Genomic DNA, 126,495 nt, shown 5'->3' on the forward strand with positions numbered 1-126,495 from the left:
TTCGCACATCTCGTAGCTCACGCTGGTATAGGGTTCGGGTAGTTACTGTTGATTTTTCGACATCCCCATCCTCATCTTCATCCTCCTGCACCTTTGATGGCCCAGCCTCGTCTTCTCTATGCCCAGACTTAGCAGAAGACTGTCTGCGTTCTAAACGACCTGAGCCTCTATACCATTTTTTCACCTTGTCTACAGGGGCAACTTGCACTGCTACAGCTCGTTTCTCTGACCCAGACACAGGGTCTGCCACAGGGGTTGGAATACCCTCTGTAGGGTCAACTTGCACTGCTACAGCTCGTTTCTCTGACCCAGACACAGGGTCTGCCACAGGGGTTGGAATACCCTCTGCGGGGTCAACTTGCACTGCTACAGCTTGTTTCTCTGACCCAGACACAGGAGTGGGAGCAGCTGCAGGAGCCGGAGCTGGAGCGGCTGCAGGAGCTGGAGCTGGAGCGGCTGCAGGAGCTGGAGCTAGGTTGATAGTAGCATCAATTGCAGCTCGATAGGCACAAGCCAGACCCCAGCACGCTACAGTGATTTGTGTCACTTTGGAACTGCCAGAGTCATGACACCTTTTTTTCAAGCATTCTGCCAGCTTTTTAGGATTTTGCAGTTGTTCAGGGGTGAATGTCCAAAACACTGGAGGTGACCACTGCTCTAGAAACCTGCCCATATCCTCCCACACTCCCTGCCACTCGCAACTATCCCGCCTCAAGACAGATCTCCGGATGAGATTCCTAAGTAGTTGTTTAACCCTCAACAAAACCTGAAGCGCATTCAGGAGACATAGCAATAAGAGCAGGCTGGTCTGAGTATCCCAAGGATATTCAACATCTCGGAGAACCACCGTAACTAGCTCGGGGGATAAGAGGGTGGTGAAGGAGAAAGGGAGAGTGAACAGGTAGGGAAACATGTCTTCCCCTGTCCCCTTCACAGATTGGCTCCCTAACAAAAACAGGCAATAGGTGTAATTGCTAATAGTTTCCGAGATATGGTTTCCAAAGTATAGAGTCGACGTCAGTGCTGACTACAAATACCAGGTTAGAGTCCTGACCAGATATTTCATCATTTCATAAGCCATTGTTACACCGCACAGTGCCATAACAATCTTAAACCAGGGCCCGGAAAGGATAAACAGTGCAACAGGGAGCACATACAGAAAGTAACGCGCTATAAAACTTAATTTGGAAAACAGGCACAGCAGACTGGAGATTAAGGCAATCAACATGGTGACTAGCAACTATTAAGCAGGTCCAATACTTATACCAATTTTAGTTTAACACACTCTGGTCAAATTGGACCATATCTCAACCCTTCGTGCCCCACGTTGGGCGCCAAAAGGACTGTTGTGGTTTAACCCGGCTGGCAGCTAAACACCACACAGCCGTTCGCTCATCCTCCTCCCTCCCTCTCTGGGATGGGGGAGAGAAACGGGAAAGTGAAGCCGGTGAGTTGAGATAAAGACAGTTTATTAAGACAGGAATATAATAATAACAATAATAATAATAATAGTGATAATGATAATAGTATTAATAATAATAATGTGTAAGCAAACAAGTGATGCAAAATGCAATTGCTCACCACCCGCTGACCGATGCCCAGCCTATCCCCGAGCAGCCGGCCCCCCACCCCGGCCAGCCACCCCTATATATTGTTTAGCATGACGTCAGATGGTATGGAATACCCCTTTGGCCAGTTTGGGTCAGCTGTCCTGGGTCTGTCCCCTCCCAGCTCCTGCTGCACCCCCAGCCTGCTCGCTGACAGGACAGAGCGAGAAGCTGAAAAGTCCTTGTCCTCGTGTAAACACTGCTCTGCAACAATTAAAACATCAGCATGTTATCAGCGCTCTTCTCATCCTAATCCAAAACATAGCACCCTACCAGCTACTATGAGGAAAAATTAACTCTGTCCTAACTGGAACCAGGACAGCCGCCATCCACGAGTCAGGAGAAAGAGCGAGCGTTTTTCCCATTCTGCCATATCTAAAGCCAGCTGGAAGAGGAGAAACATAACCCCCATTTTTAAAAAGGGAAAAAGGAAGACCCGGGGAAACACAGGTCTCAGCTCTGTGCCCAGTCAGATCATGGAACAGATCCTCCTGGAAACTATTCTAAGGCACATGGAAAAGAAAGAGGTGAGTGGTGAACAGCCAGCATGGCTTCACTAAAGGTTTGCCTTGACTGACAAACCTGGTGGCCTTCTACAGGGCGGTTACAGCATTGGTGCGTAGGGGAAGAGCAACTGACATCATCTACCTGGACTTGTGCAAAGCATTTGGCACTGGCCTGCACCATATGCTTGTCTCTAAGTGAGAGAGACACGGATTTGATGGATGGACCACTCGGTGGGTAAGGAATTGGCTGGATGTCCGCACTGAAAGAGTTGTGGTCAATGGCTCAGTGTCTAAGGGGAGGCCAGTGAGGAGTGGTGTTCCTGGGTTGTCGCTATAGGGACCGGTGCTGTTTAACATCTTTGTCGCTGACATGACCAGTGGGATTGAGTGCCCCCTCAGCAAGCTTGCAGACACCAAGCTGTGTGGTGCTGTCAAGATGCTGAAGGGAAGGGATGCCATCCGGGAGAACTTTGAAAAGCCGGGGAGGTGGGCTTGTGTGAATCTCCTGAGGTTCAACAAGGCCAAATGGAAGGCCCTGCATGTGAATTAGAGCAATCGAAAGCACAAATACAGACTGGGCAGGGAATGGATTGAGAGCAGCCCTGAGCAGAGGGTTCTGGGGGTGCTGGTTGCTGAGAAGCTCGACATGAGCTGGCCATGTGTGCTTGCAGCTCACAAAGCCACTCGTAGCCTGGGCTGCACCAACAGCATGGTGGCCAGCAGGGCGAGGGAGGGGATTGTTCCCCTCTGCTCTGCTCTCGGGAGACCCCACCTGAGGCATTAATCACCCATGACCAAAGGGACAGTGGGGGACAGCAAGGCACAGGGACGGCACCAGGAAAAGGGAGGGAAGGCAGCAGCATGCACGGGGCTGTGCCAGCTCTGGTTTGAATCACACCGAGACTTTTTCTGTGGTATATTCAATCTATTTTATTGTTCTTTATTTCATAAACTACCAGAGCCCTGCTAGAAGCGCCGGGGGGGCGGCCTCTTGCAGGGCTGGGGAGAGTCTTGGGCACTGCTCGCCCGGGTGCGCTTCCTGGGGCGCCGGGACCCCCGAGTCGAGCGGTGAGGAGTGGAGGGTCTGCGCCTGCAGGCCCGGGCAGAGGGACCTGCTGCTGCCTCCTGCCCCAGCTCTTCACGGGGCTCTTCCTGCTCCCTGGGGCTGTCTGCAGCTGGGACTTCGCCAGGACCCCCACGCTGGAGCATGCTGGATGTGCCGGGGATCTCGTCCCTGTCAGGGTCTGCAGAGCTGCTGGAGGGCGCAGGGCTGGTACTGAAGGCTCCCTGCGCTGCAGCAGCGTGCCCAGAAGCAGCTGCAGGTCTGGCCTCCTGCGCCCTGGCAGGGCGGCTGCTCTCGAGGCCCAGCAGCCTCCGTGCGTCCTCGCCGCAGAGGCCCACGATGGTGCCGACGAGCCCGTCGATGAGCGGCACGGTGAGGGGCCCCAAGGCGGGCTGTGTGTGCTGAATGATGGCGTCCCTGTCCAGCCCCATCACACACAGGGAGTGCAGGAGGAAGCTCTCTGCAGCTCTCGCCTGCCACCAGCGTGTCCCATAGATGGCTGAGAGCTCGCGGCGCAGCCAGGGCAGCACAGGGTCGAGGATGTCCCTGCGCTCCCTGAACAGCACGGCCCAGTCCTCGGGCAGGAGGCCGCCCACAGCAGCGCGGGGATCGGGCTCCGCATCCCTCTCCTCGGCTGGCACAGAGGACGGAGCTGGCGCTGCAGGGCTGTGGGGGGCGGTGGCGCTGCCTGCCTGGAAACCAACAGGTACGGGCACTGCGGGAGGGGAGACGATGCATTCTAGGTAGTCTTCGTCTCCCCGCACGGAAACCTTGATGGTCCTCATGCCCGTCCTGCAGAGTGGGCAGCTGGCCTTCAGTTTTGCCCAGCGCTGGATGCAGCCCAGGCAGAACCGGTGGTTACATGGTGTCGCGTAGGCCACATCCTTTCGCCCCTCCCGGCAGACGGGACACGTCCACGCCTCCTCTGTGGCCATGATCTTCACGCTAAGGTGCGCTGGGGAGAGCTGATGGTGACGAGCTGCTCCCCTGCACCGGCACTGCAGAAGCGGGTATCGCGCACGCTGCGAGGAAGAGAGAAGGTCACTGGCTGTGCCCCGGCCCCTCAGCAGGAAACCCCCCGGCCCCAGCCCCACGGCTGGGTGGTCCCACGTCCCCCGCGGGCCGCCCCGGGGCACGTGGCCCCACACAGCTCACCTGCGCTGCTGCAAGTGCTCCTCACAGGGCCCCGGCTGCCTGAGCCAGGCAGGGCCGGGGAAACACAGGCACTGCCTGCGGGGACGGGCACTGAGAACAGCTGCCGACGGCCCCACAGCACAGCTCCAACAAATCCTTGCTCGGCGCTCCAAGCCTCGCACAAACGCTCAGCAGGAATCCAGGCACGAGCCAGGCTGGGGCGGGCTCTGCCTGCGCCCCAATATGAGCAGAGAGGGCCGTGAAGTCACAGTCCGTTGCTGGGTGACCTCAGAGCCCATGGCTCTGGGTGACGCCCAAAAACTAAAGCACGTGTCTGAAAGCATTGCCCAGACGTTTTGTGAACTCCAGCAGGCTTGCTGCCCTGACCACTTCACTGGGAGGCCTGGTTCAGTGGCCAAGCCCCGTGTCAGTGAAAAATCTTGTCCTCACCTCCAGGCGGACCCTCCCCTGTCACAGCTCCATGCCATTCCCTCCACTTTTGTCACCGTCCCCAGAGAGCAGAGCTTAGCGCCGGGCCCTCCGCTCCCCTCGTGAGGAAGCTGCAGGTCGCCCTCAGGCCTCTCCTCAGTCTCCTGCAGGCTGAACAAACGCAGGCACCTCAGCCGCTCCTCATCTGTCCTGCCATCCAGACCCTTCACCACTTTGAAGCACTCCTTTGGATGCTCTCTCTCTAAGAGGTTTATGGCCTTCTGATAGTGTCGTGCCCAAAAGTGCACACAGGACTCGAGCTGATGCTGAAAGAGCGCAGAGCAGAGCACAGCAATCCCTGCCCGCGACCGGCTAGCGATGCTGTGCTGGAGGCACCCCACGATGCCGTTGCCCCTCCTGCCTGCCAGGGCCCACGGCTGACTCACGTTCAACTTGCAGTCGACCAAAAGCCCCAGAGCCCTCTCTGCAGGGCTGCGCTCCAGCCTCTCCTCCCCCCAGACTGTCCGGACAGCCAGGGTTGCCCGTTGCCAGGTGCGCAATCCCTCACTCGCTCTCGCTGAACCTCATCTTGTTGGGGATTGCCCAGCCCTCTGATTTGTCAGGATCTCTCTGCAAGGCCTTCCTCCCCTCCATGGAGTCAGACGCTCCTCCCAATTTAGCATCGTGCCTAAATCGACACAAGACGCCCTCGAGTCCTGCGTGCAAGTCAGTTAGGACAACACTGAAGAGAACTGGCCCTAAAATGGAGGCCTGCAGAAGCCCCCTAGTGACTGGCCGCCAGCCCGATGCAACCCCATTTACGATAACCCTTGGAGCGCGACCCGTCAGCCACTTGTTCACCCATGGCATTATGCATTGCTCTAGCTGTGTGCTGCTCAATTTGTCCAGAAGGAGACAGTGAGAAACAATATTGAAGCTGTGCTGAAATCCAAACAGGTGCCATCAGCTGGCTTCCCTTGGCCAACTAGACGGTTGAGCACTTCCGAAAAGGAAATCAAGTGCGTTAAGCAGCACTTTCCCCTCGTGAACCTCTGTTGGCTGTGATCAATGACTGCATTGTCCTTCAGGTGATATTAAGAACTCCCAGAATACTTTTCACCATATTTTTACCATTTTTCCCCCCCAATTGATTGGGGGGAGTTGAAAAATCATAAAATAATAATAATAATAATAATAATAAAGAGAAAATCATATTCATGTTCATAAGAAGAACAGGAATAAAAGAATAGGGAAGGTAAGCGAGGCAAAGTGCAACCGCTGACCAGCTGCTGACAGATGTCCATCCCATCCCCAAGTAGCAGCCCTCATACCAGCCTGGCCTAGCAGTTCCTAGGAATAATTCAGCACCATGGCCTGTGTCAAGCAATATCCCTTTGGCCTTTTGCAACGTCCCTTTGTGAAGCATTTTGTACACAACAGATGCAAATCTGCTCCCATCCACTGCTTTCTCTGTTGAATGTAGAAGGGCAACATTGCTGACAAAAGATCTCTTGCAGCCCCTAGTCTTACATCTCGATCCTTAAGCAAGCTGCATTTAAAAAGGAAAGGGGAAAGGGGAAAGTGAAAAGGCAAAAGGGAAAGGGAAAGGGAAAGGGAAAGGGAAAGAGAAAGGGAAAGGGAAAGGGAAAGGGAAAGGGAAAGGGAAAGGGAAAGGGAAAGGGAAAGGGAAAGGGAAAGGGAAAGGGAAAGGGAAAGGGAAAGGGAAAGGGAAAGGGAAAGGGAAAGGGAAAGGGAAACGGAAACGGAAAGGGAAACGGAAACGGAAACGGAAACGGAAACGGAAACGGAAACGGAAACGGAAACGGAAAGGAGAAATAAAAATTTAGGAATGGCTATACGGAAGGAGAAGCGTCTTTCCTCCACATTGCATATGGGGACCAAGACTGAAGCAAAGGAACCTTTGTGGCTGAACCAGAAGAATTGGAGGTTAATTTGAAAATGTTCTTCTCTAGGCCAAAGGAAAAAATGCACTGAACACTAGGTCAAGGCAAGAAATAGAAAGCTCTTCTTGAGGACAGAAATCTCAAAACCTAAGCACAACATTGGGGGAAGATTAGGGCTGTCCAGAGGAAGAAGAAATACCCACAGAGTGAAGTGGCAAACCCATCCCTGGCTGGAGTAGGGTTGAAAGTTGTAGCCTCTGCTTACACACACGATGGCAAGTACAGCAGCAGTCTCTGCGCAAAGCAGACTTTAAAAAGAGAACCCATTCCTAAACCATGGGAGAGATCCTTGACACAATAGCTCTCAAAGTCGTGAAGAGAGCAGAAGAGCGGTTTTGCACACAGCGTTTGCTGTTTCCATTGCTTGTTAGGGTTATGCTTTCCTTGTATACAGCATCTGCATACAGATGCTGCGAAGCTTTCAGGTCGCTCCCTGTCACTGGGTGAATTTGCACGAAGGAGAGTCCGAATGGAGGGAAACTGGGCTGCATGGACTCAACTACTAAGCCTCATGCTTAAGGAAGCCAGCGTCCTCCACAATTACACTTGGCAGTCGGTGCCTGGACGCTGCCCAGTTCTGGTGGCATAGAATCACTGAATCACAGAATATCCTGAGTTGGAAGGGACCCATAAGGATCATCGAGTCCAACTCCTGGCACCACACAGGTCTACCCCCAAATTCCGACCACGTTGTTATAAATTACGTAGCCCCCCTTCCTGGTACTGCGGCTGCGTCGACTGTTGCTAGGGGGTCGTCTCCCATCCCTCTGGTGGTCGCACGGATGAAGGCCGTAGTCTTCCTCCGCTTGGTATGTGGTGTTTTTCCCTCCTTAACCGGTCATGTTGGTTTGTCTTAAGATAGGACAGTGGGTTATCAATTTTGCAGTTATAGTATTTACACAAAGTTCTCCCAACTTTCCGTCCAACACAGCAACAGGCAGGGAGCCTCAAGGTCCTTACAGCCACCTGGCGACTCCCTTTGTTCCTTCTTAATATAGCCATGGGAAATAATGAACAAACATGCTTCATACACCACAATCCCTCCTTTTTCTTTTACTTACTTATTTTGTTCCTTAATTCCTGGTATGCCTGTCTGCTGAGCGTTAGAGTTTCAGCATCCTCACTCGTGGTTATGGGTTCATATTTGGCACTGATATGCATCAAATGTGCTGCCTCTAAACGGTTTTTTACAATCGCGATTACTCGATTCAGAATACATGGTCCAAAAGTTAGACTCAACATTAATAACAACAAAGGTCCCGCTATTGTCGACAGTAAAGTTGTAAGCCAGGGTGAATAATTAAACCAAGAGTCGTACCAATTCTGCTTAGCCTCATTTTCTCGCTTTCTTTTTTCTAATCTTTCTCTGAGCTTCATCATAGTATCCCTCACTACTCCAGTGTGGTCTGCATATACACAGCATTCTTCTTTCAAGGCGGCACATAATCCACCGTCTTGTAAATACACCAGATGTAATCCGCTACGATTTTGCAAAACAATTTCCGATAATGACCTTGCCGATTTGTCCAGGGCAGTAATTGACTGTTCAACTCGAGTTAAGTCTTCATCTACAGCCACACGTAGGGAGGTGAACCCCTGACTTTGTCTGACCAGAGAGGCAACTCCAGTGCCCACCCCGGTGCCTCCCAGAATTATCAACGTTGCCAATGTTATAGCCGTGATTGGTTCTCTTTTTGTTAAGTGGTTCTCTGCTACCGTGTGCCGTGTATATACGTATTCTTCAGAATGGTATAGAATTCTTGGTACAATTATCACCTGTCTACAGAAATCTTGAGATACATTAAAGAGTTCAAGTGATAAACAAGGGGTAACACCTATCGATGAGCAGACCCATCTAGCGTTGTTTGCGGGAATTAACCACCTTTCTTTACCTCCTGGTGTAACCTTCTCCGTAATACTGCATAGATGGAGCTTCTCACTAGGGATTGTACCTACACACCTGCCATTCCCAGATACTTCCGTCAATGTTATTCCTACATCCCTCCCCCAATTGCATTGTGGAGGGTTGGGGTTACGTGAACGGGTGGCCTCTCCCAGATCCCCAGTGGCGTCATCATATGGAGGCCTTATATCAAGGCATAACCAGCAAGGTTTAGGGATGTTGGGAATTGTTTGATTCAATAAATAATAACTAGCATCCACGATTTTCCACATGTTATTCTCTGTCATCCCTTCATTTTTTTCATATTTTTGGCCTACTGATTTATTAATGACCTTCAGTGGTTTTGGGCTATTTGGAGTTCGTATTTCAGAAGCTTGTGTAGGTTGAATTCTTAAAACATTTCCTGACAGTTCTTGGTTTGGTCCTACCCGTTGGGGGTTCTTAATCTCTTCTTTCCTCTTCTATATACTATCCCTCCCCTATCAGCTCCGGATTCATGCAACCTAATTCCCCAGCGTTGTCCTAGGGTCCACCTTTGATCTCCCGGTTGGGTTACATTGATGTATAGGAATTTACAATCTGACCTGGAGAGGGTGGCGTAATGCTGTAGTTCACCCTTATGGTTACATCCTGGTGGCCCGTACCCACCTTCAAATATTTGTCCGCTCCAGCTCCGGGATTCCAGTCTGTGGCAATAGTCTCACAACCCCAATAGGCACAAAAGTATTCATGTGGATAGTTACAATACGGTCTTCCCGGGTTAGAACTTGGGCACATATAGAAGCTCAATTGACCAGAACATACGTTTGGTACATTTTTGCCCCATGTCACAAGGTCACACAGTAAGACCTTACAACTAGGGCCCCCAGCGGTGATTATTTGCTCTTCCCATCTAATTAGGCTCCAAATAAAAGGTTGATGAGGGTGCGCAGACCCAGGAACAGTGCAAACACTTACACCTACTACTATGTATCGCGAAAAGTGGATAGGGCCCATTTTCGGAGTTTTTTTTCTTTTTTTTTCTTTTTTTTTTTTTACCTGGCCACGCAGTTCCCCACCGTTTCACTCTCTGCCTCGCTTGTCAGTTCGGTTGCGGCAAACTACAAGGTGCGCGTTCTTCTCGGCAGCAGTAGTGCTCTTCAGGGGTGTTTCTCGGTTAGCTGCAACCTCTTGCCTGTTACCGATCACACAGAGCCCCCCTCCTCCCCCTTGTTACGATACATAGACAGTGACAGTATATACTTATCGAGGCCGTTTCAGAGTGAGCTTTAAGTCATCAGGCCCTGCGACCGCTTCCCATTCCCTTGTCTGGATTGGTCCCTTCACACGACTGGCATGCGTCCACCCCTTCTCAGCCGTCCGGATAGCTGTCTCTGTGGTAAGTAAAACAACATAGGGGTCTTCCCACCGTGGTGTTAAAGATGTTTCTTTCCATGTCTTAACTAGAACCTTATCTCCAGGCTGTATTCTATGGATTGCTATATCTAACGGGGGACGCTGTGCCACCAGCCCTTTCGCTTGTAATTCCCTCCGTCTATTCATCAGCTGTATTAAATAAGGTGTTAATTGAATGTCCTGTATCTGGGGGTGATCAGATGGCATCTCTAGATCATAAGGCATACCGTATAGCATTTCAAAAGGTGAGATTCCGACATCGGCTCAAGGCTGTGTTCGAATATTCAATAGTGCAAGTGGTAAACATTTCACCCAGGAGGATTTTGTCTCCATCATAAGCTTTGTTAGTTGCTTTTTAATTTCCCCATTCATTCGTTCTACGAATATGTTCTTCATTCGTGCCACGGAGTATGACATTCCCAACTTGTCCCCAAGGCTTTCATAGTTTCTTGGGACACTTTTGATATAAAGTGCGGGCCTCGGTCAGAATCAATTGTTTCTACAATCCCATACCTCGGGATAATGTTTTCTAATAGTATTTTTACCACAGCTTGGGCCGTTGTTCTCGTTGTCGGGAAAGCTTCCACAAAGTGCGTGAGAGGGTCTACAATCACTAATAAATATTTGTACCTTCCCACTTTTGGAAGTTCTGTGAAATCCAATTGAATTCTGGCAAAAGGTCGGTGCGCTAATTCCCAACCTCCTAACACTCTTTTCCTCATTTGCCGGGCAGTCACTCTCTTACAGACAAGACAATCATGCACAACTCCTTTTGCTACATTGTATATTCCAATACACATATATTTTGTAGCGAATTGATCCACTAGTGCTTGAGCTCCCCAGTGGGTGTTCTCATGAAACCTCCGTAGCACTCGCACAGCTGCAGACTTAGGAAGCATTTCCCGTCCATCAGGCAATACCCATTTACCCCCATCTATTTCTTTTATGCCCATTTGAGCCATTTAATCCTTTTCTGGCAGTGTAAAACGGAGTAATGTATATATGGGTCCGTGTAAATAACAACGTGACTAAATGCACAGTCCAAACGCTTCTTAAACTCCAACAGGCTTGGTGCAGTCACTGCTTCCCTGCGGGCCTGTTCCAGTGTGCGACAACCCTCTCAGTGAAGAACCTCTTCCTGATGCCTATCCCATCCCCAAGGAGCAGCCCTCATTCCACCCTGGCCAAGCACTTCATAGCAATAGTTCAGCACGATGCCCTGTCTTATGGAATATCCTTTTGGCTACTTCAGCTCAGCTGTCCTGCTGCTGTCCCCTCCCAGCTCCTTGTGCACCGCAAGTCTCTTTGCTGGCAGACAAGTGCTGGCATAACCCGTGCAATAGTGTCCCTGGTAAGGTCCTGCTCTCCATGGCAAGCCCCTCAAACATCGCATTGGTTTTTCACGTTGACAGTAATGAGGTAGCAAAGAGAAATCCAAGAGCGATCAAAAGGGACTTTACGGCTTTGCGGCAACTGGTTGCAGGATTAGGTGCACGAGCAGTGTTTTCCTCCCTCTTTCCAGTAGCAGGTATCAATACCGAAAGGAACACGCAGACCCAGCAGATGAACAAGTGGCTGTGAGGCTGGTGCCACCAACACGGTTTTGGGTTCCTTGCTGCTGGGAAGGTCTACATGACACCAAGCCACCTGGGTCGTGGTGGGAAGCACCTTTCTCAGAGGAGGAAAAGGATTTTTGCCCTGGAGTAAGCAAGGCTGATTGTCAGGGCTTTAAACTTAGATTCAGAGGCAGAAAGGGACAAAGCCAGGCCTGTCAGCGATAATCACAGAATCACAGAATCATCTAGGTTGGAAGAGACCTCCAAGATCATCTAGTCCAACCTCAGGCTTACACTAACAAGACCTCCACTAAACCATACCACTAAGGGCTACATCTAAATATCTTTTAAAGACCTCCAGGGATGGTGACTCCACCACCTCCCTGGGCAGTCCATTCCAACGCCTAACAACCCTTTCAGTAAAGAAGTTCTTCCTAACATCCAACCTAAACCTCCCCTGGCGCAACTTTAGCCCATTCCCCCTCGTCCTGTCACCAGGCATGTGGGAGAATAGACCAACCCCCACCTCTCTACAGCCTCCTTTAAGGTACCTATAGAGAGCGATGAGGTCTCCCCTGAGCCTCCTCTTCTCCAGGCTAAACAACCCCAGCTCCCTCAGCCGCTCCTCGTAACACTTGTTCTCCAGACCCCTCACCAGCTTCGTTCCCCGGCTCTACCCTCCGACCCTTCTTATAGATGGGCGTCACGTTTGCTAGCCGCCAGTCGACTGGGACCTCCCCTGATAGCCAGGACTGCCAATAAATGATGGAAAGCGGCTTGGCCAGCTCCTCCGCCAGTTCGCTCAGTACCCTCGGGTGGATCCCATCCGGCCCCATCGACTTGCGTACATCCAAGCTCCGTAGCAGGTCGCCAACCATTTCCTCATGGATAGCGAGGGCCACATCCTGTTCCCCATCCCCTTCCACCAGCTCAGGGTACCGGCTATCCAGAGAACAACCAGTCTTGCCGCTAAAGACTGAGGCAAAGAAGACACTGAGCACCTCAGCCTTTTCCTCATCTCTTGTCACTAAGTTTTCCCCCGCATCCGGTAAAGGATGGAGATTCTCCTTAGTCCTCCTTTTTGCGTTGATGTATTTGTAAAAAAGTTTTTTGTTATCTTTAACGACAGTAGCCAGATTGAGCTCCAGATGAGCTTTGGCCTTTCTAATTTTGTCCCTGCACAGCCTCGCAACATCATTAAAGTCCTCTTGAGTAGCCCACCCTCTTTTCCAAAGATTATAAACCCTCCTTTTTCTCCTAAGCTCGAGCCACAACTCTCTGTTCAGCCAGGCCAGTCTAGTTGTGGTTTAACCCGGCTGGCAGCTAAACACCACACAGCCGTTCGCTCACCCTCCCCCCTCCCTCTCTGGGATGGGGGAGAGAAACGGGAAAGTGAAGCCGGTGAGTTGAGATAACAACAGTTCATTAAGACAGGAATATAATAATAACAATAATAATAATAATAGTGATAATGATAATAGTATTAATAATAATAATGTGTAAGAAAACAAGTGATGCACAATGCAATTGCTCACCACCCGCTGACCGATGCCCAGCCTATCCCTGAGCAGCCGGCCCCCCACCCCGGCCAGCCACCCCTATATATTGTTTAGCATGACGTCAGATGGTATGGAATACCCCTTTGGCCAGTTTGGGTCAGCTGTCCTGGGTCTGTCCCCTCCCAGCTCCTGCTGCACCCTAGCCTGCTCGCTGGCAGGACAGAGCGAGAAGCCAAAAAGTCCTTGGCCTGGTGTAAACACTGCTCTGCAACAATTAAAACATCAGCACGTTATCAGCGCTCTTCTCATCCTAATCCAAAACATAGCACCCTACCAGCTACTATGAGGAAAAATTAACTCTGTCCTAACTGGAACCAGGACAGAGATCCACCCTTTATTCCATACCATTTATGTCATGCTCAGGTTACACTCTTTTCAATACCTTGGAATTAATCACCATTTTCATCTATGATATATAGCAATCATGGTAGTGATGACATACAGTATTATATAATAATTAACATACTACAATTCAACTCATGGGCTATTCTCACCCAGTATCAAATCCCCTTGAGGTACACACCGGACCTCCCCATTCTTTTGCATTACCCGCCAAGTGCATCCAGGTCCCTGAGCAAAAGCAATTCCACGAATGGGTTTGCCTTTTCCTGAGGCAGGAGTAGCCCAGACTGTTTTACCCAGCATGTTTCTTACGTGCACTACAGGAACTTTATCCCCTTCTACAGTGCGTAACAGGTTTGATTGGGCAGGTCCAGCTCGGTTGGCAGATCCCCTGGTATTGACTAACCAGGTGGCCTTTGCCAAATGTGTATCCCAGTTTTTGAATGTCCCAGCACCCATTGCTTTCAGTGTAGTCTTCAACAGTCCATTGTATCGTTCAACTTTTCCAGAGGCTGGTGCATGATAGGGGATGTGATACACCCACTCAATACCATGTTCTTTGGCCCAAGTGTCTATAAGGTTGTTTCGGAAATGAGTCCCGTTGTCTGACTCAATTCTCTCTGGGGTGCCATGTCGCCATAGGACTTGCTTTTCAAGGCCCAGGATAGTGTTCCGGGCGGTGGCATGGGGCACAGGATATGTTTCCAGCCATCCGGTGGTTGCTTCCACCATTGTAAGTACGTGGCGCTTGCCGTTGCGGGTTTGAGGGAGTGTGATGTAATCAATTTGCCAGGCCTCTCCATATTTATATTTCAGCCATCGTCCTCCATACCAAAGAGGTTTTGACCGTTTGGCTTGCTTGATTGCAGCACGTTTCACAGTCATGAGTAACCTGTGCTATAGTGTCCATGGTCAGGTCCACCCCTCGATCACGAGCCCATCTGTATGTTGCATCTCTACCTTGATGGCCTGAGGTGTCATGGGCCCATCGGGCTATAAATAATTCACCTTTATGTTGCCAGTCCAGGTCCACCTGAGCCACTTCAATCTTAGCAGCCTGATCCACCTGCTGGTTGTTTTGATGTTCTTCAGTAGCCCGATTCTTGGGCACATGAGCATCTACATGGCGTACCTTTACAACCAGGTTCTCTACCCGGGCAGCAATATCTTGCCACAATGCCGCAGCCCAGATGGGCTTGCCCCTGCGCTGCCAGTTGTTCTGCTTCCATTGCTGTAACCACCCCCACAGGGCATTTGCTACCATCCATGAATCAGTATAGAGATAGAGAACTGGCCACTTTTCTCGTTCAGCAATATCTAAAGCCAGCTGAATGGCTTTCACTTCTGCAAACTGACTCGATTCACCTTCTCCCTCAGCAGCTTCTGCAACTCGCCGTGTAGGACTCCATACAGCAGTTTTCCATCTCCGATGCTTTCCCACAATACGACAGGACCCATCAGTGAACAAGGCATATTTCTTCTCATTTTCCGGTAGCTTGTTGTACAGTGGGGCTTCTTCAGCACGAACCACCTCCTGCTCTGATTATATCCCAAAGTATTTGCCTTCTGGCCAGTCCATAATCACCTCCAAGATTCCTGGGCGACTGGGGTTTCCTATTCGAGCCCGCTGAGTAATCAGTGCAACCCACTTGCTCCATGTAGCATCAGTTGCATGATGTGTAGAGGGGACCCTTCCTTTGAACATCCAGCCTAGTACCGGCAGTTGGGGTGCCAGGAGGAGCTGCGCTTCAGTACCGACCACTTCCGAAGCAGATCGAACTCCTTCATATGCTGCCAATATCTCCTTTTCAGTTGGAGTATAGCGGGCCTCAGATCCTCTGTATCCCCGACTCCAAAACCCCAGGGGTCGACCTCGAGCTTCCCCAGGTTCTTTCTGCCAGAGGCTCCAGGTGGGACCATTCTCCCCGGCTGCGGTGTAGAGCACATTCTTTACATCTGGTCCTGTTCGGACTGGCCCGAGGGCTACTGCATGAACTATTTCCTGCTTAATTTGTTCAAAGGCTTGTCGTTGCTCAGGGCCCCATTCAAAAGCATTCTTCTTACGGGTTTCTTGGTAGAGCGGGTTTACAATCAGACTGTAATTTGGAATATGCATTCTCCAAAACCCCACGACACCTAGGAAAGTTTGTGTTTCTTTTTTGCTAGTTGGTGGAGACATAGCTGTTATCTTGTTGATCACATCCATTGGGATTTGACGACGTCCATCTTGCCATTTTATTCCTAAAAACTGGATCTCTCGTGCAGGTCCTTTAACTTTATTCTGTTTTATGGCAAAACCGGCCTTCAGAAGGATTTGGACTATTTTCTTCCCTTTCTCGAAAACTTCTTCTGCAGTGTCACCCCACACAATGATGTCATCGATGTACTGCAGGTGTTCAGGAGCTTCCCCCTGCTCCAGCGCAGACTGGATCAGTCCATGGCAAATGGTAGGGCTGTGTTTCCACCCCTGGGGCAGCCGATTCCAAGTATATTGGACTCCCCTCCAAGTGAAAGCAAACTGTGGCCTGCACTGTGCTGCTAGAGGGATGGAGAAAAATGCATTAGCGATATCAATTGTGGCATACCACTTGGCTGCCTTTGATTCCAGTTCATACTGGAGTTCTAGCATGTCCGGCACTGCAGCACTCAGCGGTGGCGTGACTTCGTTCAGGCCACGATAGTCCACTGTTAGTCTCCACTCACCATTAGACTTTCGCACTGGCCATATGGGACTATTAAAAGGTGAATGAGTCTTGCTGATCACTCCTTGGCTCTCCAGTTGACGAATTAGCTTATGGATGGGACTCAGGGAGTCTCGGTTGGTGCGATATTGCCGCCGGTGCACAGTTGTGGTAGCGATCGGCACTTGCTGTTCTTCAACCCTCAGCAACCCCACAACAGAAGGGTCCTCTGAGAGACCAGGCAAGGTAGACAACTGTTTAATGTCCTCTGTCTCCAAAGCAGCTATGCCAAAAGCCCAGCGGAACCCTTTTGGGTCCTTGAAATATCCTCTTCTAAGATAGTCTATGCCAAGGATGCACGGAGCATCTGGGCCAGTCACAATACGGTGCTTTTGCCACTCATTACCGGTTAGACTCACTTCAGCCTCCAATACAGTTAACTGCTGAGATCCCCCCGTCACACCATAAATACAGATGGGCTCTGGCCCTTTATACCTTGATGGCATTAGAGTACATTGTGCACCGGTGTCTACTAAAGCCTTATACTTCTGTGCGTCTGACGTGCCAGGCCATCGAATCCACACAGTCCAATAAACTCGATTGTCCCTTTCCTCCCCCTGGCTGGAGGCAGGGCCCCTCTAATCCTGGTCAGAATCTTCATTTCTGTGTTTAAAGGACTGCCTGCTGGAAGTTGGAGCAGCAAACTTTTCAGAGAACCCTTTTTTCCCAATTGTTTTCTTTTGCAATTCACGTACCCGTGCCTCTAGGGTCGCAGTAGATTTTCCATCCCATTTTCTCATGTCCTCTCCATGGTCACGTAGGTAAAAGCACAGGGTGGCGCAGGGTGTGTGCCCACCATATTGTCTTCCTTGCACAGATGAACGTTTACCCCTAATAGCTGAGACACTGGTTTGTACAGGTGGGGAGGAAAATAATCTCTCTTCAAGTTGGTGGATCTTTTCAGAAAGTTTCTCCAAAACATTCTCTTTTAGCTGGTGGACACTGGTTCGTTCAGGTGGAGGGGAAGATAAATTCTCTTTAAGTTGGTGGACCTCTTCAGAGAGTTTCTCCACAGCCGAGACACAGGCCTGTAGGGAAGAGGAGAGATTTCCTTCATACTGCCGGAGTATTTTAGTCACTTCATTCACTGGGGGATTCTCCTCCTCTTTCCAGGTTAGTATTGCCAATGAGCTGGCATATGATCATGGTGCACTCCGTACAAACTTCCGCCACATGGGTGGTGTACACCGGACTGCACCTGGATCTGTGGATGTTTGTGCGTCGTCTAGGTCCTTAGAAATTACTTCCCCTACGGCCAATTCCCTCAGGTACTGAATTCCCTTCTCCATGGTGGTCCATTTGCCTGGTAGACATACAAGTTCTTCCTTGAAGGGATACCTTTCCTTCACAGCTGACAGGAGACACCTCCAGAGGCTGCGAGATCGTGCTCCATCTCCAATTGCTTTGTCAATGCATGCGTCCCTAGCAAGGGATCCCAGCCGCCTGGCTTCCCTGCCCTCTAATTCCACATAATTGGCTCCGGTGTCCCAGCACCGGAGTAGCCACGTGACAAGCTGCTCACCTATACAGCGACCAAAATCTTTTCGCACATCTCGTAGCTCACGCTGGTATAGGGTTCGGGTAGTTACTGTTGATTTTTCGACATCCCCATCCTCATCTTCATCCTCCTGCACCTTTGATGGCCCAGCCTCGTCTTCTCTATGCCCAGACTTAGCAGAAGACTGTCTGCGTTCTAAACGACCTGAGCCTCTATACCATTTTTTCACCTTGTCTACAGGGGCAACTTGCACTGCTACAGCTCGTTTCTCTGACCCAGACACAGGGTCTGCCACAGGGGTTGGAATACCCTCTGTGGGGTCAACTTGCACTGCTACAGCTCGTTTCTCTGACCCAGACACAGGGTCTGCCACAGGGGTTGGAATACCCTCTGCGGGGTCAACTTGCACTGCTACAGCTTGTTTCTCTGACCCAGACACAGGAGTGGGAGCAGCTGCAGGAGCCGGAGCTGGAGCGGCTGCAGGAGCTGGAGCTGGAGCGGCTGCAGGAGCTGGAGCTAGGTTGATAGTAGCATCAATTGCAGCTCGATAGGCACAAGCCAGACCCCAGCACGCTACAGTGATTTGTGTCACTTTGGAACTGCCAGAGTCATGACACCTTTTTTTCAAGCATTCTGCCAGCTTTTTAGGATTTTGCAGTTGTTCAGGGGTGAATGTCCAAAACACTGGAGGTGACCACTGCTCTAGAAACCTGCCCATATCCTCCCACACTCCCTGCCACTCGCAACTATCCCGCCTCAAGACAGATCTCCGGATGAGATTCCTAAGTAGTTGTTTAACCCTCAACAAAACCTGAAGCGCATTCAGGAGACATAGCAATAAGAGCAGGCTGGTCTGAGTATCCCAAGGATATTCAACATCTCGGAGAACCACCGTAACTAGCTCGGGGGATAAGAGGGTGGTGAAGGAGAAAGGGAGAGTGAACAGGTAGGGAAACATGTCTTCCCCTGTCCCCTTCACAGATTGGCTCCCTAACAAAAACAGGCAATAGGTGTAATTGCTAATAGTTTCCGAGATATGGTTTCCAAAGTATAGAGTCGACGTCAGTGCTGACTACAAATACCAGGTTAGAGTCCTGACCAGATATTTCATCATTTCATAAGCCATTGTTACACCGCACAGTGCCATAACAATCTTAAACCAGGGCCCGGAAAGGATAAACAGTGCAACAGGGAGCACATACAGAAAGTAACGCGCTATAAAACTTAATTTGGAAAACAGGCACAGCAGACTGGAGATTAAGGCAATCAACATGGTGACTAGCAACTATTAAGCAGGTCCAATACTTATACCAATTTTAGTTTAACACACTCTGGTCAAATTGGACCATATCTCAACCCTTCGTGCCCCACGTTGGGCGCCAAAAGGACTGTTGTGGTTTAACGCGGCTGGCAGCTAAACACCACACAGCCGTTCGCTCACCCTCCTCCCTCCCTCTCTGGGATGGGGGAGAGAAACGGGAAAGTGAAGCCGGTGAGTTGAGATAAAGACAGTTTATTAAGACAGGAATATAATAATAACAATAATAATAATAATAGTGATAATGATAATAGTATTAATAATAATAATGTGTAAGCAAACAAGTGATGCACAATGCAATTGCTCACCACCCGCTGACCGATGCCCAGCCTATCCCCGAGCAGCCGGCCCCCCACCCCGGCCAGCCACCCCTATATATTGTTTAGCATGACGTCAGATGGTATGGAATACCCCTTTGGCCAGTTTGGGTCAGCTGTCCTGGGTCTGTCCCCTCCCAGCTCCTGCTGCACCCCCAGCCTGCTCGCTGACAGGACAGAGCGAGAAGCTGAAAAGTCCTTGTCCTCGTGTAAACACTGCTCTGCAACAATTAAAACATCAGCATGTTATCAGCGCTCTTCTCATCCTAATCCAAAACATAGCACCCTACCAGCTACTATGAGGAAAAATTAACTCTGTCCTAACTGGAACCAGGACAGCCGCCATCCACGAGTCAGGAGAAAGAGCGAGCGTTTTTCCCATTCTGCCATATCTAAAGCCAGCTGGAAGAGGAGAAACATAACCCCCATTTTTAAAAAGGGAAAAAGGAAGACCCGGGGAAACACAGGTCTCAGCTCTGTGCCCAGTCAGATCATGGAACAGATCCTCCTGGAAACTATTCTAAGGCACATGGAAAAGAAAGAGGTGAGTGGTGAACAGCCAGCATGGCTTCACTAAAGGTTTGCCTTGACTGACAAACCTGGTGGCCTTCTACAGGGCGGTTACAGCATTGGTGCGTAGGGGAAGAGCAACTGACATCATCTACCTGGACTTGTGCAAAGCATTTGGCACTGGCCTGCACCATATGCTTGTCTCTAAGTGAGAGAGACACGGATTTGATGGATGGACCACTCGGTGGGTAAGGAATTGGCTGGATGTCCGCACTGAAAGAGTTGTGGTCAATGGCTCAGTGTCTAAGGGGAGGCCAGTGAGGAGTGGTGTTCCTGGGTTGTCGCTGTAGGGACCGGTGCTGTTTAACATCTTTGTCGCTGACATGAGCAGTGGGATTGAGTGCCCTCTCAGCAAGCTTGCAGACACCAAGCTGTGTGGTGCTGTCAAGATGCTGAAGGGAAGGGATGCCATCCGGGAGAACTTTGAAAAGCCGGGGAGGTGGGCTTGTGTGAATCTCCTGAGGTTCAACAAGGCCAAATGGAAGGCCCTGCATGTGAATTAGAGCAATCGAAAGCACAAATACAGACTGGGCAGGGAATGGATTGAGAGCAGCCCTGAGCAGAGGGTTCTGGGGGTGCTGGTTGCTGAGAAGCTCGACATGAGCTGGCCATGTGTGCTTGCAGCTCACAAAGCCACTCGTAGCCTGGGCTGCACCAACAGCATGGTGGCCAGCAGGGCGAGGGAGGGGATTGTTCCCCTCTGCTCTGCTCTCGGGAGACCCCACCTGAGGCATTAATCACCCATGACCAAAGGGACAGTGGGGGACAGCAAGGCACAGGGACGGCACCAGGAAAAGGGAGGGAAGGCAGCAGCATGCACGGGGCTGTGCCAGCTCTGGTTTGAATCACACCGAGACTTTTTCTGTGGTATATTCAATCTATTTTATTGTTCTTTATTTCATAAACTACCAGAGCCCTGCTAGAAGCGCTGGGGGGGCGGCCTCTTGCAGGGCTGGGGAGAGTCTTGGGCACTGCTCGCCCGGGTGCGCTTCCTGGGGCGCCGGGACCCCCGAGTCGAGCGGTGAGGAGTGGAGGGTCTGCGCCTGCAGGCCCGGGCAGAGGGACCTGCTGCTGCCTCCTGCCCCAGCTCTTCATGGGGCTCTTCCTGCTCCCTGGGGCTGTCTGCAGCTGGGACTTCGCCAGGACCCCCACGCTGGAGCATGCTGGATGTGCCAGGGATCTCGTCCCTGTCAGGGTCTGCAGAGCTGCTGGAGGGCGCAGGGCTGGTACTGAAGGCTCCCTGTGCTGCAGCAGCGTGCCCAGAAGCAGCTGCAGGTCTGGCCTCCTGCGCCCTGGCAGGGCGGCTGCTCTCGAGGCCCAGCAGCCTCCGTGCGTCCTCGCCGCAGAGGCCCACGATGGTGCCGACGAGCCCGTCGATGAGCGGCACGGTGAGGGGCCCCAAGGCGGGCTGTGTGTGCTGAATGATGGCGTCCCTGTCCAGCCCCATCACACACAGGGAGTGCAGGAGGAAGCTCTCTGCAGCTCTCGCCTGCCACCAGCGTGTCCCATAGATGGCTGAGAGCTCGCGGCGCAGCCAGGGCAGCACAGGGTCGAGGATGTCCCTGCGCTCCCTGAACAGCACGGCCCAGTCCTCGGGCAGGAGGCCGCCCACAGCAGCGCGGGGATCGGGCTCCGCATCCCTCTCCTCGGCTGGCACAGAGGACGGAGCTGGCGCTGCAGGGCTGTGGGGGGCGGTGGCGCTGCCTGCCTGGAAACCAACAGGTACGGGCACTGCGGGAGGGGAGACGATGCATTCTAGGTAGTCTTCGTCTCCCCGCACGGAAACCTTGATGGTCCTCATGCCCGTCCTGCAGAGTGGGCAGCTGGCCTTCAGTTTTGCCCAGCGCTGGATGCAGCCCAGGCAGAACCGGTGGTTACATGGTGTCGCGTAGGCTACATCCTTTCGCCCCTCCCGGCAGACGGGACACGTCCACGCCTCCTCTGTGGCCATGATCTTCACGCTAAGGTGCGCTGGGGAGAGCTGATGGTGACGAGCTGCTCCCCTGCACCGGCACTGCAGAAGCGGGTATCGCGCACGCTGCGAGGAAGAGAGAAGGTCACTGGCTGTGCCCCGGCCCCTCAGCAGGAAACCCCCCGGCCCCAGCCCCACGGCTGGGTGGTCCCACGTCCCCCGCGGGCCGCCCCGGGGCACGTGGCCCCACACAGCTCACCTGCGCTGCTGCAAGTGCTCCTCCCAGGGCCCCGGCTGCCTGAGCCAGGCAGGGCCGGGGAAACACAGGCACTGCCTGCGGGGACGGGCACTGAGAACAGCTGCCGACGGCCCCACAGCACAGCTCCAACAAATCCTTGCTCGGCGCTCCAAGCCTCGCACAAACGCTCAGCAGGAATCCAGGCACGAGCCAGGCTGGGGCGGGCTCTGCCTGCGCCCCAATATGAGCAGAGAGGGCCGTGAAGTCACAGTCCGTTGCTGGGTGACCTCAGAGCCCATGGCTCTGGGTGACGCCCAAAAACTAAAGCACGTGTCTGAAAGCATTGCCCAGACGTTTTGTGAACTCCAGCAGGCTTGCTGCCCTGACCACTTCACTGGGAGGCCTGGTTCAGTGGCCAAGCCCCGTGTCAGTGAAAGATCTTGTCCTCACCTCCAGGCAGAGCCTCCCCTGTCACAGCTCCATGCCATTCCCTCGACTTTTGTCACCGTCCCCAGAGAGCAGAGCTTAGCGCCGGGCCCTCCGCTCCCCTCGTGAGGAAGCTGCAGGTCGCCCTCAGGCCTCTCCTCAGTCTCCTGCAGGCTGAACAAACGCAGGCACCTCAGCCGCTCCTCATCTGTCCTGCCATCCAGACCCTTCACCACTCTGAAGCCCTCCTTTGGATGCTCTCTCTCTAAGAGGTTTATGGCCTTCTGATAGTGTCGTGCCCAAAAGTGCACACAGGACTCGAGCTGATGCTGAAAGAGCGCAGAGCAGAGCACAGCAATCCCTGCCCGCGACCGGCTAGCGATGCTGTGCTGGAGGCACCCCACGATGCCGTTGCCCCTCCTGCCTGCCAGGGCCCACGGCTGACTCACGTTCAACTTGCCGTCGACCAAAAGCCCCAGAGCCCTCTCTGCAGGGCTGCGCTCCAGCCTCTCCTCCCCCCAGACTGTCCGGACAGCCAGGGTTGCCCGTTGCCAGGTGCGCAATCCCTCACTCGCTCTCACTAAACCTCATCTTGTTGGGGATTGCCCAGCCCTCTGATTTGTCAGGATCTCTCTGCAAGGCCTTCCTCCCCTCCATGGAGTCAGACGCTCCTCCCAATTTAGCATCGTGCCTAAATCGACACAAGACGCCCTCGAGTCCTGCGTGCAAGTCAGTTAGGACAACATTGAAGAGAACTGGCCCTAAAATGGAGGCCTGCAGAAGCCCCCTAGTGACTGGCCGCCAGCCCGATGCAACCCCATTTACGATAACCCTTGGAGCGCGACCCGTCAGCCACTTGTTCACCCATGGCATTATGCATTGCTCTAGCTGTGTGCTGCTCAATTTGTCCAGAAGGAGACAGTGAGAAACAATATTGAAGCTGTGCTGAAATCCAAACAGGTGCCATCAGCTGGCTTCCCTTGGCCAACTAGACGGTTGAGCACTTCCGAAAAGGAAATCAAGTGCGTTAAGCAGCACTTTCCCCTCGTGAACCTCTGTTGGCTGTGATCAATGACTGCATTGTCCTTCAGGTGATATTAAGAACTCCCAGAATACTTTTCACCATATTTTTACCATTTTTCCCCCCCAATTGATTGGGGGGAGTTGAAAAATCATAAAATAATAATAATAATAATAATAATAAAGAGAAAATCATATTCATGTTCATAAGAAGAACAGGAATAAAAGAATAGGGAAGGTAAGCGAGGCAAAGTGCAACCGCTGACCAGCTGCTGACAGATGTCCATCCCATCCCCAAGTAGCAGCCCTCATACCAGCCTGGCCTAGCAGTTCCTAGGAATAATTCAGCACCATGGCCTGTGTCAAGCAATATCCCTTTGGCCTTTTGCAACGTCCCTTTGTGAAGCATTTTGTACACAACAGATGCAAATCTGCTCCCATCCACTGCTTTCTCTGTTGAATGTAGAAGGGCAACATTGCTGACAAAAGATCTCTTGCAGCCCCTAGTCTTACATCTCGATCCTTAAGCAAGCTGCATTTAAAAAGGAAAGGGGAAAGGGGAAAGTGAAAAGGCAAAAGGGAAAGGGAAAGGGAAAGGGAAAGGGAAAGAGAAAGGGAAAGGGAAAGGGAAAGGGAAAGGGAAAGGGAAAGGGAAAGGGAAAGGGAAAGGGAAAGGGAAAGGGAAAGGGAAAGGGAAAGGGAAAGGGAAAGGGAAAGGGAAAGGGAAAGGGAAAGGGAAAGGGAAAGGGAAAGGGAAAGGGAAAGGGAAACGGAAAGGGAAACGGAAACGGAAACGGAAACAGAAACGGAAAGGAGAAATAAAAATTTAGGAATGGCTATACGGAAGGAGAAGCGTCTTTCCTCCACATTGCATATGGGGACCAAGACTGAAGCAAAGGAACCTTTGTGGCTGAACCAGAAGAATTGGAGGTTAATTTGAAAATGTTCTTCTCTAGGCCAAAGGAAAAAATGCACTGAACACTAGGTCAAGGCAAGAAATAGAAAGCTCTTCTTGAGGACAGAAATCTCAAAACCTAAGCACAACATTGGGGGAAGATTAGGGCTGTCCAGAGGAAGAAGAAATACCCACAGAGTGAAGTGGCAAACCCATCCCTGGCTGGAGTAGGGTTGAAAGTTGTAGCCTCTGCTTACACACACGATGGCAAGTACAGCAGCAGTCTCTGCGCAAAGCAGACTTTAAAAAGAGAACCCATTCCTAAACCATGGGAGAGATCCTTGACACAATAGCTCTCAAAGTCGTGAAGAGAGCAGAAGAGCGGTTTTGCACACAGCGTTTGCTGTTTCCATTGCTTGTTAGGGTTATGCTTTCCTTGTATACAGCATCTGCATACAGATGCTGCGAAGCTTTCAGGTCGCTCCCTGTCACTGGGTGAATTTGCACGAAGGAGAGTCCGAATGGAGGGAAACTGGGCTGCATGGACTCAACTACTAAGCCTCATGCTTAAGGAAGCCAGCGTCCTCCACAATTACACTTGGCAGTCGGTGCCTGGACGCTGCCCAGTTCTGGTGGCATAGAATCACTGAATCACAGAATATCCTGAGTTGGAAGGGACCCATAAGGATCATCGAGTCCAACTCCTGGCACCACACAGGTCTACCTCCAAATTCCGACCACGTTGTTATAAATTACGTAGCCCCCCTTCCTGGTACTGCGGCTGCGTCGACTGTTGCTAGGGGGTCGTCTCCCGTCCCTCTGGTGGTCGCACGGATGAAGGCCGTAGTCTTCCTCCGCTTGGTATGTGGTGTTTTTCCCTCCTTAACCGGTCATGTTGGTTTGTCTTAAGATAGAACAGTGGGTTATCAATTTTGCAGTTATAGTATTTACACAAAGTTCTCCCAACTTTCCGTCCGAGACAGCAACAGGCAGGGAGCCTCAAGGTCCTTACAGCCACCTGGTGACTCCCTTTGTTCCTTCTTAATATAGCCATGGGAAATAATGAACAAACATGCTTCATACACCACAATCCCTCCTTTTTCTTTTACTTACTTATTTTGTTCATTAATTCCTGGTATGCCTGTCTGCTGAGCGTTAGAGTTTCAGCATCCTCACTCGTGGTTATGGGTTCATATTTGGCACTGATATGCATCAAATGTGCTGCCTCTAAACGGTTTTTTACAATCGCGATTACTCGATTCAGAATACATGGTCCAAAAGTTAGACTCAACATTAATAACAACAAAGGTCCCGCTATTGTCGACAGTAAAGTTGTAAGCCAGGGTGAATAATTAAACCAAGAGTCGTACCAATTCTGCTTAGCCTCATTTTCTCGCTTTCTTTTTTCTAATCCTTCTCTGAGCTTCATCATTGTATCCCTCACTACTCCCGTGTGGTCTGCATATACACAGCATTCTTCTTTCAAGGCGGCACATAATCCACCGTCTTGTAAATACACCAGATCTAATCCGCTACGATTTTGCAAAACAACTTCCGATAATGACCTTGCCGATTTGTCCAGGGCAGTAATTGACTGTTCAACTCGAGTTAAGTCTTCATCTACAGCCACACGTAGGGAGGTGAACCCCTGACTTTGTCTGACCAGAGAGGCAACTCCAGTGCCCACCCCGGTGCCTCCCAGAATTATCAATGTTGCCAATGTTATAGCCGTGATTGGTTCTCTTTTTGTTAAGTGGTTCTCTGCTACCGTGTGCCGTGTATATACGTACTCTTCAGAATGGTATAGAATTCTTGGTACAATTATCACCTGTATACAGAAATCTTGAGATACATTAAAGAGTTCAAGTGATAAACAAGGGGTAACACCTATCGATGAGCAGACCCATCTAGCGTTGTTTGCGGGAATTAACCACCTTTCTTTACCTCCTGGTGTAACCTTCTCCGTAATACTGCATAGATGGAGCTTCTCACTAGGGATTGTACCTACACACCTGCCATTCCCAGTTACTTCCGTCAATGTTATTCCTACATCCCTCCCCCAGTTGCATTGTGGAGGGTTGGGGTTACGTGAACGGGTGGCCTCTCCCAGATCCCCAGTGGCGTCGTCATATGGAGGCCTTATATCAAGGCATAACCAGCAAGGTTTAGGGATGTTGGGAATTGTTTGATTCAATAAATAATAACTAGCATCCACGATTTTCCACATGTTATTCTCTGTCATCCCTTCATTTTTTTCATATTTTTGGCCTACTGATTTATTAATGACCTTCAGTGGTTTTGGGCTATTTGGAGTTCGTATTTCAGAAGCTTGTGTAGGTTGAATTCTTAAAACATTTCCTGACAGTTCTTGGTTTGGTCCTACCCGTTGGGGGTTCTTAATCTCTTCTTTCCTCTTCTATATATTATCCCTCCCCTATCAGCTCCGGATTCATGCAACCTAATTCCCCAGCGTTGTCCTAGGGTCCACCTTTGATCTCCCGGTTGGGTTACATTGATGTATATGGATTTGCAATCTGACCTGGAGAGGGTGGCGTAATGCTGTAGTTCGCCCTTATGGTTACATCCTGGTGGCCCGTACCCACCTTCAAATATTTGTCCGCTCCGGGATTCCAGTCTGTGGCAATAGTCTCACAACCCCAATAGGCACAAAAGTATTCATGTGGATAGTTACAATACGGTCTTCCCGGGTTAGAACTTGGGCACATATAGAAGCTCAATTGACCAGAACATACGTTTGGTACATTTTTGCCCCATGTCACAAGGTCACACAGTAAGACCTTACAACTAGGGCCCCCAGCGGTGATTATTTGCTGCACAACATGGTAATCCTCCCATCTAATTAGGCTCCAAAGAAAAGGTTGATGAGGGTGCGCAGACCCAGGAACAGTGCAAACACTTACACCTACTACTATGTGTCACAAAAAGTGGATAGGGCCCATTTTCGCAGTTTTTTTTCTTTTTTTTCTTTTTTTTTTTTTAACCTGGCCACGCAGTTCCCCACCGTTTCACTCTCTGCCTCGCTTGTCAGTTCGGTTGCGGCAAACTACAAGGTGCGCGTTCTTCTCGGCAGCAGTAGTGCTCTTCAGGGGTGTTTCTCGGTTAGCTGCAACCTCTTGCCTGTTACCGATCACACAGAGCCCCCCTCCTCCCCCTTTTTACGATACATAGACAGTGACAGTATATATTATAATTATCGAGGCCGTTTCAGAGTGAGCTTTAAGTCATCAGGGCATGCGACCGCTTCCCATTCTCTTGTCTGGATTGGTCCCTTCACACGACTGGCATGCGTCCACCCCTTCTCAGCCGTCCGGATAGCTGTCTCTGTGGTAAGTAAAACAACATAGGGGCCTTCCCACCGTGGTGGTAAAGATGTTTCTTTCCATGTCTTAATTAGAACCTTATCTCCAGGCTGTATTCTATGGATTGCTATATCTAACGAGGACGCTGTGCCACCAGCCCTTTCACTTGTAATTCCCTCCGTCTATTCATCAGCTGTATTAAATAAGGTGTTAATTGAATGTCCTGTATCTGGGGGTGATCAGATGGCATCTCTAGATCATAAGGCATACCGTATAGCATTTCAAAAGGTGAGATTCCGACATCGGCTTGAGGCTGTGTTCGAATATTCAATAGTGCAAGGTCTACAATTACTAATAAATATTTCTACCTTCCCACTTTCGGAAGTTCTGTGAAATCCAATTGAATTCTGGCAAAAGGTCGGTGCGCTAATTCCCGACCTCCTAACACTCTTTTCCTCATTTGCCGGGCAGTCACTCTCTTACAGACAAGACAATCATGCACAACTCCTTTTGCTACATTGTATATTCCAATACACATATATTTTGTAGTGAATTGATCCACTAGTGCTTGAGCTCCCCAGTGGGTGTTCTCATGAAACCTCCGTAGCACTCGCACAGCTGCAGACTTAGGAAGCATTTCCCGTCCATCAGGCAATACCCATTTACCCCCATCTATTTCTTTTATGCCCATTTGAGCCATTTAATCCTTTTCTGGCAGTGTAAAACGGAGTAATGTATATATGGGTCCGTGTAAATAACAACGTGACTAAATGCACAGTCCAAACGCTTCTTAAACTCCAACAGGCTTGGTGCAGTCACTACTTCCCTGCGGAGCCTGTTCCAGTGTGTGACAACCCTCTCAGTGAAGAACCTCTTCCTGATGCCTATCCCATCCCCAAGGAGCAGCCCTCGTTCCACCCTGGCCAAGCACTTCATAGCAATAGTTCAGCACGATGCCCTGTCTTATGGAATATCCTTCTGGCTACTTCAGCTCAGCTGTCCTGCTGCTGTCCCCTCCCAGCTCCTTGTGCACCGCAAGTCTCTTTGCTGGCAGACAAGTGCTGGCATAACCCGTGCAATAGTGTCCCTGGTAAGGTCCTGCTCTCCATGGCAAGCCCCTCAAACATCGCATTGGTTTTTCACGTTGACAGTAATGAGGTAGCAAAGAGAAATCCAAGAGTGATCAAAAGGGACTTTACGGCTTTGCGGCAACTGGTTGCAGGATTAGGTGCACAAGCAGTGTTTTCCTCCCTCTTTCCAGTAGCAGGTATCAATACCGAAAGGAACACGCAGACCCAGCAGATGAACAAGTGGCTGCGAGGCTGGTGCCACCAACCCGGTGTTGGGTTCCTTGCTGCTGGGAAGGTCTACATGACACCAAGCCACCTGGGTCATGGTGGGAAGCACCTTTCTCAGAGGAGGAAAAGGATTTTTGCCCTGGAGTAAGCAGGGCTGATTGACAGGCCTTTAAACTTAGATTCAGAGGCAGAAAGGGACAAAGCCAGGCCTGCCAGCGATAAGCTATGGACTGCACACCAAAACCGGAGGGACCATGTGCTAGCAAGACCCTTCAGTGTGCCCAGCGAGGGGCTGGCTTCAATGAAGCACATCTGAACTATTTCTCCACAAGTGCATGCAGCATGAGAAACAAGCAAGAGGAGCTAGAAGCCTTGGCCCCATGCCAGAGCTACGACACGGTTGGCATGAGTGAAAGCCGGTGGGAAGAGGCCTGTGACTGGTGCGTTGTGATGGATGGTTCCAGGCTCTTCAGAAGGGACGGGCAGGGCAGGTGAGGCTGGGGGGGCCACGCGCTGTGTAACGGAGGCACTGGGCTGTACGGAGCTCCCAGTCGGTGACAATGGGGTTTAGAGCCGCTGGGTAAGGACCTAGGGACAGGCAACTGAAAGGGATGTCATTGTGGGAGTCCGCTATAGACGAGCCGGCCGGGATGACGGCACTGATGAATCATGCTTTAAGGAAGTGAGAAAATTTCTAGATCGTCTGCCCTTGTCCTTATGGGGCACTTCAGCCTGCCAGACATCAACCCGGAATATCACATCGCAGAGACAAAGAGGTCCAGGAGATTCCCGAAGCACCTTGATGCTATCTTCTGGGTACAGGTCCTAGGAGAGCTGACTAGGAAAGGTGCCCTCCTAGACCTGCTGCTTGGAAAGAGGGGGGGTCTTGTGGGTGAAGTGTAAACGGGGACACTTCAATCTGAGCAGCCTGGACTGGTTGTTTTGCTGTTCTTCTGCGGCCCTGCTCAGGTACGTGAGCATCCCCGTGGTGCACTTTACAACCAGGTTCTCTACCTGGGCAGCAAGATCTTGCCCCAGTGCAGCAGCCCCCATGGGTTGGCCCCTGTGCTGCCAGCAGCTCTGCTTCCATTGCTTGAACCTCCTGCGCAGGGCCTTTGCCACCATCAACGGGTCAGGAGAAAGAGCGAGCGTTTTTCCCATTCTGCCATATCTAAAGCCAGCTGGAAGTGGGGAAACATAACCCCCATTTTTAAAAAGGGAAAAAGGAAGACCCAGGCAACTACAGGCCTCAGTTCTGTGCCCAGTCAGATCATGGAACAGATCCTCCTGGAAACTATTCTAAGGCACATGGAAAAGAAAGAGGTGAGTGGTGAACAGCCAGCATGGCTTCACTAAAGGTTTGCCTTGACTGACAAACCTGGTGGCCTTCTACAGGGCGGTTACAGCATTGGTGCGTAGGGGAAGAGCAACTGACATCATCTACCTGGACTTGTGCAAAGCCTTTGGCACTGGCCTGCACCATATCCTTGTCTCTAAGTGAGAGAGACACGGATTTGATGGATGGACCACTCGGTGGGTAAGGAATTGGCTGGATGTCCACACTCAAAAGAGTTGTGGTCAATGGCTCAGTGTCTAAGGGGAGGCCAGTGAGGAGTGGTGTTCCTGGGTTGTCGCTATAGGGACCGGTGCTGTTTAACATCTTTGTCGCTGACATGACCAGTGGGATTGAGTGCCCCCTCAGCAAGCTTGCAGACACCAAGCTGTGTGGTGCTGTCAAGACGCTGAAGGGAAGGGATAGCATCCAGGAGAACTTTGAAAAGCCGGGGAGGTGGGCTTGTGTGAATCTCCTGAGGTTCAACAAGGCCAAATGGAAGGCCCTGCATGTGAGTTAGAGCAATCGAAAGCACAAATACAGGCTGGGCAGAGAATGGATTGAGAGCAGCCCTGAGCAGAGGGTTCTGGGGGTGCTGGTTGCTGAGAAGCTCGACATGAGCTGGCAATGTGTGCTTGCAGCTCAGAAAGCCACTCATAGCCTGGGCTGCACCAACAGCATGGTGGCCAGCAGGGCGAGGGAGGGGATTGTTCCCCTCTGCTCTGCTCTCGGGAGACCCCACCTGGAGCCCTGTGTTCAGCTCTGGGGCCTCCAACACATGAAGGACACAGAAGTATTAGAATGAGTCCAGAGGAGACTATGAGGATGATGAAAGAACTGGAGAACCTCTCCTATGGAGACAGGCTGAAGGAATTGGGGTTGTTCAACCTGGAGAAGAGAAGGCTCTGGGGAGACCTTACAGTGGACTTCCTGTGCCTCAGGTGGGCTACAGGAAGGCTGGGGAGGGACTCTATGTCAGGGGGTGTAGGGATAGGGCAATGGTTAAGGGCTTGAAACTAAAAGTGGGTAGATTAGGTGATCTAGAAAGAAGAACTTCTCTACTCTGAGGCACCAGCACAGGCTGCCCCGAGGAGCTGGGGCTGCCCCATCCCTGGCAGTGCCCAAGGCCAGGCTGGATGGGGCTGGGGGCAGCCTGGGCTGCTGGCAGGTGTCCCTGCTGTTGTGGTTTAACCCGGCTGGCAGCTGAACACCACACAGCCGTTCGCTCACCCTCCCCCTTCCCTCTCTGGGATGGGGGAGAGAAACGGGAAAGTGAAGCCGGTGAGTTGAGATAAAGACAGTTTATTAAGACAGGAATATAATAATAACAATAATAATAATAATAGTGATAATGATAATAGTATTAATAATAATAATGTGTAAGAAAACAAGTGATGCACAATGCAATTGCTCACCACCCGCTGACCGATGCCCAGCCTATCCCTGAGCAGCCGGCCCCCCACCCTGGCCAGCCACCCCTATATATTGTTTAACATGACGTCAGATGGTATGGAATACCCCTTTGGCCAGTTTGGGTCAGCTGTCCTGGGTCTGTCCCCTCCCAGCTCCTGCTGCACCCCGAGCCTGCTCGCTGGCAGGACAGAGCGAGAAGCCGAAAAGTCCTTGGCCTGGTGTAAACACTGCTCTGCAACAATTAAAACATCAGCATGTTATCAGCGCTCTTCTCATCCTAATCCAAAACATAGCACCCTACCAGCTACTAGGAGGAAAAATTAACTCTGTCCTAACTGGAACCAGGACACAGCACAATTCTTTAACACTCAGAGGTCACTGTACAGCACTTTTAATTTACAGTTGCTAAAAAAAAAAAAAAAATAAATACAAGGTTAATTAGCAGCAGCCTTAACAGGAATATGGGAAAACTGAAGATAAATGACATGTCCTGTGTAAGATGGTGAGTCAGAAAAAGAGGTCCTGGTTCCAAATTCCAAATCAATTTGATTGTACCACAGGAAACTTTATTTTTTCCTTCATGGAAGCTGACAGAAACATAATTCTCAATGATTTTTCAGGTTTATGTTCCACCTCTTCCAGATGTGGTGTTATGCTTGGTTACAGTTTGAACAAAGAAACAACATCCCCTGTCTGGATGTTTTTTTCCTACATCACTGTAGGACCACCCTTAGAACCACTTTAGAAATCTCACTATAATGATTTTACTCAAAGTGAGCACATGGTGATGCATTCTGTAAAAAAATGAATAGGGTGCTCTCCCTATGCCCACAGCTACTGAACATATTTTTCAGTAGATCCACACCTGCATTTCTTGTAGTGATTTTCATACATGTACTTTGTAAATGAAGCTTACAATTCAACTGGCTGCTGTATGCTTATGTTAACTATTCCCCCGGATATTTTTTTTTCCCTCACACATTTCTGGAAAAAAATGCTCCTGTTCAGGCCATATCTATGCCGACAACAGTACCAACCATAGCGTAGTTACATGTGAATCCATGTAATGAAGGCTTGAAAAACACACACAGGCTGTTTTCAAGATCTTAAGACCTTGGTGTTACAAAGGATTATAAAGAGACAGTAAGAACCTCATCTGGCTCACACTGAAGGCAATAGAAGTTTTATTCTAAATTTAAGTAGTATGTTACTCACTTACTCCTAGCTTATAGGAGGGACAGAACATTTTCAGGATCTTGGAAAGTTACCAGCTATTTTTATACATGAGTCCCATGCCACAGGTCCATCTCACCCAAACTCCCTTGAGGCAAAGGATGCAACAAACAAAAAATCCAGGCAGACTTGTCTTGTGACTGGGGAATGGGTGACACAGGGTGTCACAGCAAGAGCACTTACAAGAAGACTTCATACATACAAATATGACTGAAATCAACCCTCTGCTGTTTGGAAGGGCAAATAAAATAAAATAATAATAATAATAATAATAATAATAATAATAATAATAATAAGGAAGCAAAAAGCAAGAAAGAAAAAAAAAAAGAAAAAAAAAAAAGAGAATTGCAAAGTTGTACAAAGCCAGAGAAAGAAAGAAGAAGAAATGCTATTCAAAGGATGCCAGTGTGCCTCAGTTTGACCTGAGGATTACCATTTGTCTCTCAGCAATTCTCCATGCATTATAACTGAGTTCTGGAAGCCTTGCGGAAGATTGTCCTTCAAAGAAGAAAGCACAAGACATACAGTTCACCATACACTTACACTCTATACTAAATACAGGTTTTAGCTCAGCAAGTGGTATCCACATTTGTGCACCCACCCTATCATTAAATCACTCTACGCTCCCCGTGCAAGCATCAAACCCTTTACCTCCCCTCATTCACTTCTTATCAGAATTGTTCTCAAGAAAATGCTACATTTCAATGCATAGATATGGAAGAAACTTTTTCCTTAAAGAGCACTGTGGCTCTGCTCAGATACGACATTAGGAGGGATAACTCTGTGGTATGTGTTGATAACAAGCAGATAAATTGTGCTCTGTTTCCAGCCAAGTATTCTAGCTCAAGTTCAGAAATGGATTCCTGAACCAAAACACCATTTAGCCCTAGGCGGTGGACCTTATTTATGCTTCAAGGTAATTTTTCTGAGAAATTGCTGAGCACATTTTCAAATGACTAAGCAACTGGATAACTTTCATTATCCCACAAGTTTTGCTCTGCTACTTCACAATTTGCATAATTCTGAACAAATAGTCCTGTGCATGTGATGCTTAAAATCAGAATGACAGATACACTGCAAGCTTTTACACTTGAGGAGGTAGAGTAATGGATTAATAACTCATACAGTTACTTATGAAAATTCACTGAATTTCTCTTTCCATAACTGGAAACTAGAAAAAAATAAAATAAAATGGGCTACTTTGTCCAACATAGTTCCACATTTCATAATTAAGTTGCTCTGTTTTAAAACATTACATTTCAGTTTCTGAAACAAATTTCTGTTGTTGTTATCTTTCTGATTTTAATAACAAACTATTTATGCCTACTCTGCACTTTATTAGTGTATTTTAAACAACTCTCCATAGATTTGGTTACTTGTGCAAGGAATTGGACTGCAGCATTTCTATTTTTATTAAGTTTTTGAATTAAGAGATAACACATTAAAATTTTATGCACATTAAAACACATAACACATTAAAATTTTAAAATAACACATTAAAACTTTCTTCATAGCAGCCTGTATGGTGGTGTGATTTGAATTTGTGGGTAAAATCCTGTTGATTACACAGCAGCGTTTTGGATAATGCTGAACAGTGCCTGAACAGTGCTGAGGCTTCTTCTTTTTCTCTCTCAGCCCTGTCCTCCTCCTCAACTCAGTTCTGCATCTCAATGTGAGTGGCTCAACAATGAATAGCTTAATAAAATAGCTATTTTAATATGCCAAAATGAAAAAAAAATATACAGATAGTGTCCCTTCAGATGCTGGGGACCCCATATTCATGTAGCATTGAGTAACCCTAGATGGATTTTCCCAGGGCATGCTGCACCGATCTGCTGTGTGGAGAGGTTCCTCCCCGCTCATGCACCTGGGTGCCTTCTATTTTGCGTAACAAATGAAACCACACATCTCCTCCTGATGGACTGGGATATCCTTTTTGACACCACTCATGCTAACATAAGGGCTTTTGAAGCCTCATGCACAAAGCCCCAGCAGAGCAGACATGGCTGTCCAAAACCACTAACTTTGCCATACGTCTTCTGCAAGGCTCCCAGTACACCTTCAGCAGAGCAGTAGAAAGGAAGCAAGTTCTGGTAAGCAGGTATGTGCTATCTAGAAAAAGAGACCAAACAGAAACTTAAGTAACCAAATGTCAGTGTCATTGGCTTGCCTATGTACACCAAGCCACATAATTATCTAAAATGAAAGCACCAACAGGGAAAATACACAAAGTTCTGGAGAGAACCATGTGATGGGTGAAATGATGGGACCAGCTAACATGGCGTGTTGTTAAGTCAGCTTCACTGAGACACTCAAGAAGACTATACATCAACTTACAGGATACAGTTTAGCAATTATGAAATCAATCCTGACTTTACATAGGAGAAAAGACTAGAAGAACCACTGGAGGACCCTTTGTTCTCAAATGTTTCACTGAAAACTCATGGAGATTGATTTCAATTGGCATAACACATATTATTCCCTGTTTTTGTTTGTTTGTTTTGTTTTGTTTTGTTTTCCCTGAATGTATTATTATTTGATATTGATGGATTATATGGTTTTATAGGTACATGGATGAAAACAAAACAGTGAAATGCATTGGAACAAGGAGAGTTTATTTTTTGATGTCAGCGCACTTTACAATTTTTTGAGAAGCTTGAGAAAAAACAGGAATTTGCATTTTATAGCTATGCAATACTGTAACGAAAAATGTAAATGTAAGGCTGACCACCGTAAGAGGCAGGGCAGCAAGTCCTCTTGCTACATTATCACAAGAAAAAAGGGATTCTTCGTTTTCAGGGTTTCCTGTACCAGCAGGTATTTCATGCCACGCTGACTCTGGGCAAGACCCCAATTCGCTTCCTTGTCAAAGTTCACATTTAATTATGTGAAAAGACCCAGGAAAAGACTAACGACTGTGGTTAGCTTTGTACTGTCGTAGAGGTGTAGGCTGTGTTGGCAGCCACACACCCGAACATGGCCTGTTTTCCCTCTTCCCACACATATTCCTCCGGTTAACTTTAACTACTTCTTGTGAGGTTTTATTTCGCTTCTTCTTTCCGTGGCCGTGTCTAGAACACCAGCGGGGCGGCGCATTTTGCGCTGACTGAGCCCACCCACCTCCATCTTCCCGCCCCGCCCCGCCCCGCGGCCGCCATCTTCCCTCCCCGCCCCCCAAGGCCCGGCCGCCAAGGTGGTGGTTGGGGGCCGGTCGGCGCCGCCATGTTCCACAGCAGCACGCAGCGGCGGCACTGGACCTTCGGCAGCGAGGAGGAGCTGGCTCGGAGCCGGGCCGAGGCCAACCGCAAGTTCCGCAGCAGGGTGGCGGCGAACGGGAAGGTGAGGGGCGGGCTGGAGGGGGGAAGGTGGCGGCGGGGCCCCGGGCTGTGAGGGGAGAAGGGCGCTCCCCCCCCCCCGCCCCTTATCCCATCCGGCCGTGTCCCCTCACAGGTGCCGCCGAGCGAGCCGTGCCTGCTGGAGCCCCACGAGGAGCTGGCGATCTGCAAGTACTACGAGAAGCGGCTGCTGGATTTCTGCGCCGTCTTTAAGCCCGCCATGCCGCGGTCGGTGGTGGTAAGCAGGCGCCGTGACCCTGTGCTTTGTGGTCCCCGACGCGTCTCGTGTGCCTTGGCATTGCTCGTCTGACTCCTGGGAGCACGAATATCCCTTTATTTTCCACCTCTCCGGTGCTGCACATCGCGTTTCAGGCTGCTTTCTCTCTCCCTTTGTTTTCTGGATAGTGCACCAGCCTCAAAAACAGTAATTTCTCGGCTTCGTTTGTTTCCTATGGCTGTAATGCTTGCATTGGGTAACACTTTCCTTTCCCCTTCCATCATCAAGGAACAGAAACAAACCCAGAGCTTTTCAATGGTACAATTCATGATACAAATGTTTCAGTTCATTTAAATTGATTTCAATGAGTTAGTGAGACGATAAAACAGCCTCGCTGCTGCAGGGGGAGCTGGAGGGGTCCCAAAGCTGAGGTGTACGGTCCATTTTTTTTCCAGCACTGGTGTGCATCTGAGCAAAGCGTGCTAGTTCAGGCACCTGTACTGTGTTGGAAAAAAGGACCTCTGAGGTGACTTACCTTGAAGGCAGAAGAGTGCACTAAGGGGGAGGGAGCTGAAGCAGGGACTTAAACTGTGCTCCTTCTGCCAGCTAGTCATTCAGAAGTACCCCCATCAGTCATCTCCCTTTCTGGCCGCTGTGGTGAATAACGAAAATAGTATCTTGCTTAAAAATGCATTTACTGTGCATCATTAGGCTGCCACTATATGCTGTATGAAACCTGGCCTTATATTTGAGAATTGTCTGCCTTAAGTCAGTGTGCTGAGTCAGACTTCCCAAGTAACAGGTTTGAAATACCTGATTTCATGCTGGTGGGGTTCAGATCAGTGGGAAATTCAGCGTTGACAGGCTGAGGTACTTACAGACACCCAGAGAAGTGTCACTTTTAAACATGCAGGAAAACTGACTTTCACTGTCTTTTAAATTTCATGTCAATGTCAGATTTTCATGAAGATGCCATCAGCTTTTTGCACAGTCTTCTTACATCTACGTCTAAAAATGGCAGAAAAGATAACCAAACCACAATCTCGTAAGCTTATTACACTTGCAAATGTACTAGATATGGGAGTGTTTAATGGCATGGCATTTGTGCCTGTATTGTGTCCTGTATGCCTGTAGTATATATTCACACTTGTTACTGTTGTGTGATTTTATTTTTTCTCAATCTATTTTTGCTTCTATACTTTTCCCTCCCCCCCCTTTTCTTTTTTTTTTAATGTAGGGAACAGCTTGCATGTATTTCAAACGCTTTTACCTCAACAACTCAGTGATGGAGTATCATCCTCGGATAATAATGTGAGTTATCAACACACATTGACTTACCATATTGATTAGACCATCAGAAGTATACTTGGCATTTGTTAAGATATTAAAAAAAAAAAAAGAGATTAAATGTATGTGAAGACCTAGTGTGGTCACCTTCTGTTTCTACTTGGAAAAGTTTGTGTTCTAAACATGGTACTTTGAAGATTAAAAAAATAATTCTGCACAGAAGTTCTCATTAAAACATGGATGCTGCAGATATGATTTTTTTTTTTTTTCCTTTTAACCTTCTCAAGGCTAACATGTGCGTTTTTGGCCTGTAAAGTAGATGAATTTAATGTGTCCAGTGCACAGTTTGTTGGTAACCTTCGAGAAAGCCCTCTTGGACAAGGAAAAGCTCTTGAACAGATACTGGAATATGAACTGCTACTTATTCAGCAGCTGAACTTCCATCTTATCGTGCACAATCCATACAGGCCATTTGAGGGATTTCTAATTGATTTGAAGGTAATAACATTTTATGTGCTGCATACTTCATATGCTAATGTTAGACAAATGTCATGGCTTGTTAGAAAAATTAAGTGTGCTCTTAATGATGTTGATTGTAAAATGATAGGTGTTTGAAAGGAGTTTTGTTGTGCTCTTTAAACGTTATTTATTTTGAATAAAATGGCCAGCTACTCTTTTGCTTTACAGTACATTATTGAGTTTGGTATTCTGAACTGACGAGTGGAAGATCAGGAACAGCTACTTACTTTCCTGTTTATTTTCTAGACTCGTTATCCAATGCTGGAGAATCCTGAAGTGTTGAGGAAAACGGCTGATGACTTTCTCAATCGAGTGGCTCTGACAGATGCATATCTACTCTTCACTCCCTCGCAGATAGCTCTCACTGCTATCCTATCTAGTGCGTCAAGAGCGGGAATTAATATGGAGAGGTAGTGTTTTCATTTCTTTGGAGGGATTTATTTGCTACTTGTATAAAACTTTACTGTAGATGTTCTTGACTAGTAGAAGTATGCATTTACTTGGTAGTTAACTGTCTGCTGCATTAAGTATGTTTCAAAACTAAAGCTGTAGTGCTTTTTTTTCTACTTTTGAAAAGCATGAGCTATGCAGTTAGTTGGTGTCTGGTTTTTATATTCCTTTTGAAATGTTTTTTTGCTTCTTCCAAAGTGACAGCTTTGCCCTAATTAGAGCAGAATAGGGTTTTCGGACTGATCGTGAAGATCAGAGTGAAGAGACTGGAAATGCAGTAGAAAGTGAGGGTATGAAACACCTAAAGAATCACTGAAACAAAAAAGTAAGATTTCTAAGAATTTCTAAGATACCTAAGATTTTGGAGTCAAATGGTATTTCTCTGAACTGATGGCTACTAGCTGTGCAGAAACAGTAAGTGCTGCACTTGGTTGGTACAACCATTAGTGTGCACAGAAATGTAATAATAATAAAGTGCTCTTTAAGTAACTCCATTTCTTTTCTGTGGCCTATCCACTTCTGTTTCTAAAGGCATTGTGAAAGGCTTTGGTATCAACGCTGAAAGACAATTTATTAAAGCCATTCTGTTTAAAGAATCTTCTGCAGCGTGGGAGGATGCTCTTCAGGATTCACTGTCTTCTCAAAACAGTGTGCCAGTGTTCAAGTGCTTATTGCAACTTGTCGATCTCATTCCTGAACTTATTTTCTGTACTCCATGCACCAAAACTCAGAAAGCTTGGATATAAAAGGAACTAGAATAGTTTGTAGGTAGCATGTCATTCGAGTTATGTGAGCTTTGTCTACTCATAAAAAAAAAAAAAAAAATTCTTTGTCACCCATCAGCACCTACAGTTGCAACAACCTTGTCAGTCACTCTTTCACATCCGCTTCAGCTGCTGCACACGAGAGAAGCTGCAGCACAGGTCTTGAGGGCCTGTGAGTAGGGGTCCCTACACTGGCAGGACAGAGTTGGGTTAGAACACAGAGGCTTGAAAATCTGTTGGTCCCAGATGTCAGTGTGTATAAATCAGTCTTCAGGAAGTTACAGTTTCAGGAAAAACAACAGCAACTGGTCTCTGGCAAATAATGGCTACCAGTTAGTCTCCAGTTACGGTGTCAGCAAAGGGCTCTTAAGGTTGTATGAGCAGTGGCACTAAGTGAGCAGCTGCCAGCTTGCAGCAATTAACGGTGGCTGGGGCCTCAGACTGTGAGCTACAACTGACACAGCTGAGTATATCTCTCATAAATAAGTTTTCTGTTCACACAGACTGATAATATCACACTTTAAGAGTCCTTGGATTTTACATGCAAGTTTTCTTCCCAGCAAGGGATAAACTATTTTTTTTTTGTAGATCTTGACAAGGATTGTTGCTTATGTATCTTGTGGTTTTAACCTGCTGGTGTGCGCATTTTTTTTTACCTTTTTTTTTGTTTTATTTGTTTTAAGATTTGGAAGCATAAATGAGAAAGCAAGTGCTAAAGCTGAAAGTGAGATTAGTCTCTAAACTTTTTGTATTCTTACTCAGAGGTCTTGTACCATGTGTTCAATATTCTGTTTAATAGATTGTTTTCATCTAAATTCACTTAAATCTTAAGTTCCTTTTTTTTTTTTTTAAACACTGGAATGTGATAAATACCTGTGTAATGGTGTTCCTCAGGTGTGCTGTGTTAATGTTGTTACTAAAAGGAACTTTGAATCTGAGAAACAGAAGAAGAATGCTGGAAGTGAAGGACTTGCTTTTCAGTCACTTTATATCACTTCTGCAACAAAAGTGTTCTTACTAAATCTAATCATAACACTTTAGCAGATGGAAATAGGTGTTTTATTAACTAATGATAGCTGTCACAAGTAATTATGGCACTTTATTTTAGGAAATTATTCTTTCATTTCTCCTTACAGTTACTTATCAGAAAGCCTTATGCTGAAAGAAAACAGAAAACTCTTGGCCAAGTTACTAGGTAGCATGAAATGTAAGTAAACATTGGAAACAAATATTAAAAACTGTCTCTCTGAAGGAAAAAAAAAAAAAGTTTTTTCAAATAACAAAAGTTTTAAGCAGAAAAGTGTGCTTCCAATGTTTTTTTTCACCTCAGGGCTTGCATAGGGTACGTAAAATGTTGGCAGTACAATGAACTTCTGACTAGGTATATGCAGGGGGGAGAAAACACTCAGACTTACCTTTGTTATTAAATCAAAATGGTAAAGAGCCTGATGCTTTACAAATCATATATGTTGTACTGATTTTTTTAGTAACTGATTTGTATTCAAAAGTGAGGAATCTGTTTTGGGCACTAGCTAACGTTTTCATGTGAGTTTGGATAACTTCTCTTCAGTCACTATGACTTGAGAGTACAGCTTCTGACAAAAGCTGCACATAACTACTTCTACCGCCAGAGGGTGACTTTTGTAAGCTAAATAAGTGATCTGCCAGCATTTGTACCTCACTTTTACTTTGCAGCTATAAAGGTGTTTCAAAAGATGTTTAGGTTTGCTAGTACAAAAGAACTACATATATAAGAAACAAAACACGAATGCTAGCATGGTTTAGCTGTGACTGTGGGGAGTACGGTACGCTGATCATTATAATAAATGGCAGTCGAGGTATGGAATTTTAAGAAGGCATTCAGTTCTTTAATATTCTAAGCTAGTGCATGCATTTAAAACGGAGAGTGCTAGCATCGAAAAGAAAAAATCCAGTCTGTTGACTAAGCAGACTTTGGTGGTGATTATATCATACAAGTCAGCAGGGTCTACAAATTCAATTTAAATTGAATTTATAAAGTTTGAGGTACTCTTGCCTCTGTCTTATGCTAACAAACCTAGTCGTCAGGTTTCTCTTAGCGAAATGCAGAAGGAGCTCAGGGATCACGTATTCACTTGCAGTTTTGTGGAAGGTAGCATTACCCTAAAGGCAGCTCTTCATAAATGTGGCTGGCAGAAAATTTTGAAGCAGCTGAGGTGCTAAATCTGTAAATGGTTTGTTTTGCATAGAACTGGTGGTAGAGAAGGTCTTCTTTCTTGTAGGGTACTTGTAAATTTAATTTGCATTCGTACAAGACAGAAACCAATTTTTTAAGACTAAGGAACAATGCTGAATACAAAAAATATCCATCTATTTTGAAAGTTGCTGGCAGAGTAATGTGAACTCTGTAATTTGCCTTGATGAAAACCAGAAAATGTGGTGCTGGCAACTTATTTCATTGTAGTTCTTTGTGCTGAACTTCTGCTGTTCATTGATGCTATGTAGAATTAATCCTCTGTTTTTACAATGATAGTCAAGCCTCGTGAATGTAATCTTGGATACTCCAAAGTTAGTGTGCTGCATGCGATGGGAAGTTTTGTAAGCAAATGGTTTGGGAGTTGGAGAAGGTCAGAACTTGGAACATCTAATGGTTTGACAAATAAAAGTAAGGATTTTAGTTATGAAGCTTTCTGTTAAGTTGGTAAAACTTGCCTCGCAGTGTCTTGAAGTCTGTTTGGAAAATAGATGTGATGTTTTCAAAACCTAGCAGAGATGTGAGGGAAAGGAGATAACTGTTGGCTCAAACTTAAATAAAAGGGATAAGCAGTAACAGGAGAGCCATACTACTGATTGATACTGACCTTGTGTAATTCACAGGGTGGAGCAGAAATTACTTAGTTTGCTTAGAGCTGTGTTGTTGTCACTGTAGGCATGAAAAATTTTATAAAGAAATATGAACTGCCAAGGCCTGAAGAGGTTGCTGCTCTAAAACAGAAATTAGAGAAGTGTCACAGTCCGGAGTTTTCACTTAATACCAACCTGTAAGTAGATACTACTCTGTAATTTGTTAAATTTCAATCTTTTCTAATGCTATGGAAACACTGACTGATCTGTGAGTGAATGAAGATGAAAGCATGTCAATGCAAACATAAAGGTGTCTGTTCGAAGCCTTGGTTCTCAAGTTCACGCAGTTCTTCTGTAACACCTAGATGTTGTTCCTCTGTGCTGATTTGCACAGCAGGCCCCAACAATGGTTATTTTGTAACACGGAAGTGGAATCCTGAGTGGCTTCTAAATCTAACCACTTGATCTCATCTCATGAGACTCATGGGCTTCAAAAAACGTGATTAAAGCAGATTGTGTAAAGGGTTGATGCTTTCTTAAGAATTGTGTGAGTGGTGAAGGACTTGCTAATTCTTTCTGCCCTTTCAATTTAGTACGTATTGTGAACTTGTAGTAAGCTGTCAGTTGGGACTTGGTGTTTTTTTATATTACACGTTTTCTCATGATATAATCTTAAATACTGTAGTCAAATAAGGAGACTGACTCTGGAAAAAAATAACTAAACCTACTTTTTTTTTCTGGATGGTGGTTAGGAAGAAGAGGAAAGGTTGTGACGATGGTGACTATAACGCAAAAAAGCCTAAAATGGATGAGGTCAGTAAATGTATGGTACAAATACTTGCTTTTCAACTCTAACAGTTGATGAAAATGACACAGCCACTGACAAACTTCTGCCTTTGATATTCTTCCACATATTGCTCAGAGTGTTTTTCAACTCATTTTTAAAAATGAGCCAGAGTTACTACAGGCCTGCATTTGGGAGTGTTTTTAAATACTCATATTTTCTGTGGGGAGTGGGAAGAACTTGCAGACCATCCTTCCTGCTCTTCCTTGTGCTTTTGGAAGTCTCTTGACAAACTATAGTACGACATGAAGCTTAGTACTTCGACTCCACTGTCTGAAACTCTGCGATATCTCTGAGGGAAAACAGCTGTTAAACTGACCTGGAATACTGTGATGAATGTCCTGGTTTTAGAAGGCCAGGAACTGAAATCCTAACTGTACAGGCAGAAATTCACTGCTCAGGATTCAGCGAAAGTAATATGATGAAAAATGCATTAGGCTGGCATTTCCACGTAACCTTTAGGTAGTGTTTTTCAGCCGGCCAGTTGTTTGTGAAATTGTTTTCATTTACTTTCGCTTCTTGAACAAGGCGGAAGTAGCCGGTTTGCTAGCACGACTTGCAAACAGTGCAGATGAGTAGCTTGTACCTCAGGTTGTGAGCCCAAGTATAAATACGGTGGGGACGGTAACTTAACAAATGAAAACAGGAGTAGAGTAATCCTTCATGATCTAATCTGAACACCTTTCATAATTTTCAGTTGTAATATTGTCTGGAAATTGTAGACAGTACTGCTACATTCAGCTTTGTAAGGAACCCTTTTTAATGGAACTTTTATTGATACCGAAGACCTTGTACATACAGAGAGTGATCTGTCAATCTTACCATAAAATGCAGGGGGGTTTTTTGTGTTTTTTGTTTTTTTTTTTAATAGCAAGACTAGTTGAATTGGGTTGGCAGTGTGCCCTCTGTGCAAAGAAAGCTAACAGTATTCTTGGCTGCAGCAGACAAAGTATCACCAGCAGGTCAGGAGAGGTGATTCTTCCCCTCCAGTCTGCAGCACTCATGGGGTTGGCTGTGCCTGGAGTCGTGTGTCCAGCTCAAGGTACACCACTACACGAGGACATGCTGGAAGAAGCCCAACAGGGGGACACCGAGATGATCAAGGGACAGGAGGAGAGGCTGAGAGAGCTGGGACTGCTCGGCCTGGAGAAGGGAGGGCTCAGGGGGATCTCATGTGTCCATAAATACCTGGAGGGAGGGTGCTGTGAAGACATTGCCAGGACTGAAGGCAGCGGGCACAAACTGGAGCACGGGAAGCTCCCTCTGACCACCAGGCAGCACTTCTGTGCTGTGCGGGTGGCTGAGCACTGGCACAGGCTGCCCAGAGGCTGTGGGGCCTCCTCCTGGGGGATCTTCAAAAATCACCTGGACGTGGGCCTGGGCACCCTGCTCTGGGTGGCCCTGCTGGAGCAGGGGTGGGACCAGATGAGCTCCTGAGGGCCCTGCCAGCCTCAGCCATTCTGTGATTCTGTGAATTACATGAATGATCACAGTGGATTCTAGTTAGTCATTACAGCACCAACATGAAACACAATCTTACTATGTTAAAACCGTTAAATTGTAGAATGGTTTCAGTTGGAAGGGCCCTTAAAGATCATATAGTTTTACCTTACTTGGCCAATGAAACGTGGAACCTCAACCACATTTTATGGTAACTCTTTTAATGCTGTAAAACTTTTATGTCCTCTGGCTGATAGTCTTTAAGGAACATACAGTAACTGGCAACTCTGTTAAATTGTCATTTTCATGACTTTTTCACGTTCTTGCAAAGTGACTTAGAAAATAGTCTCCACAGCTTATTTGGAACTTACTCCCCACTAACTCCCCAGTTTAATTTGAAGGGATCTTACTTTAGCTTACTTTAGTTATGCTGATTACCTGTGTTTTGAGGCAGTTTTGATTTGCGGGGTTTCTTATGGAGTAATTTACATTGACAATACTTTTTCCAAAGGAATATACTTGATTGGATAAATTGGCATAGTGTGCAGCATTTCATGATCCCTTCTTAAACAGACCTAACAGATCTTGAAACTTTAAATACTGATGTATCTGAACTGCCAAGGGTTTGTACTTTTTCATTTGCGAGTAATTACCACGTGCAGGCACATACTTGAAATAGCCAGGACACAAAGGAAAAAGTAATCTTTTCAAAGTCTCTTGTATGCGCATACTTTTCAAATCTTGAGGTTTCAGTAATGTCCAGCCAGCTGATACTGTATTTATAGCTGTAAGCAATTAGGCTATAATAGACAAATGCACATTCCATAAAGATTTTTTCCCCTCAATTATTAGTTTATAACTGAAGTTAATACCAATGCTGAAGCCATGAGTGGTACGGTGAGCCCATCAATTTGCAATGACAGAAGAAATACACAGGCTACTGATTGACCATTGATGACTCAACTGCAAAAGTAATGAAGCCATAAAGAGGGCAAGTTATTAGTAAAAGGCTGCAGGATGAGCTCCCGTGGAAATCTCTGAAAAGGTGCTTGTAATAAACAAGGATGAGCTAAACCTCAAACAGGCAGTGAAAACGGGCTGCTGAAATGACCTTCGTGACTCTGAGGTTGGGAATGGATAACTAGCTTTAACACTAAAGGGCTTAGTCACCACTAGTTAACGTATTTCTTAAGTCTGTAGTCTGTTCATGTAACAGTGCTGTTATGTGCTAAATCCTGGTCGTAAAAAATCTAAGGGTTTTTGTTTTTCTCCTTCTTTGATAAGCGTTAGAGCATGCTTACAGAAACAAGTTGGGGTCTATCTCTTGAGGCTTTTAGTTGTGTTTTCTGGGATAAGGCAGCACAAGCTGAAAACAAAATCTTTCCTCTGATGTGTTTATGTGACTGAGTCATCTCTGGTTTCAGCATCCCTGCAGAAGATAGCACAGTGGGTGGGTGTAAAGGGAAAGTGACAATAGTTTTAATGAACTCAGGAATCACAGTTTAAATGGAGTCTTACAATAAAATAAGGGGAAACATCTTAAACTGTCCTCACACATAGCACCATGGGAAGTTTGAGCAGAAATCTGAGATCATTGGTAGTTGTCAGGAAATAAAATAGCCTTTCATCTTTTTCACCAACTGTTATCTATAGTCTTAGGTCAAGCACATCATGACAATCTGGGAGGGAGCCTAATGAACAGGCTTCTGTGTAGGATTTGCATGAATTTGTATTCAGCTTTTACGCGTTGACTGACATTCTTACTGGTTGTCAGAAGTAGAACAGTCCCTGGCTCGTGTATTTTTTCCACCAGTCCTGGCAGAAATACATGGATTTCAAGTAAGGTGGACAGACAAACTAAGTTTTAAAAATCACTTTAAAGTTACTGTTTACATCTTTTACTGATAGTAGGCACCATCTAAGTGATCAAAGTGAAGTTATTTGTATTACTTGAACTCTCTTCAGCTGGCCTATGTAAAGGATGTTACCCTGATACCATGTGCAGCAGTACCAGCTGGTCCATGTTCCTGCAAAGCTTACCCTCCGGCCGCGCTGCTGAAGGCGTTGCTTTTTTCCTTCCCTTAGGAAGAATGGACGGATGATGAGCTTGTGGATTTGATGTAACCCTGAGGATGGAATCCTACCACTGCAGCATCCGCTGTCCTGTGACGTGTAAACCTGTCTGCCAAAGGTTTATGAAGCCTGTAGCATGAGGTATTTGTTCTGTTGCTATTTAATATCTTTGCAATAAAGCATTTTATACTGTTCACTTGTAATTAATTGTAGCTCTTTTATAAAACCCTCATTCATTTAAGGTCAAACATCAGTAAGAAACGCTCACTTAGAGAAATCTGTCAGGCACACAAGCGTGACAAAGTGACGTTAAGAAATGCGTTGCAGCATGGCAGTAGCTGAAGTCAAACCTGGTATTTAGCAAAGTCGTTAAATATAAGCAGAAAGCAAATCTGATAATTGATCCTTTAAGTGCTTTAGAGCAAAACATGCATGCCTTCTTCCCAAGTTTGTTACTGACCCTGTTGAAAGAATATAACCTTGCCCCTAACGTTTTCTGTATTTGAGATGAGTTTCTCAAATGTACTGAGAGGCTGCAGCAACCGCTTTACAGTATGGAAAGTAATATTCACAACTTTGTGACTTACTTGTTACTGTATTTCCTGTTCCTGCAGCCATGATTTCAGATTAGTGGCTGTGATAAACCTACCACAGGGCATCAGAGGAGAACAATTTAAAATCTACCTAACTACTTACATAGCTTCTAAATGTAGGGCAAGCTCTATTTCCTTTTCATACATTGTTTTAGAACACACAATTTTAGTATATGTTCACCTAAAATGCAGCTTTAGGAACTTTTACTAGGCTGTATTAAAAGCATTGGTTCTACCTACTAAGTTCACTTACTAGTATAATATAAATATACTACTTGTGGCACTTGAGAGCTCTTTTTACAGCAGAAGGTGGGCACCTACCTTCCAGAAACAACTGGCCCAACTGGGGTGCAATGGCAAGCCTAAAGACATGTAAGTAAGGATGTACTAGAGTACATCAAAGCCCCAAAGATAAAGTCCATACAAATTAGAGTGAAAGTAAATGCAAAATGCAGTCGAATAGACAGGAGATACTGCGTGATGTTGTGCAACATGAACAGAGCTGTTACAAGGGTTATGTGGTATCTCCTACATCTTGCCAGTGAATCTCAGCATCCTTTCATTCTTTACAAGATCACTCCCAAGAATTGTCGTGAATGGGGATGCAGAATCTCCCCCCCCAATCAACTGCGTATTTTAAGTTAAAATTCTGATACCGTTAACAGCCATTTCCTTGGCTCATGAGAGAGCAGCACAAATTAAGTTTTTTTCCCTCCCCTCTCCTTCTTATTCAACCTCTTAGCTTCGGTCTGTTAGACTGCATTTAGACATGGTAATGCTGTTCTGGGGACTTAGGCTTAAAACCAAAGTGACACTGCACAAACACTTCAAAGGACATCATTCATATATGCAGACACTAGGAAAAAATCTCCACAGCAATCAAAGTTAGCAAGTTTCCATAATGTTGAGCTGTAGCTTGATTTATTTTAAAAACTTAACTTTCCATGTATAAAAATAAGATTCATGGTAGACTTACAGTACACAAAAGACCAACCAATACCTATTTTATAAAATGGTTTAATGAATGCATGCATGTCTGATACAATGATCAATAAATTTACTTAATTCAAATTATTTACTGTTGTAAACATTTTACAAAAGCATTGTGATTTATCTGGATATACAGTCCTTGATGGAAGAACTATTCAGACTGAATCAATGGCACATCAAAAAATAAAGCTGACAATACCCATTCTGCATATTCTCTTTCAACATGATTCCAGCAAGAGAAACAGCATGGTATAAAAGTGTACAGTAAAGATTGTTCCTACCATAACATCAAATTCTGAAAACTGTAAATACAAGTTAAAGTGGATGAAACAGTCAGAAGTCATAATTATTGTAACCAGTCAGAAATTACAGTAAGAAATGTTATCCAGTTATATGTAGCTGTCAAAAAAACACATTTCTTTCTTTGTCAGTTGATAATTCCTTTCCAACAAGACAGCAAAACTTTGGCAATTAGAGGTGCTGAAAATAATTTTAAAGTTCAAGACACAGTCACAGCATTTTCTTTGTGGAAGGTGAACTGTACACCAAGGCTCAGAGGTTGTGAAAACTGTTTCCACGTGGAAAAAAGTGCAAATGTCCTGCACAGATAGCTTAAAAAGCTGCTGGTACAATCATTCACCAACAGAATCTTTGTTTTTCTTTTTGCATAGTTCACACATTACTGGGAATGTGACAGGGTGTGCTATTTTTGGCAAGAGCAAGAAGAAAGTGATACTGGTGTGAGTTGCCATGTTGGGCATGCTGGATCCATGCAGAATTCAGGTAGAGGGCTGCTACCTGATGTTGTTGGACACTGAATACTGATTTTGTTTTTGCTGAAGCAGTTCTGTGATAGCCAACAGCTTCTTAAGAACATGCTGTGGAAAAAAGAGTCAGTACAACCATAGGTTAGCAACTAGTAAAAAACAAAGTTTTACTTGAGATACATTTTCAACATTACTCTAGCAGACTTACAATTACATAGTTTAGACTATAAAGAAAAGAGGGAGGGGAACACGACACAACAGCTCTGATTTCCTAGTCAGTACGACACTACTTGAAAATGGAACTCTAAAACAACATTGTGAAATTTGCTACTGCACCCATGGATCTTCTTGATTCTTGCTTCTTTAGCACAGGTAGGCTAAGAAAGTATACCGCTAACACATGGTTGGGAGTTCAATCATTTTTGTCATTATGGAAGTACAGTTCTAATTAAAATAGGTGATCCTGGCATAATTAGGAAGAAAAGGGGAAAAAAAATACAAGAGAATTTTGTCCTTAGAAACCCATACTGAGAATCTCTCCTGTGACATACGAAGTTAAGTATATCAAGGAAACAGAATCACATCCCTCATCATTATCTGTATCAGGTTTTTCTAAAGATGCACTTTTTTTTTTTTTTATTTAAGAGAGAAGAAAACCATAACCCATTTGTTCGAGCGCATGTATTTAATACTGAAAGCTTCTGTCCTGCCTTGCCAGTCTGGCCACTGCTTGTGTTTTTTGTCATGACTATCAGCCACAATGACTCAGTTATGAACTCAAACGTGCCTTTTTTCTCTCATGCCAATGAAGAGGTAGATTGCTGTTATTAAGCTGGATTAGATTTCAGGTGCTGTACTAAAAAACACCTATTTTATTTTCAATTCCTTGAGCTTTTTTTTCTTCCAAAGTTAAGTGAGTTAAACACAAATGTACTTGCTTGTTTTATTAAATCATCATAGAAGTTCTCGGCAGCTCTAGTTTGGAAAAAAAAATAGTGCTGAAATATGCATTATTCAAGTAAAAGGGCACTTGCTCTTCTGCTGCCAAAGGACCTGCCATACAGATTTATGGTCTACCTGGGATTAAGTTAAGGCCTTATAAATAGAATAATAAAAGTGATTATAAGAGGTATTTGAAAACAGTAAAATTAACTATCAATAAATATCCAAAACTTAACCTCTTTGAAAGTGAGTCACTCCAAAACAAAACCAACTCCCCCAGAAAGCCCCACAACCAAAACAACCAAGGGTAAGCCTCAATAACCAAAATCTAAACGAAACAAAAAACAACTCAGAAAATCCTCTGTGGGAGTCCCCTACTGGTTTCACTGAACATGTATCGATGGTTTCAGCTGATACTAATCAAATTTAAGAAAGACTGTTGCTAATAAAAGGTTTTTTAAGTGCAACTGTCCCTGCCCTGGAAGCACTAGCATCAAATGGTAGCTTACTCAAATCGCTATTGCCTGCACAGCACAATACACAGAAATGTTACTGTGCAGTAAAGTTTAATTCCTTACTTGAGGTTCACTGTTATTAGCAGACCAAAAGGAGGTATATTACTTCTGTAGAACTTCGAGGTAACGCGTTAAGTAATTTGAAGTTGTTCCTTTTTAAGTTTTTATAAAGCCATTTGGAAGTTTAATAGAATGGAGTAATCATTTACAGTTGGCCTGCTTAACAGCTGGAACAAACTAATCACTTACAGTGGGTTTGCTAGAAAAGCTTGCCACGTTTGTTTGTAAACGTACTACAAAATTAGGAAGCAGAAATAAGATAGCAATAGAAAGCTAGGGGAAGTAAATTTAGTTCAGCTGAAAAAAAAACATCCTTAAAATACTGACCTAGAGAAACTGTCAGTAGTTTCACAGATTGAGGCTTCCTCTAGAAACTAAAATCTTCCTCTCTAAACCTGAAAAATCTTGGTTTTATTGTACAAATCTTGCAACTATGGACTAAGTATTTACAACTAACAGCCTTCTTGTGATACGCACATTTTAAGTTTTTTTAATCAAACATAATGCTAGCCAGAAATACTTAAAAGAATCCTGGCGTGATGGATTAACTCAAGACATACTATCTGCACCTGTGATTTGATGGTTAATCTTTGTAGTTTACCTGCATTACACCTCGCTCATTACTGAGTGTCCGAAGTTCATCTGAATGTGCCACACAAATCTCGTGCAAGGCTGCCAGATCACGGGATAGGTCAGTTCTAGAGTGCTCTGTAGTGTCTGGAAGCTCAGGAACATTCTTGAACAAAAATGAAGAGAGCAGATTTACAGACAGTGAGTACCCAGGTAAACCCTGTACAGCTAAAGTCACAGCTCTAAGTAACTCATTAAACTACTTATAAAAAATAATACTGTGATTAAAACAGATTAATCCATTATTTTCAGGACAATGGTTTTCAGAGACCTTGTGTAAAATTTCTCATTTCGAGAAAACTGATGCATCATCACCATATACAGAAATTGCAGTTCAACCAGAAGAGGCGACCTACCTGGATGCCACACTAAAATACTCGTTTCTGTATCTTATCAAAATATTCTGAGGTGTCTTTTAGGTCACTTTAAAGAATCAACTGAGGAAGCTAGGCTCATTTATCTTTTATCTTCATTTTTAATACAAATTGTTGGGATAAATACACACATACATGAGCTCCTAACTTCTGTTACAGCTACCATACGCAAAACAGTAAGAGTTTAAATATAATAAAGCAATTGTTCAATTTCAAACTACAGTATGTACAACACATTTGGGATATTCTGGGGAATGCTGGCTGAAATCTATTTTTTAAAACAGAATTTCAATGTCTGGTCAAAGCTATATGAAATTATACATGGGATTTTTTCATTTCAGAATATATTTTTACAGACTTTTTTGGCCAAGATTCCTAATTCTCATGCAGATTAGGTATATTTTAGCTTCTCACATCTATAGAGTTGCTAAATGAACAAAATGTATGATGTTTGATGGTTTCAGTTTTGTGTGACAGGCCAGACAGCAATCTGCATTTTTTAAAGATGCGAGAGAAAAATTTATCCAGTAACAAGCATTCAAAATCATGTGGAAGCTGATGCATTTTTAAGCTAGTCAATAAAAAGTGTAAAGAATTTTCGTTTACAGTACTGCATATTTGCATTTAATTTCCAGAAAAGAATTTTTAATCACTTACCCCAAGTTCATCTAAAAACATGATCATGCGATGTTTGTTGCTCTTGATGAATGGATTTACCCCTTCCATATATGGCTCCTAGTAATTTTTAAAAGTATTCATTTTAAAAAGTGTTCATTAAAACATATCAATACCAAGTGAATTGTCATACCTGATGTGAATGCAGTGCTGTCAGACAAATGAGATCACAAAAGTGACTTTACTTTCTCAAGTGTATTTCTGAGCACCTGAATGATGTGCACAGGTCGAAAGACTGCACTTCTTGTTTCCCAGGTGGATTCAAAAATAGTTTCTTACAGGCATACTAGCATGAAATTTAACATTTCTGAAATATTTCAGATGATCTTCCCCACACATACTAGCTTTAGTAAACAAATGCTGTACGACTTTCAAAAAGGATTATCAGAAGCGGGCACCCTTTTCTTTCATTAACACTTGCACTACAAGTGGTGTGTGTCAGAAGTCACTTTCATGATGCTGAAGTCCACGTGTACTTTTCAACCATGTTGCTTGCTGCTTGGGAACTGAGACAGACCACTTGTTGCTTGCCTTCTCTTAGTGACACTGCAGAAACTTCATTAAAAGCTAGAGCTTTTTAGTGCAAATTGTCAAGCTGATTTACAACATTCACTAAGTCTAACAAAAGGAAAATGAATACAAATAGAAGAGGTGTTTGGAAGCTCTACAAGAGAAAACACTAGCGTAAGGAGCAAGTAAACGCAAGGTGAACCAGCAGGTGGCGAGAGACACTAACGAAGTTAGTAGTTCTTCATTTGTTTCAGTATTGGATACTCTATATCCAGCTCTGAGTTGAGGTCTGATTGCTCTCAGTTTGAACGTGAATTATTATATACAGATAGATGCCTGCTGAGTTTGTGTTCTCATAGCATCAATACATAGTGGCATCACATTCCGTAATGCCTACTGTAATGCCATTCATTCATCAATTGTTTTAACAGCCCCTTGCTGATACTACCAGGTTCAAAATCTTCATGGGATGCACCAAGTCAGCTTTTTAGATCAATTTGTCCCAAAACAGTGGGCCTCCTCTTCACAGTTTGGCCAGACTGCTATTCCCCTGGTTCAGATCAACACCCTGTTTAGTTCCAAATGAAGAAGACAGAAAAAGTGCAGGAACAAAGCCTCTACGCTGATGATGACAAACACGTCAGGTTTCAGAATTTGCGTAAGAAAACAAAAACAGATTTTTGCCAGTATTCAACAGGAACATTGAAATATATCAGAAAAACAATTCTAGGCTGTTCTGTGCACATATAATATTTACCTTAGCTCCAAATTCAACCAAATTTGCTAAATTCTGCACAGACTTGGCGACCAGCGTCAGCGTTCTTGCAGCAGTAGGGGAAGGAGAATCTGACAGGAATACAAAGTAGAGTTATTGGCCATTGCATTTAAGACTACCAGCAGTCACATGGAAGTAAACTCTTCTCCAATTTATATTTGCGGATTTGAATGCTTTCAATGTTATAACAGATGAGCATGCGGAAAATATCACTTGGTAAAGTAATTACTAAAGCAATGTACATTTTATGTCCAAAAAAATAAGAATATCTGATTTTGCTACTAGCTGTACACAGAAGTAGGCAAAATGAAGTGTTGTTTAATAAGAATTACGTGAAGTAGCGAGAACCATTTCCACAAATATTAAACAGTTCTGGTGAAAGGAAGATTACTTGCAAAAGTAAAATACTAAAAAAGCTTTACCTTTCTCCATATTTGTTTATACCCACCTAAGTGGGCTCTTAAGTGTTTCACCAGTTATACTTTGAGTTACTAGCACCAGGAATATAGAATAACTATGACATGCAATCCTGGCTTGTATTTCCATAGAAGTGTAGGCACTTCCTGTGCTTAACACTGTGCTTAGCACTTTACATTAACCTCACAGTCAGTTAAAACTTCGTTTTCCAACAAGTGACAGTAGCAGGACTGTTAATTTCCCCCAAATTACAGTAAATGGCCTGGTCAAAAGCCAGTTTTGAATTTTTCCAAAATTGACATAGTTACTAGATAGACTATAAATTTTATAGTTCTTTGTAAGAATGCCCTATACTGTTTATTGTCTGTCTGCGCCTTTTGTTCTCTGTCCTCCCCCTAACCCCTGCAATCCACTGAAACCCAGTTCTAGACCGGCAGAACTGGTCAAAAGAAGTGTTTTATTTCACACAACTCAAATATGTTTGAAACAAAGGAGTTGAATTTTGAAGCAAATATATTTTTTTCTGTGCAGTTACTAAGGTAATATGATTTCTGCTGAAACTGAACCATGCCCAATACACACAGCCTTCAGGATACTTTTTTCTCATTATGGGAAAAATGGAAGCCTTGCTCCAAAAGGAGTGTCAACCTTTCTATTATTATTTTCTGAACAGCACTACAAGCCCTATACAGGGTCTGCGAATTTACCTTGGCAATAATCAAGAATATTAGCAGAACTTATGCACAGGACTGTAGCAAGGTGAGCTTAACTGGGATTGCACAAATTGATAGATACCTTTTCACACATATAGACGCAGTGGTCTCATTATAGCCCAGGTCAGGAGGGACCTAACTTGCAAATTATCTTAAGATAATAAAATACCAAGGATCACTGTGTGTGAAAACAGGCCATGTTTCTTAAATGCTTTCTCCAAAGCACATGTGGAAATGATTACAGAGTGAGAAAGAACTTTCAGTTTGACACAGACCTTCTCATTTAGTATAAAACAGGAAACATGCTACATGGTCTGAAAAACTGTTTACAAAAGAAAAAAAGGAGTTTTTCTGAATCAGACTTCCGATTTTGTGTTTCCAAATCAGCATTTTAGTAGTAAAATCAGGAAACTGTTAGGGAGGGAAGGAGGAAGAGCAATGGCTAGTGCTAACCAAATACCCTCTAGTTTGGTGTGATCTTTGGCAAAAAAGTATGGGTAACAAAGATGGGGTATATCATACTTGAACTTTTAAAAACTATGTAAGTCAGACGTCTGAATTTAAATTTTCATAATAGAGTTTTCCCTTTGGTAATTTATGCCTTTCCTTTCTTCCTCCCACACAAGAAATATAGTAAAACTTCAATCTTTAGTTCCCCTCAACATACCCTTTTGTCAAAAAGATACACGCACTTGCTGTTCCATCCTTCAGTTAAAAATGCCCACAAGCATGCCTTGGTGCTTAAGGCAGCTGGCATGGAACAGTCCATACTCTCAGCAGGGAGGCTTCACGACAGGAAAGCCCCATGCCACCAGCTGTGTTGGATGTGATTCCTGATGGGTGCCAGTGTCCCTCTCACCCCTGAGAGACGTCTGGGAGAACGCTACCGGTACTGAGCAGCACCGTGCCACAGACCAGTTCTGCAATCCTGCTCTTGCAAACAGGAATGTTCCCCGTCACTGCTTTTGCTACTGCTATAAATGCACTCTACCAAAAGAGCAGCAAAAAAAACAGTTAACTACACAGGGAGAACATTCACTTGGGCACATCCATGGGAACCCTTACAGGTAGCCTTTATGTCAAACAAGATTACTGTCTCGAGTCCACACCAACCCACCCTTTATAAGTGCTACCCGTCTCTCTCGTGTTTAAAATTCCTGATTTGAGATTACTTTGACTCGTTAAGTACAGTCAAAGACTTGTACAACGTCTGGAAGCTATCGAAGCAGCAGGTTCAAATGGGTTATTCAAGAATGATTTTCTAGTTGCCAAAATATATTCCAGGCTCTGCAGACACACTTTCAACTCTATAGATCTTGTTCATCGAAGAGATACCACAGAAGTTCAGACATGAACTTTGACATTGCATTCAAAACGAGATGTGAGGATCACATGCTTGGCTTTTCCACACTGATAAAATGTATTGCACACTGCTAGACTATAACTCTACACTGTATCATTGAATACAACAGCACACATCCTGGAGTTTAGAACAAGCACCTTCTAATCTTCAAGGGTGAAAGGCTCACTGTTAGGGAGAAGTCATAAGTGATGTGGATAACATGAGTTTGGACACCGTTCAAAAAGCTTCATCATTTTCTACGTTAGACACTAAACTCATGCCTACTACTATACAAGGTATGAATTTGATCTGAAGCATATAGTCACCTGAGATGATATTAAACATCCTTGGGTTCAGGATAGCAGGACAAATCAGTCGAAGAAAAACAAAGCCACTGAAATGGGAAGAAAAATTTATTTTGTTCAATAATAAAATTAGAGAAGTAATGTAAAACTGTGTAGTCTTTAAGGATTCAAGTTAGTGTGAAAATCTTCTTAAGACAGACAACAACCAACTAGCCTGCACTCTGTGAACATGTTTGTTAGTTAGGAACACTGATACGACTTCAGCTATGATAAAAACCGAAAGAACAGGCATATTGATTTCCCAATTAAGGTGAACGGTTGAAACTGCCTGGGAAGAACTTAACTGCGAAGTCATACTGAAGCTGATCGAAGTCCACGCTGGCTTCAGAAAGGAAAGGCCCCTGCTCTCCTACCTTCCAGAGGTTTTCTGCTGTGCATTACAGAGGGCGTTCATCCTGCAGCCGCCCACTACGCCAACCAATGTAAAGAGTGCAGGGCTGCGTGGGCGGAAGGGAACCTCTCTTTTGGCAGCAACACAGCCTTAGATCAGCTTAAGCCAACCCATATCCTGATGACAGCATGTTGCAGCAGCAGAATAAATAGTAAGCGATCTACCTTCCTTCCAGAAGTAACTGCTGCCATCTAGAAAGCTGGAAAAAGCATTCTGTTTGCAGAGCTAGGAACTCATTCAACCGGAGGTCAAAACAACCTTCAGCAGCATGACAAAAATCTAACTTTCTTAATAGCAGAAGTAGGAAACACCCAGCTCATGGCAACCTCAATCCTGCCTAACTGCTGTACGAGGAAGAGACATACAGACCAGCTAAGACAGTCTAAGCCATCCTTCATTTTGTTTGGACTGCTTAGACATTACCACCAGACTGTTCTTCACTACAGCAGTAACAAAGCCTTAACTTACAAAGGAGGGAATGGGATGTTGCACTGCCTTGCTTATTGTTAAGTGCACAGTGACTGTAATATTCGTATTACTTGGGTGTATGCACGTAGCATCACCTGTTACATATACCAATAAAGAAGCTTCTTTCTTCTCCAAGAACAACAAATTATGGATTGATAAGACAATAATCTTGACCCTTCATGAAGAAATAAAATTCTATCGCGTGAATTTAAACCTATTAATAAGTACATAATTTTGAAGTCATGGCATACACACCGACCTCTCTTTTTTTTATTTTTTGTAAAACTGTCTGAAGCTGAAGACCACTGAGGTACAATCAGAAAGGATGGACCTTGCTGATCCAAAAGATTTGGTGCTTCTTACCTTGCCTAAATTAATGAGTCAGTATCTATATGTGATTTTTACAATCAGAGAGAAATGACAGCAGTGTCTGAGTAACAGGGAAGCTACCCAGACATCTAAAAACTGTCCACATGTCTCTGAATACTCTTAAGCATTTGTTCACCATGATTAGTGCAATAAAACATGACAGTCTTCACCAAAGGCTGCAAAACTGTAGTGATAAGTCACAAGTACCAGTTGTAAAGACTAAGGTCACACCGGAAAGTGACCCAGTATTTATAGCACTGGGTGGAGACCTCTAGAAAACTGTAAATGTGAGCTGTGTCCACATAAAGAAAGCCACATGTTTCTCTGGAGCTGGGGTGGAACAAAAAGATGTTATATATCCACTGCTGAGCTCTACAGCCCTGCAATGTGTTAGCCCCTCAAAACAAGAGGGGCTCATAATATGAGCAGCCTTAATTTCAAGGCTAAGATCCAGCACAGCACCCTGGATGACATAAACTGTGGCTTTTAATGTTGAAATGATAAACAAGGCCCAAAGACAAATCCTCTGAAAATCTCCCACTGGAGGGAATCTAACCTCAGTACCTACTGGTACAACTGCCAGATGTTGGGAGGAAATAAATAAATAAAAAGATGTGTCTGATAACCTCAAGCCTGTAACATTTAGAAAAACATTGTCAAGATCACATCTTTGTCAGGCATTTTTGTTGGACTGGCACTGGAAGGTGTTTGAGGAAGAACTTGAATGTTGCTTTGGATTATAAATGTAGATTGGAGTTTGTGTGCACAGCGTGAGATCAGAGGAGCCAGGTAGAGCGTCCTCTTGCATCATTTTTACAGGAGCTTGGGAATGTTCCAACATGGCCGGATGGGAGCAGAGAAATGGACGTAAACTGTTACCATATAGAATTATTTGTTTTCAGAAAACAACAGAGTGTTGATAAGAGTGATTAGCACTAGCAACACAGCACTAGCAACTGGGAGCCTTCTCTGATGCAAAGAACTATATATTCCAGACTGTACTTCACTGAAATCTAATGACAGTTCAATGGGCTTTATGAGAAGGTGTTAGATTCCTTACCATGTTGGGTCTGCATTTTAAGGAGTATTTATCTTAACCTGTGTAAGATTTCTCCAGCAATCAACACACACTATGTAAGAATTAGGCAGTAAAGCATGGTCTTCCCAGGTGGCATGAGACCAGAATGCAATCTTCAGAGGTCACTGCTCCCTACAGGTATTTGTGAGTTATCCTCACAAAAGTTAACTACTGCTTCAAGAGAAGTTTTTCTTTCACAGAAAGAAAAAGGGAATCATTGCTTTAGTTGTAAAGCTTAACGAAATGCAAGTAAGTTTGAAGTTAAAACTATTAAGTAAAGCTATCCTGGCCTCTGTACTACATCATCTTACTCTGGCAAAGTTCTATGAACATGATTAAGAATTTAGCAAGCTCTTAATCCTTAATTGGGATATCATGCCTCAGTATCATAAATTACACAGATAGCAATATTTAAAGTAGTATTATAAAGTTTTGTCACTGAAAGAAAAATAGATAAGCAAACTGAAGCATATCATTAACAAGACTAGAAGATTACTTTCAACATAGAACATCAAGTAACTTACCTAACAACTCTGGTTCTCATGGTGGTATTAGCTGGCCACTTGCTTTGAACAGACTTCTGCAAGCACCCATAAATATATCTCAACGTCCTGCAAAAATAATAGCTAATTACTCATTCCATTAAACACAGTGAATCAAAATAGTTGCTGAGAAAGGATATAATCCAACCTCCTACTTGACGCAGAACTATTATCAGCTCTAATTTTATAATTTAGATATAAGTTTTAAATTTAAGGGTTAACTTATAAGTTCATACATTTGTAAAAAGTCCATTTGTAACTGTATGTTGAAAAGGCTTACAAATCAGGGAAAGGCCTTCATTAATATATAATTCCATTCATGCAGATAAGATTCTGGGATAATTTAGATGAGCATTAAACATTTTATAACCATTTATGACCTGTTGTTTAAGCAGGTATTTCCTTTTAAAAAAGACCAAATTAGATGTTTTTTTATTTTTAAAACTTTGCTCTTTTTAACTGAGTAACGACTTTTCTTTCCATAAATAAGGGTTAGGTTTTTAGAAGTGTCTGAGCAACCACAGCAATACTCCTCTTCCATCAAAAAATGGGAAAACTGTGTCATTTTTCACCAGTGTTGGGAGCCGCACAATATAATTAAAAGGAGTGCAACTTTTAACCTTGTCAGCACTACCACAAACTAAACACTTCTGTGCTACTCTGCCAGCTCAAATTCAAGGATTTTGTTTAATTTAAAAGCTAATGATACAGTGAAAGAAAACAGTAATATACACACTTTATTAGACAGTTCAAGTCTAAAATATGAGCACAAGTTATTGTAGCATTTTGAAAAAGAGAAATAAAATTAATCTCTCCGTATCCCTGTTAGACAGAAGTAATCATAACAGGTATCACTCTACTACTACCCGCTTGTATTTTGAGTATGGTGTAAATAGTTCCATTTCTCTTTCCCAGCGGAAGAGGACTAGGAAGAATTTGTAATCAACAACATACAACTGTCTCCTAACTTGTACTGTCTTCTACCTCTTTGAGGAAATATGATACTGATTATTTTTATTCTTCTTCTTTCCCTGTCCTCTTGGACCTAGTAGCTTCTCCTTCAAAGAAAAGCAGATATGTGTTAGCCAAAGGGTTTTGCTAAAAAAGTACTGTTTATTTCAGAAAGGGTTATTTTTTAATTCATCTATATTCCTCTGTACATACAACAACCCTAAAGACATTAGTCTTGTGACTGATTAGCAAAAGAGGAACCAGTAAGAAAACAATTTTAATGTGCAACATAAATCACCAAACAGGAATTTTCAAACGCAAATCTGAACAGAAAACTGCAACTTACGGAGGCAGTATCTCTGCAGCCATGAATATTTTCTCCACCAATTCTGAAAGTATACTGAGTAAATGTTGCAGATTAGTGTTTACATCTTCATTTTTTTCTAGTTTTGAAGGATTTAACTAAAACCAAAAAAGAAAAAGATTAAGCTTCCTCTCCTAACTAGAGCTACCTATGGAAGTTTTATAATATTACACTTAATACTACTTCAAAATAAATTAAATATTCTGCCGCTGTACAAATGTCAAGACTCCTGCAGAACTCAAAAATCTGATTCAATGGCTAGCAAGCACATGAGAAGAAGCAATAATTCTACTATGCTACGCTTTTAATAGCTCATTCAACACTATCCATCTACATGACTTTTTGCATCTTTTAATTCAAATTACTGAGGACTCCCATCCTTTCCCACAATTCAGCTAGAGTAAAACACAGAAGTTAGGAGAGTCGTTTAAAAAAAAACCTGTAAGATCAGTAACAAGCCATTAACATGAGGGAGTCGAAAGTCATAATAGAATCACAGAATGTTAGGGATTGGAAGGGACCTTGAAAGATCGTCTAGTTCAATCCCCCAAGTTCTGACTTCTACAACGTCTTGAGCTTACTAGAAGTTATTTAGGACAGGCCATTGAGTAACTGCTGCAGAACAACCTACGTTTTTGTTCTGTAGAAAATGTAACTTAAAGAAATGTGAATTAAAAAACTTAAAAATTAGTACTATGAATATTGCTCAAGCTAACATCTAGAAAAACTTAATGAATTCAGTCCCTGTATTAATCATGTAAATTAAATTTAGTTCGGAGAGATCGATAAATGTCTCTAAAGCTAATATTTAATGCAAACATAATGTCTAACAGTCCGTAGATAATTGTGTCAATAAACCAAGATGTTTAAAAACATAGTTCAAGGTATCACCTCACAGGACTGCTTGCTCTCCATTATCTTTAATATAGAGTCTTTCAGTGCATGGTGAACGAAACGTGTTGCTGTGGCTTTCATGTACTGCTCCATAAGTGTACTTGCTAAAGTGGTGGCACGAAACAAGGTAGTAGCTTCATCTGAAAGAAAAAAAAAAGTGAAAAGCTGAGAAAAGGAGATAAAGAACGGTTAAAATAATTGGTGTTTACATTTCTGTGTGTTGTAAATAAAGAAGAAAAAAGAAGGCACCAGAGCCCTTCCCTCCCTACCCGCCCACAGTTTCAGTAAACTTTAGTGTAATAAGTACAATACCTTCCATGCTTATTTCCCTGTCATTTAGTGTTCGTAACAACAAGGACTCAAGCTTTTCATGAAGAAAAATCTTCAATAAAATGCCAGCCAACAGTGTTCTGTCCTGTCCACAAACATGTGATAAGGCATAGACTACATGAAGCTCTTTCTGGAGTATAAGCTGAAAGAAAAACAGAATTTTATAATATTCATAAACTTCTAACAGTTTTGGAGAAATTGGCATCATATATCTATAGCGAAATAGATGTCACTATAAATATAATGATGTCAGCCCGTGTTATTGAAATCTGTCTCAAACAACAAAGTGAGTTTTGACTGGTGATCTAAGTAAAGTTAAAACAATTTATACCTCTTTAAACTCACTGTACTCCTCTTCTGGCATGATTTTCTCCATAGAATACCGTGCTCGAACACGTAAAGATCCTGGCTCAATACCCTTTAATGGTACATGGGAACTGAGTTGAAACCACTCATCTGTTGCATGTCCTTTTTGCAATCGGCTTAGTTGGCAACGCATAAACACTTAAGGAAAAAAGCATTTTTCAGTTATCACCAGCAAAAAAGTGTTAGTATAGAATAAAAAACAGTATTTTTGTCACATGCCATCTCATTTCAGCAAGAGTATTAATAATAGTAACCAAGGTTTTTGCCATCAATATATTAGCAAGTTCTCTATTCATTGGTTTAAAAGATTCCTGCGAACTGAAGTGGAAGTAATACAAGGCGTTCTGTAAGTAATGTACAAATATACAATCAAAAATAATACTCAGATATTGACATAATTTTCTTTTTTAACACCCATGTAGAGGGTAAAGAAAGTGCTACCCTGTAATTCCTGGTAGCAGTCTCAAAATAAAAGCTTATAAAATGTTCAGAATTTACTGTGTTGTTGTTTTTCCAGCTTTGGGCTGATATCACCATCAGGCCTGCTCCCTGACCATTCTGTTACTTTTTGTTATTTATTATTATAGTGACACTACTTAAGTTCCTCGCATTAAAGTACCGCCAAGCAAACAGTCTTTGACTTTTCACATTTCTGCAAAGCCTATACACAACATGGCCTTGCAGGAATTGTCAACAATTCCAGCAGACTTTCTACTGCCCCAGTGTTGCAACAGGTGCAAGCAGGTTATCATTTGATACTGGATCAGAATAACATCATATTTATAATGCTGAATTCAGGACATTCCAGTTGCCTATTTCACATTCTTTGGAGCTGATAAACTGATATAAGATAATGCATTCAGGTCAGTTGAGCAGTGTGAAAAACAATTCATCATCTGTCACTTATCACCAGTGTGGATGGGACCACAATCCTATCAATCAACTTTCCTAGAATATTTCTTCCCAGCAAAGCTCCTATACACCCACAAATGTGCAATGTGTTTTCTTGCTTTGCTCACAAACGTATGGCACGTACTTCTCACCGATGGGGACAGTAAAATACAAGATTGAGGATAATTTGATTGTTTCTTTCTTTCCTGTTACTATAGTAGCATTCATAACTGTAATATTGCCTGGAAATTAGGGAGGGAAGGCAGCAAATATCTAGCCAGCACTAGTAGGCTGACTTCCCAGTGCCACAGAACTGACAAGTGTGCACCACAGTGACCCTTTTTCTTCTGCCAGTTGCACAATCTAAACTACCAGCTTCAAAAACAAGCTGTGGCACTACTGCAAATAAAGACTCTGCCTGAAAGGAAAAACATAAGCTAATATTTTGCTCTACAGACTTGCCTGCCTGTGTTGACCCCCTCCATTACAAAAATGTTTCTTTTTCACCATTAACTAATTTGAAATGAACCAACTACCTAGTACAAACACCAAACCAAAGCTCTCACTCCAGTTCAATCCTATGTGGAGCCCTGAGAGCCTGCTTCAGCTTTCTAATCAAACCCAAGCATTCCAGTTCTCAGTAGCAGCAGATGGGGTCCACTAATGCAGTCTATGGCTTTGTTGTGTTTTCTGTTTTTCTTTTTTAAGACATTTATATGTATTCACTTGAACAAATCCTTATGCAAATTTACTTCTCTTTCTTAAGAGAAATAAAGCGAAAATGAACAGAATTAATAATAAATTGCTTAGTATCATTCCTGTATGCTTGAAATAATTTTAAAAAGCAAAAATACTAAAATAATTATGCATTATTTGTAACAGACAAACATCAAAGTCAAAGACTTGAGAGCTCAGGAAGCATTTTAAAGTACTGAAGAAACAGCCTTCATGCTCTTATTTTAGTATTTATTTCTTTGTGTTATGATGGAAAAAATAAAGCAGTGAGACCCATACCAGATTTTCAGGACTTCAGTCTGCTTTTTATGGCAGAAGCAGCAAGCAGAAAAGCTGACTTAAACAAATAATGGGGAAGATTACAGTACCAGCCTCACATGACTCCCATTTCAGAGCAATCCACATTTAGTAACTGGTTGAAAAGCTGAATGTTCATGAAAGCAACTAGTTATCTTGCTGTTGGAAAGTTCTGGAGTTATTCAGGCAAGATATCTAGGTCTGTTAGGTGAGGTCTGTTTTAGCTTATTTTTTCCCTCCATTTATTTCAAATATTTAATAGGGCTGAGATACATGTTAATTCAACTTGAGTTGAATTTTCCCTTTTTCCTCAAAATGAAATTACGGTTGAGTTACACACTAAGAGTGCACCTAACAGCAGTCAAGCGACTCTGCCAATAAGGCACCCATCATCTCCCTGGCAATTGGATGCATTCCAAGTCAACACAATCTTCCCAATCTGGACTGAGAGAAGCAAACTCCAAAAACAATTAAAAAAAATTACTTAAGTATTCCATTCACAAACTACCCCTATAAAGGTTCTTGTTTTACTAACCAAATCATTCAGATAGCTAGATAATTTCTTTTCTAGCTCAAATGAATACAGTAACAGTGCAAGCACATGCTCAAAACTGCAACTAAAACCCTTTTGTCTGTCAGAAGAAATGTATCTTTTTCCTCCAGGTATGCAAGAATTTTTCTCATCAGAGGAAGGGCAAAGTTTTGGAATTGAATGAGGTTCTGCAAGAACATTCAATCTGAGTAGTAATTCTCCTACTTTGGTCACAGCTACAATCTCTTCTCTACAAATCTCTTCTCTGGAAAAATCACAAAATTAACACCAAGGCGTAAATAACAGGCCAGTAACACAATGTACTTAAACTGAAAACAATTGCAATAGACTATAAATACTCTGCCAGGCTTTCAAACAGACAGGTCTGAACACAGTGGAAAGGAAAAATTCTTGAAACAGGCTGAGGATGTATGAACATCAAGGAGGAGGTGGGGGCTGATGCTGCTACAGAATGAGTACATCAGCAAACAAGATACTTTGAATGGAAGAAAAAGCGTAAAACACACTGTGTGGGAAGGGAACTAAACTTGAACAATATATATATATATTTACATATATATAGAATAGCTCAGAATACACATTCTTCAGATTGAGCCCTTTCTTTACTGGGTTTACCAGCTTCCTATTAAATTGCTGGAATAGAAACAAAACAACTGCTGAAAAAGCAGCTGTCTAGGTAACAAAAAAAAAGGAGTTCTTGTGAACTCCTGTAGAAGGTGGAAGACAATATAAATTCTTTCCCATTCAAAGTGATACAGAGTTAACTTCAGGTTTAAGGCCAGGAGCGGTACAATGAAAGTACGTAGATAAGGTAAAACAAGAATACAAAACAAATTTTTGTTCCAGAGACTCTGAAGGTGGCGATTTTTTTTTTAAATTATTATTCCTTTTTAATTGATCAAAGTACCATTTTTCCTCCCTTTTTTCATTAGAAGCGAAAAAAAAAAGTAAAATGAGAAAGAATTCCATACACTCATACTTCAAACAGATCACAGAAATTAACTCAGTGAAACAGTACTTAAAAAGCAGACTTTTTCCTCTTGCTTTTTGGTAGGCACAGTCATCGTATAACACAATAGCTATTCTAGAGAAGAACTATGAAAGCCACGAAATACATAGGATTGGATTACTGTGCATTTTATTACTAAAAACATGCGAGTTTTCGCTGTAAAAAACATTAATGCAAACCCAGTAATAGACATCCAAAACATACAAATACAGTCATGTGATGTGGTAAGTGTAAAAATATACGTAATTCTCTTGTGACAATTACAAGAGTAATGAAAACTGCACAAAGAATCCATTGCTGCAATACATATGCAACTTTTACAGAAAAATACTTACATATATCTGGATCTTTACTTTTCTTTGTTTTGTTACTAAGACTTATCTCAAATCTATTAATATCAGATGAAAGATCACTAGGAGAAAAGACAGAAAGCCTCAATTAATACTATACTTCGCTGACATTTAATCTTATTCTAAACTCATTCCAATCCTGAATTCTCATTTACAGCCAAAGACACACACTTACATTAACAAAGATATTTAGGTGCCTACATAAAATTCTGCCCATGCATTTATGGCTAAAATCTCACAGTTGTATAACCACACATACAGCATTTTTAAAAAGCATACACAACAGAAGACAGAGTATTAAGAATCTTAAATGCAATGCAACTTACAAGTGAAATTCAGTAAATCAAGAAGAGTGAGACTTACTCAAAAACAAATTCTTCCGACCACACAGGGTTCTGCCCTTCCCTGATATGTGTTTTTGCTACCTGGACACTGTTCAGGTAGATGTTGCAATACGGATTAGTAAAATGCTTTACTGGGAGGGTATGAGCTTCTTCTACATGCAAAATAAGACTGCTGACCTAAAGAAAATACAAAGGATTTACTTCTTTTTGCTAAAACAGAAATACGTAACAAATGAATATAAATTTTCTTCCTCCATGGGGAAGCGTAATATTAATGTATAAATACTGAATACAAAGTATAATTTCCTGATAGAGAAAAAGTTGCAGTGGAACAACATTTTAAGAGGTACCAGTGACAAAGTAAAAGTAATATCAAATAATTACTGAAAACAAATCTCTGGCACCATATGTTTTAACACATCCCACGAGACATTAGGATTTGCAAATACTAGCTGTTCTATGCAGAGAAAATTTTACTGAAATCAAGAACTGGCACTTTGAGTAACAGCCATGGATGGATGATTCCAACCACAATAGCATATTTGGTGCTTTCCTAACAGATTATGTAAAATTGCTTTGAAGAATATTTTGAACTGCCTCCTACCGCACAAACTTCTGAAACAGACGTAATTCATATCTGACTCAAACAACTACTGATATCAGCTGATGTCAAATAAATATAATAAATACAGGAATCACCATATTTGATCAGGTCAGCATTCTACGTAAATTCAAATATTCAGCACCACAAACTTCAAATGACAGTACAAGAAAATTACGTAACAATTCACATTAGTTTCTTTACATTCTCTTAGAAGACAGCTTACACCATGAAAGTCACCAGCAGGCTTTTATTTTCCATTACACTCTGCAGAACATGCAGATACGAACTAATTGATCTGTTTTCACATTTTTAAGTTTAAGTTCCCTGACATAACTTCTCTAGGACAGAAATAGAAGTGTGTGATTTTTTATCTTTCATCTTGATGACTCACGCATACTTTTTACCTATTTCCTATTTTATTCCTGTATGGAGACAAACATTTTGTTTTTTGAAGAACAGAATTAGTTCAGATTGCCACTCTTTGTTTGGCTTTTGCAAACTGCAATAACTAAAAGCTAAGCAACCCCACAATTTTCACCTGACAGTTCATCTGTGAATTCAATTAGTTCTTTACTTCAGAAGCATTTAATCTTCTTTAATGTTAACTACAGAGTAATTCTGTGTGTGCTGAAAAACATTGTATTCTAATTCTCTTTCCACGGACTGCTAAAATAATTACTTTTGGTGTTCCTAGCATTCAAAACTATCAGGCATTCTTGAATTATTTTCCTGTTATTCTCCAATCGTTACAGACTTAGTCATTTATGACTATCTGTCATCTACATCTGTAAGAAATTCTGGCCATGACAGCACTTTCATGTCAGATACTAAGCCACAAGAACGGACCAGCATGCATTTGCTACTAAAAATGAATAGTTAAACAAGCATTTTGTTTATACGTGACATAAGTCTGCCAATTTCTTGTAAAGCTCCTCAAATGTGGAGAATCTAAAGAATTAAGGTGATACGAATGCTGACTTCTTTACACTTTTACTCAAATGAGGTCAGACAGTAATACTTAGCATAGCATCTGCAGATTCCCTAAAAGCACTTTGTCTTTACATATACATGTATTATAGCAAAGTTGAAATGATTCTGGTTCTGCATAACTCCAGAAAGAAAAGCAAGTACATGTAGAATTTGTCAAAAGGAAAATTCTCAGATTTATCAGTTTCGTTTCACAAGGAGACGAAACACTCCCCCTCCCTTCCCCCTAAAAACCCCATAGTATTTATACAGCTTCACCTGACGTAGACGTTTATTTGATGTTCCTGGACTGGTTTTTCTTAAACTGCAAAACATCTGCAGAGCTTTCATCCAGTCCTAAGAGAGAAGGATGTGGAATAGTGTAATGAAACAAAGTCAGACAGAGATTCTTGCAATGGACTAGACATCTAAAAAGATATGTTGAATATCTTAAGTATTCCCCTAGCTTAACGTTTTACGTAATTCCAAAGCATTCAAATTTGTTAAAGCAAAATTCTTATCTTTAACGAGCAAATCCAAAAAGAATTTGCAAATCTAAACCATTTTCTCTTTTGGAAATATCAAGCATTGCTAATGAGATGTATACAGTGTGACTTTTACAAATTTTCCAGGCTAGTAGTATTACATTAGATTACAAAGGGCATATAAAATGAAGCAAAAACTTGTTTGCTTCAGAGAAAATAACAGTTAACAAGACAAATAGTTCTGATATTTCTCTCCGGTATTTCTGTATTCCAGCCATAGCACTTGTATACTTCAACCAAAAACTACAAAAGCATTAAACAACGAGAAGTATACCATACATATTTTTCTGTACTGAATTATACCAGAAGAAATGTTCTCCAAAAAACATTAAACAACATAATGGAAGTTCAGTCCATGGCACCTGAACCTGTCCAAACTAAAAAAAAAAAAAAGCAAACAGGCAGGCGCTGGATTCTAAGCAATAGTTTCCTTCATGTATCTCCTACTACTGCATTGTAACACCTGCTAATATAGACTTAACCACTATCTATTTGTAGTATACTTGCTTCCTACTACAGAAGGGTGGTATCATTGAACACTGCAAGGCAAACAAATCACTTTTAAAACCATATTTACCAACAAAAGCTCTCACCTGTGCTTGTTCTGGAGTTTCGCCTGCAAAGTAAAAGATGTAATGCTCTTCACTAAAGTGCTGAACTACTATCTGAAAACAGTTTGGCCTTAAAGACAAACAAAACAAAAAAATATGTTTTATTAATCTTCATAATATTGACAGACACCTTCACTTATTAATCTCAGACTGGACATCGGGAAGCATTTCTGTACCCTGAGGGTGGCCAGACACCGCAACAGGCTTCCTAGCGAGGTGCTGGGTGCCCCGAGCCTGTCGGTGTCCAAGGGGCATTTGGACAATGCCCTCAGTACTGTGCTTTGACTTCTGGTCAGCCCTGAGCTGGCCAGGCAGATGGACTGGATGAGCTCTCAAGGTCCCTTCCAGCTGACCCATTCTAATATACCAAAATGACATTTACACTGGACTAATATTTTTCTGCTGATTGTCTGAAAGGAGCATTGAACATGGCATCAATTCGGGGGGGGGGGGCACAACTCTAGCAACAGCACCCATGGAGACAGGATGGACTGCAACAACAAAACTTCTCCCGAGTTTCAAAACATTTTGGTTTGAACACATCATGTCATTTTAAGGAAATCATGTTTCAGTACAGCTAGTTTGGTTTTGAGCATGAAGAAACTTCTAAAATGTTTCATATTGAATATGCATGTCTACTGACTTTTAGTCTAGGCAAAAAACAAGCATCTGGGAACTATCTGGGATGAGGACTATTCCTACAGGCTTTTTAAAACAAGCAGAAGTTCAGCATTAGTTCCCACAATTAATGACAAGTTAAGGATTTGTTCTTTAGGGAGTTCAGAAAACAATACTAACATAAGGAATTCTCTACATCCTGTGTCCCACAGGTCTCAAAACTAATAAAATGTGTATTGGATCACACACTACTCATCTGATGTATGTGATAAAAACTTCTAATGCCTTAAATAATCATGGTTTCTCTTCCGCTTTTTACACCTCCATTAATTTGTCAGAAATCTTTTTTGTTAAATTATAAGCTATTTCAAGTGCACGCTTCATTTACAACCTTCCACGTTACGTTCAAACAAATTTAGCTGTTCATAAACACAGCATTACGGGAGGATCTTACTTCATTTGCAATGGAATGTCAGTCTTCAGTTCCTCCATCCACTTCAGTGCCTGGAGAAATGCCGACATGGCATTTTGTCTCCATGCCACAGAAGGATGGGGGAGAGCAGGAAGTAACCAGAGCTAGGGCTACTTAAATCACTGTCCCCAAAGAAACAAACAAAACTACAGACTTCAGCGTACTTCTGAGAAAATGATAAAAGAAGGGTTTGTATTATTTTTCTTCTTTTATTTTTTTCCTTCTCCTAATACCAGCTACTTAAAGTATAGGAGGAACTTTATCTCAGCTACAGTTCCTTATTATCAGCTTCCTGAGGTGATGCAACCATGCATCTTCTTCTACCCACATTTAGTACCACTGACTCTCCATTTTAAAACAGCACAGGGCTTTTTGGAAGCTGCTTAAGAAAAGGTCACCATTAAACAAACTTCTGCTTCTTTAAAATGTACACCAAAGCTTCCTTCGTAATTGCCAACTCACATGAGGAACATTTCAGTAGTAGTGTTTTTTTGTTTTGTTTTGTTTTTTTAATGTCTATTCTGGTACACTTCATTTATATCTATGCTCCTCATTCCATTAGTTTCATGGGTTTTTAGAATTTAAGAGTGAAAAAGTCTGGTGGAGCAAAATCTTTGCAGCTTAAGAAACACCGCAAATTTTAAACATATATGTTCAAGGGTGTTTTTTTTGTTTTGTTTTTGCAAAAAAACACATTAAATTGGCTACAAATCACCTTTGATTAAATAGTAACACATGGGTTTATCAGAATTTCTATTTATTTATTTTTAATCTGACACTTCTAGGAGTAAGCGTTCATGTTTCTTGTATATAGCTCTAAATAGAGGTCAGTGGACTTATATCTGAATTATTACAGTAAATAAGACTTGATGTCAAAATTATCTCTGAGGATAATTTTTTGAAAAAATAATTTATAAGGATATTGACTTATATGAAGTAACTTACTTTTAGAGTTGGTCTGATCTAACAGAAGTACTCATTCTCAAATACAAAATCACTTACAAACTCTACTTAACCAAGTTAGCTTTCAACTGCCTATCAAAGAAATGTAGATCTTTTGGAATTGACAAAAATTCTTGACCTTGTCAATTCTTAGTTCAAAAGGATTAAAACCCTAAGCATTCACTCACAATTTCTAATGCATAAAAGACGAAACACTGAGCAATTATTACACTCAATATTCAATAATGCAAAAGCTTGAATCATTATCACACCTCATTTCACAATACAGCTTTAATACTAAATACTGAAGTTTTAACTGCAAGTTGTTTATGAACTCTTGCTAGCAACTGAGTATGAACCAAAAGTCACAAGGCAAGACAGAGCAACCTGCTCCCTGGCAGCATATTGCACATACATTGTACATGCTTCAAATGAGCAGTCAGTTCTCCTGCTGCACATACAAGAACCAAAAGCCAGCATCCCACCTGCCAAACAAACTGTCATGTACTCCATAGACAGAACACACACTAAGGTCTATTAGTCCTTTGGGTTTCGTGGCTCGCTTTTCACTTTCAAAATAAATAAGCTGGGCATCGTTTCCCTCTAGTATAAAGTACAAGTTTTTCCATCTTTTTCCTTTACCTGTAGAAAAGTAAAGCAAGAAGTTAATATAGTATTCTAAAGAAAATGGAAATTTTGTAAATGAAGATAATGGAACAGCGTGGTAAGCTTCTGTCAGACTCCAAACAGAAGAACAATATACAGCTAATCACACCAGGTATATTATCAGTATATATACTTAATTTTATGCAACATGTAGCTAAATCTAGACCCTTGTGATAATTCAGGTGCAGTTGCAAAAGGGTCTCTAAACATTTTCACTGATTTCAACAGGATTAAGGAAGTGCATATGAGCTGCCTGGACAATGGGTTCGTATCAGCAGGAAAGTCTGTATGCATATAGCTTACAAATAATATCCTGATGCTGTGATCTCATTTATTACAACAATTTTAATTAATAAACAGACTCTTGACATGAGAAAATTATTCATGAACTTTGACCAATTTGTAAAAGAATCTTAACACACCTATCTGCAGTAATTTGGCTAGTTCCCCTTGTTTCAGAGAAAACATTCTCTGAACTTCAATAGATAAGAACTTTCTGGAACTAATTCTTATGAGTCACATGTAAGTTTGTGTTTTACAAAAAATATTCAGCCTTAACATTATGCTTTGATCATCACAAATCCACCACAGCCTTTGATGAATGAGTACTAGCATTGTGTTTGAAAAGATGACTAACATCCAGTTACCACGCTCTGTCTGCTGGATGAAGAGTGATTTCATTACATTTGTTCCATACGCAGCTATGTACGTCTCTCTACACCTGCTCAGTAATCCTGTTTGCACTTTTAAAGTGTTATCATTATCCCATTTAACTAAACTTCTTCTCTTCACTCTCATCCAGTTCCTCACTCTGCCACATCCCTGTACAGTTTCCCTCAGAATTAAACTTCTCAATAGATGTTTTCCTTGTTCTGTTTGTAAGATTTATGATTTTGGGCTTTTTTCTTTTATTTGGCAATATTTAACTTCATACTTTTTTCTCTCTTTTTACTTGCTGTCTACACTACTATCTATAATTTATCCTTTTAGCTACAGTCTCCATCATCTGCAAAAACTTTTGTTACTGATTTGTTTCCATTACAGTTGATTAAAAAAAAAAAAGTAGAAATAAACACTTTGCAAGGTACTAGCTGCTCTAGAACTTTAAAGACCTGCCCAGTGGCAATTCTTCAGGCATATATAACATATATAAAATAACATGAATCAGTCTACTTCTAATCTTTTAATTGTACATTATGGTGATGGTATCAGTGTTAGATCCCCAAAAATGTTGCTATATATCTTGTAGGTTTAAAGTGTTTTTTTTTAAATTTAAAATATGTAACCTAACTCGGAATAACAGAACAGCCGTAGAATTGAATTGATTTGTACTATTCTAGCTCTTATGTCTGCAAGAGTTTTTTTGAGCTCTGTATAAAATATGAGTATTTTTCATGAAAATGCATCTTATTAAATAAGTCTGAAAGCTAACTCTGACAAAGGTGCCTAGTTTTAGTACTGTATTCTGATATTTTTTTTTTTACAATGAAAAACTCGCAATCAATATTTTCACACTGCCTATAGTTTTGTGTATTATCTATTTCCATTCATATGCAAGTCAAGGAAAGAAACTTTAACACTGTTTACACACATTCTACAACATTTTGCCCACTTCAATTTTATTCTTTCTAGCACCAGTATTATATACTAAATTCTAATGTGTACCCAGGTCTGTTTTTAAAAAAAAAATTGTATACAGAACTCACTTTTTTTCAAAAGATAGCCTTTTTTGACAATATTTTTATAAAAAGCATCCTTTGTTTTGCGACGAATTGTATTGTAGATTTCTTTTCCATCCACCGTATCATTAAGCACTTGCTCTTGATGCTAGTAAACAAGGAAGAAAACATTTTAGGCTCAGAAACCACCATTAAAATAAAATCATATACCGAGGCTGCAACCAATATCGTCTTACTACCAAATCTTTAATACTGTTCTCTACATCGCTTTATTAAAATGCATTAATTTTTAATAATATACCCTTGCTGGAAACGTAATACAACTATTTTCTGTGGCATTATTAGACCAGAGTCATGATAAAAGTTATCAATACAGACCAGCTTTTATAAGGTAACATCTGTGTATTTTTCCCATTAAGTAGAAAGCAGCATGTTTCACAGTGATTTCTGTAAAATTTATGGAAGTTGTAAAAGATTTATCTAGCACCTGTCTTCTATCAAGGTTTTTTAGACAGAGTAATCAGGGACAAACTCTGAAGCAACCAGAACAGTACACATCTCAGTTAAAACTGACACGCCCACAGAGTTGCACAGACCCTCATTTCCCTGATTAAAATTCACGTGTTCTAATTGGATAGAACTCTAACAGAATACAACAGAAGAAAGCAGAAACATGAGACAGAAAAAGGATAAATCACACAGAAAATTGTAAGAACTGGAAAAGTCAACAAATGGGAATGGCCAAAAGCCAAGCTAAGTTTGACCTTACCTAGTAAGCTGATCAGCAAAAAGTCTTGCACCATTAAGAAAATATGAAAAACAAGACTGTCAAGCAGTGAGAACAGCGTTGAGATAAAAAGCAATAAATGAACTGACTCAATATTGAATTTCTACTTTTCTTCCTGCCTATCTGTGAAAATTATGGTTCTGAACAACATAACAAAGGCAAGATGAAACATATTTTGGTAATACTAACAGGAATTACAGGACCTGTAATGGAAACAACATCCAGACGCTTATGAACAAGATAGCTTCTGTAACATAGCTATTCAAGGAACAGAGCACAAAACAGATCTAGTGACCAAGGCTTTTTAGTGACCTCCGTATTGAGGAAGTCCCATCAGATTCACACTAACGGTAACCAAAACTTCCCAACTTTTTTTCTTCAAAAACACAGAACACGGCAGCATGGGGAAGGGAGGTAATACATGGCCAAACCTAAAAATTAACTACCAGTCACTAGATTTTTAAACAAGGAAAACTCACAAACATTACTTTATGTTATTTTAAATTATTCAGAAGTCTTACGCAGAAGATTAGTCAGAGCAGAGAAAATTATTAGTAAAGGAACTCTAAGTGCATATGCAAAAAACTAAAATGAATACAATTACTACCATGGTCCAAAAGGAGTTATGGAGCATGAGGGAAGTTACTAGCAAAGCCTTCAAGGATCAGTCTCCAAATTCACATTTGCATTGGGGAGTATCAGTGATACAAGACAATCAGCGACACAGGGAAGATGGAAATAATAAGATGTAAGGCTACTAATGCAACATAAAAGTTGCATTTGTTGATACTTACCACTAGAAGATGAGAAATAGATGAGAAATCTGAATGCCTGAGTCATTTACAGGATGACTGAGCTATAAACAGAACGTAGCTATGACAATGTATTGGCTTTGGTGGGGAAAGTTCTTTATTTTCATAGCAGTTCATATGGTGCTGTTTTGCATTTGTGGCTAAAACAGCTCTGATGATGCACCAGTGTTTTGTCTATTGCTAAGCAGTGTTTGCACAGCACCAAGGACTTCTTTGTTTTTCACTCTGCTCCAGCAGCAAACAGACTGGGAAACAGCATGAAGCTGGGAGTGGGCATAGCTAGAACGGCACGCCTTGGCTAACCAACGGGACACTGCATGCCATATAATAAAGATTTAAGTGGCATTAAAACCAGGGTGGTTTGTCTTCCAGGTTGACCAGTGCTCAGATACTGCCTGTGGGTAGCAAGCAATTGCCTTTACATTGCAGTTACTGTTTTTTGTTTGTTTGTTTGTTTGTTTGTTTGTTTTTGGTTTTGTTTTGTTTTGTTCGTTTTCCCACCTTGTTCCTTCATTAGTAAGTTCTCTCAACCCAGGAGGGTTGGTTTTTTTTTGTCTGTTTGTGTACTTTCTAGTTGTGTCTTCCTAGTCTTTTCCCCCATCTCATAGGAGAGAAAGTGAATAAACAGCACTGAGGGTGCTTATCTGCACTCCAGAGCCAATCTACCACAGCAAATGATACATAATATTCAATGATATTTCTGTTAAGTACTTCTCACAGAAAAAGGGCATTTCTAATGACATGACTGTTCTGGTCCATCACATTCAAGAAAGATAATCTCGCACCAGAATTAGTAACAGCAGGGCAACTATGAGAATGAATGGTATGAGACAATATTGGCTTTGATATGCTTGGCTTAGTGAGAATACAGGAAAGGATGAACGTCTGCGATGGGGCAAGAGTGTTCCAGAATAAACCCTGCAACTCAAGATTTTCTGCACATACAAGTTTCTTCCAGCAGAAGAAAAACCCCAGGCACAAAAGACTGAAGAGTGCTGTGGTTTCCTCCTAACACAAGGGGTTAACGCACAGCACTGCTCAGCCAGGAACCAGAGCTGGGGCACAAAGCAGAGGATGAACACCTTGGAGCACAGACGGATCCTACTATTACTTTCTGTTGACTGCAAGCCTACCTTTGATAAGTGAATGCACATGAGGAAAAAAACAAAAGAAACATAGCAGCTGAAAAAAAGAAAATTAGAGATGATGCTGTTTAAATATCACTGATATCTCTGCTTTAATTCAGTTCCTATATTATAAACAGACTTCATGATGATGAGGAGGAGGTCAGTATCTTCACCAAATGCTCAGAAACGAAATCTTACCTGCATTGGAACAGGATCTTTAAGGTAATATCCTTCAACAATCTGTTCTTTTCTGTAGTGCTCAATGATGTCAGCAATACTGTTCCAGAAAGAAAAACAGCATTTAAATGTTAAACTGGTTAGTTTTTCCTGTCTGAGAATTGCTTTTCCATACAAATCACAGCAATTTGTCAACATTTTTTAATAAAATCAAGTGCTAAACATCAAAATCTCATTTGCAGCAATGAGAATTTGCTAACTTTGAGGAAAAAAATCACAAAATTGAATTCATAATATCTTAAGTCTAAACTCTGCAGATTTGTTTAGTTGCTTAAAATGCCAAACGAGGATGCTTTTTTCCATACTCAAATAGCACATGTGCTTTACTAGCTCTCCAACTAAGCTGAAAATTGCTAGTTCATTGATAATAGCTTTCAAAGTCCTAGAGTAAACAGGGAAGGGGGAATGGTTCATACTGTACTCTGTAAAACAATTTCTTCCTAGGAAGGGAAGAACAGAAAATAGAAAAGGGTTGTAACAGATCATGCAGATTATATTTGGAAATCACTAAGTTTTCATGTTAAATTAAATACACAATCAGTAGCACTCCTCTACAGGGAAGCCTGCATCATAATTATTAGGTTCAGATTACATTTTGGAAGGCTCAGGAGACAAACTGACATACACAAGCTGAAATTCAAGGTAAATGAGTTGCTTAAACTTATTTTTACATTTACTGAAATTTACACTGTAATAAAGAACAGCAACATGAACACCAATACAAATGAATCATTCATACACAAAATATCAACCTGAAAAAAAGAACTAAGTAAGTAGAAATAAACTAAATGTGATTTCTCACTTCATAGCTTGCAATTTGTGCTAACATAACCAAAGCACAGTGAAGAGATTTTTGACCTATTAGAATTGGATACAGCTATGTCCAACACAGAAAAGATATGATACAGTATAAACAAACTCAAAAACATTTAAATAAAACAGTAAGACATCTTAGGCCACCTTCCTTTCTTCTAAAGCAATGAATTAATGTACACTTGATAAAATAAAAAACAATAATAATAAAAAACAATAAAAATCAAAACAAAATTTTAGTTTTCAGCCTTGCAAAATGACTTTAATTTCTCTGAGTATTATTTAAATGAAATAATTGTAATTTTTATTGAGATACAACTGGTGTGTCATCTTCTCTGTAAAAATTTAAAGTTTACCACACTGCGTAAAATGACTCAGTCATTGTACCTGGCATGTAAAATAGCTGCTGCCAACATCTTGGTATAAATAAAACAGCATTCAATATTTTTTCTTATTCACCAGATCAAAAATACCTTGACTATCAATGTCTTCTCTCCTTCCTTGGTTAAAAATGCTGCCAGGAGTTCCTCAACATAGGAAGCAAGTGCCTAATTTCTTCCAATTTCATAAAATGGGCTGAAGAATAAATTCAGCTGTATTTGAGAACTCACTCTGTAGTTAGTGTGCCATATAGACTAGTATTTTATGCCTTGATGGAGTGATTAAGGACTTCGTTCTTAGCCCTCTGCTCCCTGGAGTGAACTCAATTCAGGTGGTCATCAGTGTATTGCTTCAACACTAGTGCAGCTCATACTGAACACTGCAAACACACAAAGATACCAGGTATCTCCAGGCAAGACTAGAAACGTGACTTAAAAAATGATCAGAGCTATCTAATGTGTGAGAAGTCAAGCATGCAATCAGACTGACCACAAAACTAATCTAAGGGACAGGAAAAAAGGAATCATAACCCTTCTCAATGTCTAACAACAACAAAAACCTTACACAAAACACATGAAGAAAGGTATAAATAAGCAAGGATAAAAAAATATCCTTAAACTTGGTTTAATATACAGAAATAAAGATGATTTCAATAATACATTACAGTTACTTTAGTGATTTTTAGAACACAGAGCATAGGGCTTGTCAGGTTCCTCAGATCTTGGCTACCTGGATAATTTTAAAAGCATCTGACCAACATGAGCAGTATCTTATTTATTTATTTATTTAAAGGGTGAATTGATTCAAGATTTTCCAACCACTGACATTTCAAATAATAAAGAATCCAGAAAGCAGAAGCAACAGCATTCTACACATTGTTAAATTATAAAGAAAAAGAATGAACACATTATAGCCATATTGTTTAGCCTATCAAAATGCAGATTTAATTCCTCAATTGGAAACAAAAACGTCTTCTAATCAGCTATTAAATTTTCAAATAATCTTGTCTGTTACATTAAAGATAACTTGAAAACTAAAACTATAAACTGCTGGGTCAACACTTCTTTGCAGCAGAATCACTAGAAACAAACAAAACCTTAGTATCACTTTTTATTTGTTTGTCTTTGAAAGCTGTTATGTAGATTGAATTTAGCAAAGAAGGCAGATGGAGAGGACAGAAGAAATGGCCTGGTATGCACCTCCTACCACAGGTTCTAAAATCAGAACTGAAACATCAGTGTCTTTTAAAACAAACAAACCCACAAAAACTGTGAGGCATATGCAAGTTTTCCACAGAATTGCTGCACACGGAAGGCACTTCTGGAGATCACCCAGTTGAAACCCCCTAGATCACTGCAGGGTCAATTACAGCAGGTTGCTCTGGACCTTGGGTAGCACCTCCAAGAGTGCAGACTCCACACCTTTCTGGGCAACATGTCCCTGTGTTCTATCACCCTTGCAGTAAAAGAACCTCTTCATACATTTAAACAGAATTTCTTGTATCTCCTTTTGTGCCCACTGCCTCTTGTCCTGTCACCAGGCATTTCTAAGAAGTGCCTGGCTCTGCTTTCTTAGCTCCCTCCCCAGCTACTTTTGCACTCAAGGTGCTTTCTCTTCTCAAGGTTAAAGCAAGCCCAAGCTTCCTCAGTTTCTCCTGGTACACCTCAGATGCTCCAGCCCCTGGACCTCTGATGGCAGGCTACAGTACCTGCACACAGTATTCCCCCCAAGGTCTCCAACCCCAAGAAACAACTGACCTGCCTCTGCCCAGCTTCTGAGGTAAGATCAGGCAAATTCAGGACGGCGTTGCTGTATGCTGATAATTGCAGATTTTACAGTTGAGAGCTCACGACACTCAGTAAGATCACCACTGTGCTAGGTCTGGCTGGGACAGATTCACTTTTTTCTTCACTGCAGCCTGAACGGTGTGGTGTTTTGGATTTGCGACTATAAAGCCATGCTGATAACAATGTTTTGGCTATTGCTGACCAATAGCTGCCGTGCTGAGGTTTTACTTATTTCCAACTCTACCCACCCCCTCACCAAGTGGGCCGGGGCGGTCGAGAAGCTGGGAGAGGATACAGCCAGGACAGCTGACCCAAAAGGACCAGAGGGATATTCCACACCATCTGATGTTGTGCTCAGCAAGAAAAACTCAAGAGGAGGAAAAGAGGGATGCTAAAAGGACTGTGGAGGGCTGAACGCAGCCAGCAGCTAGACACCAAACAGTGCCTGCTCATTCCCTGCCCTCAACAGGACAGCAGAGAATGTAAGAAACATGAAATGCAAACTTCAGAAAACTTGTGGGTCGATACAAAGAGAGTTTAGTAAGTGAAAAGGTGGGGAGGGAAGGGGCAGGTGGAGGGAAAGGCGCAGTGATGCAAGGGCCATCACTCACCACCTTTCACAAAGCAGGCAGATGCCCACACAGACTCTGACCAACAGCCACCACGGAAGAGAAAACACCCCTTCCAGTTTTTATTGCTGAGCATCTCTTTGATCAGCTTGTGTCTCCGGGAAACAGAGAAAGCCTCAATGCAGTGCAAGCACCACCCAGCAAAAGCCTAAATGCTGGTGGTCTTACCGACACAGTTTTAATTACAAATCCCAATCACAGCACCATACTGGCTGCTGTGAAGAAAATTAACTTCATCCCAGCCAAACTCAGTACAGGCACAAAGAATTGTCTTTGCCAGTTTTTCCATCAAAATGTAAAAAGGTGACTAACAGAGAAACTTGTTATCCATGGAATAAACATGAAGATCACAAATGTTACATTGTTTCCTGAAGTTCATGGGAAAATATGATTTCATTATATAGTCAAAATAATTCCTCCAATACAAACACCGTATATATGCTATATATTTTGAGCCTCACGTGGCCAGGTAAAAGACTCCAGATTGGCTATTATGTAGAGCTGACATTAAGATAATGAAATAATGAAAGCCACCTCTTCACAACAGACTGCAACTACAGGCTATTAGTCATATTAACTTATAAAAAATCTGAGAAATTTACCTACAGAGTAGTGGGAGCACATGGAAAAGAATAAGGTTAATGGAAGAAACAGTCTACCTATGCAGCACAGTACTAGATTACTGAGATGCACCCAGCACCATTTTCCCCATGATCACCCAGAACAATTTTGTCTCGCATCTGAAATACAAGGAGGCATACTATTGCGTGTAGAGGGCATCGGACTTCCAGTCCCATGTCTGGATATTCAAACTACCTGAGAAATAAAACTTACTTTGTTTTAAGTTTCCTTAGTATTCTTTAGACCATATCTTTTGTATGAAAAATCTTGGACTATAATTTGAGAACTGAAGTGTAAACAATCCTGTGCTAATTAACAGCAGATTGGTTTTATTCTACCTAATTTTTTCACGCTGGTTACAGTTACCAAAACTGCAAGAGAATAATATCTAAAAACAACTTTAATGCTAAGGATTTTTTTTAAAGATGTAGTCTAATAGAAGCATCAGAATTTAAGAGATACCTTGCGAACACCTAATGAAACAGCTTAATATAGAAAAGGTTCGACTACTGGAACCAAACATGCATTTAAACAAAGAACAGCACTTCCCTAAGCCAAAATTTTCAACTTGAGTACAAACACTGAATTTTTAGATAAGCCACAAAAGATATTCTGGGGGAAAGAATCCTCCTTTGATAAATGTATTTTATATACACACTTTAAGTAAATTCAGCATTGGGAAATTAATTTTCTGAAGTAATAACTTAATGCTGTAAAACCTTCTGAACATGTACTATCTAATGCTGCAAAACCATTTGAGACTAATTTGACTTCCACTAATTTGTGAATTAGTTTTACATCACCAATGGCGAGGGCTTCTGGCCTACCATTCTCCTAATAAGCCATGTAACTAGAGAATGGGCAGGAGCATTTACCTTCATGAAAAGCTGACACTGCAGCTAGCTCGGTTTTCAATGAGAATGTCTGGAGGCCAGACTGATTAATGTACAAGGTACTCAAGCAGTCTGGGTGTGGGATATGCATAGATTCATAGGTTCCAATTGCTTAGCCTCACACCTCTGTCCATTACAAGATGTGAAAAGAGTCCACAGTACTTAGTTAGGAGACCTCGACATTTTCCTCAGACACACCAGCTGCTGGATCTCTACCCACTCAGAAACAAAGCTGGAAGTGAGAGAAATTCTCCAGTAGGATGAAGAATGCCCTGGTTCTAGGTGAACAAGACTAGAAAAGTTCTGATTGTGTGAAAAGATGGAGGTGAGCTCTTACTACTCAGAAGTTTTATATCTACAAAAACTCTAAAAATATGATTATCATGGATGGAGCTGCACGGCCGGGATAGCTTTTCCCATAAAAATGGGAAGTATCTCTTGTCATTTATTTTTCTTTTTGTGGAGATTACTGTATTGTTGTACTACTGGCAAAACAAACACATTCTTCGCCTCAGTCTTTAACAGCAAGACCACTTGTTCTCTAGATAACCAGTACCCTGAGCTGGTGGAAGGGGATGGGATGCAGAATGTGGCCCTCACAGTCCAAGAGGAAATGGCTGCCGACCTGCTACAGCATTTAGATGTACGCAAGCTGATGGGGCCGGATGGGCCCGAGGGTGCTGAGAGACCTGGCAGAAGAGCTGGCCAAGCCACTTTCCATCATTTATCAGCAGTCCTGACTATCAGGGGAGGGCCCAGTTGACTGGTGGCTAGCAAACGTGACGCCCATCTACAAGAAGGGCTGGAAGGTAGACCCGGGGAACTATAGGCCTGTTAGTTTGACCTCACTGCCAGGGAAGCTCATGGAGCAGATTATCTTGAGTGTCACCACGTGGCACTTGCAGGGCAACCAGGAGATCAGGCCCAGTCAGCATGGGTTTATGAAAGGCAGGTCATGCTTGATGAACCTGATCTCCTTCTATGACAAAGTGAAGTGCTTAGCGGATGAGGGAAAGGCTGTGGATGTGGTCTAAAGTAAGGCTTTTGACACCGTTTCCAACAGCATTCTCCTCAAGAAACTGGCTACTCTTGGCTTGGACTGGTGTACACTTCGTTGGGTTAGAAACTGGCTGGATAGCCAGGCCCAAAGAGTTGTGGTGAATGGAGTTATATACAGCTGGAGGCCGGTCACTAGTGGAGTCCCCCAGGGCTCAGTACTAGGGCTGGTTCTCTTTAAAATCTTCATCAATGATCTGGATGAGGGGATCGAGTGCACCCTCAGTAAGTTTGCAGATGACACCAAGGTAGGTGCATGTGTCGATCTGCTTGAGGGTAGGAAGGCTCTGCAGGAGGATCTGGATAGGCTGGACCGATGGGCTGAGGCCAACTGTATGAAGTTCAACAAGGCCAAGTGCTGGGTCCTGCACCTGGGGCGCAACAACCCCAAGCCGAGCTACAGGCTGGGAGATGAGTGGCTGGAAAGCTGCCTGGCAGAGAAGGACCTGGCAGTATTGGTTGATAGTCGGCTGAATATGAGCCAGCAGTGTGCTCAGGTGGCCAAGAAGGCCAACAGCATCCTGGCTTGCATAAGAAACAGTGTGGCCAGCAGGGCTAGGGAAGTGATTGTCCCCCTGTACTCAGCTCTGGTGAGGCTGCACCTTGAGTACTGTGTTCAGTTTTGGGCCCCCTCACTCCAAGAAGGACATGGAGGTGCTCGAGAGAGTCCAGAGAAGGGCAACGAAGCTGGTGAGGGGTCTGGAGAACAAGTCTTAGGAGGAGGGGCTGAGGGAGCTGGGACTGTTCAACCTGGGGAAGAGGAGGCTCAGGGGTGACATTATTGCTCTCTACAGGTACCTTAAAGGAGGCTGTAGCGAGGTGGGGGTTGGTCTGTTTTCCCATGTGCCTGGTGACAGAACGCGGGGGACTAAAGTTGTGCCAGGGGAGGTTTAGGTTGGATATTAGGAAGAACTGCTTTACTGAATGGGTTGTTAGGCATTGGAATGGGCTGCCCAGGGAAGTGGTTCAGTCACCATCCCTGGAGGGAATCTTTTAAAAGATGTTTAGATGTAGAGGTTAGTGATATGCTTTAGTGGAGGACTTGTTAGTGTTAGGTCAGAGGTTGGACTACGTGATCTGTGAGGTCTCTTCCAACCTAGATGATTTAGTAAGTTTAGTTTGATTTAGTAAGTTTATTCTCTCTAAATGAAGTCATCCGCAATTCTTACCAAAGTATCACTCAGACATTATAATACAATTTAATATTTTTTTCCAACAATTAAGGTATTTTTTTCCCTTACTGGCAAATATCCTTTTCTATTACTTACACTTTGAAATCTCTGCTGAATGTTTCATACAAAACTAACATTTTTATTTTCCTCTTTCAAAGGGAGAAGAACCGACATTACAAATAGTAGCTTCCAAGACAATACAATATTTTCTTAATTACACCTCCACATATGATCCACAACTTAGCATGAAGGAACTCGTTTGCAGAAGAACAATTCAAAAAAAAAAAAAAACACTAGGGTTTCAAGAACTTTCTCAGTTACAAGTAACTGTTAAGCAAGTTAGGTGAAATGCTTAGTATGCTATAGAGAAGACTGAAGTCTTATACCAGTAAGAAAGTATCAGGAACAAATTATGCAATTCCTTTACACAAGCATGAAGTACACACACATCTTACCTATTATAATATCTGCCTCCCATCATAAACTGATTGTTTGCAGTTGGACATATTTTAAATCGCTGAATATTTTCACTGGTCCGAAAATAAAGTGAATAATCACCAGGTGTATTGTCTGAAGGTCTCACAAGAAAACCGCACACTTGACCAACTGGAAAGATACCATAATCGTGTTATTTACTGCTACTTTTCTTACAGTATTATTTATGAGCCCTCATCAAATCTCTTTCTGCATAAAGTAGCAAGAATTGCACACTTAAAGGAGAGAGACAAAGTGTATGAGGTAAGTTCCAACACTGATTCCAAATCAGACGAAGTAATACTAAACGGCCAGAGTTATTGCAAATTGATTTAGCTGCAGCTGGCAACCCACCTACACAAGAACATTAAAAAATTGAGATGTTTTCAACAATTAATGGTGTTTGTTCTTATATTTTAAGTATTCTACTTAAAAGTATGGGTCAAGAATTTTCATGTTTTCATTTAAAGAAATACTTCCTCTATGAAGACATTTTTAAAAAGTCTGTAGTATATTTTCCTTTAGGTCTATAACAGTATTTTTTTCTTGGGAAAGCCCATAATATTTTTAGTACATGTGTTAATCAAAAAGTATTTCACTATTTCGCTCAAAATTATTAAATAAACTGTACTTGAGAATTTAAATACACTTGATACTCATAGTCGTAAGTTTTATTTCAATGTAGTATTCTATTACAATAACAACCAGAGTCTGGTTGACAGAGTCTTGAGAGTGTAAGACACTCCTAAGTTCCAACATAAAAGCAAATTTTGCCAGCAATAGGATTGCTTTGTGCTATCTGATTACCACTATATCAGAAGTACAAGTACCTGTCATCAGCAAATTGTAAGCCTCTTGTTTGGAGATCTTCCCATGGAACCATCTTAACAAAGATGAAGAGAAAAATTAGAAAGCAAGACTACCAGCTCTCTTTTTTTGGTTGTGATGGCATCCAAGGCTCTGGCACCTATGAACTGATCTTTCTTTAAGAAAACCTAATACACAGATAGGTAAGATTATGCTACTTAATGCTGCTGTTCTACCAACAGCATGAAAAAGATAAGATTAACAGATATATAAATAAATTTCAATAAAAATATCCAACATGTAGAGTTCACATTCAAACTCAACTGTTTAGACATGAAAAAACATTTAAGTGTTAGGTAACTTGACAGGCATTATTTAAAGTCAATCTCATAGAGCTATTTCCTTGAATCATGAAATCCAAAGCTAAAACAAAATTAAATACAGTAAAGAAAAGAATCAAACCACTTTTGGCAGAAGCAGTGGGAACAAAACCTAGTTCTGTTGAACACAAACTGCTTTAATCTCACACCTTTTATGTTCTGCAGAGCCCTGTGTCAGAGGAATGCCCTTAGAAAGTTCAGCAGCCTCTGTCCAGTCTCAGCCTGATACTTCTGATTGTACAGTACTGACATTACAGGGCTGTTCAGTTTACATGTGGCACACCACATGCTACAACTTAAGAGCTCATTCTGTCCTTTAATGGAAACCTAAAAAATATGGCCTGAACTTCATTACACTTCATGTTGAGTAGGGGGAAAAAATGCAGAAGCCCATCTTACGCATCTAAAATGAGCTCTATTTCTAACTTTTTTTCTATACTACATTTAGAAGGTCATTTCTGGCGACCAAACACTGAAGGATTTGTTGTCTCCCTAGAATTCTTCGGAGTAGCAGACTGTGGACACAGTAGCATAACTGTGGACAAAGCATCGAAACTCCAAACATCTGCTACAAACTGCTTTGTAAATTTAAAAAAAGTAATCCTATATTTGAAGGAATTCTTACTGCTAAACTGACCAGCAGAATATTAGGGAACAGTGAGAAAACAACCCAGCAGTGACGTTTCTTCTCCTGTTAAGATAATAAGAGATGCCTTCTTCAGCCATCAGCCTTTTGGAGAAAGCAAACAGGGCAACAGCTGCAGGAAGCAGCAGCTGCCATTATTGCAAGCAAATGCAGGACAGACAAAATAATCAAGCTACTTGCGGTTTTCTGAACCTTATTTTGGCCACTCTTCTGTACTACTCAAAGCAATGTAACTATCAACAGTTTGCCATATCAATACGTTGTTAAACCTGAAATGTATTCACTCTTGAAAATTTTTCAAGTATTCCAAGCAAATACAACAACCACCACATGGCCCTCCGTCTTTCATCTTCAAAGTTTAAGTGTACACTAAACTAATGGACAGAAAGTGTAATTATTACACTGTCATTCTTGCAATGGTACTTTACTCTCTCCAGCATTTGCAGTTAAGCAGATCTGAAAAAGGTTACCTCTAAAGTAAACACAATCCTAATGATATATTCCAATGTGCATATTTTGGCTGAAAGTGATTATACAGGGATTCATTGATGATTTTAACAGTGCAAAATCCCTGAATTATAGGCTTTTGAGACTTACAAGACTTTCATGTCAATTATCTGTGCACCTTTAGCAGCTAATATAGAAATATTCTTTTGTCCTAAGTCAAAAAATCATTATCTTCTGTTCATCTGCCCAAAAGTCAGGAAACCTCGTAGCTGAAGTTTACAATCAGTTATTTTATTATTTGTTTTTAATTAAAAAAAATAAAAAATCCTTACATTTTGCCTTCATGTGGATCTTCTTCTCTTCCCTAATGAGAAAATTAACACAGTAAGTGCATGAAAACAGTAGAAGTTAACCTATGAAGTTTATTTTCTGAACTAAGACCTTCTGTAGAAAAAAAACAAGTAGCCTAAGATATTTTGAACTGAAGTGCTTATTGCAACTCTGTGAAAAGTTTTCCTCTTCATTCACTACGTGAATATTCAGCCAGAATACAGTATTTCAAATGATTTTATTTGTCATGTTTCAAACCTTTCTTTAGAGACAGTAAATTTTAAAACTCAGCTTTCCTAAGGCTAACTTCACCACTGATACAGAAGTCTCCTGTTTAACATCCTAGTACTACCAGTTCAATTTAGCCATTCACATCATCACTTGGATCTGTGAGAAGCAGCTGGAAGTAATTCCACTAATAGCAAAATAGATATGCCGCACAGGAAAACATCCAAAGCAATGCTGAGCTTTAAGAAAAAATAAAATAAAAACCTCCTGTTTAGTAAGTCCTTTAAGCCATCTCTTCTCTTGCAGTAAACTCTGTTACCTGCAGGTCACTTGGTTAACTTCTCGAGTTAGCATATATCCTTCCAGGTACAACTAATTCACTAACACTTTTTATGTATCGACCTTAAAAGAAAGGCCTGCCACAATGTAAAACTATACCCTGTACAGTTTGCCACGAAACATTCACAAATGTAAATCACAAATGCAATTATATGACCAGCAGATTCTTTACAAAGACAGATGAGTTTATGGAACTGCTTAGCAAATTGGCAGTACCATTCATTTGTAGTTCTTTGGACAATATGTGCGTTAAGTGCTTTTTTGATACTGAATTGGGCTTAAATGCTTTTCATACTTTTTTTTAAAACCACTAGATCCAATTACTAGGCTGAGAAAAAAATCACGTAATTGAAAATGAGGCAGTTAAGTGTCACTGATTTTGGTTTATTTCACTATTTTACATGTATTTATTTATATGCACATACAAAAAGATATATACACAAAGATTTGAATATAAAATTACTTACCACTTCTTCTACCAGGTCTTCTACAATAAGACCTTGTTCATCTGTACGTAGGTTTGTAACCCACATCCAGCCATCTTCCAATTCATTATGGACAATAAACATGTCTCCTTTAAGGAAACTAAAGAGAATTACAATAATAACAAAGTTAGAAATACAATCACAATACAAGCCTTAATGAACACAATGAATTCTTGAGCAGAATTTCAGCAAAACATTTGAGATAATCTGCTTTTGAAAACACATTGATATTCCAAGCATACCGTGAGTATTTTTCTCACGGTTTAAGTGGCCATCATATATGAATATTTATATTTCTTTAATTTACATTCAAAATGTAATACATATTTCAATTCTGTCAACTTTAAAGTGTACTAACAATGCATAAAACAGAAATAACACAACAGTATTAGAAGATAGTAATACTTTTCTTTTTTCAAGATGGATCAAATATAAAACACCAGTAAAGCAATCAAAATGCCATTAATAGTCTGGAGGAAAATAATACTCCTTTCACTGAAATCTAATCTTGTGTAACAGAAGCCGGTGAAACATCTGTTATTTATGTTCTCACACAGGAAAACAAGTACTACAAAGAGAGTACAGAATAGTTACTGGAAAAGCCATGCAATCAGCTACAAGAAAAGCATAAATAAGAAGCATTAACATGCCTAATGAAGCTTCATTACTTGAAGGTTTGGGTAAATTATTCCTTATGTTAACCCAAACTCAGGTCACATGTAAGCCTTTCACTGTAGCACAGCAGGACTTCTCAATCAAGTTAGATGATGCATCAAGGGTACAGGAAGTATCTATGAGACACTGAAGCTCATTAACTACAAATCCAGTCCAAAATTACACAGCGAATTTCAAAGAACATTTCTCTCATTTGAGATGGCTAACAAAAAAAGGCATTAAAATCATGCATAAAGCAAACAGCAAAAATAAAAAAGCCTAATGGAACATGGAATTAATTCATCTGCTAACGAACCTAAACTGTAAGAATGGGTTGCGGCCAGCAAGAGCACCCTACATCAGCTCTATTATGAAGAACTACACAGTAAGTTGCTGCAGGATGACATGCTGAAATTAATCCTGCAATACTATTAACTTTAATATCCTCACCAGTATTTACAAAGTTTTCAGTCAAGATTCACTGAATCAGAGTACATTCATTTAACCCAGAACAAACTGAGAAATTTGTTCCGGGCAATGCCAGGAACAGAATTATTTTAACCACGATCTCATAAGCCTATCACAAAGCTCTGCACTTCAGCTGTATCCTGGAACAGAGAGAAAAGGTATCATTTGCTATCACAATAAAAACTGTAGAAAAGTAACAATGTTTTTCTCCTGTAAGTTAAGTGCAGTAAGCACGTACTGGACTTGATTGATATTTTTATTCTTACATGTAGTAATAAGTCTTACTTTAAATGTGTAATTAAGAGTTCCCTCCTTGCTTTACCACCCTTTCTTCTCCCCTGCTTAGAAAATCATCACCTCAATGATAACTATCATCACATCATTCCTTAAAGAGGTCAGACTGGATTAGGCTGCAAGCTATGGGATGAATTTCCATTCTAATGAGTATAGAAGGCTCTCACATCTTTTTCTGTATTGCTGCAAATTAGAATAGTTCAGTTGAAAAGGACCTACAAAGATCATTGAGCCCAGCTGTATCTTAGATCAATACTCCTAAAAGCAAGCCAATTCCCAATTCACTTGGAATGTTAAATCAACTTGTGAAACCAAGACGGTCTCATTAGACTAAAAATCATTGCAAACCTCTTTGAAACCCTCTTCTCCATTTGAAAAAAAATACCTGGTATCTCAGGAAAGCATTTTCACTCCAACTAGCATATGATGTTCTACTGGAGATGGGACTGTTGGATTTGTTTCCTTCCCACATATGCAGAGCATCATGAAAATTCAAAAGCAGCACAACACACAGAGAATCCTTAAGAAATTCTTGAGGCATCAATGTTAGAAAGGAAATGAGTAACAGTGTAACAAAGTTAGGATAAACCAGCATACTTCAGTAACCTTTTAAAATCTTAAATTACTGGAGATTACACATTGAAATAACATTCGTTCAATACAGACTTTTTGAAAGGAGGAGGAGATGAGAAGGGAAGCAAGAATCATTCTTGCTTTATTTGAAGAATAGACAAGCAATGCGAATTTCAAGTAACGGTCACAGCAAATGAAAGTTTCTAAGCACAGACAACAAAATACATACTAGAATGTCAGAAGCCTTTTTGAAATAGCATACCAAGTGCCTTTTTTTGAACTAAGAAAAAAGGAGCAGCATTTAAAAAAAACAAAATTTTTAGGCAGTCAATGCTCACATTTTCTTTCTGGTGGGCAGGATTAGTTTGCCTTGAACTATTTATCTGCTACTACCTACTCCCTATAGGCAATTAAGGGAAAAAAGCCTAAAACATTTATTTCAAATATTTGTGAGACTTTTGCACAGAATTTTTCATACACAAATTTACCCTCTTTAAGAAAAATATAGGCCTTTATAAAACTTACCTGAGAAACGTAATTAATTTTAGTTCTAACAATCTAATGCAACTTCTCGTACAACACAAAGTAGTATACAGAGGGAAAAAAGTGTTATTGTTATATCCCACAACGACAAAAACAGAAGCATCATCCTTTAAGCTAACAATATTCTACTGGAAAAAGATGTTCATATTGCACATGAATGCATACTTAAATCCTTATTAGTACCTATACGTACTCTGAGAATCTCAGAACTGCTACTACCTATATTAAAACGTACCTTATTTCATCAGTTTCTGGCACTTTGGTGTAAGGCAGAATTGCTCGAACTCTCCTTCTGTCCTCCACAGGCTATAATTTAAAAGAAGAGAGCAAAAATAACACTTCTGACTTCCTTGTGAGTGCAGAACTCCTCTCCCCAACACTGTGCTATTCTGAAGAAAAGGATTTGTAATAGTCACCTATATCCCTCTTGACAGCATTAAATTTTCCAAGCTTAAAACCACTAAAAATACAATTCACGCGCTTAAGAGTTACGAGAGATCTCACTTTGTTTCTTTTTGTAGCATGACAGATAGTTTATGTTCTCATCTTCAAAATACATTACTAATAAGCTAATTCTCATGGAAGTATACTTCTGAAATTTCTTTCAATTACAATGGAAATTTAAAGAATTTTAACTATCAAGAACTTTTTTAGGTTTTGTTTGCATGGTTTTAGCAATGAGAAATTGAAAGATGCCCCATTTTCAGAAACCTTGATTATCCACAGTATGAATATTTGGAAATCTTTGTTAGATACACAAAATATCACAAAACAATAAAGGTTGTCTATACTACAGTGGTAGTCTTTACTAGCCAAGAACTGCATATTTTCTTGTTTATGTCTGTTCACTTGCAATGCTATTGCTACTTTTGGAGGTAACAGCAATACCCAGTACCTAGCTTTCATTAAAAAATTCATTAAACAGCAATTTTTTTTCATTATTTTCCATCAGTAAGAATGCATTTTTAATATATTCCTTATACCTCATGATATGCTGAGCCTATGTAGGATGCTGGGGAACTTTCTGCAGTGATTTTTCTTCTCTACAGAAAACTATGAGTACTGATTAATGATACCAATATATTTAAGTAAATGGCTCTTAGAAATATTACTGTAAAAATGTTACTACTTGCCTCTGGAGGTGCTACTGGAAATAATAGCTTTTCCCCCTTCAACAAACAAGACACATGACTGTAATAACCAATTAAGTCTGAGAGTGAAGCAAAGCGACGTCCACCAATGTAATAGTCTCCACACATGGCAATAATCCTGTTAATAAAAAAAAAGGAAGCTTGACACAGGGAATTTTTTCTACAGATAGTTCTTTTTTACCTTTTTTTTAAAGCAAAAGGAAATTAGATAACATTCAAGTTTTAAAGCAGAGAGTCTACATTCAATAAAATACAGTATTACAAGCTCTGCACATAGATGTGCAAACCTTAACTAATGGATATTTCACCTAAAATTACTGATGTCTGTAAAAGAAGAGGAAAAAAGCCATAAAATTTGCTAGAACTAAATGAAATCAACTAAACAGAAAAATGTAATTAGTGTCCTGGAAAACTGACAGAGTGCTCTAGTAGATGCAACAACACTACCACGTGTATCATGCAGGACATAAATACATGTATGTATTTAATACAGTATCAAATTATTTTAACAGTAAAAAACTGCACCTGATTATAGAATGCAGAAAATTAAAACATCTTCAAAAATAGTCACTTTCTGGCAGTTAGTTCGGTATCCATATTAAAAAATTAAGAAATTACTTTGGAATAATTAAAATATCTCCTTTTACTTCAAATTTTTAAAAAAACAGCAGTATTTGCTAATTGACAGGGAAAAGCTTACCGAACATTTTCAGTATTTTAATACAAAGAATTCTTATAAAACTGTTTGTTTTATTATTTCAAGGACGTGTTTTTCTTAAAATACAGATTCATGAAAACACTGTCATAAAAAATTGAAGGTACCACATCTGTTCTCATTGCTATTCAATACAAATTCTAAAAGCAGTCAGAAATAACTGATCTAGGCAAAAGGATTAACAGTATTAAAAACATTCCTGCTATAATCAAGAATCGTTTGCAAATGTAAAGAAGTACTTAATTTGAAACAACTAGCCCTTTTGACTAGACAATCCAAAGAAACAACAGGAAGTATGTAAATTGGTGGCATCAAGTAGACCTGAGTTTTTCCAACAATACAGATGTGACAGCAGCCCTTTGTAACAGCTCACATTCTTAAAGGGTTATCTGGAAAGCAGCTGGGAGCAGGGAGTAGATGCTGGCACAAGGACTGAACTGCTCACTTAGTTACACAAAGTGAAAAGTTGAAGAGACGTTCATCTGTATAAAAATTATTATTTCTGGTACAACCATAAAACATCATCATCTGTTTTCAGAAAACCTGCAGCTGCAGTTTCCAATAAATTGTGTCATAAATAGAAAAGTCCTCCTATTTTTCTCCAGAATTCTTGTTGCAGAGTGTTGGAATCATTTTAAAAATATCTTATGGTGCACTTTTACAAACGGAAGTCTAAGTGCATATATACTGCTTTTGATCAGTTGAGAAAATATATGCAATAAAGTATAAGAAATAGAGAAACAGATTATCAACAAACTAAGCATATTTTGCTTGTTAAGGAAAAACTTAAAATCTAAGAACTCATGTTAATTCTCTCTCCAGTCTCCAGAAGAGAGAAAAATTATCTCAAGGATATTTCAAAATAAATAATAGTACAAAGAATAAACATATCTGAATCTTCTCAGCATTCCACTGCTTGATCCCTTTATAATGACTGGGCACAACTCAGAAACAAAAGGAAAAAAATTCAACTACCACGAAACTTATCTCTCATCCAAAATGAGCATACTACTTATCTGCAGCTGCTTTCTTCTGTTTTTACTCCCTTTTTTTTTTTTTTAACAGGTCAGTAATCTGATACGTTAAAGTTATTTCTTCTCAGGCAGTTCTTTGAACTGTATTATTTCTCCAAAACAACAGTGTAAGATCTAAATAAAGGTGTATCTTCAGAGATGAAATCTGAAGTTTTTAAGCATATAGTATTGAAAGGGGAGTCAACAATATAACTTTAAGGATTTAGACTAGATCTTTTGGCATATTTTCAGCAAGATTCCTTCGTGAATTACTCAATAGAGATTAGGTTCTAATTGGAATATAGTGTTTCAGATTATTATTTCAAGCTTAAACAAAAACTTCCTTGGAACACAGAGCCAATATATACAAAAAGACTTCTGTAATCCCAGAAAATCCTGAAGGGCAAGATTAGAAGATAATATTTTCCTTTACAAACTTTGGTATCATGCAGTAACTCACTAAAAAATGTATCACTTCTGTGAAAACATATTGTTTTAATAGATCCATATGCTAGCCATCAATCATATGGTACACAAGCATTTTTACCCAAAATGCTGGAATTCTTAGGGAAATAACACTTTTCGGAAACAAAATATGAGGAAGATTGTTTAGCAATGACAGTTTCACCCATTTCTGGTAGACTGCGATTGGCAAAGATCGAGCTCTGGCGGAGAGGGCACTTTTACCCTGTGGGACACAGGAGATCGATTCCTGTATTTGTTTGAAATTACCTTGACTGACATTGTTAAGTTTGAAAATATTCTTGAGCGTAGGACTTGCCTTTTTATTAAGAAAGAAAAGCACACATTCAGCAAATGAGATTAAAATGTGTCCAATCTCTGAAGAACAGTATCAGCAAAACACAAATTGATTTCCTTGGTGCGTTTTATGGATCTTGGAATGCAAGATTATTTAAAGTTGGGAAATATAGTAAGGGGGCCCTGTCCTTAGGCAACTGGAAACTGTTGGAGAACATTTTCTACCTGAGATGCCAGCAACACTTCTGTAGTGGGCATGAACCAATATTCAAGTGCCCTGAGGTTGGCCTCAAGAACCTAAAATTATTAAAAATAATGCAGGACTGTAGAGCAGTACTAGAAAGAAACCATAAATATAGTTTAATTTTCTGCTACTGCTAGACAGGTACCAGTTCCCAAGTGAGTATCAGTACAGCTGAAAAGCTGAAATTGTTAGCTCATATGGCAAGATGCAAACATGAGATACTATTTGTGTGCTACATTGCCTGCATTTAGTGGAATTAGGAGCTCATGTCAATTCTAGATCAGGACCTCTGAACTACATATAATCTCACAGCAGATGAATCCAAAAACTCCCTATATTTGTAAACCACACACATAGTGGCTCACCTGTTGGTATCCTGGATAATTCCTGCTTTCAGAAGTTGAGAAGTTTAGTTTGCATTTTTTTCTATCAAGACCACTGAGAAAGGTTTCTTTTACTGACAAAGAATCTTGCCTTCCTATTTTGCCTATATTTTTCCTACTTGCTCTCCTGTTTGATGAAGGTGAGCATTACACTGCAACACAATACTTACTAACATTCATAGTTTTCTCAGAATACGTCTCATTTACACTAATGAATAAATGAACTTACTAATATACACAGCTTGCCAATGGTGAAATAATCCTAGTTACAGTTTTGTATAAAGGGCTATTTGTATTTAGAACAATTAATTCTAACATGTACTGAGAGCTGTTTCAAGCAAACCCTTTGATTATTAAATACATAATCTCTTAATTTCTTCTCGCTATTTTCTTAAAAATAAGGAAGCGATCATATTTGCTAGCACTTTAACATTGAAGTCTGTCCTGTGAGCTAAAAATGATTACTGAGAAACAGACCGAAAACAGTCTCTGTGGCTGAGTAATGAAACCTGCATGTTACTTTAAGTCTATTAACAACAACTTCAGACGAGCCTCTCTCCTGTGAGGGTTTCCTCATATTTTTGTTCTTTAACCTATAAAGTGATTCTTAAGTAGTGTATTTTAAAACAACTAAGCACAAGTTAAAAGCGGTACCATAAAAGAATAAAAAGCCAGAATTATAATAGTGGTTATTGCTGTCTGTACTGTGTTCTAAAAAAAAAAAACATTACAGTATTTAAAAAGAAAACATTTAATTCTCACCTAAAGTGATTGACATTTGTTTTACTAAGGAATGAAAGCACAAATGAACCTGGTCTCCGATCACTCTCTCGAATAAGGTAACTTCCAGGTTTTCCCGCCTGTCGAAGACGTTCTTCTGCAATTGTTCTGTCAAGTTTTCCATGATACCACCTGAAAAAAAAAGTTACAGTGGGTGTCCTTAGAACTTAACATTTTCATTTATCCTTACAGAATGTATCTGTGAGACTAGAGAAAGCTTTCAGTTGGAACTGATATAATTGTTATCTTTTCCTTCAAAGTTACTACATATTTACATGTGCAACCTCCCAGTAAGTGCTTTTAAGACAGCACAGATTTCAGATGACCAAATAACTCATATTTTGAACCATCCCATGGGGCAGAAGCTCTACATATCATGTTTTCCCCCTTCCCCAGTTTGCTTGTTTTAAATAAACAGAACTAGAGGTGACGTCTGACTTGAAGACTGTTGTATTTTAAGCCTGCCTGGGCTCCAGTTCAGGCTGGAGTTTCCTAAAGCACAAATTGTAGAAGTGATTTGTAACAGCCTTTCCTCAGCTCACACACACAGATATCCTGGTAGCAAAGCCTGCATCAAACTGGAGTGACAGCAGTCACCAGACCACCATCCCGTCCCAAAAGAGCCCTTCCTAAACACAATTCATAACCTATAAATTAAAAGCAACTACAGATGCGTGGCAAATCACAGACTACAGAAAATGACAAAACAGCACTTCCATCTGTAAAGTAAAGGTAAGACTTAGCAGCGAAGCATTAATTAGCATTACCTCAATTCTTTTATTTACATAGCTTTTGTCAGAATTCTCTTTCGATCCCAAATGATTAAGAATTAGGTTTAGCACTAAAAAGAAAAAAAGAGCAGCAACGGAGACAGTAATTAAAATGCAAAGTCAAGTGGTGTTCTCATCACCTTTTACAAGGAAAAACACCCATGCCATTTACAAAGCTCCAGCACGTTCTGAAGCTACATAATGTAATTTATTAGGTCTGCATCTATCAACTCACTATGCTTAGAATTAATCTTTAATCTCCACATTCAAGGAAACATCCGTTTTCATACTATCACTGTTTTATAGTATTTACTACTTCAGTCACCTACTGATTCTACCTGTTTGTGTGTATCTCTCATGCTATAAAAAATGCATTTTGGAACAGATATGAAAATTACCTTTTAAAAAAAATACAGCTGGGCTGTTGATAAAATCTGGCCGGATACACTTTTTCTATGAAATGGAAGCAAAATCAAAAGTTTTCTTTGAGGGCTTGCCTCAGAATGAAAACCAGATAGGCTGCACAGATAAGCATTACGTGCACCAGCGTAGATACTGTTTACCCTGGCAAAGCTGTATTCTTGCTGGTGTAGCTCTCCTTGCTTCTCTTCCTCATCCTGATGGAAACAAGCTAAACCAGAAGAAGTGCCGCTTTGTCTGTACAGCCGTACCAGCCAGGTTACAGAGATGTGTCTCACCACATTCCAGAGCAACACAGCCTCCTCACTGCTGGCAGAAACAGCCAGCTCGCATACGGTCTGCACTGCCCCATTCGGAGAGTTCAATGGGAAACAAAACAAAAAATCAGGAGTCTGTTTTGAACTCTCTAGGATGAAATATCCTGCGTGTCGATGGGCATGTCAGTGGCTCGAACCCAAGGCTGCTCATTATATGAGCACACATCACAACTGGGCTTTGCTCTTCTGGACAGACTGGCTTTCTTGAAGCAGAAAAACTCCCCTGAGACTCAAGAAACCTTCCTGATCAAGAAATTCTTTGAAACCAGCATTCCACGGAGCCTATTTTAAACTAACAATAGGCTCACTACGCTTTTATTTGTTCCTATTTATCACCCCTCAAGAAAAATAATCTGGGCTCTGTTGAGGGACACATCATGTTTCAATGCCAGACTTAAAGGCATACCTTCAAAATGGGGAAGGTGGGAGTGCTAATAAGAATGCAAATTGCTAATAAAAATATACTAGGAAATCAAAAAAGCAAAATTACTAGAAGAAAAAAAAAGTTCAATGTTTTTGAAGGGGACTGTGATTTCTTACAATGGTAGTCAGTAATACACTACAAACCTGGATGTCAAAATTTTAAGACCTGAAGCTCTAAATAAAGAGGACACCCTCCGTGCTGGTGACACAGCTGTTGGTGTATCAAACACAGTGGAGATTACTTCCCCTAAAGTAAAACAAAACATACTTACTCTCTCCCATTCAACAGTTTTGTACGAAGCATAACTGAAGATATATATTACTAGTTAAGGGATAAGCAAGGCTCAACAATGTTTGTCCCCTTATCTCAGAAAAGGGTTGTTTTCTAAAATAAAACTGTCTGTTCAATGCCACTGAGCACATACTTGAAATACTTGCAGCTGACACAAAGTATGTTGTATTCTGCAGTTCACTACGCATTAGTGTAATGAATAAACTACTCTACACCACGAGCTACAAAAAACACGTGTTAACCCTGAACTTCACTAGCAGCTGATGGGAAGGTGAGATACAAATGTCAGTAGAGCAGAGTCAATACTCAGCAACGATAGCAGAAAACAGCTCAAGTGATATCCTCAGGAAGCCTCTGTAGATAGCACACATCTTTAGAAAACAGGATACACACTGAAGTACAAGCTTTCAAGATACCATTAGAGTAAGCAAAATGCTTGTCGGGAAATAACTGTATTTTTCCAGAGACTCGAGTTTCAACACTAGAGAACCACTTTACTCAAGCAATACAGTGCAGAAGAGTGCTAGAAGGCTTTATTGTTAAAAGCGTACATCTTATACTTCACCCAGCTCTCACCTGACTTCAGTATTATACGAAGATGTGCTCTGCAAATTTTCAGCTTTACCTTAAAGCAGTTTAACAGTAAATAGCAAATAATAGTTTATAAAATTGCCATACTTGATTGCATTTATAGATATCAAGTGCTCAATGAAGCACTAATTATAAGAATTATCTTTTTAAATACTTGCTAAGACTTTTTTTTTTTGATTTGAAATACATCCACAGACCAACTTGTCTTTCAATACTGACCAGGTTACTGATCACAAATTCTCACTACTGAAAAATACTAAGATCATTTACGGTGTGTTATCAGTTCTAAAGGAATATCCATCCAATAATCAATGCTAGCCAAAAAAGTGCATCAGAAATGACTAAACTACAGAAGCAGTCCTAATCACTGTAATTTCAGACAACAAAGAGCACAGAGCACTCTGAAGGATGGGACCAGTCTGAAATAAACTCCAGATTCTCTGCCTTTAGCCCTCAATCAGGCATCTCTGTGAAGCCTGAGTTCAGCATTTCTGCAAAACATACAAGTAAAATCTACCTTTTCCTCTTAGGAGGCTCTGCAACATTGTGAGCTCTATAGGTCAAGGTCAACAGCTTCAGCATTTCTGCAGCCAGAACAGCTTCAGGTTTAGTGTGTGCACAATTAGAAGCAACATTTAACACTATGTCTTAACATTTTATCAAATATAGCCTCCTCACAGAGGTAAAATGGGGTCCTAGCTGCAGAGCACTACATGTATCAAGGTTTGGATAGGAAGGTATCACACCCAACAACCTGCCTAGCTGTTCGTTAAGTAGAAAGTTGCCCCTCTGGCTGTGACTCTTACCACGTGTGCACTCAGAAGAGTAACTCACAACTACTTACACGTACATCCTTCATCGCTGACAATGACAAGATCCCTATCGTTCCTAGCGAGCCACCTCTATTTCCTTGCCTAGTCCCACCTAGGAACACTTCTGTATTTCCAACATGCACTTTGCAAAATTTTATATGCTGATAATCCACTATTTTCACAGTGTTGTGAGCAAACATAATTAAATGACATTCTGAATCAAACAGCTAGTGTCCCAACAATACAAGAGCTGTTATGAAAGGTATGAAGAGAGAAAATTGTCACAGAAGGTTATGGAGTGATTCAACTACAAAACGTCTAACTACGAATCACAACTTAGGTTGTTGTTTCCATGACCAGCAGTTTAACCACTGCTGTAACAAGCTCATTATCCATTCGGTGACCTTCATTTTAATTCCAAGAGAATCAATAACAGACTTCCACATTTCACAAACCGACATGATGATGTGCAAGAAAATCCTTCCACCAGTTTAAATCCAAAGCAGCCTATTCAAACCTGTACCATAATCTTAATTACAGCAAACAGAGAGTATGCAAACTCAATGTCATGGCTTACAGTTTCCACAAGCACACGAGCACCACGCAGCCGCACAGGAGGATGCTCCTGGTGACAGAGAGCCCTACAGCAGGTTGTGCACCCCATGGAGTGAGCAGCGGCAGAGCTGCTACCCTGGGTCAGCAGAGGAGAGTCCATAGATAGCAGCACCCTGGTCTCACCTGCCTCATTAGACCCAGGCAGCACGTCCTCCTGGGGGCAGGAAGGTGGTTAGACCGCACGCATCCCTCCTGCAAGCTCACGGTACGCTGCTAACAGGACCTTCTGCCCCCATCAGGGGCACTCCACAAGGTCCACACCAGACACACGCTGTTGGCAGCAAGGCAGCAGATGGTGGATTTACCATCTGGGAGGAGGCAGCTGCCACTGTGTGGAAGCATGTCACATGGGCCAAACAAATCCTTTCGTATTTATGTTATTTCCTTTTTGCATGGGAGAAAGGCACAGATACGAAGACATGCTGTTCCATCGAACATCTCACCGTTTCAGTACCCTGCAACTTTAACTTGGACGCACAGCAGGCCAAGGAGAGGGAACACAGAAGAGCGATGAAGGACTAAGTGTTTTTGAGCAACATAGCAGAAATGAAGACACTGTTAATAACGGGATACCTCTGTTTCCACCTAGAACACACGTTACAGTGCAGAGGAGAATTCATCATCAAACGCCTTATCCACTTCACTCAAAGCACCTCTTAGCCATACCCTGCTGCTCCAACAAAACATATTAGAAGAAGCAGAGAACTTCCAGGAGACGTGGTCAGAGCTCCCTCCCTATTAATTCAGCCACTGCCTTTCACAGTACCTCTCACACATTACAGATTCTTGTTATCACTTCCTGAGACTACACGAGCTCTCGTTACTTACCATTCCATAATTAGCAATTTTTTGACAGGGTCTTTGCAGTTCTCAACATCACTTCCTGCCAGAAAAAAACTTCCTGCCAGAAAAAAGCTCTGCAAATATGCGTCGTTTGCTGTACTGTACTCACCTGTAAGATACTGAAACAAGCTGAAAATAACCTGAAGCATTGTAGGTGTTCTTTGTCCAGCACGTACGAAATTAGAGACTGTTTCATACTTTTCTACTAAGTGCGTTGGTGTTTTTTAATCCGTTTTGTATGCATTTTTCTATGTGGAGGCAGAACGCATGTAAACCTAATACAATTATCTTATACCGTTTTTCTGTTCTAAAACCCCTTAAAAACAGCAAGTAGAAAACAGGGCCATGTAGGAAGAGCAGGAAGCAACTGACATAGATTTCGGTCCCACAGGGCATCCCACTCTGGTACTTGCACATGCCTCCGAAAGCCACTAAAATGCTTTCAGCAGAGAATAACACAACTGTGGATTTGAGGAAAAATTAAAAAAAAAATCTCAAACAAAAACCTCAGTACATCTTATAAAAAGACCAAGCTAGGATGAAAAAATGAGGTAATCCAAAAGGCAATACATTTAAATAACTTTAAGGAAAGTGAGGTTCTAAACATTTCCATTATTTCAAGGATATGAAGTGTAGTAAACTTTAAAAAAGATTTGACAACAGCACAATAGACAACAAAGGAAGGCCAAGGAGATCTTTCAATCCTATCTAATCACATTTACTAAAAAGAACACTGACTGCTATCTCCTTTTTGCAAAAGCCACCAATAAACAAGATAAATACAGATAAATAAACCAAAAAACAGTTCTTGAAACTCTCATTTTCTTACTGAAAGGTCAACTTAGGAAGTAAATTCTGGAACTCACTACAGTTTTTAGCAAGACATTTCCCATTTTTAGCAAAAGTTTCCTATTCATGCATGCTTCCTACATGTGCGTTCTGGTGAAAGATAGGCCTTTTCTAATTATGCCAAGAGTGATGAAGAAGCTACAGAAGCAATGTCAACATTGCTATGCAAGTCAGCATATAATCTTTAGCAACAATTAAGGAATTTCTGGGATTTTTAGCTGTCTCGTCTGCCACTAATTTCAGGAAATGTACCAGTGGCTCCTTAACCTTCTTCCTCCATCTGCCTCACCTTCTCCTACTTCCAGCCTTCTTGGGCTTTCTCATTGTCCTTTTATTGCTCGACCTGCTACGGCGGCTCTGCTCATCAGAAGCCCCACAGAACTGAGATAGAAACAGAAATTCTCTGCCTCTTCTTGTGCTGAGCCCTTGCCTTCAGCTCCCTGCCAGCAGCACAGCTCTGGGTTACATCCCGAACTAATCAAGCAGATTTTTGTTTCATGCTTCACTCTCACCTTGCTCTGCATGCTAGAACGCTTCCCTGCCTCTCACCCATGGAGAACTGCTGCTGTAATGAGAAAAACCTGACAGTTATACAGTATAAATAAAATGAGGAACAGTGCATAAATAAAAGGTGTCCACTGCTTCCCAGATGCAACAGGAACAGTGATGGGATGTACCCTATGCTATACAATCCATATACCACTGAATCCAATACCATGACACAAAAGAACTGTGTGTAGAGCTAAGTAAAATAGAAACTCTTGATCCTATACTTGAATTAAGAGACAATTACTACAGAGGCTTTGTTACGTTTTGGTTTTGGAAGGATGAAGACATTTCCCTAGCACCCCTTCGGTTGCCAAACAGTAAAAAAAAAAAAAAAACAACCCTCCCCAGATGCTCAGAAAGCACAAAAAGCCCTCCAAGAAAAAAAATCTAGGGAAAAGGTACAGAGAACCGGCTGTGGCTTGAACAAGACAATGCAAGTAATTCCCAGTCCTCTGAATTCACAAAATATCCAAACATGAATTTCATAAAGTCTTTGCCACTGCTTACTAATAAATGGAGATACAGAAAAGGAATTAATTGATTAATGGTTGGTTAATTTTTATATGTAGAATGGGTTGATGCAATTTATCTATGAAATAACACAAAATCCAGTAAGTAAGCCACGGACAGAATATCCTTTTGTGTGTGTAGAAGTATGGGAGAATATTTGCATACATATGCATAATTTTACAAAAAACAGGAGGACTGGATAACAGACCAAATGTTTCAGAAAAAAATCATACACAACTCTACACAGAAGTACAATATGCTTCCTGAGCTGATTAGCAAAGATTGGATAAACGTACATTGTTTCTTGAAACTACTAAAGAAAAGAAAGCTGTGTGCTCTGTAACTAACTGGAAGTCCACAGAAGCAACCCTTGCCCAAACATCTGTTAAGTAACTACAAATGAGAAAAATTATATATATACTCCTGCTTGGGCAATGCCAGTAACCTTTAACAGAAAAGGGTAAAATTTTAAATATTTTCCTGTAGCTAGCTACACAGTCAACTTCTTCAAATACATGCAACTGTAACATCTCCACATTAGCATCAATATTCCAACCTAAGGAAAGTATAAACCTATAAAAGCCCAACTACCACTTGAGGATGAACAAGAGTTACTATTTCAGTCCAACAAAAAAAAGGAAACACTAACAAAACATACAAAAATAAATAAGTTATTGAAACTTGAATATGAGAATCACTTTTCTTAGGGTTTGATCACCTGTGGCTGTTTCACAGTGATGGCAGCTCAGCACAACCACGCTGCTCTCTCATTCCCTCTCCTCAAAAGATCACTGGGAAACAGCAGGATGAAAAAGGGCTCGAGGGTTGATGTAAAGACAGGGAGGATCACTCACCAGCTACCATCACAGGCAAAACAGACTCAGCATAGGGAAATTAATGTAATTTATTACCTATCATAGGAGACTAAGAAACTAAAAGTAAACTAAAACCATCTTCTCAGCACCCACTCTCTTCCACTTTCTCCCCCCAAAGCAAGTGGGGACTGGGGCTGCGGTCAGTCCCTGACGCTTCGTCTCCGCTGCCCCTTCACGGTCCCTCTCTGCCCCTGCTCCCCGTGGGGTCCCTCCCACGGGATGCCGTCCTTCCCAAACTGAGCCTGCGGGGGCTGCCCACAGGCAGCAGCTCTTCAGGATCTCCAGCGGTGGGTCCCTGTTGGAGCAGCTGGAGCTGGCTCCTCTCTGACATGGGGCAGCTGCTGGGCTCTGCTCAGAGGCCACCCCTGCAGACCCCTGCTACCAAAACCTTGCCACAAAACCCCTGTACCATCATCAGAAGAATCAGGCCTTTAACCGAGCAGAACCCTGTCTGGGTACATTAGGCGTCCTTCTTCCCTCAAATGGGCCTGTAGCTTTCAAGTTTACTTGGCAGCACTGGTTTGTATACAATTATTAACATATACAAATTAATGTAATAGAGAGATAACTTCGAAGGAAAATGTACACACTGCAAGCAAGCTGATTAAATATTTAAGCAGCACTATTAGATATGTTAGAATTTTTAAAAGGCAAATTCTTGAGCTTTTGCCACAGAAATTAGGAGATCTGCTTACATGGAAAGTTGTGAAATATTTTATTTTACCCAGTTAAGGATTTCTTGTGCTTTCCTTTAAAGCCTTTGCTATTAGCTACTGCCACTGATGTGACTCCATAGTACTTCAAGTAACAATTTCAGCAAATAAGTCCCATAACACTCACCCTCAACTACACCATCAGCATATTTACATACATACAGAACCATTTTGGTTAGAAATGACCATGGGGTTTGTCTAGCTGCCATGCCCCCCAGTGCTCCTCAAGCAGGGTCAGCTACAGCAGCCTGCTCCCAGCCACATGCGGCTGGGTCACAAGTACCTGCAAGGATGGGGACTCCACAATCTCTCAGGGCAATCTGTTACAGTGTGTCCTGGTTTCAGTTAGGACAGAGTTAATTTTCCTCCTATCAGCTGGTAGGGTGCTATGTTTTGGATTAGGATGAGAAGAGCGCTGATAACATGCTGATGTTTTAATTGTTGCAGAGCAGTGTTTACACCAAGCCAAGGACTTTTCAGCTTCTTGCTCTGTCCTGCCAGCGAGCAGGCTGGGGGTGCAGCAGGAGCTGGGAGGGGACAGACCCAGGACAGCTGACCCAAACTGGCCAAAGGGGTATTCCATACCATCTGGCGTCATGCTAAACAATATATAGGGGTGGCTGGCCGGGGTGGGGGGCCGGCTGCTCGGGGATAGGATGGGCATCGGTCAGCGGGTGGTGAGCAATTGCATTGTGCATCACTTGTTTCGTACACATTATTATTAGTAATACTGTTATCATTATTATTATTATTTTCCTGTCTTAATAAACTGTCTTTATCTCAACTCACAGGCTTCACTTTCCTGTTTCTCTCCCCCATCCCAGAGAGGGAGGGGGGAGGGTGAGTGAACGGCTGCGTGGTGTTTAGCTGCCGGCCGGGTTAAACCACAACACAGTGTTTGACTACCCTCACAACTAAAAAAAAAAAGTTTTTTTTTCCTCTATTTAAATGGATTTTCAAGTTTTTTCATTCATTCCCACTGAGTCTTGTCCTGTGAGTGGGCAGCGCTGAGGAGAGCCTGGCTCCCCCATCCTCATCCCTTCCCCATCAGGTACTCATACACATGGATAAGATCCCTCTGAGCCTCCTCTTCTCCAGCCCAAGCCATCACCTTGGTGTCCCTGCACTGGCCTCACTCCTCACTCATGCCCAAGTCTCTCCCACTGGGAGCCCTGCACTACACGCAGCACCTTAGATGTGTCTGAGCAGCACTGAGCAGAGGAAGAAATCACCTCCGATGCTCCTCACAGTGCCACCCAGGACACTGCTGTTCACCTGTTTTGCTGCCAACATGCACTTCTTGCTCCTGGTCAGCTAGCTGTCCGTCAGGCCCGCTCAGTCCCAGCGTGGCTCTGCAGAGCTGCTTGCCAGACAGTCAGCCCCCAGCACGTAACAATGTCAGTCAGTCCTCTACAGGGCTAGTAGCTTTGTGCTGCCTCTGTTGAACTTCAAGAAGTCCCACAGAGCGCAGTCCTCCAGCCTGTCCAGGTCTCTCCAAATGGCAGCCCACCCACCTGGTGCATCAGACATCTCTCCAGGTCCGCATCGGTTGGGAACTTGCTGATGAGGGCTCACCCTGTCCCATCACTGAGGTTGTGTGTGTTCAAACGCTACAGGCCCTGGGAATCACCGCCAGTGCCTGGCCTCCAACCCAACCCATCACCACCACCCTCTGGGCCCGACCTCCCAGCTGATTTACAACTCACCGCACTGCCCCCGTAGCTAACTCGCACACTGCCAGCTTGTCTGCGATGATGTTACGTGAGACAGCGTGAAAAAGTCACGTTAAAGATGAGATAAACAATATTCACTCATCTTCCCCCGTCACCATGCCAGGGACCTCACTATAGAAGGCCACCAGTATAATCTCCCCCTCAGCAATCAGCGCTGACCTCTCCACATCACCTTCAGTACAAAACATAATACAAAGACAGATTCAGGTTAAAAAAAAATTTCTTCCATTCCAGAGCAACAGAGCAGGTATTTCAGATAACAAATAAAGACTACTGAAGACTCTCTGCAAGTATACAGAACAGTGTTAGGACCCTGACAAGCATCTGAGTGACGGTAACATCTTACTGGTGCTGAGTGTACTCTGGCAGAAGGCAGAGGAATGCAGAATTGTTCCACGGGGATACTTCTACAAAGCACAAGGGCCACGTTAAAACACCTTCTCCTCCCTCCTGCTGCACCCTCCAGTGAGATACATACCAAGACTTCACTGTTTTTATTAAATGAGAAAGGAAGATACAGGCAAAGTGGAAAACTACTGTATGAGCCCTAAGAACTTATGGCTGAACCTACAGAGGGGGCCCATCGCCGAAGGGACCCATGCCCCACTGGTAAGTTGGTGTTTTTCCCCACTGCCACCAGACATTAAAACCAAAGGTGAGGAAAACATGGCGCAATACTGTGCTCCTCAAAAGGCCAGGACAGCAGATGGAGCGCCCGAGTCCCACACTGATATTCTCGGAATCAGTATGTGACAGAACAAAAACTAGATAAAGCGCTGGTCAAGAAAGCATTCACTCCTTAGATGAAACGACAGCATCCGATGTTAGCTAGAAGTACTGAAAATCCCTCCTCAGACTTTCACTAGCACCAAATGCTTTCCCACTTCTGTTTTTCTTCATCTGAAGCTTCCTTTAATATACGTACCTATCATGTCAGTGCACTTACTGCTTTGCTTCCTATATATGGTTAGGTGCAATTTTGTTCTGCTGCTCCTCACGGTGCATTTCTAGCGCCACATACTCAGCCAGAGATAAAGCCAGACTTCTCTTCAAGTCTATTTTGTAAGCGGCCCAATCAGTACGCTAACTAGCACCTTTAGGTAATTAATTTCTTTATCGGCTTCTGCTCCCTCTGGAAGGGGAACACGGTGTTTTCTGAGAGAGGAAAAGTTTACCTGCTAACAGCATTAACTGCTAAACAGAAAAGAACTTCATATGCTAAAATCAAGTTTCATCCCATTTCATTTTTTATTGCTTATATAGAACCTAACTGCATATGCCAATGTTATTTCCCCTCAGCTCTCACTGCAATAGACTTATTCACTGGAATGGAAACTGATCCTCAACCATTATTCAGGGAAAAAAAAAATCTTTTCTTATTAGTTACTCAAATAAACAAATGTTGCGTAACTCTGGGCTTTCCACCTTTGAGAGACTTACCTCAAGAAACTATAATTCACACCGCGTTCAGACAAAAATATTCTTTCATGCAGTCTTTGCTTGCAATGCTATTTCTCTACCCACCTCTCTGTTTTCAGCTTTTTCTCCCTAATATATTGCCTCAACAGATACCACGAGCTACTCTAAGAATATATCTGCTTTGGGTAAGATTTTGTTTTAACCAGACAGTATTTTGACAGCCTGTTTCATTTTGTTAGGTTGATGGCTTTCAATTTCAACTTGTTTCCATTTAAAACTGCTAATCACTGCTTTAAAAACACCATATGAAAATGTGAATTTTGTTGAAACATCCAAGAACTGCTTCTGCTACCTTAATGGAACACTATGATCCCAAATAATCCTGCCGACTAAATATTTAGTCAAACGCCTGAATAAAGTATTTCACATACCTGTGTTTTTTTTACTAAATTAAGCAGCATTCACTCATTAGTTTTGAAGGCCATTTCCTTGCACCATTTCAGACCGCCATCAGTCTGTCGGTGAGCTTTGCAGATGGGGAAGAAAGCGCAGAAAAAAAAAAGAACAAAAACACAGAATTGCCCATTTTATTCCCTAGCATCCTGTGCTTCCCACCCAGCATTAAACTACAATATAAACACGCGACTGCCGTGCTCCAGAAAAATGAACACCCCCCCCACACACACACACTGAACAGACAAGTCTCGAGTCAACTCCAGTCGGGATCAAAGAAGATAAATATCAACCCTACTTGGGAATTTTGAGCTTCTGAATACAGTGAACCTGTTATGTGCTGACAATCTCCTCCCAGTGCTAGAAAATTAAGGAAAACACATTAAGAGAAGACATATTCCCCTTCTCCTTAGGTATGTGGAAGAGAAAAGAGGAAATTAAGCGTATTAGGTGCTTGCTAGCAAAGACGAACACATCCTGACTGCTCTGAACAAACTATATTTACAGCATCCTGATGGGAAGTGCAGAACTTGCATCTGCTTCATTTCCCATCTCTTCAGGTTAGCTACTGTAAAAACCAGCATGACAAGTATACGGTGTTTAAAAACCTAATCTACAAAAAATATCTGGTCTGTAACAACTTTATGGCCTAAAACTTGCAAACTAGGAATTCACTCAGATTTCATTTTATTTTTTTTTTAATTTGCTAAACAAATTAGGAGATAAAAATGTTAAAAAGTTGTGTGCAAGTCCACACAAAAAGCTTCATTTCATTTTATGCATAAAGACCCAATTTCAGACCAGAGTACAAACCAGGAAACATGAGAAGCAACTTTTACCAGATTTTTTTGTTTGGAGTCAGTAACCAACAATTCGGTAAATCCTGAAATGCGATGCATGTCCAAGGGAGGGCAAAGCGGACTAGTTAGTGGTTATTGTTGTGAAATAAAAAGAAAGTGTCTTTTTGTTCTTGTACAGGAGATAATGCCACACAATGCAAAGCCAGGACTGAAGAGCACTCCCCATTTTCTGATGTACACACATTATCCTGTAAGCAAACAGGACAAAGAAACAAAACTGTTTGACAGAATCACAGAATTATCCATCAGGCCAACCATGTATGCCTCCCATAAAAGCTGAATGAATTAGGAGGAAGTGGGAAAGGGTGGAGCTGGCAGTCGTATTTAAACAAATGGAACAGCAGCTTTGCAATCCTATCCAACTGGAGAAATTTAATCTACGTTACAAATTCGATCGTTGTTCTTAAAAATTTGTACTGGACTTTTCCCTACGTAAGATTGTAGATAATGCTGAATTCTGTTTTGGTAATACACTAAGAGTTCAACTCCACAGAAACAAACAGTCTGGCTACAAACACAGGGCCCTTCCAAAATAAAACAACAGCACTGAAAGGATGCATTTTACTATCAACATATTGCCAATGTAAATGGCTTAACAGAGAGTGGTAAAAAAATAACAACTGCAGACAAGATGAATGAAAAAGGCCAACTATATTAAATCAACCCACTTCAGATTTTGTTTACTGAGAAGTCACACACCAAAGATAAAGTTACAAAGAAAAAAACAGTTTATTACAGCAGTAAGTGCTTCCAATTAATCTTTAAGTACTTTATTTCTTGGATTTTCTCTCTGTTAAGGATTCTCCTAGGGCAGAACGCTCAGCTACTGAGTGCCTGGCTCTGCAGAGACTTCAGTGCCCCTTTCGTGTCAGCAAGGTGAGCAGTGCTGTTAACCAGAACAAAATCAGGGTCTCGGCAGTCCTCCCCGAGCATGCACTTGTCAGAATGCTAACATCCTCTTTTACACAAGTTCACCATCGTGCCAGCACGTGAGTCACACGGCAATATTCCGACAGCAAAACCCGCTCAAATTTGTCCAGGTCATAGCAGCTATTCAGCATCAAACGGGTGATTACTTACAAATAATTACCCCACTTTCTAAAGTTACTTCCAAAATAGCCTGCTTTCTCTCTGGGACACAGACGGGTCTAACAGAAGCAGCAGCAGCCTGATCTTTCAGAGAGAAAACCAGAAGCGCAGAATTCGGTCTCTCGCTGACTTGATAGACAAAGTAACTTCACTTTTATGTGCTTCTATTTCCCTCCTTACCCTTTGTCAAAACTGCCTAATCATATTCTAGCTCATTAGTGAGGCCCGCAAGTTAAAGACTATTCAAACACTGTCTTCACAAAACAAGGCCTTAAGTTAGCAAACTTCCACAAAAAAATGAAGCAATTAAAAGAACAAAGGAAGTCTGTCAAGGTTAGAGAGAGAAATTTAAAAGGAATCCTTTAATATTACATTTTATGCCCTCCTCACAACTGCAATGGCTCCTGAAATCTCGGAAATACCCGAAAGTACAAAAGTTAACTCCATGATAGTGGGGTCACAAGAGAAGGTAAAAAAGAACCCAAATTCACATCGGTTTTCAGATTACCCTTCTGACCTGTATCCTGAATCCATCTGCCAGCCACCACCTTGCAATCCTAAATCGTCTGCTACAGTTACTGAAACTTCAGGAATAATATATTTCTAGGCACCAATGAAAACTTTTAAGCTTCCGAAGCAATTTTATTTTTTAAATAACAAGGTACCTGCTAAGAGGACCATTTTCTGTTCGAACCCAGGGCTTGTAGTGCTTTACAAAAACCTGCAGACTTCCTACACTTAAAGCCAGAGGTTGTGCTTAGAGTACTCACTGATTACATGAGCCCTACATAACATTATCGAACCCTGTATTTCACACAGTATAAACACAGAACCGCTCTAAGTGCAAAATTCCCTGTATTACTGCTCTGCATGATCCTGGTTAGCCCTAATGGAAGAGCGAGCGTAACGAAACCTAACCAGAGATTTACCTGATTTTCTTCTTAACCTGCCTCTTCTCTCCAAACACAACCTTACTATGAACAACTTCGAGTTGGCTGAGCAGCAAAGTAAGTTGGATTTATAGAAACACACGGTCCAGTAGTACTTTAAAACAGTGGAAGGCTCGTTTCAAAAACGTGTTTCAAGGGTGAATTTATACCCCTCCAGAGGAAGGACAAAAAAAGCCAACACGTGCACACCACTTTGGAGGTGTTTGTGTATGAGGGGGGAAAGCTGGATATTAGGAACTGTGCTTTGAGGGGGGGGGAGGGGGGGAAGGGATATGGCATGCTGAATGATTACAGGGTGGAAGAATTACTTCGCACCACGTGTTCAGATTTGGCTTAAAGAAAAAAAAAAAGTATTGGTTGATGGTGTTCTGAGGAAGATCGCCGTGCTCTCTGCCTGGAAAAACAAAGGTGTTGCTGCTGGATGCTGTCCTGAGGGAGCCCTCAGAGCCCGTCCGGCGGCCCCGCGCCCTCGGAGGGGCAGAGAAAGGGGACGGGGACGGGGACGGGGGGGGGGGGGGCGCAGAACCGGGCCGGGCGGCCGCGGGGGCGGCTTTCCGCCGGGTCGCAGCTACTCACTGGTTGGTGGGGGGCGCGTTGAGTGGGATGGCCACCTCCTCCTCCTCGTACTCCGGGCCGTCCAGGGAGTCGCCTTCGTCCACCGCCCCCAGAGCCCCGGCCGGGGGCGGCGGCGGCGGCGGCGGCGGCAGCGGCAGCGGGGGGAAGGCGGCGGCGGCTGCGGCACCGGGCTCGGCCGGCTCCGTGCCGGGTGCGGGCGCTGCCGGAGGGGCGGCAGGCCCCGAGCCCACCGCCATCAGCCCCAGCGCCGAGCACAGAGGGGGCACGGCGCCCGGGAAGGGGCCCTGCGGGCACGGACCCTTGGCCCGGCACGGCCCCGCTTCGGCGGCGGCGGCGGCGGCAGCAGCGGCCGAGGAAACCGAGCCGCCCTCCTCAGCCCCGGCCTCGGCCGCCATCATCGTGAGCCTCGCCCCCCTCCGGCCGGGGGGAGGCGGCGACAAAAGGGGCCCCGCAGCCGGGACCGGCCCCGCCCCGGCGGGGCGAGGCGAGCCGAAACTTCCCCGGCGGAGCCGAGCCGGGAGCAGGAGCGGGGATGGGGCGGGCAGGGAGGGCTGCTCAGGGAAGCTCCCCGGAGCCGCGCCGCCGCCGCCGCTTCATCCCCCCCCCCCCACCCCCGGCTCCCTCCCCTCCCACACGCCCTCACCCCGCCCCCTCCCCCGACGGACGGGCGGGCGGACGGACGGACAGACAGCGGGAGCGAGCGCGGGGCGGGGGAGGGAAGGAGGGAGGCGGGCGTGGGCGCGGTGCGCATGCGCCCCCCTCCCTCAGCGAGCGCGTGCGCGCGTGTGTGTGTGAGGGCCGCCTCGCACAACAATAAAAATCCTCCGAAACGGCCGAAATTAATAAATTATAGAATAAAAATATTATGTAGTTATTTTTTTTTGGGGGGGGGGGAAGGCAGGTTCTGCTGCTGAGCGGGTTGGAGCGGCCCGCCCCGCCCCTCCGCGCCGTGAGGAGGCGGCGGGTAGGCGCTGAGGGCGGCCCGCTGGGGAGGGGGTGAAAGAGGCGGAAAATAATAAAGGATTTAACCAAAATGATTAAAAATAATAAAGGGCCCGGCCGCGGGGAGGGGGGCGGCACGCAGTGCTGGGGAGCTGGGGCCCGCCGTGAGGGGCGGTGGGGTGGGTGGGGGGCTTCCCGCCGGGGGGCCTGCTCGCAGAGGTTGGTTTTCACAGAAAAGAAAAATCCTGTTGGATTTTCCTCTTGGAAAATCCTACAGAGATCGGGATTTCCAGCAATACGAACAGAAAGTGCTTACTAGAGTCTGCAAGACACTGCACACCTTGTAGGAGTTGCAGCACCGTTGATACTAAAAGGTATTTACTCAGCACTTTCCTGAAGTTATACTTTATTTTTATTTTTTTTTTCCTTGCCACCCAAGCCCACAGCCTCTCACACCCACAAGCCTATCTATCTTGGTCATTAATGGTGCTGCTTGCTGCGGTGGGCTTACTTGGCGCTTCAGATTCACCGCACAGGAAAGTACCTCTGTGATCAAGAGGACGTTGTGCGACAAACATTACCGGGCACTGTAATGTGTAGATATCTTTTGATTTTTTTTTCTTTGATTTTTTTTTCTCCCCAGTAATAAAAGAGCTGACAAATAGCAGCACGTTGACACTTGTATGTCTCTCAAGAGTTCTCAGAAGGCATCTAAACATTCAGGTTTTCAAAGCTTTGCGTTACCCAAAAGTATTAAGTGAATTTCTCCCGAGGCCACTAAAACAAACTACTGCTCCCACTTTCACAGCTCTCCCGCCAACCTCTTTTTATCTGCTGAAATGAAGTTTCATATCTTGCCTTCTAAAGGCAAAATTTGCTTCCAGTTAGACCACTAATATCAGTGGAATTATGCTGGGTATGTGCCCAGTGTCAGCACAGGAGCTGGCTCTAGCCCTCGTTTTACAGAATTGTAGCACATTTATACCCTGCTGTTTCCCTGTTTAAGAAATTGCAGTTTCAACACCAATCTCTTACAATTTTGATTTTTGCATTGCAGCATTTCACTATTGTGTATGTAATTCCAAATAGTCTTGAAGCCTACTGTCTCTGCGGGCTTCCATTCTGTTTGCTTTCCCTCGCAGATCTTTAAATAAAATGATTTTAGCACAGTCTTGTTGCTGTTGTGAAGTGATATTCCTAAATATAGAACTGCAGTGTAAATATTTATAAGATTGCCTTAATGAGGCTGGCTTTTCTGGGTGCCGTAAAGGGCAACAGCATGTGTGCATGGGTGTGTGGGGACTAGGACAGCTGTCCTAGGAATTTCCTGCAGGAGGGGGTAATCTAACTGCAGCACTCCTTCAAGAGATTTATTTTGGGGAGAGCAGTTTTGAACTTGGCAAGGATTCCACAGAAGGAGATCTCCATGTAAGATCAGCCGAGTTGTTGCATCTCTGCCACTGACAAACTGCTGCTTTTCACTTCGCAGGCGAGGTTGTCTGTCCCAGGTCGCTTGGTGCTGCAGTAACACACACAGCTTCCTGCATTTGCTTGTAAGGAAAGTTGATTTCCAGGCTTTGGTGCGGCGTTATTTAAATATATTTGGGTGAGGGAATGAGTGTAATAATATTTTTCCTAATGCTTCTTGTGCATTTACAAACCTGTTGTTCTGAAGCTCTGGTATAAATGATGCTAGGATGGTTACTTCTTCCTTCCTCCTGAGAACGGTGTCAGGCTGGATTCTCTGAGTAGTGTATTTGCATACACCCTAGAGTCAGTTTGTAAAATGGCAAATCTGGAAATACACACAATTTTTTTTCTCTGCTGGCTGTTGGGTCTGGTATCCCTTAACCCTGGTCTAGTCTTGAAGTAGCAGAGCACAGGTCTATTAGGGCTTTTCTGGTCTAAAGACCAGTATGTAGAAAGGCCAAAACTGACACTCACATAGCAAAATGCATTGCTGCACACATGTTGATGCTGCCATTCATTATTGGGGATGCTCCCCGGAAGTACTCCCTCTCCCTGTTCACTAACTTTTTTGTTTACAGTAGATAAAATTATTAGCAGAGGATCCTGCCTGTGGAGAACATACAGGGTGTCTGCCTGTGCTCCTAAATAAAACAGAGTATTGCCGAGTGCTGAGATGAGATATCTGCACAGCATAGCCGCCTCTTCTGTCACACCTCCAAGCATGCCACCAGGCAGTCCCAGGAGCTGGTCAGCATCCGAGGTGCTGCAGGGACCTTTCCCAGCTGGCAGCTTGCATGCAGCCACCCTGGCATTGAGACCAAGAGAGTTCCTCTGCGGCATCAAAGGCATGCCACCCTGTGCCAGCTGGCTTGAGAGCCCATGAATGTGCGCACGGCCACTTAATTTGCTAGCTTTGTGTAGACACAGACATACATTGCTCTTTTTTTTATTCATGGTAAGAGGTGCGCAAAGTCTTTCATAGATCCAGTTTATACTGCAAAGATTGTGGGATCCAAAGCCCTATCTTCAGATGCAGTAACAGATGAATTCCAGTGGCATCAAGGACCTCCTTTGAATTATGTTACCTAATCTGCATCCCAGGTTTATAAAAGCTGCTTGTGCACTACCGCACATACACAAATGGGGCTTGTTGTGGTAACAGGTACGCAGGAGTGGTGGCAATGGTGTCACGTTGTGGTCAGCTGAACACATGGTTAAATCCTCAAGAGTTTTCAGGATGGATTTGTTGCTGATTTAAATGCACAGCCCTGTAACGTGTACAAGGTTACACTTTCTTCATCAGTAAAGAGAGAAGTCATCTCACAGATGTGTCAGAGGATTAACTTGCTTGTTGGTGGTGGTGTTTTTTTTTTTCAACATTTGAAAAATAATGAGAATTAACACTTATTAAGATGAAAAGTCACATAAAGTAAATGACCCAGTATTTCAGTCACATTATTTATAGAGATGTTACTTGGATCATTGATATAAGCAAGCACTTTGTAACTTTCACCTTTACTCCTTACTCCAGCACAAAACCTGCTCCTGTCCTCTACCAGAGCACAAATTATTTCCACTTTTACAAAGACATTATCCTGTCTCAGAAATTAATATCAACAGGAGAACCTTCAATTTTTCTGTTCCATGATGCAATGATAAGGAAACAGCCTCACCATAAAGAACCCAGAACGCTCCAGCTGTTCCAGATCTTCCCCTCGTACTCCTACAGAGAAATAATACACAGTCAAAGAGTCGGTGCTGGCTCTTCCAACCTACGTAGCTGTTACAACTCCATAGGAGGCCGTATATGTTGCTGGGGAGTTGGAAAGGAGGGCAGAATCTGGAATAAAACAACCTGAATACTGATAGTTTTATGTCCTGTGACTTAAATGCTTTTCTTTCATGTTAACATTTTCTTTTATTTCTATCAGATAAAGCCGACTGTATTCCCAGAGTAATTGTCATAAGGTTATCATTGAGCTGCCGTCATCACTATCTGCATATTTAATTTTGGGGTTTGTCAGCTCTTCCATTTTTCATGGTACAAATCAGAAGCTTCTGTTTGCATTGAATATTTAATTTGTATTGAATCTCTGAGTAGATTACTAACGATAAGCTTATTTTAAAATTCTTTCCCTTCACTTTAAAAGCGCAACTATCCTTAAATGTTATTTTTGTTTGATGACTTCCAGATTATTATTGATTTGTGCAAGAATATTTTTGTCACATGGGAAATGATCTCTTTCAAAGTCCAAACTCTTCCATCACCTTTCATCCCTCCTCACTTTGTTCTTGTATAGTTTGATGTCCTTTCAAAAAAGTGTTTAAGCTGGAGTTCAGATGCACTAAGCCGAAATAAAAACTATTATCCCCAGAGCAGTAGAAATTGCATCCTATTTTAAGAGTCAGTACCTATTAGGCTTCAGAATTGATAAAGAAATTACTACTTGATCAGTACCTTTTTTTTTGTCTCTTAAGCGAAAGCAAAAAGACATGAACAACTATATATTGAGGTAATCATTTTTATTAGTACATGATACTTTTTTTCTTTTTGTCTGTCTTTCAAAATGTCTTTAAAAGGTACAGTTGTCTGTAATTTTTCACTTTCTCTTTTCCATTTTAAAACAGCACCATAAGAGACATAGGTTTTTTCTTGTCTCACTTCACTTCATGCTGCATCTGGAAGAGAAGTATTTTCTATTTTTCCCTCTAACTTTGCATATTTCATGGTTTTGATGTTTTAAGTAGGAGTGTGGTATTTCAGTCCCTTTTTATGAGCCCTCAGTGCATGCAGCAAATCTTTTTCCTTTTAGAAACAAGCTGATATCACAGTTTGATACTCAGCCTCAGCACAACATGTTTTTGAGCCTTAAACCTTATGTTAATTAGAACACTGAGGCTCAAAGTCTTCCTGTCAAATCTTGTTCCTTGCTGTACTGTGTGGCAGTACTTCTACTCAAGTGTCCCAGTCATGAACATTGATACTTTTGCTATGTTTTATTATTTGCACATCCTGACAGATTTTCTCAGAACATGTGTTGTGGGTTTTTTTTTGAGAATTAGGTTTGGAAAACATAAAATTTCTGTGCTGTACTATTTAAATGTTGTACAGTACTTAATAATTTAATCAAAGAGTAGTTATTTTGCTGTTAACTTCTTTAAATCAATTTATTTTGTTTGAGTATAATACACTAGTGCCACTACATATATTTTTATCCTAATTATTCCTATATTATCAATGAATTTTCAAAACAACATATATTTGTACTGTATTTTTCTGTTTCTTAGATCTCTAGTTTTGGAGCACTTGCTGTCTTCCTAATATGTAAAATGGTTGTTTGTGACATGCTTGTGGAAACATACACAATTCATCCTGGGTGATATAGTGTACCAGCAAGTGAATTATTCAAAACCAACCATTTTAAGCAAGAATTATACCATTCAGTAGCACTCTGGAGGCATTTCACAGCCTCCTGGGCACACCTCGGCCTGCACTAACAGTCAGAAGCTCTTACTTTGGTAAGTCACTGCCCAACTTTTTGCTCTTTCAGACCTTCTACAGCAACGAACCAGATGATATTTTTTTCTCCCTGAATCCTACCAAAGTGCTGTGATCATAAGAACTGTAAAGGCTATAACTTTTTTAGTATACATAGCATAAGAGAGTGGGGAAAAAATCAGGTTGTGTAAAATAAAAACAGTAAAGTAGTATATCAGACTACTCAAATTGTCCTAATTTCAGCCTTTTCCTGTGGCCAAATACTTTACTGCACTTCTCTCTGCATCTGAGAAAATACATATTCACTGATGGTCCTTGCTACAGTTTTTTAGCACTTTGCAGGATTTTACTTTCAGAAAAGCCACCATGCTTTGACTTGAAGGTGCGTTTTGCCTGCTAAGTTTAGATTGATATGCGAGCACTTCACGTATACCTCCTGCAGTAGGTGCTTTAAAAATACACACAGATAATGAAAACTTCCCTGGTTCTTATTATATCTCCAAGATGCAATTGTTACTCCTCGATAACTGTTAGCTTGCATCTGGCAAAATGTTTTGACAAAAGCAGTATGTTTGAGAGATCAGGCTCATCAGTTCAAGACAGAGCACAGTCAAATACAATTGCACGTGCACTGGCTTGTTCTCAGAGCATTGTACTGTGTTTTACACAGTCTTGTGTCAGTACAAATTTTGAATTCTGAGTTTTGTGTTTTATTTACTGACATCTGAAAATATATGAGCTACTCTAGAGATTGATCAGTAAGGAGAACGTGAACGGCAGGCCACATATCTGACATTAACAAGGTAGGCATTTGCTACCTATAAACTTTAAGTGTGTTAGAAGTGGAAAAAATGATTAAAAAATGATTAAAAAAGAGGTTGAATTTCAGTCACAGAGGTGGTGGCATGTTATCTTAGCACACAGGAGGCAGCAGGGAGTGTACTTTTCATATAATAGCATGACTGTTGCCTCTTTCTACCTGAAAGAGATCGGCAGCTGCAAGGGTGTAAGTGGACATGGGGCTGGGAAAACAGACCAGCCATGCAAGTAGTCTGTTTTTCCAAAGGAAATGTTGTTGCAAGAGTCAAATCACAGTAACAAACTACAAAACAAATAAAAAAACTTAAGAACATTTATTTTATTTGCTCTGAAGAACTGCTTGTGATTTTCTGTGTTATTTTTCATATGTCTTTTTCCTCATCAAGATGCTATCTGATATATTGTCTTTTATAGTGTAAAATAGTTAATTATCCAGAACCAGTATTGTTCCCCTTTCTGAGGGCTAAAGTTTATGTCACTGAAAGAACATGGCAAAATACACCCTTAACTTCAGTAGCACAGGAATGAGCATTACATGAATACTTTGTGTCTTACTTCATGGTTCTTTAATTTTAATTCCATACTGCTGTGCATATTTAAGTGCAAGAGACCTGTGGTTTTTTTACTTGTCTATATTTGTAATTTATGCCTTCACATAAAGACAGTATAGATTCTCTCCTGAGCCGATAGGCATTGAACTACTCAATTTATAGACTTACTGAACAGCTATGCTATTTTTTATGCCACACTAACAGTTGTCTTCATTTTCAGAAGCTGATTTGTTAGTTATTAACTTTTTCCATGAGAAGAGACAAAGACTGAGTTTCAAAGGACAAAAAATATATTTTTTTTCCATTTTGCATTTGAAAATATTTTGCATGTAATAATTTTCTCTGCTTTGTTAATTACAGTTCACTTCCATAACGGTTCTCAGTAATGAATGACCTTGGGTTTATGCAGCATATCTCTGACTGTTGATAGACAAAAATTTACACATTGACAAACATCTTTGTATTTTTGCAGCTGTTTAGGTATCCTTTGGATGTTTGTATAGGTGCTTTTACAGGAGCTGGAGAAAGGAAAAAAGTCTGATAAGAATGAACAAACAGGAAAATGTGATTATACTCATAATACCTACAGAACTTCCTCTCAGACCCATTATGTAACCTGTGCAGGATAATTCCAGCCATTGCGTGGGGGACAGTCTTTCATTTCAAGCTGGGGCAATTTTTCATGCTGTTTACCCTGAAACTGTTAAACAAACATTTAATCACAGTGTTGAAGAATGTACCTTTTACATTAATTTCAATAGCTTAACTACTCAGTTTGTGACTGTTGGTTGCAATGACTTAATATAAGATACCTTCCTATATATTGTATTTAAATAAAGGATATTTCTGTCAAACACAGGTAACAGGTATTCATGCAAATTAGATTTTATGTATCTATAAAATCAATAAATATATGTACATATTACTCAGCAAGGCTCATAATCTGTATTTACAATAGGAAATTGTATCCTCACTTAATAGAATAATTCAAGTGTGAAAAGAGTATCTGCTTCCAGATGCAGCTTTAAAAAAGACAACAAATAGCTATATTTTGGTCTTTTCAAAGAGTATTTATATCATAGAGCTAATAAAATAACGCAACAGTGGAAAGTATTTATCTTCTGTTTCAAATTTTCACTTCAATTTCCAGTTACCAAAAAATTATAATCAACTCTTTTGACCTGGTATTTTTAAAAGAATATCTTCATGAACAGTGCTGTTGAAAACTGAAAAAAAAGTCAGGAAAGGAAGTACTATTTCATGTAAGATACATTAATTTAGTCATTATATAGCTAGATCTAATTTCATGGACATCAGATCTGCAGTAATTTTTTTTAAAATGGCTGCTCACACGGTGCTAACAAAATGTGTGTATACATTTACTGACTGTATTAAAAACAGTATTTGCATGTAAGGCATATGAAATATATTTGCAAAATGGGTAACGGTGTTTGAGGTCATATTTGCACATCTAAAGTATCCATTCTGTACATGGAGATTTCTTCTTCCTTATGGAATACATACTGACATGAAACAAGTTTCTTCAAGTATTACACTGGGTTAGTTTAGTTGTACTGTTCATCTGCCTACAGCTTAGTTCCTGTATGTTCTCCATGCTAGGTTATGTTTTTCAGTTGTGAAATCTTTATAAATTAGAAGGAAGAAAAGTTAACATCCACTGTGGTAAAATGAACTTTTAGCTATTTTTGTTGTGGGTTATATGGAGGTAGGTATGCTTAACTAAGACACACTGAATCACAGAAGTTACTAAGTGAAATTCTATGGCCTGCATTAGGTAGTTGCCCAGCCTGTTAACCTTCCTGACTTTATAATTTATTAATCCACATACATAATTTTTAAATAGTACATTTGTTATTCTTTCTGTTCTACTTATTGCTTATGATAGTATTTGTTTGTATGAAAGCTATTTGTTTAAGTTATCTGTTTGTCTATTATTGAGTTTGAAATAAGTTCCACAGTCAGAAATTGAAGAACAGGAACATAAATATTCTATCGGTTTACTGTGTATTCTAGAGTACATATAGCCTATAGTTATTCCAGAGCATACATAGTATACTGGCATATGCTTATTCCAGAGTATACATAGCCTATACAAATTGCAAAGTATGTGTAATGCTGTAACTCATTCCAGAGTAGCATAAATATGATGACAAAACATTATTATTATTTTTTTTTTCCCTGATGGATTTTAACTAATGGTGGATAAAATGCTAAAAAGTGTTAAAAAGATGTTAATAGCTGTCATCCCACTGCTCTGTTTAATTTTAAGTCAGAGGTATCTGAGAATCTAATGGTAATAGTGAAATCATCGGTGAAGCTAATTACTTTAAAAGGGGCAGAAGTCTAATATATATATGCTTCAATATGACATTTTTGATGATTAGGAGGATGGAATGCTCAAATAGCATCTGCTACATAAGCACAATTATTTTAGCAGCAGTTAGCAGTTAGTCATAAATAATATTAATTAAAGTTGACATTTAAATGGTAACTTATACACATTGATTATATTTAACCTAAGATTTTGCTAAGATGTGCTAGTATATAGTTAGTTCATCTGCTGCTTTTGCAGTCTCCTCTGAATGTCTTTAAAACTTTCATTGACACCGTGCAGTTTGCAAGGATATCCGTATCCTTGTATTCTATAAATTGATTTTTCCATTTGTATATATTTAGAAATGTGAAGGTGCAAATGCTTAGAGAATATGCCAGTCAGAGTATACAACAGGAAGACACAAAGCTTTCATTATATTCTGAAAATTTTACCTTTGTAAACAGCAGTACATGCATAGCATTTGCATTGCAACAGGAGCAGAGACTCGAACAGTAAGTTAGGGGAGGCTAAATGTTAGAATTCTTATATTCCGACTAATTAGAATTTGCAGTGTACACAATTAGGAGGAGTTTGTAAAACCAGGACCCTCCTTAACACACTGTGGTGGTTTTACTCATCTGGGCAGCCAACTTCCACCACAACTGCTCTCTCACGTCCCCTCCTCAAAGGGAAAGGGGAGAAAATACGATGCAAAGCGCTCAAGGGTTGAGATAAGGACAGGGAGATCACTCAACAGTTATCGCCACGGGCAAAACGGACTCAGCACGGGTCCCCCACGGGCGGCAGGTCCCCCCAGACCCCCTGCTCCTGCGTGGGCTCCTCTCCACGGGCTGCAGCTCCGGCCCGGGGCCTGCTCCTGCGGGGGCTCTCCATGGGCCGCAGCCTCCTCCAGGCCACATCCACCTGCTCCACCGGGGGCTCCTCCACGGGCTGCAGCGTGGAGATCTGCTCCGTGTGGGACCCGTGGGTGCAGGGGGACAGCCTGCTCCACCAGGGGCCTCTCCACAGGCCGCAGGGGAACTGCTGCTGCCTGCCTGGAGCACCTCCTGCCCTCCTGCTGCACTCACCTGGGGGCTGCAGGTACGTTTCTCGCTCATTTCTGACTCCTCTCTCCCAGCTGCTGTAGTAGAGAAGATTTTTATTTTACCCTTTCTTCAGTCTGCTCACCCAGAGACCCAACCATCCTCACTTATGGCCCAGCTCTGGCCAGCGGCGGGTCCCTTTTAGAGCTGGCTGGAGCAGGCTCCTCTCTGACATGGGGCAGCTGCTGGGCTCTGCTCACAGATGCCACCCTTGCAGCCCCACACTACCAAAACCTTGTCATGTAAACCTAATACACACACACAAGGAATAAGCATATTCAGTCCCTGCATCAAGAGAGCCTAGAGTGTAGGTGATGTAATGACCATAGTCTATAACACCAAGGAAGCAAACAGTTTAACAGTACTTCATAACGAAGAGGAAGCAGATCATCTAAATATAGTCCAGTTGGCTTTTTGAGAGGCTTTGTTTTCTGAGAAAAGAAGATTGCAACTGAAAGAGTGCTATAAGCTAAAAATAACTCTGCATTTGCTGGTTAGAGGGTCAAGATAACTTGCAGTGGACACTCAGCATCTCTCTGATATGGAGAGTAATAAATTGGAGATTTTCCTCTGGGTTTTGTGAGACAAGCTGTAGCCTATTTGAAACAGCTGCAGTAAAACAGAAGCTGTTTTCTCTCTAGGGAACAAAGGACTCTGGCTTGTGGCTGAATTCATGCAATATGATACTCATCTCAAAAGGAATAAAGTTAGTTTGGCAAGTTACATACAAGATTAAAGTTAACTTTCTAATGGAATTAGAGATGGTAGTGAGAGTGGATCTTTACTAGTGGATATCCATGTAGGATTTTGAGCCTACTGCTCCTCCATTTAAAATCTGTTTTTCCTTGTAGAAAGAAATCTCTTTTTAGTGACAGATTAGGTCATGTTATGCCTGCACAAGAAAACAAAGTTGTCCCTTCTGACTAACAAAGGGTGCTTCTTAATGTTTGTGCTTCTGAGTTGTGTATGAGTAGTGGCATTGTGCATGGCCACATCACCTCCTCCTACTACCTCCTACCCATCATTGTCTTGCCTTTAAATGTCTGGCAATTTCATGACTCAAGTTAAAGCATATGCTAATCTAAAAAGTTATGGGCATGTGTGTATGAGAGATTTATAGCATTACACATGATACTGCTCTAATCTGCAACTTAAGTATAGCTCACATTTCTGTAACTAGATTTTCCTCTGGAAGATTAATGCTTGTGGGAATGAAAAGTAATTTGCATTGAAATAAATTTGTTTAGTTGCATCTGTGCCAAACTTTCTAGCAATTCTGCTTTTGCCGTCCTGTTCTGCTTTCTCACCCTTCGAAACACTTTACTGTCCTAACCAGCTAATCCACCTATTATTATCACCTCTGTTGCCCAAGAACTAGAACACCTGGACAACACAAATGTCTGACATGATGTCCCTGTCTGTCTGCTGGGGTTTGGCCATATTCTGCCTTTTGCTGTTCCACATTTGGTATCAGCATGGCTAGCAAATACACTGTTTTAGATAGACCAGCACCATACATTACCTGGCCTAAGATCATGGATTGTATCAGTCTAGGAAAAAGTGAAAACAAATCCTTGGTATCAGATACAAAAAATTTGATGCATTTGAGAGTACTGCCAGAGCAGATAGATAAGCAAGTAGATAAGCAAGGTTTCAGCTGAATTGCTATGCAGTGCCCTAGTTAAAATGAGGTGCTGACAAGAAAATTCAAAACAGCCAAGTAGTTCCATAAGCAGCAATTTCTTCTGAATCTCTGCTGTACATTCCTATGTCTCCTGCATTTTCCCTCATAGAATCACAGAAAGGTTTGGATTGGAGGGGACCTTGAAACCTATCTAAAACCATCACCATAACCACCACCACCACCACCACCACCAACTCCCCACCCTGCCATGGGCAGGGACACCTGCCAGCAGCCCAGGCTGCCCCCAGCCCCATCCAGCCTGGCCTTGGGCACTGCCAGGGATGGGGCAGCCACAGCTCCTCTGGGCAGCCTGGGCCTGGGCCTCACCACCCTCCGAGGGAAGAATTTCCTCCTCACATCTAATCTAAATCTCCCCTCTTTTAAAGCCATTACCCCTTGTCCTATCCCTACACCCCCTGACACGGAGTCCTTTCCCAGCCCCCTTTAGGCACTGTCAGGCAGCTGTAAGGGCTCCCCGAGGCCTTCTCTTCTCCAGGCTGAACAACCCCAACTCCCTCAGCCTGGCTCCATAGCAGAGAGGTGCTCCAGCCCCTTGGTCATCCTCGTGGCCTCCTCTGGGCCCTCTTTAACAGGTCCCTGTCCTCCTTGTGTTGGGGGCCCCAGGGCTGAGCACAGGGCTCCAGGTGGGGTCTGACGAGAGCAGAGCAGAGGGGAACAATCCCCTCCCTCGCCCTGCTGCCCACGCTGCTGTTGGTGCAGCCCAGGGTACGGGTGGCTTTCTGGGCTGCGAGCACACATTGCAGGCTCATGTTGAGCTTCTCATCAACCACCACTGCCAGGTCCTTCTCTTCAGGGCTGCTCTCAATCCATTCTCCCCCCAGCCTGTATTTGGGCTTGGGATTGTCCCTGTGTGGGTGCAGGACCTTCCACATGGCCTTGTTGAACTCCATGTGGTTCGTAAAGGCCCACGTCTTAGGCCTGTCCTCTGGATGGCATCCCTTCCCTCCAGTGTGTCAACTGCACCACACAGCTTGGTGTCATCGACCCCACTGTTCATGTCACCAACAAAGATGTTAAATGGTGCTGGTCCCAATACTGACCCCCGAGAAACACCACTCATTACTGATCACCTGGACACTGAGCCATTGACCGCAACACGTTGAGTGTGACCATCCTGCCAGTCCATCTATCATGTTCATGTCTCTCCAATTTAGAGACAAGAATATCGTGCGGGACAGTGTCAGATACTTAGCATGAGTCCAGGCAGGTGATGTCAGTTGCACTTCCCCTATCCATCAATGCTGCAGCCCCATTGCAGAAGGCCACCAGATTTGCCAGGCGCAATCTGCCCTTAGTGAAGCCATGTTAGCTGTCACCAATCACCTCCTTATTTCCCATGTGCTTTAGCAGAGTTTCCAAAAGGATCCGCTCCATGATCTTGCCAGGCACAGAGGTGAGACTGACCGGCCTGTAGTTCCCTGGGTCTTCCTTTTTTTTCCCTTCATCATCACCGTCTCTTATTTTCATCCCTTCCTTAAATACTGCCTGATGAAGAGGCAGTATAAGATGTAACTGATTCAAACTACATGTGGATTTTTGGTTGCAAGACATACACAGAGTAGTGGCAGACCAAGAAAAAAGCTGAACTCGATACCTTTCTCAGGAAGAAGAGGAAGGGGGGAAGTTGCTTTTTGAAGTCTTTCAACTTACCCAAATTTTCCTAAGTCTTGTGGAAAATTAATTACTTCCGAGGCCTGGTAAAAACTGGGTCAACGTTGGGCCATTAGGTTTAAAAACTATTGGAGGAGGTAGACATTTTCTCTCTGTCTGTCACATACACAGTGCGATCACATTTTTCTTTGAAAGCAAAGCTGAAAATGACTGCCCTAGTGTAGCAATAATGTTTATTAAGTGTGATGGATACTATAATTTTCTTATGTGGCACATGCATCTTTTTAATCCTTTAAGAAATTAGTTATTGCTTTATCTTACTAAGAAAATCTCATCAGTCAGTTAGCAAGTTAACTTTTATTAACACCAAATATAGGCTATTTTGTTCAACAGAAACTCCCATTTGTGTTTCTCAAGCTTACCAAAAAAATACAGCACCAATATGAAAACTTTAGATTGGTGATGTGTCACATGAAATATTTTATAAGTTGGTAATTTCTAAGCACCTGAATTGCAAAAACTCAGGGAAAAACAGCCATAATAGTAGCACATCTTTAAACCTACCACAAACTGCAAGAAATTACATTTTGGATTAAAAAAAAGCCATATTTGATCTGTAGGAACTGCAGGTCTCTATTTCCCTTTCTTAATTATGTGAATATGCATGCCTTCCAGCAATCCAGAACATCACCATTCTCGTGTGTAATAACTATTCAGGCCAGGACAGACCCAGGCAGGGAAGGCAGGGTTAGGGTTGCTCATCTGTGTTATGAGGTCCCTTAGCATATTGGTCAGTGCCAATGGGATAAAAAGAGTGAAGAGAACTATGGTCCTCTTAATTATATTTGAGTATCTGTACTTATATTTCTTTTTTCATGTCTTCTTGAGCCTTCATAAAGAAATATGTGTTTCTTTTGCTCTTCCATTGCATGGATTAGCAAAATCTCCTCCGATATCAAGTCCTTTAGAATGGTGAAGTAAACCAGCCAGGAAAGCTATGCTTACTTTATGCCACACTAGTTATTTTTTTAATTCAAATACAGACCCCATGACCTGTGCTGCCCTTGTGTTTTCCTTATTTGAAATGAAGACCAGCACATACGTAATCAAATGTGTCCCGTATAGCAATCAGGCAGTAACCTGATAATGATGGTCTCTCTGAGGTAGGGTGGTTCCATACCATAGTTTTAAACTAGATGGGAGAAGACATAGAAAGGGATGCACCTCCAGGATTTCTAAAAACAAAACAAAATGAAAAACAAAAACAAAAACAAACAGGTTCTGTGAAACAGAATTTGTAGTAACATTTTCCTATTTTTTTATTGCTA

General features: G+C 42.1%; 2 protein-coding genes across 2 annotated transcripts; one reads left to right on the forward strand and one right to left on the reverse strand.

Annotated features, from left to right (window-relative positions):
* The first annotated feature begins 36,141 nt into the window (after positions 1-36,141).
* On the forward strand, positions 36,142-46,945 carry CCNH (cyclin H). The gene is made up of 9 exons (XM_083818666.1): positions 36,142-36,329; positions 36,441-36,563; positions 37,780-37,853; positions 38,117-38,327; positions 38,595-38,758; positions 40,699-40,769; positions 42,471-42,582; positions 43,138-43,198; positions 46,755-46,945. The coding sequence occupies exons 1-9, from the start codon at positions 36,213-36,215 to the stop codon at positions 46,791-46,793; spliced, it is 972 nt and encodes a 323-aa protein (XP_083674792.1). The 5' UTR covers positions 36,142-36,212; the 3' UTR covers positions 46,794-46,945.
* Positions 46,946-48,336: 1,391 nt separating this feature from the next.
* Positions 48,337-111,724, reverse strand: RASA1 (RAS p21 protein activator 1). Its single transcript, XM_083818665.1, has 25 exons — positions 111,133-111,724; positions 95,456-95,605; positions 91,562-91,697; positions 90,664-90,734; positions 87,879-87,996; positions 86,847-86,878; positions 85,065-85,117; positions 84,216-84,366; positions 76,370-76,448; positions 73,473-73,593; positions 71,586-71,742; positions 69,051-69,138; positions 68,192-68,269; positions 66,362-66,519; positions 65,984-66,060; positions 62,129-62,301; positions 61,780-61,939; positions 61,465-61,607; positions 60,556-60,671; positions 59,241-59,327; positions 56,372-56,439; positions 53,556-53,644; positions 52,271-52,348; positions 51,211-51,345; positions 48,337-49,203 (listed from the first exon to the last, which is right to left on the reverse strand). Exons 1-25 carry the CDS (start codon positions 111,528-111,530, stop codon positions 49,120-49,122), a joined length of 3,000 nt encoding a protein of 999 aa, XP_083674791.1. The 5' UTR covers positions 111,531-111,724; the 3' UTR covers positions 48,337-49,119.
* Positions 111,725-126,495: the final 14,771 nt, after the last annotated feature.

Source organism: Anser anser (genome assembly GCF_964211835.1).
Source record: "Anser anser genome assembly, chromosome: Z".
NCBI classification, from domain to species: domain Eukaryota; kingdom Metazoa; phylum Chordata; class Aves; order Anseriformes; family Anatidae; genus Anser; species Anser anser.

Excerpts from the sequence above, each read along its gene's own strand:
- CCNH (XM_083818666.1), top strand. The coding sequence starts at position 36,213 with ATGTTCCACAGCAGCACGCAGCGGCGGCACTGGACCTTCGGCAGCGAG. Across the intron at positions 38,328-38,594 it reads GATTTCTAATTGATTTGAAG|ACTCGTTATCCAATGCTGGA; the intron begins GTAATAACATTT and ends TTTATTTTCTAG. Across the intron at positions 38,759-40,698 it reads GCGGGAATTAATATGGAGAG|TTACTTATCAGAAAGCCTTA; the intron begins GTAGTGTTTTCA and ends TTCTCCTTACAG.
- RASA1 (XM_083818665.1), bottom strand. The coding sequence starts at position 111,530 with ATGATGGCGGCCGAGGCCGGGGCTGAGGAGGGCGGCTCGGTTTCCTCG. Across the intron at positions 84,367-85,064 it reads TTACAATTTGCTGATGACAG|TTGGTCAAGTGTGCGGTTTT; the intron begins GTACTTGTACTT and ends GTATCTTTCCAG. Across the intron at positions 76,449-84,215 it reads GGAGGCAGATATTATAATAG|TATTGCTGACATCATTGAGC; the intron begins GTAAGATGTGTG and ends TTTCTGGAACAG.